General features: G+C 40.9%; 1 protein-coding gene across 10 annotated transcripts; it reads right to left on the reverse strand.

Moving 5' to 3' along the window:
• Window positions 1-7,032: 7,032 nt before the first annotated feature.
• Window positions 7,033-119,557, reverse strand: ERG (ETS transcription factor ERG). 10 transcript variants are annotated; one of them, XM_028727175.2, is made up of 12 exons: window positions 118,151-118,240; window positions 81,837-81,915; window positions 81,164-81,250; window positions 27,409-27,626; window positions 21,637-21,788; window positions 17,318-17,521; window positions 16,449-16,529; window positions 13,287-13,358; window positions 11,128-11,196; window positions 10,426-10,482; window positions 9,870-9,917; window positions 7,033-8,952 (listed from the first exon to the last, which is right to left on the reverse strand). In XM_028727175.2, the coding sequence occupies exons 3-12, from the start codon at window positions 81,200-81,202 to the stop codon at window positions 8,432-8,434; spliced, it is 1,461 nt and encodes a 486-aa protein (XP_028583008.1). In that variant the 5' UTR covers window positions 81,203-81,250; window positions 81,837-81,915; window positions 118,151-118,240; the 3' UTR covers window positions 7,033-8,431. The 10 variants fall into 10 exon arrangements, with proteins under 10 accessions (XP_028583008.1, XP_028583010.1, XP_077783463.1 ...); XM_028727177.2 differs by lacking the exons at window positions 81,837-81,915; window positions 118,151-118,240 and adding an exon at window positions 119,419-119,557; XM_077927337.1 differs by lacking the exon at window positions 81,837-81,915 and having other exon boundaries at window positions 10,426-10,479; window positions 118,151-118,246.
• Window positions 119,558-144,179: the final 24,622 nt, after the last annotated feature.

Below are 144,179 nucleotides of genomic sequence, written 5' to 3' on the forward strand. Positions count from 1 at the left end.
TCCCTGAGGACACTGAGCTGCCACAAATCCAATTGCTTCATGTGAACTTACAGGTTGTTATAATAGAATTTGAAAATGACTCAAGCATATGGCAGGATTGAAAATGAATGAGTAGGTAGCAACTGAAAGCCTGTTGATCCAGGTCACGATCCTATGAAGAATTACTTGAGTGTAAGCTCCATTAAACTTAATGGGACTTACTTCTGAGTAGACAAATAGGATTCTGCTGTTAGTGCTATATGTAAGTGCCTAAAGATCCTTTGAAAACTGAACAGTTTTTTCTCTCTCTTCATTTAAAGAACTTTTAAAAATGCAGCACATTCTCAGTAGATTAATCTTGTGAATTCATAAATACTACACAGGGGTGTGTTTTTTTTGGGGGGGGGGCACCAAAGATGTTCGAGGCTGTAGAAAATCAGTTCTTTTTGCATAATATGTATAAATTATATAACATAAATTATTTCCATGTCCTCTCTGTCCTGTTCTCACCTTATTATGGGGCATTTACATTTTAGGCATTTCTTTAAAAGAAGAAGAAGAATTAGGGCAAAATATGTCATTATCAAATTAGTGATTGTTGCAGGGCAGGGGAGACATATTACTGGGTACATTTCCCGCTCATGGTGAACAATGTTTCACAGGAACATATGGTTTTCAACAAATAAATTGTACTTAGCTGAACTATTTGGTTGCTTGAATTGCAGGGGCTAAAGTAAGTAAATAGGAAGGAAGCTGAAGAGACGCATAAAAATGAATTTGTTCCACAAGCAAGATCTTCAGTCAGTCTTTTTCCTAGTGAATTCTAGTGCCATCTGTTGGCATAAAGTGGAATATCCATAGACTGTTTAATGCACCATATCATTGTAGGCAATGGTTTATAATATTTATAATGTACTGAGCAGAAGACTTTAGGGAGCCTTCCTCCCACCCCACAACAAAGGCATGAGAAACATGGCTGGTTCAGAGGGACTTTCTGTCATACAAACTGAAGAAAGCAATTTAGGGGAGAAAGCACAGGCCCATTCACTGTTCATTAGAACACATTACTTGCATGCAGAAGGTCCATAATTCAACCCCCAGCTCCTTTGGTTAAAAGGATCAGGTAAAAGGTTATGGGGATGAGTTCTGCCTGAGATATGGGAGAGCTGCGACCTGTCAGGGGTGTTAATGTTGGTCAAGAAGGACAGCTAATCAGACCTGGGATAACTCATCTTCTTGTACCTGCTGATTCCCATATCATTAATTCTGAAGGCCCTCTCTCTTGCAAACACAGAAGTGCTTCCATATATTTGAAACCCATATTCACCCTCAGGGCGGATCTACTATAAAACTATTGAAGCTTAAGCTTAAGGGACCCTAATTCTGGAGGGGCCCAATAAACAACTTTAGTCCATATTGCTTAAATTTGGGGGGTCTAGTAGACTCTAGAGTCTAGCAGAACTCTGGTTGATTTTTTGTTGTGTATATTTCAACAATCCCCAAGTTTGACAGTAGCACAGATGTTGTAAAGGTGTGGTGATCTGTTGTAGAACAGCCCCACTGAAGAGGAGAACAGTGGTTACCCTGACCTTGTTGCTGGTTGAGAAGTGGTCCCCAAAATGGACCATTGTTCCATTGTTCACCCTAAGATTGATGTAAATAAGGCTGAGATTTATGTTTGTTTGTGTATTTGTTTATTTGTTAAAAAAAAATTAGTGGAAAATTAATAATTTTTTTTGAAAAAATATATAAAATCATGAACATACAGTGGTACCTTGGTTCTCAAACACCTTGGTACTCAAACGCTGAAAACCTGAAAGTAAGTGTTCCGGTTTTTGAACGTTTTTTGGAAGCTGAATGTCCGATGCGGCTGTCAGCTGTTGTTTCTGGGGCGCCTACACCAATCAGAAGCTACGCCTTGATTTTTGAACATTTCGGAAGTCAAACAGACTTCCAGAATGGATTAAGTTTGACGGTTTTGTTTTTGCTATTTATTTTGCGTTTTTGTTTTTGAGGCTTTTTCAGTTAATTTGTTTCTCTGACTGCGCGGAACCCAGTTCAGCTACTGATTGATTGATTGATTGATTGATTGTGTGACTGCAGAAATGGATAAAAGCACCCCCATCCAAACAATGACCATCATCAGTGCAGGTAAGAATTTTTAAATTTTTTTTTATCATTTACAATACTCAATACGCTCTTATTTATTTTATAGTGCAATACATTGATTATTACTTTCATTTTATGGATCAATGGTCTCATTAGAAAGTAAAATGTATGTTAAACTGCTGTTGTTTTTAAAAGTCTGGAACGGATTAATCCATTTTGCATTACTTTCTATGGGAAAGCGTGCCTTGGTTTTGGAACACTTTGGTTTTGAAACAGACTTCTGGAACGGATTAAGTTTGAGAACCAAGTAAAAGGCGAAAGATTTGTATGATCTGAAGAGAAACCAGAAACTAACTGAAAGGCTGAGATACAAAGACATAGAGACTTTAGGTAAGATTGGGAACCATTCATGTCATATTACAGAAACAATGTAAAGAAATGGACTTGCTAGCAGGTTTTGAGTAAACACAATCAGCAAAATAAATATATGAATTATAAGGATGATGTAAAAATGAGAAGCGTATAACAATATTACAATTTAAAGATTTTAAAAATTAAGATATGTTAAAATAAGCAGGAGAGGATAGTATGAAAGAAAAAACCAGAAGAGGAAGCGGGGGGAATGGTATTTGTGGTTATTTGAATGAAATGTTGATGATAAAAATGTAAGGCTTAATAAAAATTATTTTTTTAAAAAAAGTTTGAGAACCAAGGTACCACTGTATTACTTAAAAATAAAAATGCAGACAACAGTAAGATGTAATTCCACATTATCTTCCCTGTCCAAATCTCTGCAAGTATCTGATGATCTCAACAAGTTTTCTGCAATTAAGGATCCCTACATTCTCTTCAATGCTGAGTAGGGAAGGGGGATGATGTTTTTATTTTCATACAAATTTATATACTGCTGCATGGCATAAAGCAGTAAAAACAGAATAAAACACCGAATTACAAGCTCTAAGAACAATAAAATAAATCCAGCAAGCCCTAAAACAATAAAAACATTCATAAAAACTATAGAAACAATGAAACCGTTTCACCAAATATACAATGGATCTTCCATAAATGATTGGGTTACGCCTCAGGGAAAACCTTTTAAAATAAAATGTCTTCAGTAAGCACCTAAACACTTTCTCACACTAGGTGCATGCCTGATTTCAGCTGGTAATTGGGGGGGTGTGTGTGTGCGGGGGGGGGGGGTGTCCCTCCAGCAGACATCATACACACACACCCCAACTACCAAAATCAATACTATCACTACTGCAAATGTCCCCACAAAACACTTCATCACAGTTTTTTCCTATCTCTATTCAAAGGGCCTCCACTCCACATTACCAAATGCAACAATTCACTGATAAATGTATCTATGTACTGGCCTCACTGGGAAAACTTTAGAAAGTCATATAATATCGCTCCAGTATGGATTTGCACCATTCCAACTTTGTTCTGTTCAGGAAAGGAATGGCTACCAATGGGGGAGTCTGGGATTTGGGCAGCCATATTCCCTCAGGCCTGAGACCACATACTCAGCAACCTCTTGCACAAGAGATCATCACTGGCATCCTAGCAGATGGGTGTCAGACAGATGGTCATCACATGGACAATAGCAAACCATCCAAGAATGGATTAAGGACAAAGAAGTGTTATTACCTGACCAGCAAACCCAGGAACTTGTAAGTATTTTCTTTGTATCACTTGATGGGGGTAAGGTGGAGGGCAAAAGAGAGTTGGGGGCATAACCTGATGAACCGGTTTCTGCCAGAGACCCCTCCCTGTTTGTGACGTATGTATGATGTATGCATGATTGCATGATGCTTCACCAAAGATGTTTATGGGAAAAGAGAAAACTTATAAAAGAGGAAGCATCCCTTTGTTCTGGGTTTCTTCCTGCTTCTTCCATGTGGTGGGTGGTCCTGTTGCAACAGTCCTTTAAAATAAAAATCAGGCCTACAGGCTGCTGTTTTGCTCCTATATCCCTGGCTGGTGTCTTTCTTTGGTAATCCAAGTGAGCCCAAGGATTGTCCTTTAACAACTAAAAGCCCAGTCCGGTTAAGATTTTTATGTGAACCTACATACCGTATTTTTCGCCCTATAGGGCGCATCGGCCCTTAGGGCGCACCTAGTTTTTTGGGGGGGGAAATAAAGAAAAAAAATTATTTCCCCCCCCAGGCACGGGGCTGGGGCGGGGGAAGCCCGAGCTTCCCCAGACCCCAGCCCCCAGAACAGGCTGCTATCCGCAAGCCTAGGGACTCTGGCGGGACCTGCCCAATAGGACACACACACATTTCCCCTTCATTTTTGGAGGGGAAAAAGTGCGTCCTATAGGGCGAAACATACGGTAGTTCACACTTTCTGAAACAATATGCAAACTCAAACACTGCTATGCTTCAAAATCCACACTTCACCAAATTTTGTGATTTGGTTCTTCAACCAAGAAATCTGTAAAGAAATGTCCATATTTGGGGGGGGGGGGTGCATAAAAATGAGTAGATTAGTGAAAGAAAGTACCGGTAAGTCATAAAATGTATTACATCAAGGAACTTTGCAAAATATACAAAGCAGGCAACATTGCCTATACAAATGCTTATACTAGGAGAAACTTGCACTTAATGGCTGACAAATTTTCACTAGGGTCTTAAAAAGAAATAAAATTCGCAGACTAATGCAGTTATGTGGAGCACTTAAGTCCCCCCCCATCCCCCTTCATTTTGACAGCTCAGGGGAGAATTGGGAGTCGCAGGCGGGTGGCGTACCGTTGTCCTGCACCCCCAATGGCCCACCCGGGCAGCTGTTTCAGCAGTGATACCGTAAGGTCGCGAATATAAGCAACACTTTAACTTTTCACAATCGGAATTGGGGGGGGGGGGAATGTGGCTTATATTTGGGGCAATACAGTGCTCTAGCCTAAGTATTTTCATGAAGACATTTTAATGTTCCTCCTCTTCCTTGTTCTCATCACTGCTTGCACACTTGGAAGGAGCTGGTGAAAATACAGCAACAGCAAGAAGTAGCAGCAGCAATGCTTGCCAGGGGATGGTTTCTAGGGCTCAGTAGTGGATCCCAGTATGGCCATGACAATGCTGACTCCTGATAACAGCCCTGACCCCAAATTTAATTTGATTGGAGATTCACTCTCAAACATGATCAGCTTCAAAACGATAGTAGCAAAGTTATGAGATGCATCTTCAAAATAAATGAGACAGGCACAGTACAGTGTAGGTCAAGCAGCAATGAAAATATGTTCTGAGGGTGATAGTAGCCAAAGGTTTATTAACAACCTAAAACAAATGATGCTGCAGACAGTTTATGCGAGTCCTCCCTTTTCTTCCCCTTCATCAGCCTCAAAGCTTTTCCTCAACTCTCTTACCTTTACCCTGCAGTCCCTGTTTCTGTGTTCAGCTTGATGCATCTTCCAGCTGCCCATTCTACAAGGTCTGACAGAAGATGTCTAATGGTACGTGTTATAGGAATTCTAAGATGATCTTGAGCTACAGGGGAGGCAATTTTCAAATGTCTATATATGAGCAAAGGGATGCGGGTGGCGCTGTGGGTAAAATCTCAGTGCCTAGGACTTGCTGATCGTAAGGTCGGCGGTTCGAATCCCCGCGGCGGGGTGAGCTCCCGTCGTTCAGTCCCAGCTCCTGCCCACCTAGCAGTTCGAAAGCACCCCTAAGTGCAAGTAGATAAATAGGTACCGCTTTATAGCGGGAAGGTAAACGGTGTTTCCGTGTGCTGCGCTGGTGCTGGCTCGCCAGAGCAGCTTCGCCATGCTGGCCACGTGACCCGGAAGTGTCTTCGGACGACGCTGGCTCCCGGCCTCTCGAGCAAGATGAGCGCGCAACCCTAGAGTCGGTCACGACTGGCCCATACGGGGAGGGGTACCTTTACCTTTATATATGAGCATGCACACCAATGTTTGGGGTTCCTCTTCACCCTCCCTGCTTGGGGTGAGCGGGGGGACCCTGTTCCAACAGTTTAATAAAGATCATGCTTACTAGCTGCTTTGCTTCTCAATATTCTCTGGTTGGCCCCTGTTATTTTCTCCTACCGATAGAGAACCTACAAAAGGACTCTATATGGGCTCTTAGAAACTCCATATAACACATGGCTGTGGCAGCTTGCATGCTTGGCAGAGGGAGGAACCCGTTGCAAGGCTAGAGCCATGGCAGCAGAATGAAATGGAACTCTGGCCATGAATATGGCCAGGAGGAGAGGCATAAAGTTCTTTTATAGGACTCCAAAAGGGAACAATATAACAAAGCAATCTGAAGGAGGGAGACACAAGAGGATCTTTAGAGCTCCACTTCCAAAAATGAATGTGCTGGTATATATCTCTTTTCCACAAGCCAATTACTGTATATACTCGAGTATAAGCCGACCCAAATATAAGCCTAGACACCTAATTTTAGCACAAAAAACTGGGAAAACTTATTGTCTTGGCTATAAGCCAGTTCACCACACCACTAACCTGGTGGTGGCAGCAGCAGAGGAGGAAGAACAAGCAGCCTGAAAGGATTGCTTTCGGGCTGCTTGTTCCTCCTCTGCCGCTCGCAAGATCAGGCATAGGAGCCGCGGTTGGGAGAGGCCCAGCGCAGCACAGCATCTCTCTCAACCGCGGCTCCTATGCCTGCCCTTGCAAGAGGCGGGCGGCGGCGGCGGAGGGACGAGCAGCCCGAAAGGAGCCAATTTTTCTAAGGTCGTGGATTTAAGACGCATTTTAACTTTTCACAGTCAGAATTTTTTTTTGGGGGGGGGGGGAATTGAGGCTTATATTCAGGCCGATACGGTAATGTGCCCCCTTTTCCTTATCCTTTAGTATGTGCATGTATTTAGCTTTTCCAAGACTGCCCACATTTATAACACTTTTGAAGATAATAAAAAAGGAAATGGCATTTTGAACAAAACACAGCTGGCCCCAAAGTCACAAAAATGCAGACTACGGTGTCAATCTGAATTGCCATGCTAGGCCAAGCTTATTTTATTACATACATTCTGCTTTCTAAGTACTAGTTAAGTTCATAATGTAAACATGAAGCATACAGAGTTAAAATTCAAGGCCACAATATTTCTGATTGTCCCTTTCTGTGTCTTTGGTTGGCTGAGATCAACTCGTAGTGTATAAATGCATAAGTTATATAATTATTATATAAAAAGAAAAAAAATAACGTTGACTTGTATATTTCATTCTGACAAACGCACAGCGTTCGCGACTCGGAAAAGAAAAACTGGCGCTGCCTAACAAAAATATCTATATGATTTCAGACTTTGGCAACTGGGGATTGTCTCTTACCTTCAACCAGTAGAAAACAAATTCCCTTTAGAAGAATGAGGTCCTAAGCGTCACTTTTAAATATCAGACAATTCCAGTTTTACATTTTTATAAAGAGATGCATACTCTGATACTACAACTTCCCCCTTCTTAGACTTAATAAAAAAATCAAGTCTTTTCTTTGATAATACTGGAAATGGCATAATAGTCAACAGAATATTTCTCAAGTCCAAACAAGTAATTCTTCATAGTTCAAACACTGTCCAGTTTTCAGTTTCCCCTATATCTACAGGAAATGTCTTCTCCTTCACTCTTATGACTCTTCCCTTCTCTTACCCCTTTCCACTTCATGTATCCGACCCAGGGGCTCTTGTGCAGGTCCAGTTCATTTTAGTAGAACTTGCACCAGAGGACTTCCTGGTGTGTTGTGCCCTTTTGTCTACAATCACACACTTGCCCTTCAGCACATTCTCAGTCCCAATATTTGGCTCAGAGCTCTTTAACACTGTCAAGGAATCGTAAAGCTTGCATTGTCTTCACAGTTTTGAAATAGCTGATCCCTCCCTCTTAATAATGGAATGTATTTAAGTTCATCCCAGCTGAAACTGCTGCACTGAGAAACAAATATTTATGACACTGTTCTGTAGGTTTGTTTTTGTTTTGTTTTTTTAAAAAATGCAGGTAGTATCCTAGTCTGTAACAGAATTATCCTTATATTGCTGTAGTAGAGTCCCAATATGCATTAGCATATCAATCGTGACGTAAAAGCTTATAAACTTTTCCTGAAACCCATTTTATACTTTGCCATTAGATACTTTTCTACCTAGAACAGTATTTCATTGTTTGATGTGTAAGTTCAATGTCAACATACAATTTACATAATAGCATCTTTAAATTTCTTTAATACTCTCCTGTAATCCTTTTTTTTAAAAAAGCATTTGTATATGGCATTTTTCGGTCCCAGTCAACCTTGTCATGTCTTTTAGGCACTTTTTGCTCATATCCTCCAATAAAATTCATTACAATTCATTGTATTCCTTGGAGAAATGTCCTCTTCTTATTTTGTTTCTTCCTTTAGTAGTAAGTGCCAAGGTGAGAAGGCATGTGGGTGGCCGGGAGCCTAGTGTTAGGATAGATACTTCCAGCTGGTGAATTCCAGTATGGAGTGGGTCCGGCAAAAAAGTTGGAGGAAGTGACAGGCAAGGCTGGAGCATGGGGAGCAACGAAGTTCATTTTCTGGGGATGTGCATGGTAGGAGCTCATGTAGGGCAGGTCTGATGGATATTTGTACATGGATGATTCTGGAGGATGTGGCTGGAGAGCTTGAGCAATCCCATGGAAGTCAAACTTGTAGGCATAACGCTTACCATGGACTTTAGTCATTATATTTTTGTCGTAGTAGTAACGGAGAGCACGGCTGAGCTTGTCATAGTTCATGTTGGGTTTGCTCTTCCTCTCCCCCCAGCGTCGGGCTACTTCATCAGGGTCAGTCATCTTGAACTCTCCATTTGTGCCCTCCCAGGTGATACAATTGGAATTGGAGCTATCTGACAGAAGCTCCAGCAAGAACTGCCATAGCTGTATCTGCCCACTTCCTGTGGGCAGGAGGAAAAAATAGGAAAAATGAATTGAGTAATGGGTAATGGATGGAAAACATTTAGCTTTGTATTTTCAGCTGTGCCAGATTCTGGTGAGAAAGTATTTGAAGGACTGCTTATCTACCAAAATCAAACTGGAACATTTAATCAGATTCTGTAGGCCATGTTATAATATACTGTTTTCTTTACTTATGAAGACCAGAGAAATCTGAACAAATTTTGCACAGTAAGATTAACACAGCCAATCACTGGATTTAATAGAATAATAATAATAATAATAATAATAATAATAATAATAATAATGGCAATAGTGTTAGGGTTGGTTAGCATCTCTTACCAGTGCAAGATACAATTAGGTTTGGTTGTTGTCATTAGCTTTTAATGATCTAAGGCACCAAGTTACTGCTTATATGAGTCTACTTCTTTTTCTCAAGCAGGAGCCAACATGTTATGTTGCAAACCTCTTTCAATCAGTGACATGGATGGGTTAGTTTTTGGTGATGACCTTCTTAGATGCCTCTATTTCCCTATTTGCTCCTGTTAGCCACTTAATTAAGGTCACTCCTGATTTTGACAATGCCAACTTCATCTATCAGTAACAATATGTTATGTTTCTACGATGATGTAATATGTTGTGAGGGTCTAAAGGTGTTTAAAAAGGAAAGAAAGACGAATACAATATCTGTTTTAGGAATGTAGAGTCTGTAGCCTTCCAGATGTTGCTTGCCTATACCTCCCATCATCCATTGCAATTGACTGATGGGAGTTGGAGTCCAACAGCATCTGAAGGACCAAAGGTTTCACATCCCTGATGTATTTCTACCACGCTGGTGTTAAGTGTGCAATAAATTTCCATGTGCTTTGCTATATGAATTTTCTAGATAAACATCCTAATGCAGTACTATTTTTCCTACCTGGATTTGCAAGACGGCTGCTGGTTGGGCCAAGAATTTGGTAGGGATCTAGAGAAAGGTTAAAAAGAGAGAGACATAAACCAAAATGCTGTAAAGATATTAAGAAAGCTTTTTCAAATATAGGTTATACAGTAATGTGTATAATCAGAATCTGGTTAAACAGCTTTGGCATATTTTGCAAAAATAAGGGATTTTATATTAATTAAAAGAAATAAATGCTACACAGATCTTTATTTTAAACTATATTACAATGCAAAACTAATCTTGAATTATGTTGACTGCCTATGATTGATAGAGCTGCACCTGGCAGAACAATCTTATCTAAAGAAAGTTGGTGTAACTTATAAGAAAGCTCAAGTTACCCCTATTCTAAACTATGTTCGGATGGAACTTGGAGGAGTTTGCCCTATACTGTGTGCTAGGTCATGTGACTGAGCTGAAAGTGGTTTGGAATAGGTATAAGTCTCTTTTTGCCCTGTCCCATCCCTCCCCACACCCCCAAAATGGCCCCTTTAGGGGATTTATACCAATGGGGAATAGCTGCAGGTAGACATACCTAACTGAGGGCGCTGGTCTTCTGTTTTGGGCACTGTTGAAGATGATGCTTGAGCTGCTAGGGGGGGAAAAACACAACTGAATGCCCAGATCAAGGCAATGAGTGGCTTTTGTCTGTAGAGCCTGAGTCCCTATCAAGAAAGCTGAAATCCCAATGTTTTGTAATTGCATTGACTTCCCCACCCCTCCAACTATCCAACTTGTCCCCGCTTTTGCCCTACTCAGCATTTCAGATGCGCTCTCTCTCTCTCTCTCTCTCTCTCTCTCTCTCTCTCACACACACACACACACACACACACCTCACATAATATGATACAAAACAACTATGAAGTTTTCTGAAGTCATAGTATACTAAAATGAAACAGCTGCAAAGTCATGGAAGGTACGGACCAGGATCAGATGAAGATCAAACAAACAGTAAATACCCAGGTATAGTATATGAAATCACATCCCTGTTCACAGTTACATATTATACTCTAGATCCTAAAGAAAGGATCCTCATAATTGCTATGGATATTTAATTCTCTAATCAGGCCAAAGTCCAAACAGCAACAAATGAACTATGATTTGAACCTGTTTATATAAGGTCTTCAATAAGCTGGTTTGCACCTGAAATTTAATTGTCAGAATCAAATTCTTCTGAAGCAGCTATGGCATTTCCAGGTAATGTTATCTGTTATGAAAGAAAAAGAAGATACTTTACCTTTTGACTGGGGAGCAGGATGACTGTGACTTGTCCAGGCTGACCTCCTGGCCTGTTCATAAGGTATATCTGTGTAAAAAAGAAATTATCTCAAATATATGTGAGCTAGAAATAACTATCAAAGGTCAAATTTCTCCATGTATGATTGTTTCTGAAATAAGTAATTTTCCTGATGACACACTATTCAACATGGTTGATAGCTGCACTGCAGTAAATCTAAAATCAAAATCACTCCTGCAGTGATCTGTCTAATCGCCACTCTGCAAAATAATTTCATATGCGGAACCAGTGGCCCTCCAGATGTTGTTGGATTCCAATTCGAATTTCCAGAAGTCCCAGCCAGCATGGGTATCAATATTTAGGGAGCTGCAGGCTCTGTATCTATGTCCCAGGGGTGCCACCTTGAATGAAATACTGGGGGGGGGGGCAGGTAAGGCCTCCCCCACATAATCACATGACATGGTGCATGCACACCATTTGAATGGCAATGCCCATTCCCTATTATTTGGGGGGGGGGGCAAAGCCCTCTCAGCCCCTAGGAGTTGGCTCCCATGCTATTCTTAAGAAGCTTCAAAATTCATGCAATTCTTAAGAAGCTTCAAAACATGCAATTGCCACCAGATAGACAACTATGAATCTTTTCTTCCTTTCCTACATTATAAACATGTATAGATTTGCATGGTATAATTTCTTGCAGCAACTAAATACATTCTTCTTCTTCTTTGGCGATCACTCATAGCCGAGTAAGATTGTTTTCCATGAACACAGTGTTAACAATGAGTCCGTAAGTGACTGTGGAGGCCAATTCTGGATCTACACGTCCTTCCACAGTGGGGACATAGGGTTCTGGGCAGGAGCTGATCAAGATGAAGGTTTGCCAAGCGTGCCTTCCTCTTACCACGTTTCTCCTTTTCGCCCTGAATTTGAGCATCTTCAAAGTCCATGACACCTTTGGTAAAGAAAATCCAATTGGAGCGCTCACAGACCAGTGTTTCTCAATTACACTACATTTTAAAATATTTGCTTTGAGAGAGACTTTAAACCTCTTTTGTTGACCACCAGCATTATGTTTTCCATTTCTAAGTTCAGAATAGAGTAGTTGCTTTGGAAGACGATAATCAGGCATCCGCACAACATGACCAGTCCAATGAAGTTGATATTGAAGAATCACTGCTTCGACACTGGTGATTTTTTGCTTCTTTCACTACTCTGGCATTAGTTCACCTGTCTTAGAGAGCCAGTGTGGTGTAGTGTTTAAGAGCGGTAGTCTCGTAATCTGGTGAACCGGGTTTGCGTCTCTGTTCCTTCACATGCAGCTGCTGGGTGACAGAAGTCACACTTCTTTGAAGTCTCTCAGCCCCACTCACCTCACAGAGTGTTTGTTGTAGGGGAAGAAGGGAAAGGAGATTGTTAGCTGCTTTGAGATTCCTTCAGATAGTGATAAAGTGGGATATCAAATCCAAAGTCTTCTTCCCAAGCTATATGTAAAATTTTTCTGAGACACCATTGATGGAATCTTTCAAGGAGTTGGAGATGGTGTTTATAAGTGGTCCATGTTTCACAAGCATACAGTAAGGTTGGTAGTATAATAGTACATGCTGGGTTGGAGATGGATCCCCTCCCCCAGCACTTGCACAAAAGTTTACAAACAGTGCTAAAACACGTTCTCCTTCTATTCCTGTCTAGCGTTTTCATGGCCTTGGCCAATCCAACACCTGTGGCTATTTTAACCCAAACCTTAAAATAAAACCACCTGCATGATTGGGAACCAGTCCCTGATTGGGCCAAACATTCTACTCATGTGAGTAAGCACCTCCTGCAGAACCTCCCTGTTTAATAAAAACTGACCATGGGTGGCCAACATGCATGGAGACACCAGGGATGGGGTTTGTTTATGCACCTCTGCCTCCTGTCCACAGAGAACAGTATTTGCATGCTCAATCAGATGCCCAAACACGTATAATTGAGGCATCTTCTATACAATTATATATGTCTTATATCTAGTACTAGTTTTCTGTGTACGAGGAAAGAGCAGGATAGGAAGAACAGCCAGCCAGACTGTAGCACTTTAAAAAGAGAGAAAGACAGACAGACAGACAGACAGACAGACAGACAGACAGACAGACAGACAGAGAAAATAGGGCGGTGTATTTGCATACCTGGCCTGGTGGTAATTCTTTGTGCAGTTTCAGGGTAAACTGAAGTGTTCGGGAAGATAAAAGCTGCACCTCCTAGATACAAGAAGAAAATGGAAATAAGGATAACTTTGCATTTCAATATGTTTTGGAACAAAACTTATGACTATATGTGCATTGGAGTTGGACTATGATAAAGCATCTGATCTATCAGGTATTCAGCTGAAATCAGGACAGTACATTGAAAGAAAAATATTCATATTTTCCAATTAGAAGGCACTGTAGTAACATTTCAACTGATTTAATTAGAAGCTTTTTTATTTTGTTTTTTATTCGGTCTTTGTGGAAGTCAGTGTTAGGTTTATCAGGCATATCAATTATTTTCCCCACCCTGCATATCCCTAGTTATTGCATGAAGTAACTCACTATGACCTGGTTATTCTCAGGAAGAATGAGGAAGCCTGGTAAGCCATACATAGCCACAGAACCATCACTTAATACATACAACTGCTGTACCCAAGGTAAACTTTTTTCAGGGTCAAATGGACTTGTATAAATTAATATTCTAATAGGTGAACAACAAGAAAGTAGAGTTGGAAGGAACATACAAGCTCCTTACTATTCCTTTTACACGTAGAATGTACAGTGTAGTGGTTTCAGTTTTGGACTAGGACCATGGAGACCCAGATTCAAATGAAAAAGGAGGAGTGGGAAAGAATCACATACAGTACTCAGAACTTTTTGGAGGAAAAGTGAGCTATAAACTGAATAAATAAAATGAACAAAGAGGGATACTGGAAAATCCATATGTATATGTATATGTTCTCATAGCCCACCCTTCGTCAAATGGTCCTAAGGGCAGGTTACAAATATATCACAATTAAAATAAGTACAGTGTGCAATTATAATTATAAAATAAAACCACAAAACAACAAATTTAATAACAAAACATAAGTACAGAACAGCAGTGCACAACAGGGCTTGCTTCCCATATTACTTTAAAAAATCAGGGGTATGTGTAGCTGAGTGCTAAAAAAAGATACAGTGAGGTGAACGGCACATTATGTCTGTTCTAAGGAGATATTTGTGTACAGCAAAAGAGGGGGATTGTGATATCAACTTATTTAAAATGTATCAAGCATATTAATTAGTGCCTAGATGTGAGACATTCAGGAAACCCTACGTACATTGCCTTGAGTTCCATTGTGGAAGATAGGGAAGATACAGATGTAACAAGAACAATATCACAGTGAAAAATCCCTTTTAGTTTCTAACATTGTCGAGAGAGAATAATAAACTTTCTATTCTTTATAGAGTTGTTATTTCTGGTCACTATAAGTCATCAAAACCCCCAGGCATGATAATGAGATATCCCAAACTTTTATTTAATCAGATTAAAGATACAGAAATTTCATACATCTACATTGTCTTCTGATGCACAATTTCAAGAGCTTGATTTTAGTTTCCTTACCTATAACCCACATACGAACCAAATTTACTTCTAGAAACAGAGAACCAATGGGAAGTTTCTTTCCCTCCAAGTTATAACCTGATCTGCTGAGCTACAAAGTATAGATCCTGGCCAAATTGTGGCCTGGTACCTAACTCAAACCACAAAATTGGCACAAGATGCCTCTATATGAGGCATACAAGTGATAAGAGAACAGAAGGTGAAGGACTAACACTTATTCCTTCTATGCTTCTTGGTCTTCTGCAAGAGTGGGGAGATGGGCTGCTTCCCTGGTGCTTGTTCCCCGTCCTTACATCAGTATGAGCATGGTTTGGGAACAGAGTGGTGCCATAGCTCATTGAAGGGCCATAGCTCAGTGGCAGAGTATCTGCTTTGCATGCAGAAGGTCGCAGGTTCAATCCAGGCAGGCTTGGGAAATAATTATTATATGAAACCCTGGGAAGCTGCTGCTCCCATCAGTGTATACAACACTGAGCTGGGTGGACCACTGGTCTGAGTCTCTATAAGGCAGCTTCCTGTGTAGCATGATTCCCTGTACTTTCCTTCCATTATATCCTTTGGGATATAGGCAATTGAGGAGTTCAGTGTTTCTTGCAAGATAAATTTATTTTAACATCTATATCTTGCACCTTCAGGAGTGATGCTATCAGGGAGGCCATCAATCAGCTACAAAAAGATGATTTATCATTAAAAAAAATCAATAAAAACAGCATCAATGCAACAAAAATGAATCAGTAAATAACAAACGAGGGAGCCAAAACCTCCAAAAATTAACAGTGGCACAAATGCCTGAAAATACATAGAAGGCCTGGGAGAATTAAAAAACAACTTTCACCTGGCTCTGAAATGATGGCAGTGCAGCTGCAAGGTGGGCACCCTAAGAAGGGCATTCTGTACATGGTGTGCCACATTCAAGAGAGCCCTCTTTCGGATGGGCAGCTCAATACAGCACACATTTGCTCCTGCTACAGCAAACCCACAGACCTGCATCAGTCAATCAAAGACACTGAATGCAGATCCCTACATTTAAATTACGCTCTACTTGGATACAGGCCATGCTTTCAAAAGTGCTTGAGAGGTACACCATGGTTTGTTCAGACGACCTGTTTCACTCTTCTCTCATTAAGATGTTCAATTGCTTAATAGATTTATAGAGATCTCCCGTACACAAAATTTGAAGATTAGGGAGCAGACTAAGCTAGTGCTCTCTTATCTCTAACAGGCTACTTTTATATGGGGGCTTTTTTCCAAGCAAGGGAGACCAAACATACAATCTCCCACAGGAAATGGCACAGCCTGCTCTTCTTCTTTTTTATGTTTCACTCTTGGGATGAGAAGCAATAGCGAGAGTATTATCTGAGTGCTTGCATGTGTGTGTTCATGCACATAAAAAAGGGTGTAGGTACATGAATATTCTCTTTCTCAGAGGCCATATTTCCTTCTAAGAGAACTCATGAAGAGCTTCATCCAAAACAATTACTGTATCTGAGCCTAAATGGTTTATCTGAGTATGGCTTGTGTGTGTGTGTGTGTGTGTGTGTGTGTGTGTGTGTGAGCAAGAGAGAGAGAAAGCAATTCCCACCAATGCTAGGAAGCATATTACACTCTTAAACCCTGCCTTTCTTTCTTAATTTACAGTTAGCATGCATTTGTCACATAGATAACCTTAACTTTAAAAAAATGGCCTATAGGGAGGGGAGTCGTGACAGCATTACCTGTATTTCTAGCATGCATTAACCGTGGAGAGTTTTGTAAGGCCTTATCAACATCATCTGAAGTCAAATGTGGAAGAGGAGCTACAAAACAAAAAGCAACACCAAAATTTTAAAAATATATATTCAGAATTATCTTAATAACCATTTTCTTTTATCCTGATAGGATTGTTTATTGGTCAGTCTAGCATCAATTCATTCTGCTCTTTGTGGGAGTGGGTTTATAATAATGCTGGAAGCAGGGCTTTAATTAAGAATATTGTAGAAAATACTGACAACTAGAAAGCCTGTGAAAAACAATGTCATATTGGTGTTGCACTGCCTGATTTTTAAAAACAGAAATTGTTCTTTGACATTTTATTATTCAGTTATGCAACATTGTCTATACCACAGATAACAAATTCGCTTTCTCCTCCTCTCATCTCTGAATGCTGCTTATAAGTTTAATTTTATCTATATTCAGGGGACTCTTTTGTTCACCCTAACATCATACAAGCCCTATATCTGCGAGAGTCTTATAAACTGCTCCTTTGTGCACACACATTTAAAATCATGCCTGGAATTTCTTTTCAAATTATTATGTATATAATCTCATTTAGAATGATCATTTCAGTAATGGAAAAAAGGAAATGCATGTGACCAGAAAAAACATTACAATTTTTTAATATAGATTATGTTTGAACTGATTTTTGGTTTTCTTGTAATATCTAAAATGGTTAAAATTTCCCTGATTTGAAGTCTGCTTAAAGAACTCTGTGAGCATAGCAATTGAAAGAGAAATCTGAAATAAGCATTACAGTAGAAATTGCAGGGGACAAAACGTGTTTTTTTTTGGGGGGGGGGGAAGCCATCAACAAAGAAAAGGTTCTTACTCTCTCTGAGGTAGTGTAAGTGTGAGAGAAGAATGTCTGCATTATAGCTTGGTGTTAGCCTCTGGAAGTCATCTTTGGTCATCTTACACAATTCCTTCCCATCAATATTCTGAAACAGCACAATGTCCACATCTGGCAGGCCATATTCTTTGACTGCCCATTCCAACCACTGGCGTACGTGGTCTGTGCTCCATAATGTGGGATCTGTTTTGAAAAGCAGAAAGTTTCATTGTGTTAATGTTATGGAGAATGAGTTCTGCTACAAAATTGACTGAGCTTCTCCCCCATAGCAAATGCACTACTGAACAATGGGTAGCATCCAATGCAATTGTTCCATTAGCACAAGGGTTTATGATTTCACCCCCTCCCCTCCCCATGCACATTCTGTTACCCTTCCCAAATCTGATGTGGATGATTGGGGGGAAACCCAGAGGAGATTTAGGGGGCACCTGGGGAGAGGAAAGGGGGGTAAAATTTTGTGTATAAGCATAAATCTTTGCACCATTGGAATGCGTTACTTAGTGCTACACTGAAATACAAGCCAGTATTAATTATTCTGGCTCAGTGTGTTCGTCCCAGGAATCTGTTTATTCCATCAAAAGGAACCAAAACTTAGGCAAAAATTGGATGTGTGCCATCTATCCCCATTGAACTCAATGGAAACTCTTTTACTGAATTCAGTTGGATGTAAATTACACCTAATGCCTGAGGCAGAGTGGTTGGCACACTTTCAAAATCATGCCTGAGCATTCATTTTTCTCATCATGTATCTTGAATAGTGCTTATTGTGAGAAGACATTATGCTAAAGTGGAACTAACTACCCTTTCCACTGTAGCCCTTTGTACTCTTTAGTCAAGGTATGCCATTTATTTATTAATTATTTATAAATTGCATTTATTTATTGTTAAGCCACTTTCCATATTGATTGCAAGGCAGATTACAACCTTAAAAGAGAACCAATAAGCAAAACCAGTAAGCTAACAATTTAATAAACACAAATTAAAATGCAACCATAAACTAGTTTCCAGAACAGTTCTCAATAGCCAGGAATCAGGAAATCACAAAGATCTAGATGAATAAATATATTTTCAGGAGGCCCTGAAAAGTGGCTGAAAATGTGACCTGTGGTTCAATAGTAAAAAATAAAAAAAATGGCAGAAAACAACACCCACAGGACATGACCTCAAAAAGTAGCTATCATATTGACCCATAGGTTTTGAAGTTTTGCCAAGTGTCCAAAAAAAGTTTGAAAGAAGCCATACTGTCCTGTGTAAGGAGCATAGAAGCACTCCAATAATGATGTCTAAGAACCATTGGAACCTTTGGCTAGGAGGAATCTGCCATTCAGGTCAGACAGGGAAGCATCAAATATGTAGGGATGTTTCCAAGTCATTGGAATAGTCACTCCTCTCAATTTTGAGGAACTGGGTGTGCACAGCTGTTTTCCTGTCCACACACCCTACAGTAAATGGAATTCAGGGTTTGGTTGCTGGTGGTCCTCCTGCAGAGAGCAAATTGTCAGGATGCTCCCTCTTTTGCACACTTTCTACCCTTGATCTCTTGACTACTGATCCCAAGCCATTAACAGGTCTTCCATCACAATTCTTAGAACTGCAATTCAGACTGATTCCCCCCACAATTTGATCCAAAATGACTTCAGTTTTCGCCTCCACTAGTTCCAAAGCAGATGCCCAATCCTCCGCTACTGCATTCCTTCTTTTAAAGATATATTCACCAGTTCCCCTGCTTATCTAATGGGCTTGTCAGGTTCCCACCTTTCTGTGTCTTAGAACCACCCCACACCTTGTTGGTCTCATCAGTTTCGTCTGACAGCTCAAAAAGGCTGTCATCCATTTCATGCTGAATATCAAGCCTGGCGAACTTGGTCTTAAGTCTGTGCAGACACTGGAGCATAGTCTATCATCTTCTGACATTTGCAAGCAAGCCCCCCTCACCCCAGTGTCAACCACTGCTCAATGAACAGCACCAACTACACCCCTGTTCTTTAAAGAAGAATGCAACCTTGTCCAGAACAGGTAAACTGCTTGATTCGAGTGCATGGAAGCCACCTACTCCTAGAACACCCAGCTTGTTATGATTCAGCTTCAACTCAATAGCCCTCATTCAGCCCACCACTGTGTCCAAGCATGGCCACACCTGATTGAGCGATACAGAGAAACAGAGCTGGGTGTCATCAGACTTGTGATGATACCACACCCCAAATCCTCTACTGACTGCTCTCAATGGCTTCGTGCAGATATTGAGCAGCACGGGACAGAATTGATCCTCTCCTGTACCCCTCAGCTTAAGAGCCAGAGAATGAGGTATAGTCACCCAGTGCCCTCCACTGAAACCAATTCTGCAGGCACGAGTGCAACCACAGTAATTCAGTGTCACTCTCTTCTAATTCATGGAAGTGGTCCAGCAAGACATATGAACACCAGGCCCTGCACAGTGACCCAGCTTAGCTGTGAACTATTAATCTCGCTCCCCCACCCCTTTTTCTTTTTCCTTTGCCACATCATCCTGCAATCTGTAATGGCTGTGTATAAATGAAAAACATCTGGCAGTCAGATAGCAGGACTTTGCTCAAATATTTCTTGTGCAGCTCAGCAAACAGCTGTTTATGCCTACAGACCTCTTGCTCCCTGAACAACATTTACATCAATTTCCAAATGTATTTAAGACAGATGTGGATAGAAGAAAGCTATTTATGATCACTCACGGTTCAGAGACTGGGAAATGTATCAATGGCCCATTTTTGGACCAGATTGCTTGGGAAGTGCTGCTGCTTTGTGGCTTGTTTCAGAACATTTTTATCATCCACTGAATCAGTTTGTTAGCAAAGCATTATCTGAGTATGTGTAGAAGATTATGCAACAAGTGTGTAGCTTGACAAATAACTGACAGAATTTCAACTTGTCATTTTAGCCACATCTAATTTTCCTATAGATTCATGTCACTATATAACTGTGGGAAAGTTAAGCAATGCAGCAGAAGTAGAATATATATTCCTTTTAGAGTAGCATGAGTAAAGGCCAATCTTCTTTTCATTAAAGATTAGCCCCATATACCAATGTAAACCACAAGTGATAAGGGAATATTATGATTAGTTTTTGACTCTCCAAAATGTGCATAAAACAGAGGAATCAACAACCCCATTTGATGTTCAAGGTTTACCAGCAGTGATAATCAGCTGGAACAGCTACTTTTATGCCAGAAATTCAACAAAAATTCAACAGAGCACTAGTTCCTCCATCCATATCTAACACACTAGCCACCCTAGATTATCATTTACTTGTACATCTTTTGCCAGCAGGTATATGTGTGTATACTAATTACTGCTTTATATTTAGGGGCTCTACCACAAAAGATACAATTGACCACAGTATAGCTAATAATTTATATTGTACTTATCAGAAATGTAATTGCCTGTTTATGAAAATGCAAAATTGCTGTTATGGAGGCTTGAATTCAGTTGATATATATCTGGACTCGATGGGGTGTTGATATCCTTAAGAACTCCAGGGAATAACTTCAGTTCATTCCAACTGGCAGTTCATGCCTCTTTCCTTCTGCCATAAGGCTTACGTGGTCTGCCTATTCTCACAAAATCCTACAGAAGACTAGAAATGCTTAGTTGTGGGCTGGATCACACACAGAGATCCATAACTTGATTAGTGTACCCTTTATAGGGATGTCAGAAGGCAGCGATTTCCCTTCCAAACTGTATTCATCACAATCAGTGCTGTTTCCATTCTGCTGCAGTTCAGTTTCTGCCAAATATTATGCTATTTGCTTCACTGTCCACTATTTAATTCAAGTTACATACATTACCTATTTACATGATTTTTGTGACTTACATTGATTTCAGTGTAAATGAAGCATCAAAACAATGTAAAAAAGTAATTACTATAATTACATATTACTTACAGACTTTGAAACACACCTATGTGAATGAATACCAATCATATTGGCTTGAGTGATTTCCATTCTAGACTGCAGGATGAACAAGCAAACTGCATGAATTTCTGCTTCCTTTTCTGTTTTCACTGGAATTCTCTGACATCTCTTCAACAGCTTCTCGCTTCCCATCTTGGTACAACAACGCCCCTACAACCAATGAAATGGCCAGGAAGCTTGCGCTGCAGTGCCACCTCACCGGGCAAGCTGCAACTGATATATTCCTAAGTATGTACACCAGGCTCCTGCTGAAATCAGTGTGGAACTAAAGGTGTTTAAGCTGAATGGCCGACTGTGTTTAATGACTGGGTGGGCCCAGTTTAAAAAGGTTATTTAAAAACATCTGTCTTCTCACCTGCTGGGACAATAACTCTCCGTTCATTGGTGGTCATGTTTGGTGGTGGGATGTGCTTTTCTTCCATATAGCTTCCATAGTTCATGCCAACATTTTCTGTGTTGCTGGACATCTTTCCTCCTTTTGCCACACTGCAGTTGTCAGGGGAATTCCTAAGGAAACAATTTAAGATTTCCTGAATAATATTTTTCAGTAAGCAGGTTCACAAGTGAAAGAGGATTTTTGCTATATGCTGATCTGAAGTGCTCATCTATCTGTCAAGCAATGCTGTTCCAGGAGTCTACTTTAGATACTAAAATGCCTTCCGCTGGTGGAGGCATTTTAGTGAAGTGTAAAAACTTGAGGATCTGACTCCATATTACTTTATTTTTGGAAATGGAAATGGAGTTTGAATTTGCAGGCATATGATTTAGGCCTGATGGAAACTCACTGTTGCATCTCTTGAACGTCTAAAAATATGCATACTGTCTTTCTCCACTGGTGCACAAATCAGTAAATCACAAAAAATATTGCAAATCAGCATAAATACATTATAAAAACAGGCATAAAAATAGCATGCTGTTAGGAGACAAATTGGCCTAAACTTCAGGCTAGAGTTTACGCACTCAGCTCTTCTCAAAGTCTTGGTATATTTGGTACCTGAAAGTGATGTACTATGGCAGACCTTTTTGAGGAAGAATTTCCAGTTCTGCACCACTCCTACCAATACAGAGATATGCATACACTGAGTGCTTTGAACCAAGCCTTCAAAAAGATGGGAGTAATGGTAAAGCGTATATATCATTTGGGTTTTTCACAGTAAAAAAGAAAGCAGATTACATTAATTCTAGAGCAAACTGCAAGCATGGAAGCTGCCATATGTCGAAACAGAATTAAATGTGACAACATTCCATTTTATAAAAAAAATCAGACATGCAGTACTTTTATTTAAAATCACTGTTACCCACCCACCTTCTCAAGAAAAAGGGTAAGGGTTAAATAACAATACTGATAATGTTGATGAGACCCAAATGGACAGTGCAGTCTGGTTACTGTGTTTTTGTAAATAAAAATGATTTTGAATAATTTAAAAGAGAAGCATTGCTAGTAATATGCTTTAGATCGTTGTACAAATTTACATTATTTCTTTCCTCTGGAAAAACAACAACAATGGAATGTAAAAGATATAAACTTCTTCCTGCAAAAATGAAGTATATATCATCAGTTTCAGTCTGTCCTATTGTCATGGGCAATCGTGCATTAAAAGTACAATAAACACTTTTCAGTGTACTCTTTAAAAGATTGAGTGGTAGCAATCAGTATTTGGCACACTTCTTGGGAGTTGCTAGGGTGGGTCTCTGAACTGAATATAAACACAGAAAAGACAAAATTAGCATTTCTCCCTGGAATCCAGAAGCATGTGCTCAAGAATTTTAGCTTTATAATCAACTGAGGATAATGGCAAGTTAGTAGAGGTCCCAGCCCCAGAGACTGCAAAGTGAACCCCACATGTGCAGTGGGAGATCTGAACCCCTGCCCCCAACATCCAAACAAATAAGCACCTGTGCTGTGCTCTCTGAAACTCATGAGAACTTAGTTCAGCTGTAGTGAGAGAGAAAACTGTGGGGAAAGATGGACAAAATGGATATACCTCATTTCACGCAGCCAAATCACTTATTTTTACTTTACGCACGGCAATACCAGTCTCATTAGAGCCAATTCACACTTTATTTTGTGTTTTCTTTTATTGGCCTGATTTCCCTGAAATAGACACAGAAGAAGTTGAGGAAAGCATGGCTCTCCACATTCATGCTCATTGTAAGGAAACCTAACCATTTAGGTAAATGCGGATGTGCCCTGTACCATTGCCAACATGAGTATGTGGATTTTGTTATTTGAAGTCTGGTATTACTTTGTTTCTAGAAAAAAGTGTGAATCAACTAATTGTAGAGGGTTTGCATATCTGAAGTTTGATGCATGCTGTAAGTGCTGAGCTAAACAAGGGTAGGCACAACTGGAACCCAACATATAGGTAGCCGGTAGCTTACAAATATCAGGAAGGAAGCTGCCTACAAGGTAAAGGCTTGTTTAAGGAAAATCTGTTTGATTTCTGAATAGCCAAGGGACAGATGATAATAACAGAAAAGCAGTCTACAGGGAAGTGTGTCTGGCAAAGAGCGAAGCCTAGCTGTAATTCATTCACAACCCTGGACCCAAACTATAGGCCAACATGTTTTAGAATCCATTCTTCCTTGTATGCTGGTTTCTGGTCAAAAATGGTACCAGTGCCTTGCCCAACTTGACACATCAAAATGCTACAGACAAGTAGCAATAACTTCAGATAAATGAGAGGTGGGTGTTTATCAAGATGCACATATAGTACATTGTACTCTATGTTTTTGACACCATAATAAAGTTACGTGAAGGCCGTCCACTCATCCCCCTTCCCTCTTCCCTTGATTCCTTTGCACATTCCAGCTGCTTTGTGCCTTAAGGCCATCATAGCAAATTAAGGCAGTCAGCATCTGGCTCACTGGAGGCCAGGCAAGCTATAAATATTACCAGCGCTGCTCTTTGCTTTTGCATGGAGGGAAACAGCTGGTTTAAGTTTTACTACACATGATCCTTTCTCCATTAGAGCAGACACTTCAATATTTCTTGTGTATGAGGTTAGAGTGAAGAAAGGGCTGAGGGAGTGGGAGCTCTAACTTGGCAGTTACAAAATGATGTTCCTTATATACTTAATTTACAATTATATTGGTGCTGGGAGAATTCTGAAATCTGATATGCTGGTACCAATACCAAAACCACAAGAGCTTCCCAGTTGGCCTGCAAGTTTCTAAATCCATTTTTTCTTGTTTTCCTTTTATTATTTCATAGAAATTCTATTATAATGGCAATGGATTACATTTCCCAAGTTGTATTTCATTTCGAGAACTTGTAAGCACATTGTGCTTGTGGTTCCATAAAATAAAGAGTGAGCTGGAAGCCACAGCCCTCCTATGCTTGCTTCTGAGAGTAGGAAATCTCATGTTGTTTGAAGCTGCCAAAACAAGAGCATGCTGCCCATAAGCAGAAGTGTGTGTGTGTGTGTGTGTGTGTGTGTGTGTGTGTGTGTGTGTGAACCACATAAGAGTCAGTGTGGTGTAGTGGTAAAAGCTGGGGTAGCCAATGCAATGCCCTCCAGATGCTAGATTATAACTCCCATCATCCCTCACTAATGTTATGCTACCGTGGATTGATGGAAGTTGGAGTTAAAAACAACCGGAAGGTACCTCTTTGGCTACACCTGCATTAGTGTCCAGGTTTAAATCTCTACTCACACACAAAGCTCATAGGGTGCCTTTAGGTTATCTCCCAGTCTAGCCTACCACGCAGGATGGTTATGATAATAAAATGGGGGTGGGGGTCCCACATAGAAATCATTTGAGAAAAAGCAGGATATTAATAGAATCAACCAACCAACACAATTCCACACTTTCTGTGCTAAGCTGAACGAAAATATCAGCTAAACTAGGTTATCCTTGGAGATGAACTTGCTTACATGAAGAATGACCACTAGTTGAGAACAAATCGCATTTCCTCGAGGCAATTCCAACATTAGTAGGTCTATTAAATGCCTGAACCAACAGCTTTCCTTGGGGGCCCCTCCAACACCTGAATTTCTAGCTTATGCTTGCCCACTGAGACCAAAAGGCTGCATGAATAAAACTAGCACAGTTCCTCCATGATTAGACACCTGGCATCAAACCAAGGTTCTGAATGTCTGGAGAATTTGTTACTTGAAATAAGAACTCACAGATATTTGAAGACTGTGCTACACCAGAGCTTCACATTTTTCTAGCTTGAAGGACCTACCAAGACGTTTTGCTGCCCGTAAGATGCATCATACCCCTGAACATGCACGGAATTTGCTTTAATGAAATATTTTTTTTCCATATCTACATAATCTACATTACTAAACTGCCAATGCCATGAGGCCAAATATGTCCACCATTCCCAAACACCAAGAACTGAGGTTAGAGCTGATTTTATTTTATTTGAATTCACAATATGGTCTATGGGTTTTTGATGCTTTGCCCTCTTCTGAGGAATTACTCTTGCAACCTGTTGGGAAGGCTCAGGAGGGATCACTAGGGGAAAGGAGCTGCCCCTGCTGGCACTAAGTGTCTATCACATGAAGTGGTTGCCTCACTGTACCTAGAGCTGGACTTATCAGTTTAGAGTCCCATGGACTGCAAGAAGATCAAACCTATCCATTCTTAAGGAAATCAGCCCTGAGTGCTCACTGGAAGGACAGATCGTGAAGCTGATGCTCCAATACTTTGGCCACCTCATGAGAAGAGAAGACTCCCTGGAAAAGACCCTGATGTTGGGAAAGATGGAGGGCACAAGGAGAAGGGGACAACAGAGGACGAGATGGTTGGATAGTGTTCTCAAAGCTACCAGCATGAGTTTGACCAAACTGCGGGAGGCAGTGGAAGACAGGAGTGCCTGGCGTGCTCTGGTCCATGGGGTCACGAAGAGTTGGACACGACTAAACGACTAGACAACAACAACAATACATTCCATATCAGCTTCATTTGTAAAGTGCACATTTTAAAATATCATGGGAATTTGAGGGCCACTCAAAATGAAATCAGCCTGTATTACTGATGAACTTTTGGTAACCTAGAACATGATGCATTTATGGCCAAAATCTCATGGCAGCAGAATCAAAAGATTCCAACATACAGCCCAGATAATGACCTGGAAATATACCAATGCAATTAGTCTGTTTCAGACATGAGAGCCAATGCACACAAGTAATTTTACAAGGATTAAAGCTGCATTTGGATAACTCTAATATGCGGAAATTGACCAAAGCATTTTTCTTTTTTAAAGTTTGTAAATGCATGCTTCTGCCCCAAAGCAAAAAGATAGCAATATAATTTTGAATGGTGTTTGGTCTACAGCTCCTTTAGCCCACTATGGGAACAACATTAAATATGGGGCTTGTCCACACTTTTGCTTGTCCCTTGTCTACAAAGCATGGGTTCAATGGGTTTCCTGCTTGTGTTGTGCATTCTAGGCATGGGTTCAAGTCATTTCCCATTTCTCCCACTGCTTTCCCTGGGTAGATAACCCACGCTTTACCACTGAATTGGAGCAAACGACAATCTGCTGAAAAACTGATTGATGTTTGCTTTAATTCAGTGGTAAAGAGTGGGCTTTCCCCGGGGTGGGGGGGTCAGTGAGGCAAGCAGAAGTGTGGTCTCACACTTGGTCTCACCACCTCATTTTGAAAGTGCTCTGCTGATGCAAACCTTCTTCAAAGGAAGTCATTTTGAAAAACAGGCTGCATGGGAGGTTAGCCACAAATGGGCTCATAATACAAAAACACAAAATTTGGAGCTAATTAAGAAAAAGCTAAAGAGAAGTTGCACTCTTGTTCAATATACTGAATATTAAGCCTACTGATATTTGTTTTCCCTCAATCCACTTGCCATTCTGCAAGCAGCACTAGGATGTTACAATAATTTGAGCTGCATAAAGGCACTTTTCTATGAAGCACTTTGGGAATATTATTTATTCCACCTTCCATCTGCCTCCTTTAGTAGAGAACCCACATTTAAATAAGCATTGGATCTCCTAGTTTTGGTGCTATTTGCCTGTCTGACTGGTAAAGGAGGCAGCAGGGAAGGGATCATCTAAGTACTAGGCCTGCTCCTAATTCTTCGAATTCAGGAAGATTCAGAGTGCAAAGCCTTGCCCAAACAGATGCAAAAAAAGAATCTTTAAACTTTTTTTAACCTTGAGCCATTAACTTGATTTGGATTGCATTCCATCTTGATGGTGACTCTGGCTGGAGGTTGCGATAACCAGTCCTGCTGGGGAACACGTGGACTCATCTTTGATGTCTGCCCATATTCACTGGAAGAGGAGGCTGTCATCTCTGCCTTAGAAAGGTGGGGAGTTCCGTAGGCACACTCAAATAAAGACTGGTCTTCACTCACAACTGATAATGCTTCCTGAAATCCAGAGAAGAGAAAGCAACAAAATGACCTGAGAGAAAAGTTACGCATATTGTACAGAACTTTAAAGTTTTGATCCACAGCAGTGACAGTAAGGACCCACCTGCACTATGCATTTAAAGCCGTATCATACCAGTTTAAACAGCCATGGTTTCTCCCAAAGAATCCTGGGAACTGCAGTTTGTTAAGAGTGTTGAGAGTTGTTAGGATACCCCTATTCCACTCACAGAACTATAGTTCCCAGAGTTGTTTAACAACCAGGGAACGGTGATTTGTCGTTGTGTGTGGAGACTAGGGATCTCCTAACAACTCTTAGCACCCTTAAGAATGCTTTGTACATTGTGTATAACTGTAAACTACAATATACACTTCATGGTCCTTAGAATGATTTGCTCTCTGACAAAACCACAAAAAACCCAACACAATTTCCAATTAGTTAACGAGCCTCATCACCACAAAAAACAAGGGGGAAAGTTGAAGAGCCAAAAGGTATACAAATTAAGTACTGCAAGTTGTTCTAAATTACAGTACATAGTTTATTCCAGCTGAAGAGGTTGGGTCTTGTTGTTCCAGTCATTGGAGTGTTTTTAGGGAAAATTGCAAATCCTTTCACTGAAGGTGTTAACAACAGTAAATTAAACAGCAGCAGATGCTGGATATGTGCTTCTCCAAGATGAAAAATGTATCACTTCAGTTCTTTTTCTGTGGCGCAGCCACAAAATGAATTGCTGCTGTGTTCCTTTTTTGCTGCTCTGCACATACATTTTTAAAGCACAAAGTCATTCCATAGCTTTTGAAAGCTCTTCTCTGATGAGTAATGCCAGACCTCAAGCAAACTGAGAAATGCAAAGTTTCAGCCTTGTCGCAGGTGTGTATGTGGACATGTTATCCAAATGAAGGTGGGGGAATGAATGATTTCAATATTAATACCTATTTATTCTACCTATTTTTATGAGGAAATAAATACAAATATCTAATTAAATGGAAACATTATTTCCATGAGTTCTGCTTTACCAGAACTAAGCCTATGAATTAATTGTCTTAGGTTGCAGTCCTTCCCTCACTTATCTGCAGTAAGTCTCACAGAACTCAGTGCAACTTTATTTCTGAGTAGGCATGTATATAATTGCTGCATTTAATTGCTAGCAAGTGAGACTGTCATCATACATTATAGCATACTTGAGCTCTTCCTCCCAATTTTCCCCATTTTCAAAATAGCAACCACATAATGGTCTGCAGTAAAACTGGACCTGTGGCATGAAGATTATCTTTGAATCTGGAATACGTCACTTGACTTGTGGATATTGTTCATGCAGGATGAAAAATAGGAGAAAATCCAATATATTTCTAGCCAATGCAGGTTTTACATTTGGATTACAGATGGAAACATGAAAAGTGAAGTTAAATGTAAGCATCACTTGTGCAAATGGGCAGTATGTGTACAGATGATACAGCTTAAAATGCGTGTGTAAGGAGTTGAATACATCTGAAATGTATTCTGCCTCTGTGAAACTGATTTATCAAATCAGACTAAGTACCACTAAGTTATTATATTGTCATAGATCTAGGGCAGGGGTAGGCAACCTAAGGCCCGTGGGCCGGATGCGGCCCAATCGCCTTCTAAATCTGGCCCGCAGACAGTCCGGGAATCAGAGTGTTTTTACATGAGTAGAATGTGTGCTTTTATTTAAAATGCATCTCTGGGTTATTTGTGGGGCATAGGAATTCATTCATCCCCCCCCCCCAAAAAAATAGTCCGGCCCACCACATGGTCCGACGGATGGTGCACCAGCCCATGGCTGAAAAAGGTTGCTGACCCCTGATCTAGGGTATACCAGGGTCTGTGAATGAATGGTAGAAATGAATAAAATGGTAGCATTTAGAGAATATTTGGGATATGAAGGGAAATAAAAGCTGCAAAACAGACAGGAAATTCCTGGGTTAGCTTATGCAAACCAGCCTCACCTGGCTAGGTAAGTACTGAGCCATTAAGGGCCATTGGAAATGCAAAAGAACTGTCCTTCTCCCAACCCACCCCAGGAATGGACAAAGGCAGGGTGTGATGTCACAGGAAAATGTGTCCTTTTTGAAATCTAAAGGTGTTCTGGGAACCAAAAGGAGGAAGTAGGCAGAACCACCTTGGCACTGGCTGGAGAAGGCTGCACCAAGAGACCAGGAATCATGACTGACTGCTGCTTTGGATTCAAGCCTGCTGAAGTTATGAGAGGGGCAGCAAGAGGCACTATTGGGGTATAATACTCTGCACCCCCTCCATTGAAGACTCCAGGTATAGATGAGTGTACAATAAACCATATTTCTTGAAGACACTAGAACATCCTTTTTCTTAATGGAAACACAACCCTGGAACCCCCTGGAATCTTGCTACCACCCGGCAGAACTTGGGGGGTGGCACACAAACTTCATAACAATATCAATGACAGGGCAGCTGAACAACAAAAAGTCTTGGCATGAAAAGTAAGAAAAATGTTGCCTTAACCTCCCTAGGTCATAATTTTATTGCCAGTTTGGAAAATATAACTTACCTACTTAAAATTGGAACTTAGAAATAAGTTCAGTATGAGCTTCAGTATAAAACTCCTGGTGGGAGGTGCACACACAATGCACCAGGGTACTACTAGAATTAGGAGATCTGTAGATGTCTATCAAGTTATTTTAGGATTTTGTACCCCGGTGTGAGAAAGGAATGGATAGGAATGTAGCAGACACACAGAGATCACCCAATATCTGTAATGGCTCAGTCATGTGCTATAAACCTAGGAAATGAGAGGGGTGATTCATATTGGTCCTGTGTGTACAAAGGTGGACTGTGTATTTGTACTCAAGTTTTCTATTTTGGTGATATTTATAGTACATCCATCCATCCATCCATCCATCCATCCATCCATTCATCTATCTATCTGAGAATACTGTGTCTATATTAACTATTTTACTACCTTTCTGTGACTCTCCCAATCAATAAAAGGATTCAAAAGCTGTCTGTCTTATGGCTGATGTATGTGTTCACGAAAAGCACCCTACCAAGAATGTAGCACTCCAGAATGCTGGTTTCAAATTGTATGACTGAATGACTGTACCATATCAAAAACTCCTTGTATGGAATGTTAATTTGTCTGTGCTTTTAAATTGTGAGGTTCCATTCAAATGCATCATCTTCCTAATGACATTCTGAGGTGGGAAAGTCTTAAAAGAGGTATGTGGTACTTTTAAATGAATATTTAGATGAGGTATTATATTGGCAATCGCTACTGATGGATGATGGCTACAGCAGCCATATGTTGCACAACCAACTATGAAGATACAGTACCTGCTTTCCCTCAGATCTTAGAAGACAGCCACAACGTAGCAACCATTCATCACTAATTGTTGTTACTATGTAACAAGCCACTTTCAAGATATATGTGAAGGGAAATACTCCACTTTGTTTATTTTCTATTCTTAAAAATAATAGAGCAAAAGTAAGGAAGGAAGGTCAAAGAAAAGTTTTTTATAAAAGTATGGAGGTCAGCGGACTGCAGGTTTTTCTGCAGGCATTAAGTTGTGCCATGCATTAAAACATACATTTGGGGAGCGTGTAAGCAGTTGCTCTTTTATTGCTTCCCCAAACAAATCCATTTCCTACAAATTAGTCCCATATCTTTTGCAGCACAGCCAACTTCCCAGGAAAACAACAGGAAAACAAAGTGTGAACTCCAAGCAACCCACTTCCACAGAACAATGCAGCATACCAAAAAGAAAGAACCCGCTGTTTTGGTTGTGCCTAGAGACTTGAAGAAAAAAGGAAGGAGGAACCTTAAAAGTAAAAGAGCTGTGTAACTGTAAATATGCAGCAGGCATCTTGCCAGTGATTTCAAATGCTTTGAGGTTTCAAAATTGCCCAGAAACCCAACTGAAGTGCACTAGGGATCTTACACTTCCAGGAACACAATAGTACAAGAAACCAGCAAAACATTCTAGGTGATAAACAGCTTGTGCTTCATGCCATGAATATAGTTAGTACAGTAACAATTTAAATACACTACTGAGAGCGCTAACAGATTTGTGTTTAGTGTGGGATTGGTACTCCTACTGCATGTAAGATTTTTGCAGCATCCAAAAGATACTGGTATCAAAATATTAGCTCATACTGCCTGCTCCCATTTGGGATTTACCCCTTCTGCAGAAAATCGAGCTTGTTGCCAGTGATTCATTTGGGATTTCTGAAAAAAAAAACACCATTTGCAGTATTAAGCCCCTGTCTGGAAGCACCCTGATACTGTATATCATGCCAGTTTATGTCACATAGCAGATTGTTTCATGCAAGCAAGCTCAGTGGACTGTGAATTTTGAAGTCAAATAACTCTTTAACTGTGAAGAAAGTACATTTGAAAAACTAGGACCAAGGAGCTTCAGTCCTCAGTTGTCTTCACTGTGCAAACCAACATATTTTTATAGTCAGTGGGCCTCATTCATTTCCACAGGATTTAAGGCATTTCTTTGCACCCAAGAGGTATATTGTACGGATTACTATAATAAGCAATGACTCAAAATGTACAGTGAAAAACAAATGAGCTTTTGATTTTGATACACACAGATACACATAAACTAGCCTCTTCAATTACTAAAAAGATTTCAGGCAATATGCTCTAACTTTCTGCTTCATTTGAATTTCATCCATATTGTAAAATTTAGTGAGCTAAAAAAACAATAGTTTACTGCGCACAAGCACTATGCGGAGGCATGCTGCTGAATGAATTCCCACCGGGCTCATCTTGCTGTTGCTGTGCCACCCATGGACAAAAACAAGCCAGCACCTGGGTTGTTGTGCTATTCCTCTTGGCTTATCGACTGTGGTTTGTCTGGGAGGAAACAAGCCATGACCCTGATCAGACAACACCACAAACTTTGGCTTACCAGGACAGGCTTCTGGAGAGGAGCTTGCAACCACTTTACTCCTCCTCCTTGGCCATTTTTGACCCCACACCATGCTCAGCCAAGTGAAGATTTGGCTTAGTGTGTTCTCCAAGCCAAGGCTTTTGGTTAAGCTCTTTCTTTATTAGAAGGCAATAAAACTGCTAGCACATTTGCAAAGCTAAGAAGGGATTGGTATGGTTTCAAGTTGGATGGGGAACTGTGTGTTGAGATTCCTGTATTGCAGGGGGCTGGACCAGATGACCCTTGGGATCCCTTGCAACTCTACAATTCTATGATTCACTAACCAAAAGCTAGACAATACTATAGAATACAGTCACAGCAGTTCTCAGAAACAACAGTCAAAACAGAACACAATCAGTAAAAATCTCTAAATTAAATGCCATCAAATGCTTGGGTAAGTTAGAGCTTTTAAGTGGCATCTAAATGATAATGCATACCTCACAAATGTGCCCCTGGAAGAAATTCTACAAATGAGGTGCCACTACAAAAAAAGGCCCAGTCCTGGGTAGTCATCAATTTCGCCTCCAAAGGTTGAGTCATCTAGAGCAGATCTTCAGTAAAAGATATCAGAAGCAGGCAGTTTTCTATGGGAGTTGGTTCTTCTAAATGCTGCTTAAAACTATGGCGAACATCTAGAAAATTGCTCCTCCCTTGGGCCTGATGCTGCTGTGCTACCAGGAGCTAAGCTACTGCATCCAAACCTGAGTTTATAGTTTGTCTCACTCAGATAAGCCATGAGTGGCAAATCAAGAACAAACCTTGGTTACAGCTCGTGGTTTTTAGTGAGATGGACTGTTAAATGTTAGAAAGGTGCCACCTCTGTTGTCTTCTTGGTACCTACTGAAGACTTTCCTCTTTCAAGGAAAATATCTTTCCCAGTCTGCATCTGTATTGGAATTGCTTTGTGCATCTTTTTAGATATTTTATTTGTTTTAGCATTTATGTGTTTGCCACCCTGGGTTCCTTTGGAAGGGCAGGATATAAATAATAATTAAATTTTAAAACTGGCCTGAGTTTGGACATAGCCCTATATCTAACCATGGCTTAACCCACAGTCACAGTTGGACTAGGGAAGGAGCAAATGCAAGTTTCTAAATGTGCACCAGCACACTTGCTCATTCACACTTAGCCATGGTTTGGTTTAGCATGGTGCAAAAACTGACCAGTGTATAAGTGTATGTTTGTGTGGTATGGAGATGGGGCTTATTGCTTCATGACTTGCCCAGTAGATTTCAATTTCTGGGGAAGCAGCCTTAAAGAACATGGCTTCTGAAATTGTGCAAAGTGCCACTATTGAATAATCAATGTGGAATTCACTTGCAGAGCTTATGAGGATAAGATTTGAGCCTTTAACACTATTTTGGAAATGATAAAAATCTGTTGGCGTGTCCTGGAATAACCCAGGGTATTCTTGACTTTGATTCAATAAATAGGTTTTCAGTGGACTGCTGTGGTCTGACGCCTTTGTTTCCATTGTGCTCACAATAATTTATGGGCAGTTGACCATAGGCATGGCCTAGAATTCTCCTCTTATTACCCTTTTCCTCCTGCCTTTTGTCCTTGCGAGATCCAGAACCCTTTAAAGTCAATGGAAAGGCTTCTTACAGAAGCAAATAACAGTTGCTGGCTAGAGGTCACGACAGGAAGTACTGTGTAAACATACTTGCTAGCCTGTTGATTGGTATTATTAATATTTTGTTTTCTGTTTTGGAATTTACTGAAGTTTCATGGAAGTTACAGAGCAGGCAGGATCTTTGCCAAGTTGTGTTATTTTGGTTATATCAGAATGCCCAAAATAAACTTAGCTCCAGATAAGGCTATGTGTTCTTCTATGATAGTATGAGCTGTTTGATGGTGGAACAAAATACCTTGTAAGGTAGTACATTCTCCTTCATTAGAAGTTATTAAAAAGCTGCTGGATGGCCCATTAAGGAGGCTATGAGTGGATTCCCTGCACCAGCAGGACTAGATGTCCTTTGAAGTCCCTTCCAAATCTATCATTCCTTTTCATTTGCTGTAATAGATTACTCTTGCCTGAAGCTTCCCCTACAATTTTCCTCATATAGGTAGCTGATCCGCTGACCATTTTCACATAGATCTATAAAATCAGTGATTTCGGGGCAATGTTTTCCTTCCTCATTTTACTCATAAAATTATGTACATTTATATTATTAGCATGGATCCTTTGACTTCTCTAGGACTGCAGCGCTAATGATTTTATTATCATTTTGCTATATTTCTATAAATACCAGTGTTCAGGATTTGATATGATAGGGAAGAGGTTTTCAACCCTTTAGAGTCCACGGCTCCCTTGACCAACTACAATCTTTCTGCAACTCCCCTGTGAGGAAACACACTCTGAGTCACAGAAGCCCGGTTATGTCGCCCCTTGCCTGCCAATCCTTCTGCCCTTCACCCCTTTTCAGTCACTCTCTCTTGTGGAGGGTTCCCCCAGCGTCTTCTCCTCTCCCCTCTCCTCAGGGGTCCTCACCCACTTGCTTGCTTCCTCCAAGGATGCCTCAGCTCCTGGCAACCAGCACCCCCTGGTTGGCCTCAGAGGCAACATTCGCCTGGAGATCTTGTAGCCAGGGCCATTGGTGTGAGAGGGCATCAGAGGAGGGAGGGAAGGGAGGAGGTATGGAGGTCCATGCTGCCAGTGGCACCTCTGACCACTTTTCAAGGCACCCCAGGGTGCCACAGCACACTGGTTCAAAACCACTGTGATAGGGAGACTGGCATTCTAATTCTAAGCACATTAACCATGCAATGTTATACCTGCCACCTCAGAAGTAAGTTGTATTCCATTCAGTGGTGCTCACTCCCAGGTAAATGGTTAGGGTATTGCAACCTAAGTAGTATTAAAAATATGGCATGCTTCTAAGTGTATTCAATCTGAGCAAGCGCCCCCCCCCCCACTACTGAATATGCAGGCCAGACCCTCCAAGTGTTCCTATTTTCCAGGGACGTCCCTGATTTAGAGAAGCCATCCTGGTTTTTTATTTGATCCCGGAATATCCCGCTTTTCCTCAGTATGTCCCTACTTTCATCGGAAAAACGTTGGAGGGTATGGAGTTATCCAACCCCCAAGCCATCTGAAGGCAATCCTGTATAAAGAAGTTTTTAAAATGTTTAATGTTTTATTATGTTTTTATATATGTTGGAAGCTGCCTAGAGTGCTGGCGCAACCCAATAGGTTGTGTGGCATATAAATAGTAAAATGATCATTATGGAATGGGACGCCCCTATTTTCATCGAAGAAATATTGGAAGTTATGGGAGATCAGAATTAACAACAACAACAACAACAACAACAACAACAACAACAACAACAACAACAACAAGAAAACTACAGAATCAGGTTTGGAATTAAGGTGCTTTGTTTTCAGGAATTCTGCTTTAAAAAAATCATGAAAATAAGTGTCTAAATTAAAGCACATATTGAAATAAGATGCCTGAAGACAAAACTCTAAAAACTGTTTTTTAAAAGTTCACCTCTCTTCTTTCTGGGGCTGTTTCTGCATTGAAAACTGATCTATGATGGTTTGTTAAATAATAATACTTAACATTTGAATATTTCAGGGGGTGGAGCGTTTGGCCTCCCTGATGTTGCTGAACTACAACTCACATTGACCCTGGCTGCTGGCCACACTTGCTGGGTCTCCTGGGAGTCATAGTTCAGCAACATTTGGAGCGCCAAAAATTTCCCACCCCTTGCACATTGCTTTATTTAGTTCTAATCCTAACAGCAACCTTGTCAGTCAAGTCAGTATTATTGTCTCCCTTATTGAACGTAGGCATGGTAGTGGTGGGACTGAAGCTGAGAGAGAAAGAGGCTGTCCTAAGGCCACCTAATGAGTTCACAGCAAAGGTGAGATGTGAACTGGGGACTTTCTGATTCAGAGCTCACTTTCTCAGCCACTATTGCTACAGCAACTCTCTAATAAACTGATTAATTTTTTTAGATGAATCAAGTAGTATATACATTTTGTCAAAGGGGAGGAGCTAGACAAAGAATGATCCAAGGAGTCCTCAATGGCAGAACAGGGGGAAGATAACAGGCGGTATGTTACAAGGTCTGTGAAGGCGGATGAAGGCTGCAGCAGATAAGAATTGGCCGGTCGTCGTGATACCCATGCCATCGGAATAGAGCCTTACTGCGAAGACTGTGCATTGGTCAGCGTGCACTGATCTACACACATAAATTCAGGCACAGGTGCCTTCCAAAAACCCATCCCAAACCCAAAGAAGTCCCATGGTGATCGGCAAATGGCAATGGGGGAAGAACTGTGAAATCTGGAGGCCCCTAGTCATGTACCGGCATATGGGTGGTGGATACAGATTCAGTTGCTCTGACTCAAGGAATGAGGCAGTTGAGCAGCTCGGCAGCTGTATTCATGACTGAGCAGTCCTATTTAGGATCCACTCTGCTCACCTCAAAACAGGGAGGGGCTAGTTAACGTGTTCATGGAAGATAATGTTACTCAGCCACAAGTGATCACCGGAGGAGGAGGAGGAGGAGGAGGAGGAGGAGGAGGAGGAGGAGAAGAAGAAGAAGAAGAAGAAGAAGAAGAAGAAGAAGAAGAAGAAGAAGAAGAAGAAAACATTTTGTTAAATAAAATATAATACAGTAGCCATTAATTAGATAAAAAAACAGCAAATGTTAACGGATTAAATCCTGATCATGTGCAGTTTGGGTGATACCTGTTTTTCACAAACACACACACGCACACACACACACAGAGAGAGAGAGGGAGGGAGGGAGGGAGGGAGAGAGAGAGAGAGAGAGAGAGAGAGAGAGAGAGAGAGAGAGAGATTTTGTTTTGTATATTTTACTCATTACTTTTCTGGCCAATATTGCTTTTGGATTATATATTCAGCCTGTGGAGAAAACAGAAGCCTACCTAGTTTGAACATATAACTCAAGAAGCAGGTGTGCAAGATAATGTAGAGGCTCCTTTAGATCTTCAGAGTGTGATTTCCCCAAGTGTTGCTCCTGTGCCTTTTAATCATGCTTGCATGAACTTGGGCATCCTTACATTTCCATATTTATACAACTGCTTCTGGCCAAAACAACTTTTAACGGAAACTGTCCTGCTTTCCATTTTCCAAAAATGGATAGTTCGATGGTTTTTGTGAGCTATCAGGGCAAAATATTTTGAGCAAAACTCATAAATCCACAATCTGTTTGGAACAGCACTGACATCTGAAAGGAGATCTCAAGATGAATCTGCTTAAACCTGGGTTCATTAAAAGAGCTAATTCAAAGCACTGCAATTGTTTCAGTTGTTTATGAATCTCGACCTTCACAATGCTATGAAAATGTGCTGTCTCCTAAAGATGTTCTTTGCCGATATGACACACATTTTGTATTGTTTCATGGCACACAAGCATTAAATATCCCAGAGGTAATCCACCCTTCTCTTAACGGCTGATGACAGGTCCAATGCCTGAGCAAAATCAGTTGAAGGAAAGGGAAGTCTTGTCGGAAATGAGATTAATCTTGTAATGAGTGTTCAGTCCTGATAACCCATCTGTGCAGAGAACTGCTTTAACTGGAGTGCAATTAACCTTCACCTGACAAGTTCTGCCCAACTGTTATAAACAACATTAAAGGCAACCCCAGTTTCTGCGTAGACTACGCAGTCACATTTCAATACCATGACTACTGCTATGTGCAACAGGTTACTAACAGTTAAGTCCCAGAGGGAAATTTAAAGTGATCCTGGGAATGTTTTCCAAATTATGGCTTGTATGTAACCAAACTTTTCTCAGAGTAGACCCATTGAAATTATTCATCATGCCCATTAATGGGGCTACTATGAGCATGACTAACAATGTGTATGACAAACTTCAACTCATTGTACTTTTAAAAAACCAGTCGGCTGATATAGTCAGGCATATATTGGTCATGAAAGTACTTACCACCAGTTTAAAGTGGGCTGAGGTTGTTATATACTTTCCTGGAACATACTTGAGGTTACCAACATGATCTTAAGCCCGGTGCATACTCCCTGCTGTACATGCATTGAGAATTACAAACATTTTGATATGACTCCAATCTCTATTTGTTGTGCTGTCTAAATAAATGCATCTTCATGATTTGATCTCAAACTAGTCGATTTTCTTTTCTTCTTTATTTAACAGCAAATTTCTATATTACTCTTCACCAAAAATGGTCACCAGATGTTGAACAAAAAATAATATAAGACCATAATGTATATTAAACAAAAGCATTAAAATAATTATTTTATATTACACAAAAACACCATAAAAATTGCTCAGCCCATCAGCCACTAAAAGTGAGTTATTTCTAACTTGAAAATAAAGAAGTTTAATGAAGAACCGCTTTCTAATTTGGTTTTATCCTCACCAAGTGCCAAATTTAGACACATTCAAGCTGAATTCCTTGTTCTGTGGTGCAGACATGTACACCAGACATGAGCACATTTAGTAACAAATATCGTGTTCACTTTACAGAATCCGAGTTTACTGCTTTTTTCCTAAGTTTAAATGTTTTTCATATTTCTTTCTCTCAGGAAAAAAATAATAAAAGTGGGTTGTAGCCAATGTTAGTCCTACTCTGAGTAAACCCAGTGTCATTAATGGGTCTAAATTAGTAATTTCCAATAATTTCTGTGGGTTTACTCTGAGCAGCACTAATATTGAGTTTAACATAATGTCTCTAAATACATTAATACCAAACTACAGAAGCAAAAAGCATTTTATAAACATAATCATATACAACATCAGTGAAAGATCAGTCATTGTACATTATTCTAGGCCCCCAAGTCTGTGGAAGTCTCTTCCTCAAGTAATACACATGGCTCTATTTTGGGGGACATTTAATAATTTTTTATTATTATTAGCTTTTAATTAATTGCTACTGTTTTTTATTAACTGTTCTAATCAATTCCCATTATTGTATTAATTACTGCTGCTCAGTTTTCAGGGGGTGTTATGTGGTTTTTAGTGGGATACTTTTCTATGTTTGTTTTTCCTTGGAAGGGCAGCGGTGCCCTAAAAGTTGGCTCTAAATCAGTTAATAATGATTTTTTAAAATTGCTATGGATCAACAAAAGTTTCCAGTTTTCTGCTCTAAATCTAAAGAAGTGAGAAGTTTATTTTGGACCTTTCTGAACAGCCTTTCAATGAATTACAAGATAATCGTAACTATGTCTACTCAAAAGTAAGTCCTGTTGAATTCATTGATGCTTACTCTCAGGTATGTGGGGTTAGGAATACAGCCTGATATTAGTGAAGAGGAAGTTCCAATTCAAAGAACTTCCTCTATTGGTACTCCCTGATCTGGTGAGCTATCAGAATAGGAAATGGAGGCAGGAAGTATCTGTCTACGGGCTCATTATCATCATAAGTGCTGTGGCAGCGTATTTATTGTTTATCACAGCAATAAACACACACACACATACACACATATACGGTATATACATATATATTCTCAAGAATGGCAAATTCCTATGAAGAACAGTATCTTGTTTACGACAAACCTTTACAGCATTGTTCAAATTCCATAGCATTGTTTGCTTTCTGTCTAATAAAAAGGGATGAGATGTTTCCATTCAGCATTCCAGTGACGGCCCATTGTTTAGAATGTTACTCAAGTGTCTTTTTTGCCCTTACTTTCACCCTCCTTCCCGTCCTCAATTTAAGGACTGTAATTAGGCACCAAATCTTCATGTTGCCTTTCTGTACCACTTTAAGACTCTGATCAGAATATTTCTGAGAGTGATAGAGCCTAGCTGTACATTCCAATTCTTGAAAAGCAGCAAAATGTAGTGAGCAACCAGACAAAACACTCAGTCAAAGATGGACGGAAAACCAAAGGAGAACGAAGGCAAACAACATAGGGAAGCAGGCACTGCTTGCTATTTTCCTACTTGGAATCCTGTGTCCACATGCGCATGAGTGAAGCAGGATCGAGCTTGCTGGCCTCTCTGCAAGCTCCATGTATTCCTCTGAACTGATGTGCAAACAAACTATGCGTGGATCAAAGTCTCTACAAAATGGAGGCGCCTGAATCACAGAGACCCTTGGCTCATACAACTTCCAGAGGCACAGCCGTATTAATTTGTTTTGCAGCAAAGTCAACAAACACTGAGGAAGCCTACTCTAGTCCCAAAAAATATGCCACAATAAGGTTTACTAAATGCACTACAAGACTTATCAGTATTTATGCTCAAACAGATTTATTATTATTATAATAAAATTTATATACCACCCTTCATCCAAAGATTAATGGGCAGTTTACAGTTCTGATAAATAACTCATTCCAAGGCCTAATACATAAATAGCAAAAACTAGACTGGATTATGTAATGTCTCAGGTTATGAATGAACAGTGGTACTTTGGTTCTCAAACGCCTTGGTACTAAAACAACTTGGAACCCAAACACTGCAAACCTGGAAGTAAGTATTCCAGTTTGCAAACTTTTTTCAGAAGTTGAATGTGCTCCGTTTCGAGTGTTACACTTTCGTTTTGAGTGCTATCTATTTTACATTTTTGTTTTTGCGGCTCTTTTTGTTTTGTTTTTGCGACTGTGTGGAACCTAGTTCCGCTACTCATTGATTGATTGTGTGACTGCAGTACATTGCTTATTGCTTTCAATTTATGGATCAATGGTCTTGTTAGATAGTAAAATTTATGTTAAAGTGCTGTTTTAGGGATTGTTTTTAAAAGTCTGGAATGGATTAATCCATTTTGCATTACTTTCTATGGGAAAGTGTGCCTTGGTTTTGGAACACTTTGGTTTTGGAATGGACGCCCGGAACGGATTAAGTTTGAGAACCAAGGCACCACTGTATCTAGACACCCCCTGTCCTTTGGAATTGCAGAAAGCAGGAAGTACCGTATTTTTCGCACCATAGGACGCACTTTTTCCCTCCTAAAAAGCAAGGGAAAATGTGTGTGCGTCCTATGGAGCAAATGCAGGCTTTCGCTGAAGCCTGGAGAGTGAGAGGGGTCGGTGCGCACCGACCCCTCTCGCTCTCCAGGCTTCAGGAAGCTATCCGCTAGCCGTGGGAGACCCAGCTCTCCCACGGCTAGCGGAGCGCTGCATTAATCCCGAAGCTTGGGGCGTGCGGAGCTCAGCGCGCCCCAAGCTTCTGGGTGCCGGAAAGGTCTCCGCTAGCCCTGGGAGAGCCCCGCGACGTCACGGGGCTCTCCCAGGGCTAGTGAAGCGCCGCGCTAATCCCGAAGCTTGGGGCGTGCGGAGCTCAGCGCGCCCCAAGCTTCTGGGCGCCAGCAAGGTCTCCGCTAGCGCCCAGAAGCTTGGGGCGCGCTGAGCTCCGCACGCCCCAAGCTTCAGGATTAGCGCTCCGCTAGCCGTGTCTAGGCTGCGGATAGCAGCCTGCTTCCCGGAGCGTCGGGCGCCCTGAAAGCAGAGCTCCAGGCACTTCGGGAACACATCCGCAGCGTGGGGAGCCTTGCAGGAATTCCCCACAGGGCTCCCCACGCTGCGGATAGCAGCCTGCTGCCTGGCGGGTGGGGCGCCCTGAAGCAGAGCGCCCCTCGCGCCAGGCATGCATCCGCAGAGTGGGGAGCCTTGCAGGAGTTCCCCACAAGGCTCCCCACGCTGCGGATAGCAGCCTGCTGCCTGGCGGGTGGGGCGCCCTGAAGCAGAGCGCCCCTCGCGCCAGGCAGACATCCGCAGAGTGGGGAGCCTTGCAGGAGTTCCCCACAAGGCTCCCCACGCTGCGGATAGCAGCCTGCTGCCTAGCGGGTGGGGCGCCCTGAAGCAGAGCGCCCCTCGCGCCAGGCATACATCTGCAGAGTGGGGAGCCTTGCAGGAGTTCCCCACAGGGCTCCCCACGCTGCGGATAGCAGCCTGCTGCCTGGCGGGTGGGGTGCCCTGAAGCAGAGCGCCCCGCCCGCCGGACAGACATCGGCCAGCTCCACAAGCTCGGGGGACAGCAGGGAGGCGCAGCGCCACTATCCCGCTGTTCCTCGACCTGGTTTGGTTTCCCTGACCTGCTTTTGGGGGGGAAATAAAGGGGAAAATTTTTTCCTTTATTTCCCCCCAAAAAAACTAGGTGCGTCCTATGGTCCGGTGCGTCCAATCGTGCGAAAAATACGGTAGATAAATTACTCAAGGCATTCTGGAAAACTGGCTAGGAATGGAAACATATTCCCCAGCACAAACACTGTAATGGGGTGCCCAAAGTTTTTGAGCCCATTTTGTATTGCCATGGACAGTTTAGCCATGCACACTCACTCTCCCAAACCAGAAATTAGGCTTGGAAAAAGTGTTTTTGCTTCTCCCCCCCCCCCAACAGGCATAATAAAGAGAGTACAACTAGTAAGAATTAACCATCTCTCCACAGATGCAAACTCCTGGAAGATCACCCCCCTCAAAGAGCCAGTAGAAGGCTTTCACAAGCCTAATTATAGCAAGGAGGGGTCGTACCTGGGAAGTGACATGTTACCTCTGCAGTTGGGACCCCGAGGTCACCCCTCCTCTGTTGCAATTGAGTTTCAACAAAGCTTTCCAACATAGCTAATGGAAGACTTCTTTCGAGCCTAATTTCAGCCAAGTGGGGGGACAGAAGGAAAGGGACTCTGTGGAAAGTCTGTTCAGGTGACTGTGCACCTGTGTGCACCACACTGGCAACTCATGTGCTATAAGAATAATTTATGCTGGTTTATCCGCTTCTGCCCTCAAATAATGTTGCCTTGTAACATTGCACTGGGTACAGCAGTACATATGTTCAATTCTGGGCAATTATTTACAGCTACCATTTGTACTGAGTCTTCATTAATGATGTTACTCTAAATGCATCTTTTCCTCTCACAACAGAGGCAGTTTTAGGGTAGTGCAACTGGTGTAGTCACACTGGGTGCTGCGCTACAAAGAGCACCAAAACAAGGCTGTAGAATGGAGCATCAGAGGTGAGGAGGAGTGCTGAATTTTAGCGTCACACAGGGCATCGTTGAAATTTGAGAGCCTGAAGTCCGCCACTGCTCACAAGTACACATGTTAAGCTGTCTTTATCGCTGCGTGACTGAATTGCTGTTAACCTTAAGCTATATAGTGTAGTACATACTTAAGTAGACCCAGATTTGCAGCTGGTCTATATTAAAGGGGAATAGGAAGTTTTGGCCTTCATCCTACCTTATGAATGCAATTTTTAAGAAACAAATTTGACCCTTTAAAACTATTACATTTCCCTTGGGGGATAGCGTTCAAATTCCATTTGTCTGAACATGCTTAATAACTCAATCAAGATGCACTTTTAATCAAATTAGTCTCATTAATCATGCTTCTTTTAGCACTGTTTCTTCAAGAGAATAGCTGTTTGTTTAACAACGTCTAGAAGTTTAAGAGAGGATCTAAGACAGCAAAGACATGGGAATGTAATCTTCTGAGTGCTGCTACCATGAAATCTACATGCACCTCAGTGTGGTTCATGAAAAAGCCCAATGAAATGGGGGTTACAGAACTGATGGGCAACAGCTACACTAGGGTGGATTGTTCACAGTATTGTGTGTTGCTAGCCATTGCCCTTAGATTTTTGACACAACACAGCACAATAGCTTGGAGAAAACAAAGGATGCAATTTGTCTGATTGGGAGAATAATGTGGCCAGAGATTTTTATGTCCTGCAGAATTAGAAAGGAGGGCACATAATTCTCTCATGGAAATAAGACATTGAACTAAGAATGTTTAAGATTGGCTGTACTGGGTCCTGGTTCTGTAGTAACAATTGTTACATATTTAACTTCCATCAATTTCCAATGCTGGGACCTTTCTGCAACTTTTGTTATATAAATGAACTTTTTTAGTGAAGTATTCAATAAAAAGTGAGAAAAAGCTTTCCAGTTTTGAAATAAAAGAGAGAAAAACAGCCAAGATGGAACAAAGGATTTATGCATCCTCGAAACGTTTAGAGTCTAATGGTTCAGAAAGAACTTTTGTTATGTTCACAAGTTTAGTGCTCCCTAGATATAATAAGTTATGGTTCTGCTCCCACCTTGTTATGTAGGAAGTGTAGACTATACACTTGCATATAAATTCTATTTTGAAAGTTTTTATGTTATCTATTATATGACAAGGAACAAGGAGGATATAAAAGAGTGTTTGTTAGTAAGGGGAGCCTGCTATGTTTTTAACATTCACTAGAATGCAATCCTTGCTACCTGGAGCTCAACTCATAGTAAGGAATTACCTTTCTTATTTTGGCATCTTCTATTGTCCAAGGCCAAAACTACATCAATGCACATAAATACTAGCAATGTGGATGAACAGCATTCTATAAGAATTGTTTACTGGAATTGCAAATTCATCTCTCTGGGTGAGATGGGAAGAGAAGACAATCCAGAGTAGGGTCACCCATGCATGAGCCCTTTTCTGCTTTCTCTTTCCTCCCCTAATACCAAACAGGCAACTTGCTTAAGCCCCAAACAGGGACCATTTGTTCCTGTGGAACAAAGAGGTCTGAATGACTCACAAAAGCAAGCCAAGGCATATGCTACATGTTCATGAGTCCATCTGTCTAATGGTGTCATTCTATCCTAAAGTCACACTAACTGAGCATGCAAATCTCCCTATGCTAACATAACTCAAAGTTATGATAGCATAGTGAAATTGTGATAGTGTAGTAGGGATCCCAATGTGGCCAATCATGCCATAGATCCAGCAGTATTGAGAAGCCAGCAAAGGATCACAGCACATACATGACTTTCTTTCTTTATTCCCCTGCCACCTCCCGCACTGGTGTCTAGAGAACATTGGTGACAGGGAGCTTTGGTTAAACAAGGTTAAGCACAATAACCAGAGAAACCAATGTAGATGAGTAATACTTGTGTTCTGAGCAAAGGCCTATTTCACCAATGTCTTGCTTTGGGCTTAGCTACTGTGAGAGCACAGTGCTGCTTTAGAATGCCCTTTGGACTGATCCAGCAGCAGCTCTTCCTATGTTCTTAACTCTTACAGGTTCTTGGCCTCAGAGGTTTACACACAATGCAAACATCAGTTGATTGTGAAAAACACAAAATACACAACAGAAATAAGAACAGAAACAAACCAATAACCTCACTCTTCCACAATACATTTAAAAGGGCATCAGATGTCAATCAGCCAAAGGCCTGGTTGAAGACATGCAGAATGAGAAAGCGCCTAGGTAGCAGTACCTTTCTCAAATATTCACTCACCAACCCCTAATAAGCATGTAGTCACAGGAACCATCTGTTGCAGCTGCTATCCACTGGCAATTGGTCAACTTTGCAGCACTAAGAGAGGCACAGGGTGTACCTCACCCACTAGACCACCAGCAAGTCTTCTAGCAGCAGGGACTAGTGGGAAACCATCTATTCCTATGTGGAACTGCCATATTTTTGTCCCAGCACAAGTCCTATGGAATAGAGAGCTCTTTCCGTAGCAGAAAAGTTGTACTCATGCCCAGCTGGAGAAGGTAGTGATGAGTAAAGCTTTGCCTGGTACTCTGCTGCCTGTTACACAGCTTTCAAAGGCATAGTAGCCCTGCTAGGGAAAAAGTAATCCACCACAATGCTTTAGGAATTCACTCCATCACAATGTTGCCTAATAAAATCGGGGCATGTTCTAGTTAAGTCTCTATAACAAATACAGACCCTTCCACTTGTCACTCACCTGAGCTGACCTCAAGATGAAACACTAAATAGTGGTGGGGCGGGGGGGGGGGGTAGTTTTCTACCAGGGGCTGTTGTGGGAATAGTTTGTTGTCTCTTTTAAGCTGTGCTGATTATATGCTGTTGCTGTTGCAAATTGCTTTGAGGATTTTTTTATTTTTACAACCAAGTATATAAATTTTGTGAAAGAAATAATAAAAATGTCATCTAGTACCGGTGGAGACTTGTTAAATTAGCTAGCTAGGTAGCAAAGAAGGAGAAACTTGCTCTAAAAATGGTTCTTGAGAGCACAATAAATGCCATCTTTACAAGTAAACAAACAAACAAACAAACAAACATTCAAATATATTTCCCCTCCCCCTAAAAATTCAGGTCTGGTTTATTAACAGAGAAAACAGCACGTCTAGCTACTGGAAAGCCACCCAGAGTGAGGAGGCAGGGCTGAAGTTCTCCTCTGTTCCATCCGATCTTCCTCCAGCATGCCAGATCGGGAGTTTGGATTCATCTGCTTGACTCTGTTCATCATTCATGTTTATTTGTAAGAGATTCAACATTGGATTGTAGTTTTGTACAATCCAACATTGGGATGTTTATAGTTTTTTTAGAAGTATTATTTTCCTCAACATTTTTAGAGCCCTTGCATTGCTTTTCAGACCCACGTCTCTTCCCTGATTGGTAAATTTAATCCTGTGTTTGCTAAATCTCATTGAATCTCACACACCTCTTAAAAAGCATTCTGGGTAAATATGACGCTATTGGAAAATAAACCAAGCACTAGGCATTTTTTATCGTCTGCTCTGTACTTGGAGACTCTCATTCGCCTGAAAGCCAAATATCTGGATCAAATTCATCCTTTGTCTAATCAAGAATAAGCCCTCTTAGGCTTTGTTATTGGGTGTTCAGCAAAGATAAGAGTGTAGAAGTGGAGATGAGCAGGCTAACTCTATTCCCCACCATCCCTATCCTCCTCACCTTCCAAGTCGTGGAATGCAGACCTTTGTACCAGGGATCATTTTGTGTCCATGGAGGCTCACTACATGTTCTGGGACCCTGATTTCCCAGATTTTTGGAATGTGGAGTGCCTTGTCCAATACAACCCCCCCCCCCCCCCCCCGCTGCACATAGTCTCCTTCCAAAGTGGAGAGGCAATGAGAACAGCGATCTAGAGCTGGGGCATTCATCCCCACTTCCTCCCCTCATGTGCTTATGGAACACTGGCTAAGAGTGCCTTAAAAAGAGTTAAGATTTAGTACGCTATAAAGAAAATTCATTCCTGCTACATACATAAAGTGCAGTGCAGGATTTACGTATAAGCTAAACAAGCTGTAGCTTAGGGCCCCACTCTCTTGGGGGCCCCCAAAAAATTTAAAGGATTTTTTTTTAAGTTAGAGCTTAATAATTATTTCACTATTCATATACTACTTCTTAATTGTATTTCACTATTAATATACTTCTTCTTAATTGTAGCAGTGACAATTTGTTGTTGACAAAGGACAGCTGGACATATAAAGGGCCCCATTACCTTCAGTAGCTTAGGGCCTCATCAAACCTAAATCCGGCCCTGATTCAAGTGGATTATTGATTGCTTTTTTTTTATCTCTAAGCGAAAAACAATTATGGTCCTGATACTCATTTTTTTTTTAAAAAGAACTCAGGACCATACTATGGATTGCCACAGTGTCAAAGCAAATTGTTAAACTAAATGAAACAAAATTCTTATTATACTTATTTGGATCACAAAGGCTCATTAGTTCCAGGGTGTCCAAAACCTTACCAAGTGGTACAGTACAGAGAACATTAAAAAGACATGCCTCTTAACCATGTGCCTCAGTCCCATATATTTCAATGACACTTAAGCTTTACTAGCTATTTCTCCATTGTGTTCATGCATTTTAATTGGACTGCCATTTACCAGATGAGAGTTAAGGATATGCATAAACTGTCTGATGAGCTACACAGCAAAGGAGTGAAAACCTTTTATTCCGCTTTCCATGCAAACGGTCTACAATGATGTTAGCAAAGATAAGGGATGAGAAACCAAAAGAATTGCATACTGCTGACTTCTATTGCATTGTAATCAAACCTACCTTCTCATAGAAATGTTTTCCATTCACTGAATGGGCTGATTTTCCTTAATTGAATTAGCTATATAATCTAAGAAATAAAGGACATTCTTTTTTATACTAGAAATAAACAAATGTTGCTATTGTAATTGAGATTGAATTACATAAACTGATATTGTCAGCAAAGGAATTATGCAGAAATCAAATTAGATAACTCTAGCGACTATTGAAACCTCAAACATTACTATTCTAATTACATAGACATTTTATCTCAAATAGCAGAGCATCCTAACTAACCACAAAAAAGGAAACTAGCAATTAAAAGCTGGCTATTTACATGGTCCAAGGTAGACTGGGTAGCTTAAACTGAAACAGCTAGCCACAAGTGTATGCAGTATGCCATTTCAGAAAATGCAGTATTCATTAAAATATGTTTTATTACAAAACTGTAAATGCATCTGCCAAGGGAAGAAAGGTAGCACAGCCTGCTGATGGAAAACAAATCCAGTTGAAGGCAGGCATTTATTTTTTTTAAACCTTTATCCCACCATTTTTGAATAAAGAAAAAGAAACATCAGGAGAATTATTTTTACTCTAATCAGCTAGCAATATTGACTTCAATGCTAAATGAAAATGAAAGCTCGATGTGTATTACTTTCTGTTCCTTTTACAGATTACAAGGTGTCTACAGTCACTGGGTTTATATATGCCATCTGTACACTATACTAATCTTCTGCTTGCAATTAGTTTTAGAATAACAAAAGGGCCTGTAAGTTTCCCAGTTTGATAACCAAACAAAAACTCCCCCGTTTGTACCAACATTTTAAATTGGCTTGTAAAGATGGCAATGAGAACACCCAATTGATCTAAATAAGGATACGGGAATAAGATATAATAAATGGAATAGGGGTACAATCCATGCATCATACTGAATTATGGCAAAACATCCCCGCCAAAAAACTATTATCATTTCATAATCATCTGCCACAAAGCAGTTTGCACCCTTATCAAAAGCAACTGGGGTTAATATTCTTCAAAAACACAAAATACATATGACTCCCACTCCAGGCTTTATGGCTGTAGTGATTATGTTAGCAAGACTGCCGTTTGCAAACTGTTTGCAAAAAGTCTGGTGGAAATGGATGAAACTACTCCAGGATCCATGGTTCAGCACTTAATTTATTTTATGCGTATATGACAAAGTCTAGTTGCACATATTTAAAGCATGATGTATCTGCTTGTATGCCTATATAAATTGATGTCAATATTGACTAATAAAGCCAATGTTTATTATTTTTATGTCATATTGGCACTGTAGTACCTAGGACTACATAGAGCATTAGGTGCTGAAATGGGCTTTTTAAAATGCCTATTAAGCAATACCATGACACACGCTGATTTTGTTTTTGAGGTAAGATTAGTGTAAATAGAGGCCACTTGCACAGTGGTATTAATTGGGATACCCATACTTTTTGGGACACAGATCAAATTGTATTTTTAAAATGCAAATGGACTAGAATTCTCATCTTTTCTTAGAAGCAACAATCATCAGGTGATCTTGCAAAACAACAACCACACAACAATGCCTATAAACTGAGAATATAGCTTATTATACTTCTTACAGTACAGATTAGGGACGCGGGTGGCGCTGTGGGTAAAACCTCAGTGCCTAGGACTTGCCGATCGCATGGTCGGCGGTTCGAATCCCCGCGGCGGGGTGCGCTCCCGTTGCTCGGTCCCAGCGCCTGCCAACCTAGCAGTTCGAAAGCACCCTCGGGTGCAAGTAGATAAATAGGGACCGCTTACCAGCGGGAAGGTAAACGGCGTTTCCGTGTGCTGCACTGGCTCGCCAGATGCAGCTTGTCACGCTGGCCACGTGACCCGGAAGTGTCTGCGGACAGCGCTGGCTCCCGGCCTATAGAGTGAGATGGGCGCACAACCCTAGAGTCTGGCAAGACTGGCCCGTACGGGCAGGGGTACCTTTACCTTTACCTTTACAGTACAGATTAATTTTGAACCCACAGAAATACATTCAATTTTCCTCATAGTCCCATCACCATCAGTAAAACCAAAACACACAAATGTGTGTAATTTTATATGCAATTTCAGCTGTAAATAAAATGTTTACTGAGGAATTAAGAATTTTTCCTCTCTAAGGTATCAAACTCCAAAGTTTTGTGAAAGAAAGAAAGAAAGAAAGGGAACAATGTGACAGTACACTTGCAGAAGTACTGACTAATAAAATGCCAACTGCACTGTTAGATTAATTGTTAACATGTTTAGTCCTATATAGTACTAACAGGGGCTAGCGAGAGCAAATTGAATGCCAAAAGACATGTAAGTATGTCATCAACATTAAACACAATACTCACTAGTGTATTGTGGTTGGTTTTTTTAAAGCAACAACAATGTAGAGACAGTAAACAGACTTGACAAGCTATTTTTAGTTTAAACAAGATCCCATCTGTAGCTAGTTGTTTGTCTTGACATGATCAAACTATGCATCTGTAAATCTAATCCTAAAAGACTTAAGATCTTCATTTCAAGCTTGATGCTCACAACAAGGTTGATATGGTTGAATTTTTCATCTTTTGCTATATGGGTTCTTCACATTTAATTTTCAATGCATCAATGCAAAGCAAATTTGAATTTTGATCTCTATGCAGAATCATAAAAACATGCCTGACTAGAAAAGAGAGAAGAGCGTTTTCAAACCCCACAATTAATATTATCTCCATGAAAGTATTTTCAGTACTTGGGGATACAAAACATTTAATAATTAATAACAAATCAAGTAAAACAGTCATTATTGTGAAACCAAACACCAGTTTAAATTACTAAAGCTGTAGCCCTAGCCCCACTTACCTGGGAGTAAAACTCCATTGAATTCAGAAGGAGTGTGTAGGCATGGTTAGGATTGTGCTGTTTATTCTGGTTTGGTTGCTAATATATTATGTAAAGCCTCAGAAAAGTATAAAGTAAGTTAATGCTGTGAATGAAATAGTGGATCTCTGTATGTAGACATATAAAGAGAGTTCATCAATATAAATCCTATATCATTGTCATCAGGCTGTTAATTACACAGGGCTTGTTTCTTCCGCAATTAGCTTATTGTCAAATATGTAGTATGAGCTACAAAACTTCTTACTACAGAAGCACAAACTGCTTATTTATATGTACAACAAAATAACTGAAACCTCCACAAAACTGTCACCTTGCACAATTTGTTCTAAAGTAGCTAAGAATAATGCTCAGGCTGAAGTCATAAACCTCGACAAATTTTTATTACCTTCAAATTAAAAACAACAACAACCAAAAAGGCATTCTAAAAAGTTAACTAAATTGCTATCATTATTTCAGTGACATTTGACAAAGCTGCTGAATATTAGATGTCTATAAAACAAAATCAACAATACCCAAACGGGAGCAAAATTTAAATTTCTATTTAAATATGTTTGCTTCCATATAAATAAAGGAAATGTTTAAAAGCACCTGAAAACATATCACTTAATTTCTCAACAATTACTCCCCCATCCCCTTACAGCAGTCCAAGGTCGAAATCAGATGCATATCCAAAATTTGTTTTAAAAACGAAGACAACAAGAAAATTCAGAAGCTCTTCCCACAATAGGGCTTCACAAGTATAATCCAGAGCACGGAATGGTGAATTTAAAAAAAACACCCAAGTTTTTCTGAGTTTCAAGTTTTTAAGGCTTGTGGACAGGGAGTAGGAAAAAGGAAATTTACTAGGCAGTACAAAGGAAATCTACTTGTCCTCTATTGTGGCTGCGGGGGTGTTGCCCAATTCTACCTTACTGGTGTTTAGAAAGGAAATTAAAAAAAAAAAAACAATTCTGAAAAAGTCTAATAAAAAGGCATTCACTTTCTTACCTTAATAGTACTCGCCATAATGTGATCTAGGTTATTGATCGCTAATAATTACCAATAATAATTATTGCTTCACTCTGACCAGAAAGGAGTTTTGATGAAGTTATTTAGAGCGGATGAGATTGTGCTAACTCTGGGAAATGAAGTCAGCCAGTGGCAGGAAGAGGTTTCTATTGGTCCTGGCTACTGCAGTTTGAAGAAACAGGATATTTGGGAGCTAAGAGATAAGAGGTCCTAAAACAATGTTGTTTTTCTTGACGATATGCAGCTACAAGATTTTTTTTTTTTTTATAAATGTCAATTGGCTATGACAGTGTCAGCAGGTGTGATATGATGTGCAGTAAATATGGTGTGCCACACTGAAGCAGGATGCAGATGTCGCATGAACTGGGCCAAATTTGATATGGGGCTCCCCAGGGCATTAAAGATTTAGGGCCAAATTTAGGTTCGGGGTAAATTGCTGCAACCCTACTAATGTCAGAGAATGGAAGCATACCAACAACACCAAACTTTTCTGTTACATAAGAAAGTGCCTTCATACCAGGTCAAACTGTCTGTCCATCTTGTCCAAATGGCAGCAGCTCTTCAGAGTCGCTGCTACCAAATTCTTTTAATTTCAGATGCGATGGATGGAACCTGGGACCTGTTTTGTGCAAAGCATGCCCTTTACCACTGTGACCCTTTCCCTTGAAAAGGGAAAGAATGGAAGTCCACGTATGGGAGAATTTGAACTCACTACAGCCTCTGCTTTCAGCTCACCCTGAAGCAGCTCCCTTTGGCCGCCGTAGTGGTGAACTCAATACCTATTGTCTGTTTATAGCCTTCCAGATCTGTTTTAATGGGCTTATTTTCAATAAAGCTGGACTCATGTCAGGAAAATGTATGAATGGGGATGGGGTGGGGCAATGTTACAGAAGGGAAATTGTACTAACCATTCAAATGCTTATGTACCATAGTTGGACACCTTGATTGTGTCCCAGTGTTTGATGAATAGCAGCGCTGTGCACTGGATCTTCTGTCTCGCATGCATCATCATAATCAAACTTTCCCATGAGGCAGGGGGGGGGGGGAGAATGCTGGCTCCACCTCTCTCACACATTACTCACTTTGTGTCTGATTCAGGGAGCCTAAATGTATCCTGAATGCCAGACACTTGTGTCAGTACAAGCTGTGCATGTTTGCTCCCACTTCTGCATCATCAAAAAGAAAAAGAGGAAATGTATCACCTCACCAAAATAGAAACTACAGGTTTGCATATGCTAATCTATCTACGCAGATGTTAATGGGTAGCTTCAGGGCTTTCTTGCGTGTCTTTATCTTTAAGCCAGACTTGTACCAAACAGCCCTTCAAATAGAGGATCTCTTCAAATAGAGGACTGCCATCTATAAAGTGGGACACATGGCCACCATAGGCAGCTACAATGGAGCTGTCCTCACAGTGAAACGTATAACAGAATTCTTTCCGTGTGAAAATAATGCTCCACACTGAGATATTAACATAGGTACAAGCTGTGTATTCTAGATAGAAGAAACTTAATTTTGCTTGCCTTTTCCTTCATTAGCATGAACATGGCATTGGAGACTGAGGCGCAGTGAGCCTAAGGTTGCTGGACCTGAGATGCAGGAAGCAGTAAAAAAATGATGAGACCGCACCTTGGGATTGAAATGTCCGCAACTTTATTGATTACAGATGTCAGTAGGCTTTGGCATAGGCATTGGGTATGCATCCTGCATCAACCAGTCCGATTGCTGGCTGGATATTTCATCAGGGTCAATCCTGGGTTATGGATCCCTCCATTACACACATCAAATATGCCCTTTTAAAATGTGGCTCTTGGGGGGGGGGGGTTATTAGGTTGTTGGTTTTTATTTTGATTATATATATAGTGGGTTTTATGTTGATCTTTTTTTGTGAACTGCCCTGAGACCTCTGGGTATAGGGCAGTATATAAATTCAATTAATAAATTATTATTATTATTATTATTATTATTATTATTATTATTATTATTAACAGGGCAATCCCTCCAGTATGCCATTTGGGGAGTTCTGTGGGTTAAACCACAGAGCCTAGGACTTGCCGATCAGAAGGTCGGCGGTTCGAATCCCCACAATGGGGTGAATCCCCATTGCTCGGTCCCTGCTCCTGCCAACCTAGCAGTTTGAAAGCACGTCAAAATGCAAGCAGATAAATAGGTACTGCTCTGGCAGGAAGGTAAACGGCGTTTCCGTGTGCTGCTCTGGTTCGCCAGAAGAGGCTTAGTCATGCTGGCCACATGACCCGGAAGTTGTACGCCGGCTCCCTCGGCCAATAAAGCGAGATGAGCGCTGCAACCCCAGAGTCAGCCACGACTGGACCTAACGGTCAGGGGTCCCTTTACCTTTACCTATGGCCCATTAGCGCCTGTCTGGGCATTCAGACAGACACCTTCCCCCTGGACCCCTTTACTGGGGTGCCCTGATACTTTGATTACCAATAGTGGGGTAGGGCTCCTTTCCAACTACCTCGCTTAGACAAAGGGCCCAACTCAATGCCTTTTTTTCCCCACTAGCAAGTTGTGACAGTTGCTATAAAGTGGTAGGTAAATCCCCATGCATGCAGGCAAATTCTTCCCTGGCCCCGAATACAGTGACTAAGTAACTCCACAGCAAGGTCACGTGCATACAGTGCCTGCTTACCTTCAGGCAGGGCCAAAACATACAGGGTGGGGCAGGTGGGACTCTGCTGCTGAATGCAAGTGCAGCAGGTTTAAATAAGTTGGAGGCAGACCTGAGCGAAGCCAGACTTCACCCATGGTAGCCTTCCTTCATAGTAGCCTCTATAGTTTATTGAGAATCCATTTGCTGCTTTGCATGGAAATGGTGCTAAAGAATTAGAATGACAAAATAACCCATGTTTTAAGGCAACACAAAAAAGAGTTTAAGTAAAGAAAAGTGTATACAATGTATGCATTATCTGTCAAACTATTTGGAATGGAGACAAGCATTTAGATTTTTTTAAAAAAAATATGTCAGTCCCAAATATTTGAAATTCATACATATTTTGTATTTTAGATCATGCTTCTTATATAAGAAGTTTTAAAACTTCCTGTTTTCTTCTTTTTTCTTTTTAACAGATTCTGAGCTTCACCAAATTAGATAACTCAAAGAAGTCAAAAGTAAACATTACCGATTTTTTATAAAAATCAAGAAAACTGTAACCAGTTAAAAGGTAGTAGAATAACTGTTTTCACTGTGATGAGTAAGAAAGTGGAAGAATGAGGAACAATGTTATTTCTTGGAGTTTGTTTATTTTCCACCCTTTTCATCTCTAAACAATGGGTAAGAAAACCCAGTTCAAAACATTGTACAATACTTGACCTGAGACAATTTCACCAAACTCAAAAGAAACATTTTGTGCTCTAAAGATAAAACATTAAAAGTCCATTCCAGTTTTGTAGATGAAGATTATCTAACATAATATTTACAACAACAAAAACATGCATTCTTACTCTTCAATCTCAAATTGAACTCCATCTCCTCATTGTTTTAGATACAGAGTAACACAGAATTCCTAAGGGGTTTGTTTAAATATTGTTTAATATTTTAAAAGTATCTACTGTTGAATTGCATTTATTTTCTCAGGATATGTAACCGCCCTTCCACTTCTAAATAAAGTATCTGACACAGCTAATATAACTGTTTTTGTTTGTTTTTTTAGAATTGAATATTTTAAAGCACAAAACAAAAAAAGCATATTTTTAAAAACCAGAAAAAAAGACAGAGAGTTGTAGCCAATTGCTGTCCCTCCACTGATGCAATGGAATGACGACAGATGTGAGCTTCACATCTTTGGGAATCCTCCAGAATAATGGTGGTGGGGTGCTGCACAAGAGAGGGGGGAAATCACAAAAAATCCTTTAAAATTGCCTTGATCCATTGAATCCTGCTCCCCATTCCTATGTTTCTTCATTGAACCACCACATGAGCTCTTTTCTCTGCGTACAGTTCTAATTGCTTCACCTCCAAAATGATATTGTAGAGTTGGAAAAGGTATAGAAAAGGGGAAACCCAAATGAGTAAGTGTTGAAGCATTTGGGACTAGAGTAAAGACAAGTTGGGTGTGTGGGTTTGATAGAGGTGTATAAAATGATGCTGAGCGGGTTGTCAGGAGGAAGTCTCTCCTCAGTACTGTTGGATATCCCAAGCACAGAGGAGAATCTTCCCGACATTACTTCACCACCACTTCCCATTATTGATGCATCCCCCACCTCTAGGGAGTTATCTCAGGTGAGACTGGACAGTGAGCCAGCCATATCAACTCTATCTACCCTTGTCTCCAAGGGTGCAATGCTGGCTGTGCCAGTGCAAGCAAATCCAGCTTTCTCACTGGGCTTGATTGCCCAGTCCAAAGCTCGGGACACCAACTGCACAAATGACTTTGACTGTCCTGGTCTTCAGAAGGAGAGTTCAGGGGGCATGTCAGCTGTTAGGATAATGTCTGGGCTTGTACCTTGTATCTTGGAGCTCTGACATAACTGCTGATTGCATACATTGTAACCTATGTTTGGGCAAATTAGTGACTTCTGGAATAATGATTTTGGCAATAATCCAGCCAATAGTCCAACTAATTAATAATAATAGTAATGATGGTGGTGGTGCAATCACGAATGGGAGTCAGGACACTTAGGAGAAATGTGCACTAAAATGCTGGTGAATTTTCATGAGGATTTTCTTTTTAAAAAATGAATTACAAATGGCTGCTGAAATGTGGAGAACTGAATTTAAGACTGGAAACATGAGAAATGGAGAGAACCAAAATTGACAGATCCTTCCATCCCTATGTGAAGGTTAGATAGTACCAGGTTTTTATTAACCATTTGTTCTTATTTGCTTGTGACAATTAGCATTTGTCCTCATTTGCTTGAAGGGTTATTTCTTAACCGCAAAAAGTCAACTTACTTTAAAGTAATTTGTGTTAGTGTTACAGAGTGCTTTAATCCACTTTAGTTGTTTATGCCTAAAATTCTGGTATGCACCTGAATCCCTCTTACAAAACATGGTCTGTTTTTAACCTATTCTACATTATTTTAATTTTGTACTTAACACTTTCTAATCAAGTTTCAAGCCCAGCCAGGAAACTGAGATGTCTTTTCCTTTCTTTTTATGATTATGTTTCAGAGATTAAACTTTTTTTTAAAAAAAAAAAAAGTACAGCAGTTATACATTCAGTTTTAAAGAGCAAAGTGTTATTCTTTTAAAAATAAGACTGTAAATGTTTATGCTTTCAAAGTTCCATTTATAAATGGCTTTAAGCAATTAGTGACAGATTGCTAAAGGGAAAATACATGTTTAGATTCAAATGTTTCCAGGAGATGTGGAGACCCCTGGGGACAATTTAGGTTTTTTTTTATTTAAAAAAATTAAAACTTTTTTTTGAGATTTTTTCTTAGGATGTATTAATTTTATGTCAATAAAAGCATACATTTATAATACTTTACCAGAATACAAGTGACCAACTATATATGGGGGTTAAATACAGCAAAAATGAAACAAAACAAAAGCAGTGTATATATTACAAGTTCTACTGGGCTTTTTACATATCTGTCGAGCTAAATATGTGTAGGGTAATTGCATCCTTGCCCTGGTAGGTGCATTATGTGACCCAGAAGAGCAGCAAAGGAACAGAAAGGACACTGAGTGTTGGGATGAAATCAGGCCAAATTTTATTGACTGTAGCAGGCAGGGTAGAAGTTAGCATGGCAGTAGGGCCAGGATCACTTCATGATTCCACTGCCCAATGCTGGTAGAATGGAATCTGCAGGGTTGGACCAAGTCCAACCCGCTTCATGAGAGTTGGCCTCTTTGCATACTTTGGATACTGTCTTGTAGTTAGACCCCATCATCCCTGACCACTGGTCCTGTTAGCTAGGGGCGATGGGAGTTGTAGTCCCAAAACATTTGGAGGGCCGAGTTTGAGGATACCTGAGTTAGATCATTCTTTTCCTCAAGCTTATTCCCCAAACATGTCAGATTCTTCTGCCACTTAAACACTTGATGGTTTCTAGACAGTTTTAAGGTCTGGTATAGATGTTCTCACAAGCACAGTCATATTCCAGGTTGTCCCTGAGGGTTTATTGTTAATATAAGGTAACCTTTTCCTACTCCTCCCTCTGTAGCATTTCCACAGAGGAGTAATCCTCATTTCAAAATTGTACGGTCCACCCCCCACATCTCTGTGGAAAGATGACAAAGTTGATGGGGGTTGGTTTAGTCCAGTGTTCTTCAACGCTGGTTCCCCAGATGTTGTTGGATTACAACCCCCATCATCTACTTTAGCCAATGGTCAGAGATTACAAGGTCCTGTGTAGTCTAACAGCATCTGGTAACCCCAAGCTGAAAATGCTGCCTAAGAAGAGTTCAAGTGAAGTTTAATTAAACAGTAAAAACTACTGTTAAGCTCTACTAATAACTAATTGAAGCTATATTATGTTAGTTAAAGTAAATTTAACATTACTAGTTTTGGAAAGAAGTCAGGGTTAATCCTTCAGTTTACAGAATACAACTACACTGTATTCAAGTAAAAGGATCTCTATTTTCATAATGCTACTTTTGTGAATTATCATGGTTATTAATCCTCTGCCCTTTTCTTTGATTCTAAAGAAATGGCCTTTTTTTAAACAGAAAAGTACTGTATCAGAATTTATAATTAGCTGTGATACGAAAGAAATAAAATTTAAAAAGAACTTTCTTCTAGTTATCTTCATAAATAAGTTTGAATAAGTTTAAAATCTGAGCAATGGAACCATTTAAATGTGTCTGTTTCAAGGTAATTTCAGGTGTGCTTACTTACAAGTAAATATGATTAGCTTCACAGTCTGTATATCATAATAGTGAAGAAAGATGGCAAGTATTTTCAAATGGAAATTGTCCGAATCTGAGCCAATTTGAAATCTGCAGAGCTGAATGTGAATATGTGTTTTAGTCACTAGATGGTGCTCAGTGTTCTTCTAAAATGAAAGATTTAGTTGAAGTGATTAGGCCACTGGAGCAGGCTGAGAATATAAATTCTCCCTTATTTCACAACAGCATTTGACTCCATTGTTTGCCCTCAGCTTGCTCTGCTAAACTAAATATTGCCTTCCATCCACCCAGTCAACCTGTACGGGCTTCTTCCAACATATCTCCTAGCCCCCTCTGGATCAATTAATTTCCTGTATGCATTTTCAGAACAGCAAAGGCTGCCTTACACAGATCATAGATCCATCTTGCTCAGTGTTGTCACTACAGGGTCTCAGACAAGACTCTTTCCCAGCCATATCTAAATATTGTGGGGGAGTGAATATGGGACCTTCTATATGCAAATGGCAGGCTCTATCATTTTTCCCATGCTCTTTAGACACCCTGCAAAGAAGTTTTGGGTCAGCACCCCTATCCTTTTTTTGTCTTTCACTTCAAGCACACACATCCTTCCATGCTAGACTCCTTCCACCAATCCATGACCAAGTCCCCTTTAATCTTTTATGGAAGTTAGTGATACTGTTTGAGTATCAAACAGTAATTTAATACTAAAACTAATACTAATAATTTTATCATTTATACCCTACCCATCTTGGCTGGGTTTGCCTGTTTCATATTTGTGTGGTTTACATATTGGGTCATGTATATATTTACAGATAAGTAACACCTTAATGAATTCGATTTATTTTGCTTCCACGTTTGCATAAGATTATAGCTTTAATCTGCAAATTTGGAGGGCAGGAATAACCACATTTATTTTGAAACAAGCTAAATTCTTTATAGGAGCAGACAGACGTCTAATACTGGGATAGTATACAGTTTGTACTTCTTAGTGACTGAAAACATGAAACAGATGTGAAATATTTGAATATAGATCCTAGTGAACCAGAAAGGCTGGGACTAATCCAGATCATTCATAATAATTCAAAGCTGTCACCCTTTGGCCACCATGATTCTCTCTCCCCCTCACACGTGCTGTGGAACTTATGCAATGAACATGCAGATCCAATTTTCTTTCCTACAAGTATGCTTAGCAGTGCTCTTTCCAAACACAAATAGTTAAAAACTATTTTCTGTCACAACAACCTGTTCTGATGCTGAAGCAACAAAAAACAGCTCTACCTTTGACTTATTTGAACAGGAGACCACACACTGGCACCAAACTTCGTAGCATTTGCACCTAGTAATCTTGATGGAAAATGAAGTCATAGCAAATCTGCTTATTTGATTCCAATAAATAAAAGTAGACCATTTTGGCCCAAGGCTGGTTTTATAGCGTCCAATCCATTTGGTCATATTCAGCACTCTACTCAACACCAGCTCACCAACAAACGGTTTTCGTAATGAAGCATTCTAACAAATGTTTCACCACGAGTGAAACAGCAATCCTGATTATTTCATCACAAATTCTGACACACACATACAAAATATTCACATTACTTGACCTAAATTTGAGCTGCTTGAAGGCTTATTTCTGCTCCTTCTCAACTTGACTCTCCAAAGGAGTGTATATTCCAGGCAACACACTTACATACTGTCCACTCTGTGAAATACTGAGCTAGCTTTAGAAAACAATTACTTTGCAGTAAAGTGAAACTACATTTTCAAGTACCACTTTGAAGCAGTACCCTAATTATTACAGTCCAGCAAGGGGCTTCTGCAGCTGGTTCCTATTTGCAGCTTAAAGGTGAAGAGCCATGAATGCAAGCTGTTCTCCAGTCCCCTCCCCCCAGACACAGACCAAAAGCCCTAGCAGTACGCACTAAGTGGAGCAAAGCCTACATTAGAAGGGGGGGGGGAAATAGTTTCCCCATACCCCTTTTATTTAGGTCCCCCCCCTCCTTTTACTCAGATTTCATTATTTGTTTCAGATCTGTCACATCTCCCAATGGCTTCATATGCTGTGATCCAAAAATCATTTATATCTACCATGGAATACAGAGAAGCTTCCACAACACAAAGCAGTTTGATGTACTTGGCAAGTCTGTTTGGCCACTGATCATCCGCAAGTTCATTATAACAGGCTTCTGCAAAACAGTAGGCACACAGGATTTGCCTAGCACAACTTGCTACAAGGTTCTACACTTCTTATGCTTCCTCTCCATCCAGTTCTAAGCAGTGTGTGATTTGTAAAAGATGCCTACTATGCCAAATGCCAGAGCAAAATCAGTGTACTGCCATAGTTTATTGTGTTTATTATTAGCACTGTAATCAGAATGCCCATTCTTATTCATTTGGTTTGAATCTCTACTATGTCATACATGGCAGGTGGCCATCCAACCTCTGCTTAAAAAGCTACAAGGAAGGAGACTCCACCACCTCTTGTGAGAGCCCGTTCCACTGTCAAACAGCTCTTACTGCTGAAAAGTTTTTCCTGATGTTTAGTCGGAATCTCCTTTCATGTAAGTTGAATCCATTGGTTTGGATCCTACCATCCAGAGCAGGAGAAAAGAAGCCTGCTCCATCATCCATGCGACTGCCCTTTAGATATTTTAAGGAGGCTATCATATCTCCTCTCAGTCTCCTCTTATCTAAATATATTCCAACTCCCTCAACTTATCCTCTTAAGGCTTGGTTTCCAGATGCTTGGTCATCATGGTCACCCTCCTCTGCACATGTACCAGCTTGTCAGTATCCTTCTTAAATTGTGGTGCCCAGAACTAGACACAGTACTCCAGCCAGGTGTGGTTTGACCAAGGCAAAATAGAGCAGTATTATGACTTCCCTTGATTGGGACTCCATACTTCTGTTGATGCTGTAACACTTCTTAGGCACAGGGCAATGGAAGGAGGATTAAGAAAAACAGTTCATAAATTACACAGTGAATGCAAATGGCCCAGTCTTGAAAGTTTCTTCACTGATAAATAAGTGCTTGTGTACGATAAGTGTGGCACCATCCTATTGCCATAATCTGCAGTATTGCACTGGCCCTGAAAAGACCTAGGATCTGGGAGACCGGGTTTCAAATCTTTACTTGGACATAAAGCTCACTGGGTCACTTCAGGTCAGTCACTCATTCTCAGCCTGGCCTACCTCACAGGGTTATTGTGATGATAAAATGGGGGGGGGGGGAGCTGAGTGTGTATGTCGCCTTGTATTCCTTGGAGGAAAGGTGGGATATGCATGCCAAAAAATAAAACTAAATAAATAAATGGTGGTAAAGAGGTGAGCATGTGACTCTTAGGTCATATCCTATCATTATGCTCTGGGGAAAACTTTCAATCTTGTATGCATTTTGTGCTTCTGTGCATCCTCTCTCATTCTGTGGGTATAAAGTGTGAAATTTGAACATGGCACGTTTTGCATTGTAAAAGATAGCGAGAGTGAGAAGCATCGTGTCTGAACTGAGGAAATTGTGTGTTTGCCATCCACTTGCAGAGTTGCAATAAAAAAGTTGGCCCTCTGTCATTTTCACTGACTCTTCTGTTATGCAAATCATAAATAGCAGATTTTTAAAATTATGCATCAGTTTCTCTTGCAGTCCAGTTCTTTCTATCAGGTCCCTTCAGCTGCAGAGGAATAAACAGGATGCTGCATTCCTGTGCACCCAGAGTACAATTCTTTGTTGCGGAGCTTCAACAGAGTCCCTTACCACCTCATTTCTTTTAAAAACCACAAGAGCAGCACTGCTGTGCCAGCTCAGATACTCTGGGGCTACCTGGATGGACAGAGGAGGGAGTTCCAGTACAGCAGAACTCATGATGCCTTCCATACCAGGGGTGTGTCAGGTGTTGAGTTCCAGCACAAGAATGAGGAGACAAGCAACACCTTGTGGCTGCCAGCATCTCTATGCTCTCCACTATGAGCACCAAGTCAGGGTGGCGGCAGCAGCAGCAGCAGCAGCAGCTCAGAAGTAGGTTTTAAGAGCTATGTTTTTGCAGGCTATGTTAATGCCAGTGTTTTATTAAGCAAACACATTTCTCACAATATTATAAATGTAATCTAACTAGCCAAAGCAAAGTTTGCCTGCTCTCTCAAAGTCTCTCTAGGAGGGAAAAACATGGAATGCAATATTTGACTTAACCCACATAATTGCATTAAAATTTGCTAAATGGTTTTAATCGGTTGCCAAGAGGTTGGGTTTTGTGGTTCCTGGGTTTTGAAGAGATACAGCAAGTGCTGTGATGTTGCTAAACTCCCTTTCTAGAAGCAGAAGACCATGAACTAAATCCTGAGGGAGATAGTGTGCTGTGCACTTTCCACTGATCTCACTCAAATCAGTGGCTGCTGGAAGCCCTCAAAATTACTTGGGACGTGGCCCGTTGAGAGTTACAGCTCGAGGCCTCAATAATAGAAAAAAGAAGCTGCTGCTTTATAAAAGCCAAGCAGGCCTTATAAACAAGAACATTGTGCTGGAAAACACCCAGATCCAACACAAGCTTGAGTATCCTCCAACACTACTTAGAACAGCAGATTCACATACTTTCCCAAGCCTCTAATCTTGCAGGTCTAGTGATCAGAAACACAAGCACAGAGGACATGGAAAGTCAAGAGAGAAAAAAGTTGTAGATAATGTTCAATAAGTCTCTGGATTTGATGACACTTTAGCTTTAGCACAATATATTTGAATTTAAAGAAATGTGCTACTAAAACATTACGACAGTTGGCCCTGATGTAAGAATGCTGATGGAGAAGCCCACTGTAACTTCTTAATATTTAGTGCAGACAGCTTCTGGTTCAACTTGCAAGCCAAGTGGATTGGTGGCAAGTGGGAACTGAATGTGTTTGTCAAGCAAGTGCTTAGCACTTGAGGTCAGGCAGAATATTTGTATTCAGAAGGAAAGTTTGTGAACTCAGAATAAAAAGCTGAGCTTGTCTAACGTTCATGGAATGCCATTTCAGCCTCAGGACAGATACGAGAAACGAGTCAACAGCAGGGCAGTGAAAGGATACAGAGTACAGAAGTATTCTAGGTGAACATATACAAACACAGGAAGCTGCCATGTTCTAAGTCACAGGGCCCCTGCAGATTTCCCTTTTATTGCACATTCAGCATGATTTGTGTTCATGATGCTACTGGGGCAGTTACACGTGAGTCCACTTGTAACAGTGTTTGTGCCTGCAAGGGTTTTGGGGTGGCTGCACTGCTCTACTTTCAAATCAGTGAATATCCTGTAACTTCCTATTGAAATTCAACAACTTTTTATACCACAAATGTTTATTTGTATCTTGCTTTTGCGGTGCTACAGCCACTCTGGATATTTTATCATCTGGTATACCATCTGCCATAGTGCACCTGTAGTAGCACAACCAGACATTTTCACCTGCCCCAGCTGCAACAAAGCACATCTCTCCCATATTGGTCTCTACAGCCACAGCAGGTGCTGTAACTCTCCAACAGTTTGACTTCACCCCCGAAGGTGCACATTTCCATAGTCTCCCAAGACAGATGGATGCCACCAACCCTTTTAAGCTAATGGTCATCCCCACAGCTTATGGCAGCAAATTCCATGTTAATTATGCATTGCGTCAAAAAGTGTTTCCCTGTCCTGATTCAATTGCCCATCAGTGTCATTAGGGGTCCCTGAGTTTTAATGCTACAAGAAGAAAATCTACCTATTCACCTTGCTGATACCATGCATTATTTTATAAATCTCTATGACGACTCCCTCCAGTCTTTTTTTTTCTAGACTAAAAAGCTTCAGTTACGTAGCCTTCCTTGTAGGGAGGCTAGTCTAAGCTCTATCATTTTGGTTGCACTTTTCTATACGTTTGGAAAGATTGCAATATAAAATGGAACACTCTGAATTGTATACTGTATTACCCATGTATCCATAAAGAAACTATGATACTGAAAGTCTTATTTTCAATACCTAGCATGGAATTGGCCTTTTTCACATCCACTGTAACTGTTGATATTATCATTTACTAGCCCCACCCCACCCACCAGCCACCACAGAGAATCACAGACAGTTCAGATCCCATCAGTGTATATTTTAAAGTTAGGCTTGTTTGCCCAAACATGCATCACTTCACACTGATTTTCACTGAATTACATTTGCCATTTTGTTGCCTGTTCACCCAGTTTGGAGAGATCTTTGCAGCCCACTTCAGCTCTCACTGTCCTAAGTAATTCAGCATCATCTGAAAAGTTAGCTACCATACTTCATTCCTCAAAGTATAACGAAGATTTAGGCTTTTCAGTATGGAACCCTAAGCGGTTCCTTTGCATCACTTGTGGGTTTAATCCCATGAAATGTCACCCAAATAATAAAAAGCTATTTTCTGGGAGAGCTGAGGTGGCAAGTTCCCAAATGCACATGCCATCAAAATGGCAAACCAAGATTATTTTAAGGGAGCCTTCCAAAAAGGGTTTTGAAGATGCTTGCAAGTAGGACATTGTGCCTCACAGCTATAATATCATAAAATCCATTCAATTTAAATTAATATATTTGGGCAGACAGCTATATTAGAATTCTTGTTGTTTTTTCTGTTATAATGGTAGCCTGTGGTATGACGAGTCCGTTTCAAAAATCTGTGCAGTTATTGCCTTTCTTTCGCCTGGGGCATATCATGTGTTTTCGATTTCAATGAGCTGCACTGCACTACCTCATTAAAAGAAACACTTATGCAAAGCGAAAGGATGTGCATCATGACACAAGGTATGCTTGCCAGCTTTGAAGGCTGAATGGTTTCCAAGAAGAATATCAAGCAGCTATACTGGCAGCTAGTAGTTGTGGACCTTATCTGAAGCACACTAGAGTTCTGTAGGTCGACAAAAGTAGGTCAGGGGATGAAAGCAACATGTTGCAAGTATCCTCAACTTCTTGCCCAAGTGCTCCGACTCTTGCCACCTTACCATGTCCTCCTCCGGGATACTACAAGTTCTAAGGATCTCAAGCAGGGTACTGCACTCTCCCACTGCATCAGTTGGGGGGGAGGAGGGAGAACAGTCTGTGGATGCTGAGCATGTTCAGTTCTTAGGGAGCTGTTTTTTGTCCCCTTGGGTCTTTGCAAGTCCCCTTGCAAAACTAGGTATGGGGTCCAGTACAGTGGTACCTTGGGTTACAGACACTTCAGGTTACAGAAGCTTCAGGTTACAGAGGTTACAGATTCCACTAACCCAGAAATAGTACCTCGGGTTAAGAACTTTGCTTCAGGATGAGAACAGAAATCGCATGGCGGCAGCAGGAGGCCCTGTTAGCTAAAGTGGTACCTCAGATTAAGAAGAGTTTCAGGTTAAGAACGGACCTCCAGAACGAATTAAGCCCTTAACCAGAGGTACCACTGTACTCCCCTCTTGATTTCTAGTGCTGCTGCTTTGGCTACAGTGTGGTCAGCAGTGACCATCTGAGTTTCTATTAGAGGGTGCCAGTGGTGAGGAAGGAGGGGGAGTACTGAGAGAAACTGAGGGAGGAGATCCCACATTTATTATTTGTTTCTCTTAATTTATATTCCGCTCGTCTTCCATAATTGTACAGAAGACGGCATTGAGCCCAAGGCAGCAAGAAAAGCTATTTAACTTAAGGCTACATCCCATATTACAGAGGCGTCCAACAGGTCGATTGAGATCTATCGGTTGATCATGGGGTGTCCCTGGTCGATCCTCCTGTTCAATCACGTGACCCTGATCCCTCCCCGAAAAAAAGCTTAACAACTTTGATGGGTAGATCACTGCCAGTTTATTTATAGTGGGAGTAGATCACATTTTCTTGGAAGTTGGACCTGCCTGCCATATTACATCACCTCTGAGGATTTAATTGAAAAACACTATTTTGTTGAAATGATTTCATGAAAGCAAAGACTGCTTTCGAAGAAACAAATCAAAGATTATCACTCTTCAAATTTCAATTTCTGTTTGTTGTTTGTTTAGGAATTTCTAAAAGTTTGAATGGAAAAAATGGCCATACTTAGAAAATTTAATTTCAGCCTGTCAATACTACAGATCAATGCAACCTTCAAGAAATTCAAGTCAACGAGAAATTGTTTCATTTGCATTTTTGAAAGGGTGAACATCAAAATTTAGAAATATTAAACCTGAATTTTAGAGCTATGTAGGGTTTTGGTTTTTCTTATTTTTGAATGGAAGTCCATAATGGTACGTTATTTGTAGAAAATAATAGTTGTTTCCAACAAAGTCTAATTCAAAACCAACTCAGGATTTTGAAGGTCCCCCCCCCCCCCTAGAATGCTGCTATTAATTTATTCATATTTTTATAAGCCAACCTGCACAGTTTACAAACATATCACTAAATTCCCACTGAAAGGGAAAAAGAGGTTGATTCTTGATGCTAAATAAAGCAGAGTCTAATGCACTATGAAAGGAAGACAAAAAAATTTGATTGTGTCAAGAGCCCAGACGTTAGGGACACTGGCTGCAGTGTGATATCATGAGCCCAGAGAAAGACTCACATAAAAAACAAGGTAACCCTCAAATTCTCAGAAGTTGTCTCATGGGCTATGACCCTGAAATCAGTGGTGTTTTATAAGGAAGCAATGTTGGAAACTGCTGCACTCTAACTACACACACTTCATTTTGTTCTAGTACAAGAGCATTAAAGCACATTTTCCTCCCTGAAGAATCCTGGGAACTTTGGTTTGTTGAGGGTGCTAGAAACTGTAGCTCTGTAAAGAGGTAAACCACAGTTCCCAAGAGACTTGCAGAGGAGAAACGTGTGCTAAATGTATGTTGTGTTTGTAGCCTTTAGTAAACTTTCCAGCTTGTTCTCCCTCACTCCTTTTCTGCTGCTGCTCTTTTCTAATATACTTCTGGCTATTTCCTCTCCCTAAAGGAGCCTTGACCCCACAATATCTATGTAAGATCTGTGTGCACTACTAGAGATTCACCCGTCACTTCTTACATGGGAAATAAGGGCTATTTTAGCATATTTTACGCAGCAGTAGATCCCAAAGTGGTGTGCTTGCATGAGCCAATAAGCATGTTTGTAACTAATTTGAGCTTCTACTGTCATTGGAATAGTGACCCTAGTAAACTGTATGCAACTTGTGCATAAAGTGGTGTCATCAACCAATCCATCTTCACTAAGTAGTTAGTTTCCTTCTCCCTAAAAATTTAAACACTGCAAGGGACTAAGAACTGAGCTAATGAAGCTAACACAAGCCTTTTAATTAACCATCATAAGATTTTTGTAGTTAAGTGCCTCTCGTTCACAACAACCAGCTATTTACGCTGAGCCTCTTTGTGGGCTTTCCAAAAATTATTTTAAAATATATGCATCAAACAATGAAGATAATCTTGTAATGTACTTTTTTTGTTTTGTAGGTGCGGGATCTTGTTGATAAATGCTAGCAATCGGACTGACGTATTTCAGTGGGGTTTCTCAAGCTGTTTACAAGACAATTGCATCGTTTTTACTACAGGCTTAACGATGTCTATGTCAACCACATTTTGGAAGGTCATCAAAATGTCAGGTAACCTCAATGATTGTTACATGGTTGAAGTGGTGGAGATGATCATTCTATGTCAAAATAGCAAGATTAATTAAGGGAAAGACATTAATGTTTGCATGGTTTTGCAGTCTCAAACTCAGAGACAAACTCAGGCTCCTTGCACCCTTGGGCAAACTGGAAGAGACCATGGACCAGAAACTCAAAAAGTTTGCTTTTCGCTGCCTTTCATGCTCCACCAGTGATTTCCTCCACAGCCATTTGGGTAAGGTCAGATCTTCTCTGCTCCATCTCCCCTCCTCCTCCCGTCTGTTCAGCTGCCTGCCTCCTTTCCTCTGCTCACTGTTTTCCCTTCTGTCTCCTTCCTTCCTTTTCCTCCTTCCTGCAACTCTCACCCACACTCTCTGTCTTTATTCCCTCTGAACCCTGCTAGGTGCTCTACTCACATTTCTAATAGTGCTGCTGGCTGACTAGGTAGGAGGCCCCATAGGGCTGCTATGATGGTTCATGGCAGCAACTTGATTCCTCCACCGAGGCGCCCAGAGTACCCTCTGTGCTTCGCCCGACTACCCAAGTAGTGGGGAAATGGCCTGGGGAGCACAGGGGCAGGTGACTCTTAGCCACTCCAAGTTAGAATGGAGAGGCATAATTCTTGTGCCTTCCTGTGCCTGCACCCTTGGCAGGAGCCAACCTTGCCAATCTTTAGGTATATTCCTGCTTAAACTTTCTTCTGAGTTATTTTTGAAATGAGGTGGAACTAGCAGCACATTATGAAACAATTATTTGAAGAAACCAATATAGATTCTTATAAAAGATTATAAAACACAGCATTGTAAAACAAAAGGGATATTAATTATAAAAGTTGTCTAGAATTGCCATATTCTGAATTTTCTGTTGTAAATGCTTCAGTAACTGTAATACAAAATGGATGATTCCGACTTTAATGTATTAATTCAATTTAACTTGCAATTCATCTAAGAAATCTTACGATGAATGCAACTCTCCTAAAATATATGCATTTTGCTAGGTTATTATATTTTATTCATTGCATAATTAAGGGCGCAAATCTAACAAATTTTATACATGTTCCTATATGCTTATTATTATCAAATACTCAATTTTTCTTTTTGTTTAGGCCAAACATCATAGTAATTCAAATAGCAAGTCCTCAGTCACCAGCAGCAACATGGTATCATCACAATAGATGATACAATGAAACTGATACGCATGGACTTGGTACTCTGTAAATGCCAAAACTAAAACCTTTCATGTATGGACAGCAGCTAGGCATTTCAGAAAAAAGAATTTCAATAGCTTTCTCTCCTTTTATGCAGAATTTTCTTCACCTGTTATATAATGTAGAATTTGCATTCCTGCAATAAAATGCTTAAAGATCATGTTAGCTGTACTGACCATGCAAATATTGTTGCATTTTCTGATAGGGTTTGGCCTCTCAACTAAATAATGATCTTAAACTATAACCACATGCTGTCTTAAAAAAAAAAAGGAATACAGAGGAAACTCTTTGCTCAGCCAAGTCAGTCACACTTTTGGCTATGGAACAATTTTCCTCTGTTTCTGAAGCCAGAGGCACTAAAACAGGCCTCTGTTATATGGTTTGATTCACAAGACAGTTAAGCCAAAGTTCTTGAATATAAGCTGATTTGAGAAATCAGTGTAAACCCAACAAGCTGGGTAAAACAGGGTTATTAGAGCAAGAAATTCTACAGCAAAATAAGTGTGTGTGTTACTAATTGTAAATCATATTTACACAGAACATGATACAAGCTGAACATCCATCCTGCAAAGTCAAGGACTAGCAGACAATGCACAAATAAATAGCGGTTCCGTGCAATTCCATGTTTCTTTACCCTCCTGCTTCCTGAATCCTGATATTGTACAGTGGCACTGTTGCATTGCACACTTCCCTACCAGCAAGTAATACCAGCTCACACATTACACATGTGTATTACACATGGCATTACCAGGAAGAAGAGAAAGACTGACATGTGGAAGTCCAGTTATTTATGGGGGGTGTTCAGTTGGTGTCTGTTCGCTGACCAAAGGCATCCATTAGTGAAACAGGGAGGGAGGCCATTTTTGGGCAATTCTTCTTCCCCCTGCAGCCCCTTGTGTGCTGCAAAATTTTCTCCTGGTGAACACCCAACCATGCAAAGTATATTGTGGGGGGGGGGGGGAGAGAAGAAGGGGAGAGGGGGAACTGCCTCCATCCATATTCCACTGACAGATGCTTTCCTTCTGCACAGGGACACCAATTGGATACCACCTTATATTTCTGCCATATTAGTCATTTTAGATGGTCAGTGCAGTACTAGGTGTGGTTTTTTTACTGTTTTAATATCAGAAAAACCTAAATGAGAAGAGGGATAATAGGTTGCTAAAATTCCTGTTTATTAGCTTTGATCCAATGCCTGTAAAATGCTACAGTTAGGGAGAGCTACAGCTCAGGTGCTTCTTTATTTAAGCTCTATAATAATTACTCAGTGACTGAATAAAAAGTGGTGGTTGCAATTTTGTGAATATTTCTTTTTTCTAAAAAAGAAAAAATCTATTAGGTCCTTAAGAATTTTAGGAATGTAGCTGTATTGCCATTTCACTACAGACTCAGGCTGTGTTTACGTTACCATTATTTTTCTCAATCTGGCTTGTAGCTGCTTTGGGAAATGCCATCAAAATGCAGTATTTCATAAGAAATGGCAAGCTAGGTATGGATTGTGACTACTTTTATGCATGTGCCGCTCCCCAAATGAACACAACAGAGTGCACTGGACACAGAGTGAAAGGTAGTGTGTGCACAGCCTAAGTTATCATATCTCACCATATTTCAACCAGGCATTGGTTTCAATTCATTAATGAAGGACAGTTTTCCTGCAAACATTCTTTAATAGCATGCTCAGTAATTCTTTCAGGATAAAAGCCACAATCTAAATTATTCCACATGTAAACAAGAATGCTATGCCTCATATATTATCAACAATTCAATATGTAGCGTATTACACATTAGGGATCCAAGATACTAGGCATACACAATCATCTCTATGCTTGCCTCAGAAATGACTGGGTTGTTTGCAAACATTACCTCTTCATGAAAGGTAATGTTGTGTGTACTGAAAAAGAAGTCTTGTAAAAAATAAATATGTATTTCCCTGCAGTAGTCATTTTTTGAAACACAGCATCTTTTAACTCTGTCTAGCCAAGTCAGTGGAACTTTGCACCTCTATAGATTTGATCAGGCAGAGCTCAAGTTGTGGCACCTCAAAAAATGGCTGGTGTGGGGCAAAGAAATCAACACACTTACTGAGGACTCTTGGTCCAAGGAGCAGCATTGGGTTGTTTCTGACCTGCACCAGCTATTTTCAGGCAGAATTAAGAAGGGAGGTCTGTTTATTAAGGTGATCTTTGCCTTCCTCGATATCTGCTAATATTCCAGCACCACTGCTTGAATCTTTGAGCACCCCTGCTTAAAATGCTTTCCCTAGCCACAGCAGTTACCAGCTCTGCCATAAACCTGAAGAGAGGGGAGACAACTCTGCATCTCTCATTAGGACATTTATTTTCCTCCTCTGATTTCCCCTGATGCTCTATAGCTCAGAATGGCATCCATTTTGAAAACTTAACAATTCACTTATCAATTGTGAGAATTCAGCCCAAGAGCTCTCAGAGCAACTTCCAGAATTTAAAAGAAGACCAGATCTTAATACTTTCTAAAACCACAGCAATAATAAAACAGATTCAGCATGTAAAAAAAAAAGGGGGGGGACACACACAACAGAATGAATCAAGAGCAAATGTTTTAAAATCCAAAAATATCTTAAATCATCTTTAAAGGCCTGCAGAACTATGAGTTATGGGTTTAATACAGGAATGAATCACCAACTTTCTCTAATACTACCTAATGCTACCAGTCTGAAATAACACCACAAACATTAAAGGTTTTGAAACTTCATTCTCTATGAAGCCACACAAATAAGCTAAAAATTGACAACTTTTGCTATATTCCAAAATGTAAGGCAGCTGCTTAGCAATTCAACGTGGAAATGTTTACAACAGCATTAAGTGCATTCAAATTACCTCTGCAGCTTGGTATAGCATAATAATTGCCTTGCATTGCTTGGATTTCCCCTGACTCCAATGATCATACAGTCAAGCATATTACTGTAAATGAATTACTGCAGCTATACTGTACAGTTGCCTGAAAAGGCTACCAGATATCGGTTTAGCTAAATTTGATCAGGTTTATTCACATTTGTCTACTGGTTAGGCACTGAATAGCCAGCACAAGTGCTTTCAAGTCTGGTGCAGCAATTCTTTTAACCATAGTACACTACGGAGGTCCTAATGAAATGTGATATCAATGGGCAGCAAATAGTGCATGTTAGTGCACAGATTTTGAGAGACAATCATACTGTGGAAATTTGCCCACTAAATGCTGTCAAAATTTCCGAACTGGCAGTCCAGTAGCAGTGCAGGACACCTACAAAGTGGGAGTGATTGCTGCTGTGAAACTAGCCCTTTACTTCAACAGTGTTGCAAGGATAAATACCTTAAAGAGTATAGTGCTCAGAAATTATAGGAATGGTTCAATGGAGGGGAGACCATTTGAAACACTTGTATGCACATGCACATGACATCTAAGGTTCTTGCTCTTAAAATACCATTGGTTTGCAACCATAGATATATTAGAACTACCTTGAAAAGTTTAATTCCCCACCCCATTATCTCACATCATCAGTTTTAGCTTCATTAGATAAGTGCCTTGTTTTAGGGATGGTGATTTACTTTGATCATCACTTCAAGCATATTTTTATTAATAGCCACAATATGTGGCATAATTTTTGTAATTACTATTGCTACTATAGGAAATCTAATACAGTTCTAAAGCATATACCTTTTCTATTTATGGTTCTTATAGCAGCAGATGAAAAGCTTATTTATCAGTCTAGTGGATCTGATTGCTTTAAAAGCTTGTTGTTGCTTATCCTGAAGCATCTCATGGTAAACATAGAATGTAAGCTAAAGCATAAGAGATACCTTTTGTTTTCTATTAAGTCAGCATGCTGATTGCTATTGATAATAAGACAATAAATATGTACTGTGTTGATAAGAAAATAAAGAGCATTCATAATTGTTTCACTGAGAAATGTTTTAATAAGATCTTGCATGGTGGACTTAATTTCAGTATTGAACTTTGATTCTGTTAGAAGGGGTTTGGCTTGATTTTGTTAGGATTTTGGCTTCATAGTTCCAAATATAGGATCCATCCCAACATCTGGTTAACACAACACACACAAGTCAATGCACATGTGGAAGAGAATGTGGCTGCTACTTTGCTGGTCCTAAGGACAGACACATTGTCTCTGTCTACATTTCTGCCTGTCTGTGTCCTTTTTCTTCCTTTTTTTTTTTGTAAGACTGCACATGTGTTTCTTCCTTTCTGCTCTGAATATGACCAGCCTACGATACAAGGAACATTCATTTAAAGCATGTGGTGAAGATATTGTTAAGTGTCTCTATTCTACCCAAATTATGGGTATCTGAAATTAGAATGAACCAATGTCTCTGGTTATTTCCACAAGAACACATACACTGTGCTAGGCTGGTCATATGTTTCATACATCACTTTTATGAATATTAAAATAAAATAAAAAATTACAAGAATATCATTGAGCATGCAAAAAATAATAATCACAAAACAAAACAGTCATTACTACAGCTATCACTGGATGCAGCAGCGACAAGAGTTCCTTGTTCTCCCACAGGATTTACTTGTAAAGTGTGAGTTTGTCAGGAGATGAGGAACTGCCTCCCTCACTCTGGGTTAGGCTTTGCAACATTACAATGCTTTGGGCCTAGTCACCTGAAGTTTCATGAGGATTTAGAGCTCTGACCAAAATCCATGCAAGAAATGGGAATGCAACCTGCTTCCTGCTTCTGAACAATGAAAGTTGGTCAACCAGACATTACATACTCTCCAACATTCCTCAGGTGAAAATAGCGACATTTCTTACTCTCCCCCAACTGACCCTTTGCAACCCACCCCCAGCACAGCATTTCTGCCACCACAAACACCCTCCACGGTCCTAAGAAAACCCCTTAATCCAGATTTTATTTTACTGTGTTCTTTGGTAGATTTACAAAAAGAAAAACACCAATAAATAAATTTTAGAAAGGGGCATGATTAGACATGGACACACAAAGCATTTTTTTTAAAATCCAGACTCCTTGCACTCTGCTCCCCATTTCTTCCCACCCAGGGTAGCCCTGCCTCTGCCTGAACCTCAGGGCCGGTGCCTCACATGAGACTGTACCTTAGTGGTGGCAGCCTCTCCTGGCCCGCTCTCCAGCAGCCAATATGATATGCCTAAGGGAGGAGTCTGGCAGCAGCAGTCATGGAGAGGCCATGGAAAGGTAATGGGACGCTCTCTTGCAGCCACCACTGCTGCTGCTGCCACTCAGGACAACCACCAGCTCATCCTCCTCCCCGTGCTCAGTGGCAGTGGCACTGGTGGAGGAAATAGGGACATTCCAGGATGAAATCAGAAACTGGGGTGGCTTTTGTACTGCAGGACTGTCCCTGAAAAATAGGGACACTTGGAGGGTATTTTGTTATGGAGGATGGGAAGGAATCTGTAATGGCTGCTTCAGTGAAGGTTTGTCCATTGTGGCAACTGGAGCCAATCATCCCCCTGTATCAAGCATTAAAAAAATATCTCAAAGCCACACATTCAGGGCCGTCTTACCCACAGGCGCTAGGGGTGCAGGGAACCCGGGCTCTCAGGGTGACCAGGCCGAGAGTCTAGGGCCCAAGAGTTGAGTCCGGGGAAGAGCCCGCCCGTCGGTCGGAGTGCCACGGTGGGCTCTTCTGCTGCGGCAGGCTCTGCGCCGCAAGTTCGGGGGCGACCGAGCCAGTGAGACGCTGAGGTGGCCAGCCGGCTCCGCCCTTCTGCACACCTGGGACTGGGCAATGGGGGGGCGGGCGGATCTTTGCACCCCGGCACCACATATGCTTAAGACAGCCCTGCACATGTTTTAGAATTCATTTATGTTCTCTTCTCTGGCCAACCAGTTCTCTGCACCACTCATCCAATCCTACTCCAAAACTATACCTATGGCAGTGAGGTCCCTCACATGTGTTTCTAAACAGAAAAGCATTGTGACTTGTTGGGCTGCTGTAAAATCAGCTCTGGTAGGAAAGCTTTTACTCAGTTTCTTGTTATGAGGCCTGCTCAGAACAGCAAATCATTGGTTGTAATGTTGGGCAAGCATATGAACTGGCTCACTGAGTGGGAAATGTAAGAACAAAAGACCATACGAAAATCTAAAATTCCTTCAATCTATAAAAGATGTTTATAGATACAAAAAAAGATCATTTCAGCCACAACTAATTGATGCAACTAAGAAGGGGCAAATTCAGAACATCATTTCTTTTCTTTTCTCTTCTCTTTTTTAGAAAAAGACCATTTATAAGGACAGAAAAAACAGAACGCTTAGCCATTTATTATAGACAGGACAGTGGAAGACAGCAAACTTTTGGAGTGCATTTCTCTGCAGCTTTCTAAATGGTATGCCAGCACCCATAGTAAAGATGAAACCTAGTGTGGTAGCTCAGCTCCTCCATTCCTGTATAGATAGCAGTGGGAGGCCAGGGAAAGGGATGAGGGGGATGCTCACCAGCCCTGGATATTTAATAGAAATCATTAAAATCTATAAACGAACTCATATCAAATTCAGGGGGAAGATTAAAGTAACATGTTGCCCTTTGAACACATCATTAGCACTGTTCTCCATCTGGCTGCTGGCAATGATTTTTGGATTTGTTCAGAAATCCTGACTTATAAAACAAAGAAAAGGTTCTTTCTCACTTCTTCTTCTTCTTAAATAAAAACCAATGAGTTTTGTGCTGGTTTTTTCTCTCTTAATTGACACACAGAGAGAAGACAGAATGGCATTCAAGAATTTCCTTCTTATAATTTCACTAAAAATTCCATCAATCCACAGAACCGAAAGAAATTTAAAAGCAAAATAAATGTGAATGCCACACATTTTAACTTGTTTGCTATGATGAAAAATTTGATTGCATAACAATTTCTGCATATTTATGAGCAACCCTGATTTCCCCCTATGTTTCTTATTTCCATAAGTATTCAGAATTAACCATGTCAGTATCAGTCAAGTTTGAGCACATTTTATGTAACTTAAAAATATGGATAGCTAGACCTGGGAGTAAGTGCCAATGAACTCAATGTATAGGGTAAGATACTGCAAACTTTTTATTCTGCTACTCATAAAAGCAAAAAAGATAGCAAATAAAAAATAAAAACATATGCTACACAAGTTGTCATATAAAGAAAGTCAGTTTGCCATATGGTGATCCATAACTGATTTTATCTTGGAGAGAAAATAGGCCCATAATTAACTTAAATAACAGTAAAAAAAAAGTGTGACTTTTAAATAAATCAAAGATAAATGAAGTAGAGCTGAGCTGAAATTTCTTGTAAGGCATTCTTGTGATGAAACCTGAGATTTTTTCTTTTTATCATCCTGCAAGAAAAAAGCCACTTTGCTTAATTTTTTCTCAATATTTTTCTAGTGGACACCATTTCCCCCTCCCAATGGCCCAGAATGACATGGGGGTCAGAGGCAGGAGTGTCAGAAACAAAATGGTGACCAGGCTGCCATTTCTGCTCTTTCAAAAGGGTCCAAAAATCAATATTCCAGTGTTCATTCTCAGCAATAAATATTGTGCTTCTGTACTATACATATACAAAACTGACAACACAAAATATAAATGGTTTAAAGGTAAAGGTAAAGGTACCCCTGCCCGTACAGGCCAGTCTTGACAGACTCTAGGGTTGTGCGCTCATCTCACTCAAGAGGCCGGGAGCCAGCGCTGTCCGCAGACACTTCCGGGTCACGTGGCCAGCGTGACAAGCTGCATCTGGCGAGCCGGCGCAGCACACGGAACGCCGTTTACCTTCCCGCTAGTAAGCGGTCCCTATTTATCTACTTGCACCCGGGGGTGCTTTCGAACTGCTAGGTTGGCAGGCGCTGGGACCGAGCGATGGGAGCGCACCCCGCCGCGGGGATTCGAACCGCCGACCTTTCGATCGGCAAGTCCTAGGCGCTGAGGCTTTTACCCACAGCGCCACCCGCGTCCCTATAAATGGTTTATAACTAAATAAATCACTCAACCAAGCAGGGCTGGCCTACCCATGAGCTCAGGTGAGACAGTTGCCTCAAGTGGCAGCTCTGGCCTCCAAGAAGCATGCCACTCACTGCCACTGCTGCAGCTGCCACTGCCTCTTCTGACACCCGCTTCTCTCAAGCCTCCTTTTATTCCCCCACCACCTTCAGGGGAGGGGAGGGGAGTTTGGAGGGGAAATCGTGTCAGCAATGGAAGGAGGCAGAAGAGGAGGTGGCAGGGGGCTGCAGAGAAGGAGGAAGTGGGGGGCACCATTTTCTTTTTTGCCTCAAGAGGCAAAACATCCTGGGCCAGTCCTGCAACCATACTATTATTTAGCAATCTAACCTACCAAATCTGTTAAAGCCTTCAACTTGTCATGTTATAAGAAATTATTATTATTATTATTATTATTATTATTACTACTACTACTACTACTACTAGTAACAGTAGTACTACTGAGCATCTGGGTCAGAATTCAAAACAAATTAAATATTTTTAAGGGCTGGTTGGTAACAAAATACAGTAACTTCTCATCTGTTCAATGTTCAACAATATAATGGCTCTTGTAGTTGCTCAAATCTCTCCCCCTCTCCCTCCCCCCCCCCCCCGTGTGATTCAAGCTAACATCTAAAGGGGATAGATTAAAAAAAGTTTACACCAGCAACTTCTGTGACTTGAAAAATTGCATATTGCTGGGTTTTCCTATCACAGAAGTAGCTAGCCTCTGAGATATTCCAGGAGTCCATAATTTGGTAGAAAACACATATACACAGTTAATTACAGGAGATAACATTTGACTAAGTTTTATTCAGGGTTCAAATCCATTGAACTTAATAAATATAACTTGGTCCATTAATTTAACTTTGAGTAAATGAAGCTGATTACAACCTAAGGTAATATATATCTTCATTACCCCAGTCCCTCAAACACAATTCTTGAGAATTGTTCATTAAAGCTAAATATCAGAACCTGGCAGAATGAATGTTCTCCATCTCCCCTTGTCTTATTACCCACAAACCAAATGGAATCCTTTTGGACTCAAAGCAGCAAAGCACTCTGTATTCCATGACTTGTCTTCACAGCAAGTCATGGGACAGTTCTATTTCTTAAACTGCCAATACAATGATCCATTTTACCTGCTGAGAACCAGGCTCATCCAAAAACACAGTTCTGAACTTAGATGTAAGCCCTGTTCAGATCAATGAAATCTGAAATTTCCATGTGCACCTAGGATAACTAGAGTGGTTAATCAATAGCATTATCAACCAAACCAAACCAAACCAAACCAAACCAAACCTCCTTTACACAGAAAGCTAAAGGAAGAGTCAAATGATAGAGACAAGCTATATGCTGAGCATTGCTTCTCTCCAAAAGTACCATCAAAAAAAGTATTTTCCACACCAAATCACTGAAAATAGAACTTGGTACAACTTGCCTTCTTTTACAAATGAACAACATCACATTGAATTACAACGTGTTTCTATAGTTACCACTACTTGTTTCTTGTTTTTAATGAACAGTAGAACAAAATAGTCACATGAAAGCCAACATAAACTGCAATTAGAATTGCACTTGCAAAAGGAATAAGGCAAGTTCTGACCTTTCCAAAAACATTTATAGTCTGCTTTCTCATTATGAAAAGTTTAGGAAATTTTCTGGTTTGGTTACCTTTTTAAGAATGAAGTTCAAAGGAAAAATAGATACGCTAATGGCAAAGCCTTTCCTTTTCTAACAGGCATACAGTTCTTCCATTAAACTGCCTTTGTGTTTGATCCCATACTTTACTAGCAAAATCAAACCCTGTTAAAATGCACATCTTGATTCAGTACAAGCAACTCAATCCTCATTCAAAAAGCTGTAGTGATACAAGCTCCAAGTAAGTGAATAGGATCTAGCATGCTCGGTGTTTTATAAACACGTGGAAGTACTCGTTTTTTAAAATGCATGTTACATAAAAGCACAGAGATTTCTACTTTAAAGTGACATCTCCTTTATAGGAGAAGTCATTGTGTTTAGACCTACCAGGGCTATGCACTCATTCAAACATTCAGCACTACAATATCAAAAGAAGACAAAGAAGGGAGAGGAAATTCAATTCAATCTGTACTGATGGGCTTCAATCACACTATTACATTTTCACAATATTTCTCTAGTGGTATCTGTAACTTTACAGGCTGTGCCTTGTTACACAAGGAAGACACAATGCAGGAATGTGCAGCAAAATGACAATGGAATCATGTTTTATTAGGAAATGCAAAAGCAGGACCTGCAACAAAATGTAGTGCATACCCACCCTTAAGGAAATTCCTATTGTTCATGGCTCCTGACCATTTGCCTGAGATCAAGTAAGTTGCCTGAAATACAAACCCTACTGGTGTTTGTGGCAGGAATGCTCAGTGATTTTTCTTTTTCAATTGCAGCCTGGCCTGACCTACATCTTGAAAATCTTCTAATTCTCACTCAAATGTGCAAATTCAATCAGTGACTCTAGTAGGCGGTGAAATGGCTTGCAAATATTGTATTCAATCTATAGGGATTAGCAATTTGAATATTATCAAACTAAAGCACAGACAGGAGTTTTCTGTGAGGTTTACTTAACTGATACCCTATCTAAACTTCTGGAACTTCTGGAACTTCCACACTTTCTGGAAAAAAAGACTTAATAGTTCAAAACACTTGTTAAGGGACAGCTTTGGAAGATAAAACCATGTCAGTTGTGTTGCATGCCTGTTTGTTTTGGGATGTTTTTGTTTTTTGGTTGTTGTTTTTTAACAAAAGCTCATTCCCCACTTTTGTCTCTTTGCTACAAGCCAGCATGATGGAAGGGCTGGAGAATGGCTGGTGTGTGGTGGGACAGAAATGCCCTCCAGACACTAGCATGGCTGTAGACTACCTGGACCACACTATGGTGGGGCAAGGCTGCATGGATTGCAAGACTGCACAAATGCAAGAATGGCAAGATTGGGGCTGCATGGATTCTTCAACAGGAGCACTAGATTCACCCCAGTGGTGCATCTGTTTTTGCAGCCACCCTTCCCCATCCCACCACCATCCAGATAAGCTGCAGTTGTTGGGAAGCTCCATCACTATTGAAGGGAAATAAATATATGCATAGCAGGTCCAGAGCTGCCTCAACTTCTCATCTCATTGTATTTTCCCACCTGCATTAAACTCAAAGAATGCCAAGGCCACCATGAGCGACTTGAGAAAATTAGACACTTTTATGTAGCATAGAAAGCCACTTGGCCTTCTTTGATCTCTCCCTGACACAGTTGGTGGCAAGTTCTAAGACAGAAGGTCCTAGCTGGCTCCCCGAACAAATTAGATATAGAAGGAGCTCTAGTGGTAAGCAGGAGGAGGAGCAGAAGCTGTGTAGTATCTCCCCAATCCCCTTTCTTCTCTTGCCATAGCCACTTTTGGATAGACATTTAGCTAATGCATAAGCAGCTGTCAAGAGACCTGAAAGCAAACAGGAAATTTACCTTGATATGAGCTACTGGATCTGGGACAGTTTGAATCATGTCCTTTAACAGCCAGCGTATGTACCAGAAGGTCAGACCCCAAGGCAACTGTAGAGCCAAGAAGATAGAATCATGTCAGTACAAGATTTTTTAAAAATATACTTTGTAGAGAAATATAAGACCATTTATAACCCAACTGCTCTACATACATAGAATTATTAAAATCAATATTGATTATATCAATTACATTGGCATGCCATTTACAGAATTCTGAAGCTGCTGGGCTCATTATTTTCTTTTCTTTTCTTTTTAATTTATCCATTGATCTAACTCAAGACAATTCATAAATTGTCTGTAGTCATGCCTTGACAACTAACCAGATTCAGCTTATCTGTGCTGTAATATGTGAAGCAGGGGTACTAGGAGGTAATAGAATAATGAGAAATAGGTATTTCCACCAACACCCAAATGTCAGCTCTCTAAATATTGTGCTAAGCACTTTATAAATGAGAAACAATTATCTTCTTCCAAAGAATAATACGATAATTCATTCACTCATTGGCAGAAAAAACACATTCAGGAGGATCCAAAATACTGTGAAAATCACAGGTGTGTGGTTAAGGGGTTCAAGAAACCAAAACCTCCCTCAAGCATTCCCCAGTGTGAAATGATGTCACTGTATTCAGTATCCTACCCTCTAGCAATGAGTTGGAGGTACATCATGTTCTTCTTTTACCAGGGAAACACATGGGTGAGATGCAGGCCAATGACAGCTGGGGATGGAGGAGAAATTAAATTCAGTTCATTTAAAGGTGAATCAACCTAATTTGCACTTTCTAAAAGTGAACTGAAACACAGCCATCTTTTGAAATTCACTCCTCTTTTGCAATGCAGTTCTTCAGCCAAGTAATGGATAGATAAATGTATATACTAGATTAAAGTGTGCATAAAAATGCACATATGGGATCCTTTGGAAGCTGGAGTGGGATATACATTTAATTAACAACAAGTTTCTATGCATAACCACCCATCCATTCTATCTTCCAAGCAAATGGGAAGCATTGTCAGTGTGGAAGAACACCTTTCTGTCCAGGAAAACACTCAAGAAGGGTGCGAGCAGGACTTGTAAGGGGTGGGCGGGGCCTGGAAGGTGTTCAGGGGGGCAGCCAGGGATGAATTGTACAGTATCAGAAGCTAAGATGTCTGAGCTTAGTGGGAGGGCGATCAGCTGGTGCTATGGGGAATGATATATTGTTGCTGTCTCTGCATACATAGTCCATGTCCTTAAGGTCGAGAGACAATGGAGGGGTGTCCTTAATATCGATCTAGAAGCTGAAGCTGGTGCAGAGCAAACAGAAAGACTGGCAGGTAACGACTTATTAAAAGAATTGCACTGACTGCCAATATGCTACCTGGGAAAGTTGAAGTTTTTTTTACTAATTTACAAAGCCCTAAACAACTTGGTGAGAGACGCGGGTGGTGCTGTGGGTTAAACCACAGAGCCTAGGACTTGCCGATCAGAAGGTCAGCGGTTCGAATCCCTGCGATGGGGTGAGCTCCCGTTGCTCAGTCCCAGCTCCTGCCAACCTAGCAATTCGAAAGCACCTCAAAGTGCAAGTAGATAAATAGGTACCGGTGGGAAGGTAAACAGCATTTCTGTGGGCTGCTCTGGTTCGCCAGAAGCGGCTTAGTCATGCTGGCCACATGACCCGGAAGCTGTACGCTGGCTCCCTCGGCCAATAAAGCGAGATGAGCGCCGCAACACCAGAGTCAGCCATGACTGGAGCTAATGGTCAGGGGTCCCTTTACCTTTACCTTTACAAAGAACTTGGTACCAAGACCCCTAAGAGACCTTTCTGGCGGTGCCATGTGTTCCACAGATTCATTTGGTGGCTACTTGGAGCACAGCTTTTACTGCCATGGGTCCTATTCTATGGACTATTCTGCCTCCCTAAACTTGGTAAGCATTTTTGTATTTTCAATGTTTTCGGCCTGCTTAAACCTTTTGTTGTTGTTGTTTACATTTTGGCTATGGTTGCCACTGACCTATGGTTGCCTGTTGGACCTATTTTACTGTATCATGTATTGTATTTTTTTATTTCCTATATACTGCATTGAGATTTTTCTAATTGTCCTTTTTGTAAACATTCTAAATAAAATAATAAACAAAGCACTTTATTGTGACAAAGTCTTATATCTTTGGAGAACTCTCTTTTACTTAGGAGACCCAAACCTAATCCCAAAGAATAAAGGAAGCACAGTTTTTAAGACCTAGACAATCATTCACTGTGCAGGCAAAAATCCCGCTTATATGACCACTGGTGTGACTTCTTTGGGTATATAAAATTTCACACACAAAATGTGATCTTGCTTTTCTAATGATTGATTGCTTCACAAATTAGCCAAATTTATTTTTTAACTGCAAAATCTTTTCTGGATTTAAACAACATTATCCATTGTTCTTTTCTTGCAGAGTGATTATTTTTAGCTCTTTAAATGTCATACATTAAAATATTAGAGTTTATGAATTGGAAAATGCCAGACTTGACAGATGATGCCAAAAAGCTATTGAAAGAGGAGCTAGGCACACTTATGTGTGGTTTTAATTCACTTTCTTGGCTGTGTGGAACATTTTTATAGCCACTGGAAAAAATGTGACGATGTGACAAAGAAAATCCTAATAATGAACAATTGCTTATTTTTGTCATCACACTATGTGCAAATATTGCCACAGATGAATAATGCACACTATTATTAGGTACATATAATTAATTTTCTAAATATCTTTTTTTTTAAAAAAATCAACTCAGTTCATAAGAAATTCATTCCTACCTTTATTACTATAAATAACCATGTCCCTACAAACCTGTCTTAGCCTAATGAAAGTTGCTGAGCTTCCTGAAACTTTGCCTAGGTCACCTGGAAAACATGTATTTGATGAGTTTTAATAGTTTCGGTGGGGTAAGCTGTATGACTGAGTCCCTTCTAATTCCCGGATCCAACAAAGGTTCACTTGCTGGCATAGCTAGAAAGTTTCTTGGTAATGACCCCTAAGTACAGGCTGTAAGTTAACAAAGGAAATGGTTCTATGGCAGAAGCCAAATGGGTGGTAACCCCACTCCCTCAACTGACAGTTAGTTAGTTGGAAAGAACAAAGGCAAGAGTTGAGGTGTTTGAGCTATAAGTAGAAGCAGGAGGAAGCAGGCTGGGAAGCAGCCAGAGAGACAGAGCCATTCCTGATCTTTGCTTGAATCCAAGACTGTGGCTGTGGGAGAAGCAAGACCTCCTTGGGTTGTTAATGCTGTGAGCCCCTCCATCGTAGACTCAGGTTGTATATGTGTAAATAAACCACATACCATAAAGACACCACAGTCTCCACTGTCCCTCCTTCTGAGAAACCAAACCCTGGGTGAGCACCTGCAACCCCTGGAATACCTCACCACTCGGAGACTGGGGTAGTGTTTAACAATATGTTTATATGATTGCTCTAATAGCCTGCTCCTGTAAGCTGCTATGACAACAACCAGTAGGATCAAATATTAGAATCACATGGCCAAACTACACAGAACCTCGGAGATAATGGCTAGACCTCTCAACCTATTCAAAATGAAGAGGAAAACCCTGAAAAGCGTACATATGCAGGGATCAAACAGGACCAAAACAATGATGCTGTCGCAATAGGAGAAGAGGGCTGTTTTACCTTTTCTTCCCACATTATTTTCCTGACTGAAACCTCTGCTCTGCAAAGCTGCTAAAGCCCTGCTATGGTGAATGGGCAGGTCCATTTACCATGCTTGTCTTTCCATCAAGAGGGTTAATTGCCACCTTTGTATAAGGAGTGGGTGGCTGAAAAAATGGTGTGTACGGAAAGGATTAGACATCTCCCCCCACACATTAGAGAGCCTCAGATAAATCCTTCTAGAATGAATGAAACACATGAAACAACACAACTGATGGTCTGCACCCAGAGTCCCACTGAAACTGGTACTCATCTGACTCAGACTTTGCCATTACACAACCCCCCAGGAGCTCAGATATATTATATGTGCTCTTGATAGTATGCCAGAAATTCCCTGGGCCAGATTATTATTGGCTTTCATAACTTCGCAGTCATAAAATACATAATTTGTGGCTGTAAATGGACTAATTTGTCATAAATTGGCATATTATGCAAACCTAAACAAGGGTACTTCACATGAAATAGTATCTGTCTCAAACACAATAAGCCATGTGAGCCTAAAAATGAGTGCTTATTTCATGGTCTACCTATCTACACTTTCTGTTCTCTCATCATACGCAACCAAAAAAAAAAAAAAAAGAAAGAAAGAAAGAAAGAAAGAAAGAAAGAAAAAAGGGTTGGGGCAGAAGGTGCCCACTAGGAGGAAAATATTCTGAAAAACCTCAAGTTTTGCCAGTACTATTACATCAACCCTGGCTTCAGACACAATTGAGCATGCCCACCCCTGTGAGAGGGAGGCAGCTGGATGAGTAACAGTGGTTGCTATGTTAACCAGTGAACACTAAAAGAAAATCAATAGAGAAGCTATTGGAAGTGACAGTTGGTGCCGCAAGCTGCTGAAAATCTCTTTCCTCAAGTTGACAGAGATCTTCAGAGCCTGCACGAGAGGGAAAGTGGAAGTTACTGGAAACTTCTGCAAACAGGTTTGAAATCGCTACAAAGGGAACAACTGAAACCATTTTCAGGTGGAGCAACAGTGGTACCTTTGAACAGCACACTGGTTTGCATCCTAAGGTGAGTTAAGGAAGTTCACCACAGGAAAACATATCATCCCTTCCTTCCCAATGCAAGTACCTGATTCTCCAAAAAGCGCCTCTGGAGAGTCAGTGGGCCTGCCTGGACAATGTGAGATGGAATATGGAGACTAGAAGCCAGAGTCAACAATTAAGTCAGAGCTTTCACATCAATCAGGGAAGGGAACTGTTGGTCCTGCAAAGATCAGAGGAGAGTGGGATACTTCTATAGTCACAGCCTCTGCCTGGTTATGAGCTGTGTTGCTGCCTGGTTGTCAGTTGGGTATACTACCTCCAGTTGGGTTATTGCTTACATATGTCTCATCTCCTCCTGAGAAGACCTGTCCTCCCAACATAAACCCTGTTTATAGCACGTTCATCCTGTGAAATCGGTCCACTTGTGCTTTTGTTCCTGAGACCCAGACAGCAATGGAGAGAATCAGGGATCAATGAATGGCTCAGGATACAGTTATTGGGGGGCCAGGGAAGGCATCTCTGAGATGGAGTTCTTAGGACTGGGTTTGGACTGGGCCCAGTTTCTGTGTGTCTTCAGTGGAGACAGAGAACTGTAGGAGGAAATCTTCTTGAGGTCTTCTTTCCAGGTCTGGGTGACTAGGATCCTAAGAGGAAGGCATAATTGCTCAAAATTGGGCTTGAATCCTTGAATACATTATGTAAGCTCGTGGAAGAAGTGTTCCCACCCTCCTTCCACCAACCCATCACCATGCCTAATCCCACATAGTTCACATAGGGTCCCTCCAACCACCACCCCAGTGTAGCTTTTCAGAGGTCATGGGGGTCTGCATGGTGGAGAAGGAGATGAAAAATCTTTCCTTCCAGACCTTCCTTAAGCAGAGGTGCTATCAAAACAAAACTGGGTGTGTTTTTTTACAGATAATCTGCATGGTCATATTTTGCTTCTAGGAAAAATAAAAAAGATAATGATGATCCAGGAACTAGTGCTGGGACATTTTCTTAGACTCAAAAGAAAGAGTTTAATTTAATTGGCTAATTTTTATTTTTTAAAAAGATCTGTGAGACCTGCAGCCAGAATATGCAAGCAAAGATCTGAGCCTTTAGGAGGTTAAGTTGGAATCACATTAGACTCAAAGTTTTCTAACAGTTTTCTAACAGCCACAGAGAAATTTGTAGGCCTAAATTCCAGTCTTCCTCAAACAAGCCGTCCTACTATTAGCAATCAGATCTTTTCAACCATGTTAAGAGCTTGAAGGGGCAAACTATCAGCACAATCCTATGCATGTTTACTCAGAAATAATAATAATAATAAAACTAGAGAGAAGACAGCCATAATGTATGCATCACTAAGTGGATCCTTGTTCCTGCCTGCCAGGAATATAAAGATCTGTTCCACGTAAAGGAAATGACCTAGGTCTAACTCTCACAAATAGCAGGTGACATGGCAAATCTGGCCAATAGTATTTCAGACTACCGTGGGGGTTAACATAACTGAAAGCATTCATATACAAATTCAGCTATTATTAGCATGAAAAGTTTCTGACAATTCAGCTTGGAGAACAAAAGTAATACTGTACAGTTTTGTTCCCATCCTTTAAAGCACACCTGGGCCTGCAAATAGACATGCAAGTACAGTGATACCTTTCGTTACGTACTTAAGTCGTTCCAGAGGTCCGTTCTTAACCTGAAAATGTTCTTAACCTGAAGCACCACTTTAGCTAATGGGGCCTCCTGCTGCTGCTGCACCGCCGCTGGACAATTTCTGTTCTCATCCTGAAGCAAAGTTCTTAACCCGAGGTACTATTTCTGGGTTAGCGGAGTCTGTAACATGAAGCGTATGTAACCTGAAGCGTATGTGATCCGAGCTACCACTGTACTAAATGAGCAATACTAGTCCCTTGTTTTAAGAGGGATGGGCATGGGCTTCAGCTACCTCTATCAAGTGATATATTATTTATATCAAAAGGTGGGACCACTAAGAAAAGGGGTGGGACTTCTGGTAGAAAGGTGATGGGGCACCTGTCACTTTTTAGGTTGTGGAATAGTAGTTCCTTTATTTTTAGAATCATAGAATTGTACAGTTGGAAGGGATCCCTAGTCCAATCCCCTGCACTATAGGCATCTCTTGCCCAATGTGAGGCTAGAACCCATGAACCTGAGATCAAGAGTCTCATGCTCTACCAACTGAACCATGAGTCGTGATCCATAATCTTCTACTGTTGATGGTAAAGGTAAAGGTACTAGCTACCTGATCTGTGTCATGCTTGTCATTCGTTCAGAAGAGGATGCACATACACAGAAGCCTATTTCTCACGGTAACTGGATGGAGGGGTGGGAGTAAGATTCAGATGGCCCAAAAATGCAAGTTGATAAATTGCCTTATTAGGAAATGCTCTCTTCATCGCTGAAGTCACCTGGGCCTCTAGTGACAGCCATGCATCTAGGAGCACCCCCAAACTATGTACCTGCTCCTTCAGATGGAGCGCAATCTCATCCAGAGTTGGTACACAACCCAATCTTCAGACTTGGGCACCATCCATCCCTGGGGTCTCCATCTTGTTGGATTCACTCACTGTTTATTAGCCCTCATCTAGACCAGTGTTTCCCAACCTTGTGCCTCCAGATGTTTTTGGCCTACAACTCCCATCATCCCTGACTAGCAAGACCAGTGGCAAGGGATGATGGGAATTGTAGGCCAAAAACAGCTGGAGGCACAAGGTTGGGAAACACTGATCTAGACCATGTCTGCATCTAGACATTGTCTTGGGACATACTGAACCTCTTGGGGCTACCTACATAAACAGTGAACTAAATACTGGATCATCTGAAAAGGATAGAGTAAAGCATTTTACAATATCTGTGAATAGTGATAATCCCTGCTCCTTCAAAAATCGTTAGTGATAGAGAATTGCTACTCAGTAGTATTCTCCTTTATGTACGTGAATGAATACAGCTACGCAATCTTGCCATGCTCCTAGAGGTTCACTGAATGACTACATCTGTGTAGCAGATGCTCCGTAAATCCCTGTTCAGAATGTGGATGTGTGCGTAGAAGTCAAATTTCCACACTACAAGTTAGATAAATCTATTGCTTTATTTATATTCTAACCCTCACATCTTAAGAGAGGAAATGATACTAAAGTCAATTCTCCTACAGTAGGAACTTTAGGCAACAACCTGTAAAAGGTTATTATTAGACCCTTTCATCTATCTTCCCCCCCACCCCAAGACCACATTCTTATTCAAAGCTATATAACTTGGATTATGCATCCATATGAAATGCAGTGCAGCTATTCCTGGATCTCCCAAAATAGCATTAAGAAGCTCAGTATCCCCAAAGTGTATATCTTCAATCCTGACCACTTGCAAATGTAGTTAAAATGAAATTAAAAGAATTAGGAGAGGAAGGGAGACCTTTGAGTCACATCTGACACATTTAACTGTAATGACCGCTTTCCATATTTTAGGAGTTAAATGTCTCTCTCAATACTGTACTAAAATGTTCACCAATGATTAATCTCTGATGCTTATCCTGTTACAGGATACACATATACATGAATGTGATACCAAATGGAGGTTAAAGAATTTTGTGCATTCCTAGTGGGAAACCACACAGCCCATGGGAATACACACACAACCACACACACACCAGAGAGAGAGAGAGAGAGAGAGAGAGAGAGAGAGGCTGGATCAAATTAAAACTGTACCCAATGGGCACTGCACTTCTGTTCAGTTGTGTACTTTTTCTATTCTTGGCCCATTTATTTAGAAATAAATTCTACTGGGATCAATAAAATGCACCCCATTTATTATTTAAATTAGAAGATGCCTCACACAAAATTAGTCCCACAGTGACTTACAATTTGTTTAAAAAGATACAAAACAAATTAAAGCAAAATCATAACAACAATTTAAACAAAATAAAACAACATCATAAATACTTAAAAGACACCACTGTAATAAAACCAGGATAAAAGCATATTTTGCATAATACCAATTCACAAGTACCAGCCAAAAGCTAATGTAATTGGCCTGTCCCACAACACCAAGTGTCTGGGAATAGGGATAGGTTTTAATCTGGCAATGAAAAAATAAGATCAGCCTCAGTCAGGCCTCATTGGGAGCAGCATTCCATAACTGGAGAGCCACAACCAAAAAGGCCTCTTTCTTGTCACCATCCTCCAGGCCTCACTCAATTTCAGTCTCTTATTTTGCCACTGTTAAATGCAGTTCTTCACATTTCTGCAGCAATCTGAGGTTGCTATTTTTAAGCCTCATCAAAATCCAACAGCATTTTACTGCAAATTTCTCCTAATAAACACATTGCTGTACTCAGTTTTGATTAGCCTACACATTTTTGCAAACAATGCCCCCTAATATAATGCAATATTGTATGTAATTCTCATGAATAGATCCATTTTATGCACACTTTCTCCTAATGCATGCATTTTTGTAAGCACTGTTCAGTTGGAAAACTACATCACAAAATTCAGGTAAGTGTGACTTTCAAAGGATGCCTGTGTTTCGGTTCTCATATTGTCCCAGAAAGTGTGAATTCAACAAATTCAGCTGAAATTGTGAATTGAACGGTATTTCTCCCCCATCCCTACTTACAGCTAGTCAACATCTATGAAGCAAAATGAACACTGAACTCTGGTTCAAACAAATGCCTACTAATACTTGGCCCAAACTAGGCTGTGTGCCTTTCAGCTACTTAGAATCCTATAGAGTTCCAAATAGTGTACTGTGATGTTTTGTAAAGATGACTGCAGTTTCCCTTCTCTCTGTCCTGCACAGCAGTCAGTCTGTGTGGCTTGCTGTCTCTGGATCAAGGTAACTGTATGCAGCGATGCTGTTATTTACTTCTCTGTTATTTAGTAACATACTTCAGACTATTGGTTATGATTGGACTCAGAAGCTCAGGATCTGTTGTGGGGAAGGAATCATTTTCCTACCTCTAACTCACAACCTAACAAGCCACTTTCGAACTCCTCCTATCTTAAAGCTATTTTATCAGTTTACAGAAATGGGTCGCTATTGGAGCAAAGACATACAGTAATGGTTTGGGTCTGTAAGCCACCCAGAGTGGCTGGGGAAATATATACGTATATATACTTCTCTGAGCCACCAAAATAGCAACAATTTGACCAATAAAAGTTTTATTTTGAAACTTGTGTCATTGTGAAGAACCTGTATAATATTTGAAGCAAACTGCATTAGAAATGCTGACATTCTTGGAATCCTTTTTATTTATAATACTTCATGCTTTCTATCCATGTTATTCTTTGGCATAAACTCCTTATTTCTATTTGGATTTTTTGATGTTGGCACCTGCATTTAAAATGAAGTTTAAAAGGGAAAAAATAACAGCTGTGCAAACATCAAATATTTTAAAAGGAAAGATATTTTCAATAAGTGTTCATTTTATTACAAAAATTATGGGAGGAGGTATATAAAAAAGGCTGTTTTTGCCCATTGCCATTTAAAAATTAATAAAATGCTAGTATATATTGCAGAAATAAAAATATGTTATGTCCACACCTAAACCATGTCTGCTGGAAAAACATGTCATCCTCAATAAATAATGCTGTGATTTCTGGACTTTACTGTGTTGTTTTCATTTTGTCTCAAGTACAGTACATCTTAATAATATCTATAAATACTTCACAGTGATCAAATGCATAATTTTGGCCTCACATCATTTCCACTTGCCGGGAGATTAAACCAGTTTCATACATGAAGAATAGAATCTCTCTCCTTTTCGACGTGTAAAATCTAAGGCCTTGAAGCTAATTATTTTCATAAGTATAAATGCAACTCGTCAATTCCTTTGTCCTTTGAAAGGGTGCTCACTATCTAAGACAACACAGCAGGGGAAGTTCCCTGCCTAGGAAATGTCTACATCAGAGCAGATATTAAATGGCTAGGGATGTCCTAGAAGTGGAAGCGGAAATAGCTCAAGTTCACTTATTCATCCCATATCCAGAACGAAAATCAATTCAGCAAATATGATTAGCGTGTTGTTGTTTTTAGTCCACAAATGATACATAATTGATTACTCCCCGCACGGCATTATATTCAGATTGCCAATTGCATAGGAGATTCACTCATATAGTGTGTTTTCCTCTGGTTCCAGCTAATAAATGTATTCTGCTGCAATCTTACATGTCCTTACTATGGAGTACATGTCCTTACTATGGAGTAAACCCTACTGAATTTAGGGGTGCTCATGACCAGGATTACGCTAGTAGAGACTCAGTTTTCAGTTTGATTTAAGTAAGGCTACAGTTTCCATCTGCTCTGTTGTGAGGCTTTGGCTTTGAAGCAAAGTAAAGGTCACTCTACAAGTTCTTAAGTGTCATGATAACAGAGACTAATGGATATCCTAAGAGTTCCAAGTTTCAAAGAATTTCTGATTACATTTCATTGGCACCAATCCAACTCCTCCAGCCATGCTTTGCTGTGTGGAGCTAATGATACTGGATTATTGCTGTTCATCACCATTTACAGCCATTAAATTCAATGGCGACCAGATGAGCATCTGAATCTGAAGTTCAATGCATCTGCAGCAGCTGGTCCACAGGACTCTTCCATGCTAGGTGGAGTATGCAGTTTCACTATGCTTGGAAACTGTCTCACTATACATATATGTATGTACACACACATGTATATATGGAATTGGCAATATTATATCCATACAAAATTGAAAATGTAATATCAAGCATATAATAACAATATCAACACTTTCAAAATAAAAATAGAAGTATACAATTAGAAGTCCAAATGGAGTTTACAGACTGGTGTTATATATAGCAACACAGACAGTATCACAAGTTGGAACCAACTGTTGACAGCAATGCCACAGCAGACTTCAGAGTTGCTATATGTGATACAGTTGTGACACACAAGGTCCATTGTCCCACCCATGGCACTTTCATAATAACCCACAAAGTTCTCAATGGTAGCATGTCAAGCTTAAGACTACCGTTAAAGGTTGAAACAATAGGAGAGTCCTTTCCACCATGAGCAGTGATAATACAGAGCACAACTACAAATGTGCTTCCTAGCTATGTGATAGCTTGACCTTAATCACAGGCACAATCCATTCTGTATGAACATGGGCTGGGAAGGTAAACTATAGGTGTTCAATGAACTGTGAACAAAAGTAATTTAACTAATATTCCCCATTATTTTGAATCAACATGGCAGATCAGACCATTCCAAAGTGCACGCTGTTGAAGATATTGTGGCACAATTTTGTGTTATAGTTCTCGAGATGGAAGAGAGGGTTTTGGTCTTTGTTTGCCAGTCTCTCGCTGTTGGTTATGGCTTGCATGGCATTGGCTGATGCAGGACAGTTTGTGGGGCGGGTTGATCAGTGAGGTGGGTCCAGCTCAGGTGGCCACTTCCATGGTTTTCCCCTTCCGCCCCAAGCCAATCACACATTGGATGTAGGAGCCTATTTGCCAGCATAGTGGCAATCTCTCTCTAGTGTAATGTAAATATTGCATTGCTCTGCACATCTCCCATTGCAAACACAGAAAATATATATTAGATATATAGTAACATTTTTCTTATAGAAATTGTACCCTACCAAGAAAACCACCCCAAAATCAAACACAGTCTTCAGAACCTTTGAGGCAGACCTAAAGTCAGGTAATATTATGCCACGAAACTCTAGGTAAATCCTCCTTAACAGTTGTCCCTTTCTGTTTCAGTCCTCAAAAGTAAATAAGTATTGGGGAGGGGGAGCTACTCCTGATATCTAAAAGCACTGGAGGTCCACAGAAAAATCAATAATAATCCTATTCTCCGCTTTCAGAAAAAGGCATGAAAGATGTCACTCAACTAGCAAAGCAAACAAAGCCAACAAAATTTGTTCTCTCTAATGACTGGTGGTAGAGCATGAGACTCTTAATCGTGGTCATGGGTTCAAGCGCCACACTGGCCAAAAAATTCCTGCATTGCAGGGGGTAGGACCAGATGACCTTTGTGGTCCCTTCCAACTGTACTATTCTATTACAGTGGTACCTCAGGTTACAAACACTTCAGTTACAAACACTTCGGGTTACAAACTCCGCTAACCCGGAAGCAGTACCTTGGATTGAGAACTTTGCCCCAGGATGGGAAGAGAAATCGTGTGCGGGTGGTGTGCCGGCAGCGGGAGGCCCCATTAGGAAAAGCACGCCTCAGGTTAAGAACGGTTTCGGGTTAAGAACGGACCTCCGGAACAAATTAAGTTTGTAACCTGAGGTACCACTGTATTCTATTTTAGAAATTATTACTTTATGGATACCAAGAGGAAAGTTTATGAAGATAATAGAAATAAAACAGCACTACTCAACAAAACATATTATTTTAATGTATTGCAGACTGTACCAATAAGCATATGGTGAGTTCTGCTTTTGTCAACAATAAAAACAATATGAGCAGCTTTTAACAGACAACTAGCTGGTGATATGTGCCAGCATTTTTAGTTGAGTTTCAATTGGTTCTGTTGGAAGGAGAGCTTTGTTGGGATCAAAATGTTCACTAACAGAAATTGTCCCCAAAGAATGAAGTTTTCATGTAATAGTCCCCATTTGCCAGTAATTTTACTGAATAGACTTGGGCACATAAGCACCAAAATATGTAAACAAGCCAAAATGAAGCACTTTTAAATCCCACTGAATTTGTTACTTTTTCCTATTGAAAAATGCAACTTAAAATCCTTCTCTTCTACACTTTCCTGACCCATATGAGTGGATATACAACTTTAGGTTTCCTCAGCTAATACCACTATGATGGTACTTGCCGACTAATTCTTGCTATCCACCTCTATCATTTAATTTGGTTATGAAGGTGCAGCTTGTTTTAGTAAGCAGTGTTTACTCCCTCTTTCATCACTTTGCAATTCTACTTTTGCATGTTAAGAATCAGATCCTGTAAAAAATTGAACTGAACCCATAGCTGTCAACTTTTCCCTTTTCTTGTGAGGAATCCTATTCAGAATAAGGTAATTTTCCTTTAAAAAGGGGAAACGTTGACAGCTATGACTAAACCTCTGAAAATCAACTTTATGTACTCTTTATGTATGCTTTCTAGATGGCAAATACTTAAGTGTACCATTGCACTGCATAAATAAATGAGCATGCAACACTTAGTAATAATAGCTCTTGCGACTCATAAGAGCCTTTGGGGGGAAATCTCACTAATATATTAATAACAGAGAACCAGCAACACTAAAAATTATAAGCTCGTTTCACTTTTTAAAGTACCTTAGAGACTGTTTTCTCATGCAACAATTGCAGACTTGATTCTTATATAGTAAACATGTGCTCTGAATCATGTTTAAGCAGATTTCATGCAGTGCAGGAGGGAGTCCTATATTCCCAGCAGCAACAGTATTGGAAGAAAAATGAAAATGACTAAAGGTAACTGGCATAAAATTCTTTAATCTTATGAGGAAACATCAGCGCATTATTTATTTTAACTAGATTCCTGGCCCCAACCCAAGGACACAAGTGTCTAGACGTGCATACATTTTCACAAATTTAATTTTTTAAAAAATCATAAAGTCTGCAATATCTGATTGAGCACCTACAAAAGGAAAAATCTCCACATTTTTCTGTCTACCTCACTCAACCCTCTTATTCAGGGGGCAGAGATTTCAACAGTTATTCCTGAAGGGCCACAGGACTTCACAAATACCTCCCTCCCCAACCCCCTTCAAACAATTATTTTAATTTGTTTAAAATGTCCATAAGCCACACTTCATCATGGTGAGCTGCAATAGCATTCACCTTAAAACAATAATTCCAATGCAATAAATGATATAATAGATAAAACAATAAATATAAACATTATTGTATGTTCTCTTGTTTAAAGAACCAGATCCAGAAATGAGCATATCCCACAGACTCAGTGCAGGTATACATTCTAGTTTGCATATACTGTTTAGATCTCCCATCAGTGCTGAATTGATTTTGGATATTCTCTCCTTTCCAAAGAGCTATTCTTTTAGAATCATATAATTGTAGAATTGTAAGGGACCCCAGGGGGTCATCTAGTCCAACTCCCTGCAATGCAGGAATCTCAACATGCAGTCCCCCATCCAATCTGAAACCATACTGAACTCTGCTTAGCTTTGCAAATTCCTTACCTACCATCTTATTCCTCTTGGTGCATCATTCCAAAGATCCAGGTCCTCTCACTTAACTCCAAATGTTCAATTACTTGGGTCCCTCACAATAAATACCCCCTAACCTCAGTGCAGGTATAACACTCCCATTCTCTTAAACAAGGCTAAGGGATGAAGAGTAGGCTGCATGGCTTTGTGCTTCCTCTTCATTCCAATGGGAATCTCCTACATCCCCTTCCGGCTTTAACCATGGTTAGGGCTTACTAACCTTCAGCTTGGATGCAACTTCTGAGTATCATTCAGAAGTCATGTGAGTAATGGTAATACAATTCACTCTGGCTGTTTTATTGAAGGCCACTTATTTCCACTGTCTGTTTAAAACTACAAGTTCTCCAAAGCTCCGAATAATACAAGTTTGCTGTTTGTATCACTTAAAACAGCTGCTCCAAGAAGCCAGCCAAGAAAACTGGCAGCCAGGATTCTGCGCTTAAGAATTCACAGCTCTCAAAATATTGATCCAAGCTGTCAGCAGTTCTTGGGTCATTTCAACAGTCCATAGCAACCACTACCACCAGAGGTGGTAGTGATGAATGTTTTTTACATGCACAAAGTGACAAAAAAGTTTTCCAAGTGATTTGTGGTAGGTAATAAGTAATCATAGTCTCTACAGAAGAAAATAATAACAACTACCTTTCTACCCTATCTTATGAATAGGTCTGCATGCTTTGGCCAGATGGATCATGTTTCAATTGCACATCTGATTTTTTTTTCCCCAGCAGCTTTTCCTGTTCAGAAGCTGCCTGCACAGAACCCCCAACTACACTCTGAACTTCCTCCGTGTTCAGAAAAGCCATTTTGGGATTTAACACAACAGCAGTTTGGGGATTGACCAGGGATGGGAGGGTTATACCATGCAACACTGCAGTAGCAGTCTCCATCCAAAACGATCTTCCTCAAAATTCTCAAATGCTCTGAGAAGAATTTGGGGATTCCATGGGGATGGTTTCTGCAAAACTAAACCATAGAGTGCATGCAGGGCCCTTTGGATCACAGCTCTTCTTTATCATTCTATGGATATAGGAACATTTCACATCTTCACATCCTTAAAAGACATACGTAGCTAATCATTGATGGGCTTCATCAGGCTGGGGCTGATGGGATAAGGGACTCTTCTACCCCTAAGACAGCCTGGGCAATGCATCAGTACAGTGGTAGTTGTTTTGCTTCACCCCACGTTTCTTGCCAGCAGCAACACTGCTGCTTCCACAACAGAGCCACTAACCTGGATTGCTGTTAAAGGAGTTTAGACAAATTCATGCACGATAAGGCCATCAATGACTACTAGCCATAATGGCTGTATAATACCTTCTGTATTGGAAGTGATATGCCTCAGAATAGTGTGGCAGAGTGTTGTGCTCATGTCCTGCTTGTAGGGTTCTTCTTACATTCTCTCTCTTTTTATTTTCTAAAGTATATTCTAGATTATTTTATAAATTGTATGACCTTCACATACATGCCACTCTCTGAGTGAGAGGGAGACGGGTGGAGGGGAGGAGAAGAGAATGACTAGATGGAACTGCAAAAGTAGGAGTGGAGAGGAAGATTTAGTGGGACACTCTATGACCTAGTTTTGCAGCCAGCAATTTAGAAAGAGGTTTAAATGTGCTTACTCACTACAGCTGGTTATGAGAACTGTATAAGGGGGAAATATTTTTATCACTGTGATATCTGAGATGTGTTGCGACGTAAGTTTCTACAGCAAATATATTCCCCGTTAAAACAAGATGCCCAAGCTGAGGAGCTACAAAACATTTTTGGGGACCCGTTGGTAAACTTTGCCAGTGAAACCTATGAGCAAATCCCTAGAATTAATAAACCTTCACATGTGGCAAAGAAAGGAACAGGCAATTCTCTACAATTGTCTGCTTAACAGGTTACACTTCTAGCCAACTGGTAGCAATCAAGCAAGACACTGTAGAGGGCAGGAAATCTAAAATTAGGTTTTACTACCTATAATGGAGGATTTATGGGATAATTTAATTGGCAGTCTTGGGACAGAAACCCACGGTGGGGGGGACAAAAACATCTTTCTCAATGTACTCTATGAACCTTTCCTGCAGAGCACTGAAAATGAAGGCCCTTGGAAATCAGTTTAAAGATGCAATATCCCCCCCCCCTTTTTTTTTTTTAACACAAGGTAGTATGAAATAGGAGCAGAGACACTGAACTGAAACACATTGTTTCCCCACTTTTCTCACTGGGAGAAACATTACATTAATTGTTTCTCTTTTTTGCAAACCATGTCTTTAACACATTGTATAACAAATAGCTCTTGAGTAAACAGAAGGCTGTAATTCACCCCAGTGCTTTCCTGACATCATAAACTACAAAAGCACTGCTCAACAGTTTGTAAATGACAGCAAATTGAATTCAGCTTTGTATTTATTCATTCAGGGGCAAGTAGCAATGGTTGTTGTCACTTACGCACAACCCCTATAAAATGCTTTATAATATCTTTTGTAGGGAGTTTTATTCTATGTTCTCAAAATATAAAGACAATAGCGGCATTGTAAATAAGCTTTTATTTTTCTGGGATAAACTGTAACACCTTTAGAAAAGCAACTTGCTGTCCTTAAGCAAAACAATCTACTTTCTCAGCACTCATGAAAATTCTGCCACAAAGCCCAACCATGTTATTAATTTCTTATTCACAGCTATCCTGGACAGCTGACACACCTGTCCTTTTCTGAAGGCTGTAGCAGTTTTGGTACTTTTTGTGAAGCTAACACTTACTGTATAGGACATGAATAATATTCACAGTGGCTTGGCCCATAAACTTCATATTTATTTTAAAATTTTCTATCCACTAGGAAACTCAAAGTAGCTAACAGTTTAGCCATAAATAATCCAAACAAGCTCAAAACAAAAGAGAGTCAAAACAAACAAGAGCAGTCAAGAATATCCAGCTCATCAGCATAAAAACATACATACTAGTAAAGCCTCTAAACAGTCAAATTTTCACCTGTTACCAGAAGGTGCTTAATTATGAGTTCATATGGGTCTCCTAAGGGAGGGGATTATATAGAGCATCAATCTGAAAAGGCCTTTGCTTCTTGTGCCTGTCCAAATCAAAGAGTTTTCATTGCAACAATAAATAACCTTTAGGCTGCAGCATAAGAAAAGCAGGGCTACTCCACCAACCCTGCTAAGACGCTCCCATTAGCAGTGCCACCAAGAGGTAGAAACATGGATATTAATGTACTGGGCTCACAGAGAGCAAGGGTCCTAGACTCCAATATTTCTCTCTCTTTTTTTTTTTTTACTGAAGAAAACAAATACACTTAAGTCTGATATGAACATGAGAATATTCAGAAACCAGCACGAGAACATTGGGGTTGTGCATGAGCCCCCAATTCACAGCTCAACCCAATGGTTCTGAGTAGCCCCAGTCAGACCCAGGGTCAACCCAGACCAGATCTAGACTGCACACAGATTTAAACCTGATTAATCAGGGTTTAAAATCTCTACCAATTGGTAGAGGCTGGATTATTTCCAATGCACTCTATATGGGACTTGCCATGAAGACAACGCAGAAACTTCCACTGGTGCAAAACACAGCAGCACCTTACTGGCTAGTATTCCATTTAAAGGTTTCAAAACAGCTGCACTGGTTGCAAGTTGGTTTATGGGTGCAATTCAACATGCTCGCTTTGGTGTTTAAAGCCCTAAATGACTTATGCCCCAAATGTATGCAAGACCTTCTTTTTCCCTATAGCTCCTCTTTAGGGTGTTCCATAAGCTGTGTGAGAGCTATACCTGAAGGAACGTCTCCACCCCCATCGTTCTGCCCGGATGCTGAGGTCCAGCGCCGAGGGCCTTCTGGCGGTTCCCTCATTGCGAGAAGCAAAGCTACAGGGAACCAGGCAGAGGGCCTTCTCGGTAGTGGCGCCCGCCCTGTGGAACGCCCTCCCATCAGATGTCAAAACGATAAATAACTACCTGACATTCAGAAGACATCTTAAGGCAGCCCTGTTCAGGGAAGTTTTTAATCTGTGATATTTTACTGTATCTTTGGTTTTTATGGAAGCCGCCCAGAGTGGCTGGGGAAACCCAGCCAGATGGGCGGGGTACAAATAATAAAATTATTATTATTATTATTATTATTATTATTATTATTATTATTATGTCTGGAACCATGAATGTATAGTTTTTGGCATATGTTGAATATGTGCCTTTCCCCCCTGGGCCACTTGAGATACACTTTTAGGACCCATCCTATTTTTTCTGCTCTATTCTGATACGTTTTTAATGTAATTTTAAAACTGATTTTAATACTCTATTACTGAGTTGTAATCTATCCTGGGACCTTGTGCTGAAGGGCAGGTAGGAAATGTCATTAAATATATTGGTACTATCTTCTATGACTGAATACAATTTGGATTTGCAAACTACGCATTTATTTGCATTGTTTTTTTATTCTTGGACTGAGCATACATACCCACCCACCCCTATATATACTGTACATATCTGTCAACTGACTACAGCAGTTCATGCACCTGATGATGTGAGTTCTGGTCCATGGAATTTATATAACAATAAATCTGTTTGTCTTTAGGACTCTCCAGCTCTTCCTTTTATTTGTCATGAATCTTCCAAAATCCAGCTTCATTGGACAGCCCCAAGTTCTAGCACTGTGAGACTGTGAATTATCCTTTTTGTGAACACTGGTCAACTTTCTTTCCTTAATTTATTTGTCAGCATTTCCAAAGTGCACATGCTTATACTCAGGAACATTTCCATCTGATGATTCTTATTGGATGATGGAACTAATAAGCCAAGGCATTCCCAAGTCTAAATTAATTCTGAACAGAAATACAAATACGGGATTTGCTGGTAAACGCCAAACTAACACATAACAGTTTTCTTTAAAAGTTGAATCAGAACTTTCACTTTGTCTTTCTTTCTCACTAGGCAATTGCAGCTCCTTCCATCGCAAGAAGTTCAAAGCAGAAAAAGAATTTCCCAACAGAGAGGTAGCCATGTTTCTTGCACATGAAAACAAGAAACAAAAACAGTTGCCCCTGAATGTTGTAACTGCATGTATGTAATTTTCAAGAGGCAATTGCATTTTGAAGTTTGAAGCTTTGAATAGCTGTAAGGCAGGGCTTACAGCTCAGCTGTGCATTAGCATTATTTGCATTCTTCTTCTTGAATTATTGAGTTATTTTTGCCTTTTATGCAGTCAAGATAAATAAAGGGTGTTGGAAAGTCTTTAAAATAAACTTTGTTTAAAAAGTCTCTGGAGAAAATGGAAGGTGAAATCTGAGTGGTGCTACTAGGAATTAAATACATGCCTCTGTTTCCATGAGAAATAGCTCTGTCTGTATTGAGGATGTATGGCATAGCTGTCAACTTTTCCCTTTTCTTGTGAGGAATCCTATTCAGAATAAGGGAATTTCCCTTAAAAAAAAGGGGAAACATTGACAGCTATGATGTATGGTTGTATGTGGCTCTGGCCCCTCTTGCTACTGGATTGCGGCCCCCAACAGCTTTCCACCAAAAGGAACCACACCTCTGATTAAATCCTTTAGCTCAGGGGTAGAGAACCATTTCTGACCTCAGGGTCAAATTTCCTTGTGGGGAACCTTCAAGGGACCACATAATATTACAGATATTAGTTGAGAGGGGATATGGCCAAGCAAGAGTCTTGGGCACCAAACAGAGAGCCTTAAAGGCCATATTTGGGGTCCAGGTCTGAGGTTTCCTATCCCTACTTTAGCTCTTCAGGCTAGAAACACATATGAGCTAAAGGCATTGACACCCAATTCTAGCTAAAGTTGTTGATTGCTCTCATGACCAAAGGGCACACTATGATTGCCATGAAATAGGTTTGATCCTGGCAACAGTGGTTTCTTCCTCCCCTTCTGCTACCAACTGAGGTAAATAAAATGTGGCTAGTGGTAATAATTGGTTTGAAAATAAGAGATAGGCTAATAATATAGAAAGTGTAGAAAGGCTTTTCAGTATAGCACTATTAACAAGTAACACTTGACTTTAAAAAATGTATCATGGAACCACCTGCCTCATAGAAGTCATATATTCTATAAGTTTCTATATCTTGTTGTTTTTCCCTTCTTCCCCCTGACCACCTCACAGCTCTTGAAAAATTAGCATCACAAACAATGAAAGCACTTAACAATCTCCTCCCCTGCTATTTAAAAAGATGGGTAGGAGGGGATATAGGCAGTCACCAACACAGGGGAAAGCTTTGCGCTGAAACATTTTTCCACATACAGTTTATAATGAAACAGTGCTGTTTGAGGAACGGAAGTGCAAATAACCACATCAAGACCACATCTACATTCACATTGTGTTATACTGAACTGGGTCCATAAGGTTGCTTTCATAATGTATCTATTGAGCATTCATTTCAATTTGCATAAAGTTTGTGGGGAGGTTAGACAATGTTTTCTATTTATTGAGCATTTGTTCCAATTTGTTTGCAGGGAAGTTTGCATCAAGCAATCTTATCCCATACTTTCCAGTGTCCACTTCTCCTTATCATAAAAAGTCCAATTTTCTTTTTTCTTTTCCCTCTTTTGGCACACAGGGTTGTTTGGCAGGAACACCTACTCAACTTTAATTGCACAATCTGAATTTACTGGTATATGATTGAAAATAGCAACAGTCTGGAAGTGCCAGCACCCTACCTCTCAGTTCTTAAAGCATCAATCCAATCCCCTTGTCTGGAAGGGAGAAGGACTGATTGAAGTTATTTTACCCACCTCCATAACAGATAATCAACACTGTCAAAATTCACAGTGCTGACCATCTGCTGGGCAGAGAGATCCTGGTGCAACATAGTCAATGTACAGCACACTGCTACAAGCAAGGACGTCTTTATTAGGACTCTTATTTTTTGATGTAGAACCATATGCTGTGTTTCATGAAAAAGCCTCCATCTGTAAGCATCTATGTTTCCATTTCATTGGAGTACTGTTCAGAGAGCAATAATTCACCCTGTATTGCTCTATTTCTCTCATCATTTACCCCAATGTGTTTTTTCTTAGATTGATTTTCATTTTGAATAAAAGGCACAAAAGCAATTTTAAAAGAGGGAAAGTTTCTATTTTTACAAAAATAGAAAATATCATATTCAATTTAACACAGCTGCATAAAACCATCAATAATGCCGGCTGTGTATGTATTATAAGCACAGATAGCCTAAGAAAACACTCCAGTTCACATCTGGTCTTGAGGGAAAAAATACTACGAGAATAGCATATAATGTCCTACAGTAACTATCCAAGACACTGTTGAAATACCTCTGTCCCTACTTAGTCAAATATATTTGGTGAAATTGTTACATTTCCACTTTATATTTTCATGTTGGATTCATCAAGATGTATGAACCCTATGCCCTTTGGGTGTATGGACTCTGGGCTCTTTATTAAACTTAATAAAACCTAATGAAATTGGCAGTGATTTGTAGGGGATTGATCCAATATTTTCTGAAGCCCAGCAAAGCCTATAGCTATATACATAGCATGATATCCATTTAACCTGTTGAGTAGCTCTACAGATTCTGTTCCCATTCTGCTGCTAGAAGAATGGGAAAAAGAAAGTTTCTAGGTGTGCTTATAAAATAACAAGAAATATGGAAATGGTCACAGAAGGTCAGTCTCTTTCCATCTCTTTTTTTCTGGCCACGGTCAAAGCATTTATCCAGTTTTCTGCAACCTACTGCCCGCCAGGTATAAACATTCCAGATGATCACTGTCTTGTTTTAAGACACCTTCAATGTGTGTTCTGGTCTCTTGGGTTTTAAGTCCATCTAGTCAGCTAAACTCGCACCCAGGCCACATTTTCAGGTAAACTAATCTTCAACTTTAGCAATAACTTCAGCACAACTCGAATAGCAAGTGACACATCAATGCAGGTGATAAAATATTAGCTGTAGAAGAAGGATTAATAGAAGGCTGAATCTAACAAAGATAAAAGAGAAGGTGTGTACAAAGTGAAAAGATAATGCAAAGTCAAGCCCTTCAAGCTACAACTTGGAGTGGCAGAGTACAAGGCCAAGGGGGTTATTATTTTCTTATTCTGAAGAGAAGAGGTCTAAACACAATTAGATGTAGCAGACAGGCACAACCAACAGATTCATAATATTAGAAAGCTCTGTGGCCTATCAGATCTACAAAGGGAAATTTAAAACAGTTCTAAATGCAGAGACTAGGGGACAATATAATGAAACATACAATGCCTAGCACTGGCAGAATGGTATGTGTTAGCCCATATGCATCTAGTGTGTCAAGCCATCTATGGCATAGATAGCTTGCTACCAGGAGTGGTGGGGCAGAACAGCTGCTGCTTACCAGGACAGGCAGGGAAGGTTGGTGGCATGGTTAGAGCTGTGTGGGCACACCAGCAGAGCCAATCTGATGCTCCCTCCAGTGAACCCACATAGCTACAACCTTGCCACAGCCCTACCCTGCCCTCACATCATTATGGCAAGCAGCATTGTAAGGAGAGCAGTGGCAAAGTTCTGGCTGTGTGGGTGCACGAGTGGAGTATTCCCTGGCTGTGTGCCTGCATAGTCCCAACTGTACCACCATTCTGCCGCATCCACACACCGTTTCAGTAAGTGGTAGTCATACAGCTGTTGGGAGTGCAGCAGTACAGCACCAGCCCTCTGTGCCAGCCACTACCATTGCCAACACTGCACATGTATGAGCAGGCACACACAGAAGTGCATTTAAATGAGACAGCAGTAATACATAGAATGTGCTGCAGTACTGCCTCATCCTTTCCATGCACCAGAGATCACACTGAGCATTTTAGGTAGACTCTGTGAAAGTATTCCTTTATTTGCTGATGGGCTGTATTGCTTCACTCTGTGTTTGAATGCTCCTCCAATTATTTAGTTGGTTAATTAAGCTCCTTCCATATCCAAAACAGGCATGACAGGGAAGAGGGTACTGGGTTAGGTTTTTCCCTGGCATGCTAGTCTTATATGTGTATGAAGTTTTTATGTAGGGAGATCACCCAAACATTAAGACTTTCGCATTTGGAATTTAAAGTGGCAGCACTAAACATATCACATAAGCATGCCAATTGCAAGTCTCAGCTCTCACTCTTAAAGACACCAACATTGTTGAAGGTGCTTCCAGAACAGACCATAACACCCTAGCTACTAGGGAAGTCAGCAAATGTTATATTGTTATATCCAATGGATTGAAACATCTTGCAACACACACAAATAATCTACTTTATAACTCTAGGCTGGAAATCCAGCAGAAGCTAAGCCAAAATCACACTTGTAAGTAACAGAAAGCAGGTGTATGGGAGTTCACCCTTCATAAACTTGACTCATGCTTACATGGAGGGGATTGGGATTTGAAGGACCAGGTGTGCAGCATGGGAGTCATTTTGGACTCACAGCTGTCAATGGAGGCGCAGGTCAATTCTGTGTCCAGGGCAGCTGTCTACCAGCTCCATCTAGTACGCAGGCTGAGACCCTACCTGCCCACGGACTGCCTCACCAGAGTGCATGCTCTAGTTATCTCCCACTTGGACTACTGCAATGCGATCTACGTGGGGATACCTTTGAAGGTGACCCAGAAACTACAACTAATCCAGAATGTGGCAGCTAGACTGGTGCCTGGGAGTGGCCACTGAGACCATATAAAACCGGTCCTGAAAGACCTACATTGGCTCCCAGTACGTTTCCGACAATTCAAAGTGTTGGTGCTGACCTTTAAAGCCCTAAATGGCCTCGGCCCAGCATACCTGAAGGAACTGCTCCACCCCCATTGTTCTGCCTGGACACGGAGGTCCAGCTCCGAGGGCCTTCTGGCGGTTCCCTCACTGCGAGATGTGCAGTTACAGGGAACCAGGCAGAGGGCCTTCTCAGTGGGGGCGCCCGCCCTGTGGAACACCCTCCCATCAGATGTCTAGGAAAGAAACAACTAATTTACTTTTAAAAGACATCTGAAGGCAGCCCTGTTTAGGGAAGTTTTTAATGTTTAATGTTTTATTCTGTTTTTAATCTGTTGGGAGTCTCCCAGAGTGGCTGGGGAAACCCAGTCGGATGGGCCGGAGTATAAATAAAATTATTATTATTATTATTGCAGAGGCAGCTATCTTTGCAGCATGGATGTATACCCCTTTAGCAGGTATGGCTAGAAAAATGGTTAAGGTACTATCATGACACAGGCAGAAATCTGACATTTGGAAAATGCAGCACAAGATTAAATCCAAATGTAGAATTTGAAGTCCACCTCATAATAGTGACCAACACTCTAGCAGTGAACAAACCAAGTCATAAAGCAAGAGGACAGAGGATAACAAAAGTCCCGTCCACCCCATGTCACACTAAATTTTAAGCAGTGGGAAAGAACTGCATGCTGGGATACCACTCCAAATGTCATCATGTGAGCAGTGATGGTGTGATAATGAAAACTGTGGGGAAATTACAGCACAAAACTCCCACAATTTTATGAGTTAATGGGGCTGCAAGTGGATTTTTTTCTGGAAATAACCAACATGGAAATGAGTACTAAACTTCCACTAGATTTCTAGAAGTGGCTGTTATGTCCTGTGAAAGATCACATAAGATACAAAAAAATTAATAGGTAAGGAAACATCAGGAAGACAGGATAAAGTGCTGTCTGAATGCAGCCTGGATCAATGTTTTCATTGAACTATCCACCTGTAGAGAAGAAATCCACCCAAAGTGGAATTTTCTGGTCTGTGTTAGAAAGAATTGTTAGAAATTCCTAAGCATTGACACCAAATGCAACTGCCTCCTTATCAGTCCTTCAAGGCCAGTGTAGTGAGAACCAGTTAATGAGGACCTGTGATGGAAGGGGGTGTTTGCTCGTTCAAGGTGGGAGAGGTCTTGATGTCTCGAAGGTTCCTTTAATCAAGCATCATGATTGGTTACATCAAGTCATGGGATGCCATTTCCTCAAAGTCTGTGCATATGGATTATGTCTCTGCACATCCCAATTAACGCTAAAATTAGACCAAGTCACTGCATATTTTCAGTTTCAAATCATGCCCACTGTATACTCTCTTTTCCATATGGGGCATGGAATGCAGATGGAATTCAGTGAACAATTCCAAATCTAACTACTGTTGCCTTATTATTGCAGGTTGCCCAAAATAGATACAAAGGAAATATTAATTTTATCAAGAGTACTCAAATTGATTTCCCTCCTCCAATTGGTCTCTTTTGCACAACTTGTGTCAAACTTTGAAAATAAAATGCTCAGATCCTGCAAAGTTTCCCCCCTCCGTTTTACTCAGTTTTCCAAGAAAAGTGCCTGAGCAAATATGCTATTTTAGTAAGAGTTTAAAAGGCCATTATGGTCAGAAAAATGACTGTGTAAAAATGGCACCTTTTTACTTCACCACTCTATTCACTGCAAGTATTCTGAGTCATGTCTGCTTATTTTAGTGCTCAAAATAGGTCTTTATTACTTTTCATTCCTTTTTAGCCCTGCAGTACCAAAACAGGAGAGAGCGAGAGCTGGATGGACTCCATTCAGTTGAATGCATCATCAAGAGACTTGTTAGCTAAGTTGCTGTTGCAAAATCTTTACTCCCGGTGATGTTGCATGAGCCAAGAAGCACACAACTCGGCATTCGATTCCCAGTTTGCATTTGCAAGGCAGCTAACTAAATAAATCACCCTTTTATGAGAGAGAGCTGGACAAAAAATTTATTACAGGGAAATCACTGAGAGACACCTACTCCATGTCTCACACCTCAGAAAGCAGGATATATTCTTTGCATTTCTGTTATCTTTTAGGTCTCACTTTATTAATTTGGTCTCCCCCCCCTCCTCTGTACCTAAAGCTATCTGTACCTATATCCATACATATAATAGTTAGTTTCTATTTGATATAGTTTGCCAACAAAGGTCCGTATAGTTAAAGCCATGGTTTTCCCAGTAGTGATGTATGGAAGTGAGAGCTGGACCATAAGGAAGGCTGATCGCCGAAGAATTGATGCTTTTGAATTATGGTGCTGGAGAAGACTCTTGAGAGTCCCATGGACTGCAAGAAGATCAAACGCATCCATTCTTAAGGAAATCAGCCCTGAGTGCTCACTGGAAGGACAGATCGTGAAGCTGAGGCTCCAGTACTTTGGCCACCTCATGAGAAGAGAAGACTCCCTGGAGAAGACACTGATGCTGGGAAAGATGGAGGGCACAAGGAGAAGGAGACAACAGAGGACGAGATGGTTGGACAGTGTTTTCGAGGTTACCAGCATGAGTTTGACCAAACTGCGGGAGGTAGTGGAGGACAGAGGTGCCTGGCTGCTCTGGTCCATGGGGTCATGAAGAGTCGGACACGACTAAACGACTAAACAACAACAACAAAAAATTTGATATAGTTACATCTGCAAGGCAGTATAACATCAATATTAAAAATATGTGTAAAAGCTAAATAAAACAATATAATCAGCAGCAGTAGAACAAGTGGACCTGAATAAGGCCACAAAGTCATCTGCTATTACAAATTCTCTGCAAAATAGCAGAATTTTACATACAGTGGTATGCAACTAAGCTTTATTCAAAGCAGACAAACTGAAATGAATGAACATGACTATGCTAGATCCATTAATTTTAAAAGGTCTACTCTGAGTAAAACTTAGCTGAATACCACCATACACAGACACACACACTTTCGTCAACCTCATAATTTTCATGAAGTGGGCTTTTGCCTTCAAAAACTTGTGTTGTAATAAACTACTTAGAATAGATCATCCAAGTTGAACTTATGGCATGTTGGCTGTGCTTCCTGCATAAGTGTGCCTATTTCTCTCTTTTTTTTACTAAAATAGGGCTGTTTTTCCCCATAATTTTTGCCTACTATTGTTCTTCATTTTCCCAGTGGTAGCATAGTAAAACTATATTGGCCACATAAGCAACTGGCTCAGTGGTGTTTGAAACATACAAAATGGCAGGTGAATGATGCACAGTTATTTATCAATCATAGTACTGGCCCATCACTTAACCCACTGTGGTATTTCACAAGATATATTTCAGAAAGGTCTGAATGGTAGCAATGTACTATGCATACTGCCTCTACTGAAAAATTAAATGCATTTGCTGCATTAGATAAAATGATAAGTCTCTAAATACTTCAAAATAAAAACTAGTATTACTAAGCAATAGCTGCTAGTGTATATTGTGTATATATAGTCAAATCACTGCAATTTCCATTTTATTTGCCAATGCTGGTTAAGAAAGGAACATGGGCTCTGCTGAGGGGACACTCAGCTGGTGCACAAGACTAAATGACCACATCATGGTCATGGACAACATCACTGTATTTATTTCCTTACGTGAGGAAAATGCTCCACAGAATCTCATAGTGAAGACCTATACTGAAGATACAACATTGTGGGCAGGATTCCTGTAGCGCAGGCAGTTGAACTAGATAACCCTTGGGATCACTTTCAGCAGTGCAATGCTATCATTTTATGAAACGAGGACCTGTTACACAGGACACCTTGCATTCAAATGCACATCGCTATGTGAATATCCAGGTTCACATCCAAATCCAGCCTGCAGTTTCAATCTAGCAAGGGAATCCCAAGCTTGGAAGCTACTTCTGCTACTTTGTCCCTTGCTGAAGAAAGACAGGATGAATGTGCATAAAAGAGCTATTGCCTTCATTAAAAACAACAACATTGTAGTGGTTCTCCTTTATCTGATTTTGGACTCAAGAATTAAGTTTTTTGAACCAACCATATGAAACCCTGAAACCCTGAAAAATAGAGGCACAGCTCTGACCACAGTCTGGGTCTGTGCACAGTGCAGTCCCACCACACTTGTGGAAAACAGTGTACCCACAACATTTGCCACAATCCATACCTGTCCTATTTCTACCCTGTCGTTTCTTGGGAAATACTGTATTTTGATGCATTTCCCCCCAAAACATCATCAATCTGATTTGAGAAAAGGAATGATGTAGCTATGTTTTAAGCCAATTAAGCCAATGCACACACAGCCACAAATAAGAAATAAGCCCTTTTAAGAAAGCATGTCATTATTTTAAGTTCAGTTGCTTCGGATTTTGAAACTGCTCTGTACATTGTAATGAAACACATTTGTTTATACCCAATGCTGCACCAGTGGTTTTTGCTGATGCAATGGATCTTCCAGTTTCTCTTTCCCCTCCCCTCCCCTCCCCTCCCCACAGACACACATTTTATTCTGTGAACCACCCTGAGACCTCAAGGTATAGGGCGGTATATAAATTCAATAAATAACAACAACAACAACAACAACAACATACACTCACTCCACTCACTCTGCTCAACTCTCAAGAACTGATTTTGAGGGCATAGGGGGACTGATTTTGAGGGCATAGGGGGACTGGATGGAATAGAACAGGAAGACGTTTGATTGGGTGCTTGGAAATTCCAGCATTTGATACAGCCCTTTAGGTCACAAGACCTGACCAGTACATATGCAGCACCCTACAATCCTGAATAACATTGGTACCTATAGAGAACTGTTCCACTCATAAACCTTTAAACCAACAATTTGTATCTATTACAAATTCAACAAAAGTGCCTTATAAGTTGCTATTTCATAAAGATCAGGACAGGAAATTCTTGACAGTAGCACCACAGCTTCACTCCAACTGTCCATTGCTGTCCTTCAAGCATTGCAGACCTTCCAAAGATTATTCTATTCAAGCAAGCCATGGGTTGCAGCTATCTATTTTCAGGAACACTTAAAAGAAACTAATAAATATTCAGTAGATGTGTTTCCCATCTCCCCAAAACTAATAATAATAATAATAATACAATCCTTGTCATTTTTCTGAAGGGTCTAAACATCTGATCTAGTTTGACCAAGATTTTCTGCTATCAAACCCATGTTCAGGCTCTGCCCTACAAGGTTTTGTCTTTGTTCTGTCCCCAGTTCCACCTAGTATTTTTGAAAGAAAATTCTGGCAACTCTTTTAAATAGTTTTAAATGTAACTGTTGTTTATTTTATAATATTCTGGAAACTGCTCTGGGATCACTATAAGGGCAGGTCTACAAATATAATTAATAATAGATGTGGAGCAGAGCATCTAAAAGTGTTGGGGCAGACTGAAAGATATGTGGCTGATCAAGCCTACAAGTGCTTGATTAATCATAAGCCTGACCTGAAGGAGCCAGTTCTAAATTGCAGGCATTCAAAATGTTATTGAAATGTCTGGGGGTTTATCACCTGCATCAGTGTTCCATGGTTTGTCTTTCAGCAGTTTGCTTAGCAATGCAATTCTATGTATACTTGCTCAGAAGAAGGTCCTGCTGGGTTCAATGGGGCTCACTCCCTATTAAATGCATTTTGGATGGCAGTCTTTAGTTGTAGTGCTCAAACTGTAAGTACACAAGTAATGTACAGGTGGAATAATTTCCTTACACAAAGAGTATCTCATAAATCTGAAGGAACCCACTTATATGCATCATATAAAATAAAGAGTTCAGTTTTGTACAACAGAACTAGCAAGGCTGCTACCCTAGAAGCCATTTTTTAAAAGTGTGTTGGAGTTTGTCACCACCCCTCAGTCCACCCCACCCCTACAACCCCCCACAACAGTTCCTTGGCCTGTGACAAAGGACACTTCTGAAATTCCCTGAGTTTTCAGGACCAGCTTGTCAGGTGCCACTGGGGGAGGAGGGTGTGCTGTCAGAAAGAACAAACTCAAAAGCCCTGTTGTGAATGCAGAGCTCGCTGCCTGGTGCTCTGGATCGGGGCCATAAGCTTGAGGGATTTTCTTCTTCTTGGAATCAAGTTATGCTGAGAAAGAGATCTATCTGATACAAGCAGAATTCAAATGCAACATATTTCCAGTAACAAATCTCCACTTAAAAAAAGAAGAAGAAAAACACCGACACAGAAAATGTGGTAATAATATAAGGTTGGGGTTTTTTTGGTTTTGATTTTTTTTGAGGGGGACCCTTTAGGGCACAATCCCAAACAGAGGAAATTCCACTGAAATTAATTGGGGGGGGGGGTTTGCCTTCATTCAGATATGGTATGGGGCCCAAACCTTTGGCAAAGTCGCTCATGTTTATTCTAGATCAAGTATCCTTTTAGTTCTCCAGTCAATGTGAAAAATGCCAGACCCAAGGGGATATTTTATTTTATTTTTCATTATAAGTACACATTTGTGACAATTGGCTCTCAGAGCAAACTTGAGTCCAGAGATGAAAACACCCCCTGGCTTTCATTGTTAAATTAGTATTTCTTGTATTCAATCAAACTTTCCAGATTATACACGTACATACCACTATAAAAGTATAAATAGAAGAAGTTAAAATGCAGCTTACAACAAATACATCCAGAACACCCTATTTAGATATATACCCTTTCATTTCCCCACCCCCACCCAATTCCCTACTTTTTAACTTGCATGTATATTTAGCCAAGTAATTTTAGGCTGCCAACACTGTACCTACAATAGTCTTACTATGCTACCAGTAACATATTAAATTTTGTTCTATTCTGCCTTTTCACAGAATGCCAAATGAAATATGAGTTCATGGGCAGCATACAAAGAGAACTTCTAGGGAGTTTTTGATGTGCATCACTGAATGCTCTGCCTTTCTTAGGTGTCTAGGATTGGAGCTACAGTAAGATAGGGTCACCAGAGTGGCTCTGCACCCAGTATAATTTCCTTGATATAAAGGTAAACCACAGAATAAATTATCATAGAATTAAAGCATTGCTGAATGAACTCCCAAGTTAGGGGCAAATATCTTTATACTACATGGTAGGAATATCCTGCCGGTGTTTATTTTATGAACGCGGAAATCTCTTTGAATTAAGCAGATGTGAAGAATTCCATAAACTGCATGGTAAAAAAATCTACACTGTAGAACTAAACCATTGAAGTCAATGAGGCATATACTAAAGGATTAGGAGTAAGCTGGATTTGGCCTATTGTGTCCAATATTGAAGATAATGCCATATATGCAATTTCCAAAAAAGAAAGCCACATGAATGTCCAGACTGCTGCATGGTCAAGGTTTCTGTCCGTTAACTTAGACCTACTGCTACTTAGATTCAAGAGGGTTGGAGGTGCTGCTCTACAGTTTGAGGATCACAATATGATGGAGCAAGGTTCATCTTAATCTGCATTTATTCTTCATTATTAGGGAATTGTGCATATATGCTTATATGAAAGCATTTCTGAAAGATGATCAGTAACCATTAATTTTGACATGCAAATAACAAAAAAGAGATCAACAGCGCCGACTAAAATACCCTTTTTTTCCTTCATACTGATGAAGCAAAATTTATTTGATGAAAACTTTCAGCAACAAATGTGCTTCTGCTGCTGCTGTCAGATTTGTGGCAGCATGAATAACTTTCCCCAGTTGCTGCTGGATGGTAGCTACTATTATTTTCCAAGATCGAAGCTGGCAGCCAGCAGCTACCACTAAGAAGAGCTATTGCTGCCATTGCCTGTAAGACATTTTGTCCCCCTTAAAAACTTCTGAGATGTCTTCCCCCCCCCCTCCCTTTGCATTCCATGACCAGGACAACAAAATCAGGGTGGAGGGTGGGCGTGCACTCAGCAAAACTCTAGTTTTCTTTTGCATTTTGGGAGTATAGTTTTTAAAAGTAGGGTTAGCATCATAGCTGTTGACTGGTCAATTGAAAATACTGGACAACCGTCAAATACTGTAGAACTTGCAAGAATGCTACTGTGTAGAATCTACACCATAGGTGGAAACTAACTTCCATGATGGTAACTATCCTTTAGTAAAGGCAGGGATGAAGGCAGCTTATACCCAAGCCCTGCTACAACAAGGTGCAAAGTTAGAAGCACAGAAACGTTTCTTCCATTGCCTAAATAAGGGATGGGAGAGCTGTGGATTTGCAGTTGTTGGTGGTCTACAGCGCCCATCATCATCCCTGAACATTGGCCCCAGAAGTTGGAATCTAACAACATATGGAGGGAGGCACAAGTTCCCCCTATCCCTGGGCTACCTGAAAGGCATCTCCAGAAAGGAACACAAAAAGTCACCATTGGCAAACATCACTGTCTAATGAACAAAATTTCAGACCCAGACTAGAAAGACCAAGTTATAAACCTCAATTAGCCACAAAACTCATTAGGTGAAATTGGACGAGTCACAAACTCTCAGCCAAATAACCCTCACAGGATCATTGTGGGGTGGATGATGTATGCCACCCTGAGGGAGTTGCAGGAAGAGCAGAATAAATTTATAATAAATAATTAATTTCAACTTTTTCAAATTAATGTAACAGTGGTAGCTATCTAATTTGCTTTCTGTAATCTATGCATGTAGAAAACCTGCTGATTATTTTCTTTGTAACTCTAATAACACAAATGCATGACCATTATTTCACCAGATTTGACCAAGTGATAAAATCTTTATTGACTGCTCAAGTGCAAAACCCTATTTTAAATTTTAAAAATTAATTATAGCTTTTGTCGACTGCCTCATCTACTATATATTTTCCAGATTTCTAATTCAAACCAGTTAGGCTACAAATGTAGATTACTTGAAAAATGAGGTGCTACCAATAGGTTATTTATATATAAACACTTCCACAGAAAGAGAATAATCTCAGTCAACTCTATTAATGATGTAAACATATTGCATTTCTTTTCAGGATGCATTCAGAATCTCAACAAATTTAGGCTGCAATCCGAAACCAGTTTACCCAAGAGTAAGTCCCATTGATTTTAGTAGGACTTACTTCTAAACAGACATGCTTAGGTTTGGGTTGTAAGACTGCAATCCTATACTTACTTCTGGGTAGACATGTACAACAGGATATATATATAGGACTCTGCTGTGAGTATTACTTTTTATCAGTTAAAATACAGTACTACAGTAGAAAACAACAACACTTTAACTGTGGCAACAGTTTCAATTGATTGGTAAAGGATATGCACAGATTTCATAGAACAATGTCATAAGCACGATCGTAGGAGATCACTCTGATTAAAATCAAGCTAATAAGAAGCAAAGTTTGAATGTGCATTTGTTTATTAATTAATCATACTGATTAATTTTTCCCACTGCTAAGATAAAGTAACATATTTCCAACAACAATATTAATGGCAATATTAATGTGCCTATGTGTATTTTGCTTTTATAACATGTCACTGCTATGCAGTTATATTTAACCATCAAAAAAATTAAACACAAACTCTGCTCAAAGTGTTTCAACACAGGAAAGAACTGAAATCCTGCTAAAGATATATAAAGAAATATATTAAGGTCCAAAGTGATTAAGCAAGACAGCAAAAAATAACAAAACTGAGTACCTTGCAAAACAGCAAAATCCTCAGATTAAAAGCTAATTACATATAAAACTAACCATGACAGATCATTCATACAGTTCTTGCAGTACTATGGGATTTGTTTGACTTTGGGGAGCATATTTGACAAAGTAGAAGAGCTATACAATGTTGTAATCTATGAAATACTATTTGAACTTTTCCCCCATTCAATGAATCCTTCTTAAGTATATCTTCCCACACTGAGTTTAAATAAATTGACCCAAACAATGCTAGCTTGCTGCCCATTACGACAATAAAAGAATTGTCATGTTTTAAAGTATTAGCTAGTTAGTAACAGCTATATTCATTTCTTTTAAACTGTCCTTCTTTAAATGCACAAAGATGTCCCCAAAAAAATCTTTGTATCATGTCGTGCCAATGATAAGATGGATTTTATTTCTAAAGCAAAACATAAATGCACCTAAGTTAATAACAGTATATTCACAAGCCAGGTAAAAACATCTTAATGGAGTTTAGGGTTGGTTCTTTATCTGAACTCAAAGCGCTCTTTGTCTGTTGCTTCAAACAAACCATAGATGTGTGCTTATAGGGTTAAAACTCAGGAATGTGACAGTTCTCCATGTGCAGTCTATAGACCTAACTGTTCCACTTTCCCTGGTGGGGCTCCAAACTACATGAAAACAATGCAGCACACAAACTACTATTCCGACACTGAAGGTTTTGTTAACTCCACAGAATGCTATTTAAACCAGAATTGTTTTTGGATTTTTTTGGTGTTTTTTTTTTTTCATTTTAAACGCAGCCATTACAGTACTTGGGGTTTCTAGTGAATACAATCATGAATAGAGAGAAGCCTTTGCTTATTTTACCACATACTGAGATCATCTGATAAAATGATTTATATTTACTTGACAATCACCTGATCACAGAAATTAATTTCCTGTATCTGAGTGTGCCATTTGTGAAACCAAATGTGAGCCTTTTACCAAACTCAGATCTGACCCTTATTCATTATATTACTTCAAACACTTAAATGCTGGAGAACAAAACTAAGAGTCTTTATACCTTGGGCAGGGAGTCGTGCAGATTTAAAAAGGAACCATTGTATCAGTTAATTGAATGATGTCTTGTAGTTACCTACAAAGTGTGTGTGCATGTATGCGTTTATGTACACTATGAGAGATGCAGAAAGGGAATAAGAATGGTGGTGGGTCTGAAATGAAATAACTGAAATGAATGAATTTAAATGTAACTGATTAATTTTACTCATTCAGACCTAAGTGACAAAAGATCCTGACTGAATAGTTTCAAATGCAGCAACCGTTCTGAAAATAAAATTAGCAAAATGAAGAACTGAAAAAAAATTAAAATACTGTTTTAAGAACTAAGGCAAGTAAATGTACGCATCCACAAAATCATACAGCATTCTCCACTTAAGCATCAAATAAACTTTTAAGAATTGGTTTAAAAGAAGGTAGAGCCAAGTCAAGAAAAAAAATTTATGGCTGAGGGAAAAGGGGGTGAGGTTGGGGCACAGAGGGAACTAATAAGAAAAACCAGGTAGTAACTTCAAAAGTGCAGGATGTTCTTTAGCACTTCACATGTGGCAAAATGAATGTATAAACTGTGTGTTTTTCACAGCTGCCTTGGATGTTGCCCAAACATGTGTACAGTGCCTTTTGGCTTAACTACATTCAGATGAATTTTTAAAAGAAAAGTATGACTTCTGCAGGTAATTTTTAAGAAGTACTTCAGTAAGTGGCACTAGCAAGAGAGAAAGGGCAGAGGAGGAGGTATGGTTAAAAAAAGTGTGGTCATGCTTAATCTTGTCCTCCAGAAGAAGAGCACAAGCCATCCAAGTATGGTACTCAGAGGCAGCTAGCAAGTGCTTTTAGGATTCAGCACAGGAGCACACACAAAAAGGATTGTCTCCCTTCTACACTTCTTGAGCTGTGGGACCACCAGCACCTTCTGCCAGATCACAATGCTTCCCCTGTCCTGTTCTTTCCTTCTCTTGCCCCAGAACCTGCCTCTTCCCTTCGGGTCCTGCAGCTAGGGCAAGAGCTACACACACACAAATGCATCCTGAAAGATGCCTTGCTATATTCGGATTTCAGTATCCCGGAAAATCTCTGAAGGCCAAAAGCAGGTCCCTACACTGCATTGGGGCTGAGCTCCTTTCAGATGCATCTGAGGAAGGGGATTGCAGGACACAACCCCATTCAGAACCGTGCTGGGACTTTAAGAAGCCACAAAACTGCCCTGGTTTCTTTTCAGTGCTAACACAGTCTGTGAAGAAATAAGACGAATCCGTGGTACCTCTGAGCATGTGCAGAGCTCCTCTCCCTTTCCCCCTCCTCAAATAAAGACAAACCCTCCGACTCATCGGGGAAGGTCCAAGCAGGAACCCAGCCAGACAAAAATCGTAGAGTCGGAAGGGACCACGAGGGTCATCTGCCTGCAATGCAGGAATCCCTTTTGCTCAACGTGGGGCTCGAACCCGCGACCCCGAGATTCAGAGTCTCACGCTCTACCGGCTCCCTTCTCCGCGCCTCGAAGACAGTCGCCGCCGTCGAAGCGCTCCAGCCACCTGGGCGCTGCGAGACTGGACCAGGGCTGCAGGGCGTCCGAGGTGCCCGCCGAGCTTCTTCCTTCCCCCCCATTGCGGAGCCGAGGAAGCGCGCCCAGAAGTTGCCCGCCGAGCGCAGCCACCCTCACCCAACGCCCCCCCCCCCGCCCTCACACTTCGCTTTGCCGCCCAGACAGAGAGCCTCGCGCAGGCGCCCGCTCCTTCCCTCCCTCTCTCCCGCCACCTACCTACGGCCCCTCGCTCGCTCCCCACACGGGAAAGCACTTACCTCCCGCCCTGAAGCGGAGGGAGCGCGCCCGCAGCAACAGCGTCCGGCACCGGGAGTGGCGGGAAAGAAAGGCTGACGGAGGAGTTGGGGAAGTCCCGTCCCCGTCCCCCCCCCCCCCCCGCTCACACGACGTCTTCCCCCCCCACCACCACTCCGCCCGACTCGCGTCAGGGCTCAGCCCCGTGTGGCGGCTCCGGCCTTCGAGAGCAGCCGGCAGCCTCCAATTATGGCACGGCGAGCGTCCCACCCCCCCTCCCCACCCCGCGGTCCGACTGCTCCCCTCAGCGAGGGCGGCCCGTCAGGCCTCCTGAGGCAGAAGCGGCAGAAGCGAGCGCGCCACACGCGCGAGGCGGCGGCGCCTGTGTTGACTTAGCGTAGGCTGCGCGAGCCGGCGGCTCCCTCCCCATCCACGGGACTCGGGCCATGGGCTCCGGTGGGAGGCGGCTTGCTGCGCGCCCGCCAGCGGCGAGGGGCTCTCGGTCCCCCACCATTCCTGTGGTGTGGTGAGAGGGGAAGGGGGTCCTTGGCTCGCACGTGGGAGCGGAGGCGGCTGAGGGAAGAGCGCGCTCGGCGCAGGGCGCCGCCGGGAGAAGGTGCCCAGTGGCCCCGTTCGCCTTAGGCCGTCCATGCCGGGAAGATCGCTTCAGAAACAAAGCCCGCACCCTCTCAGAGATCGCTCCATAGTCAACCACCCGAGGTTATCGATTTTAAAGCTCCTTCGGTGGGAAGGACGGACCGAAGTGACTGGAAGATGGAGAGGCGAGCGGGGAAAGCTCCAACTTTTCAAGAGTTTGAAGAACTTTCTCCCTGCCTAGCCACGGACCTAGGTTTTTTTTTTATTTTATTTTTTGCTACAGAGCTCTGGGCAGGAGCTGTATAGGTTTTAAATATTCTAGGCTAAAGATGCCCGGACACCGTTTGGTGCAGAGCGATGCTCCCTTCAAGAGGGAGCGAGAGCTCTTGGGGTTTACTTCTGAGTAAAGGTGCTCAGGAAGATCCAGCTGGAGCAGGGCTTTCAAACACCACCCGGCCGGATCCTAGACAGAAAACGCCTCCGCAGCGACGACCTGAGGTTCAGAAAAGAGCTCAGCGTGGGTTCAAGGCAGGCTAGGGAAACGCAGCGCGCCGAGAAAGCTCGAGTTGTAAACAACCAAGTGCGCCAATCGTGCCCTGTGAGAACGTCTGGGATCGGTCCGATTTTAACCACCACCACTCCCAGATCAGCTCCAGTACTAGGGAAAGAACAGCCCTGCAGGCTGCGATCTTACCGTGATGCCTCTTCTCCCACGATCGTTGCCATCGCATTTCCCTTCTCGGGACCGTTTTCGTCACCAAACCCCATTCATGTGCTGCTGCTCCTGGGCTGAAGCCCTGAAAGCTACCTTCCTTCTTTTCTTTTTTTTTTCTCCCCCTCCTTCTGCTCTCAATCCCAGCTACGAATCCCAGCTGACAGTCCAGGCAGACGCGAGGGCGAGCAGGCAAAGAAGAAACTCGAGTACTCTCTTAATTAAAAAACGAGCGGCTAAAAGTGTCTTGGGCTCTCTTAAAAAATAAAATAAAAATAAAAAAGCAGAGTTACATAATGTATTAATTGGTTGCTATTAACGCACTTTTATTGAGCATAGCACACAGAAGTCTGATTGTGAGCGAGGAGTGTTTTCAATGAAAGTGGAGTTATTTTAGCTGCAGACATGTTTACATTTCTGTGGTTTAGTCTATAACTTTCTCTTTTTCTTGCTTCAGAATTCTGCTCCATGAAGCAAAGCCCTTAGCTCCCAGACATTCCAAAAAGTCTGCCAAAATAACAGAAAAAAGAGAGATTTTCTTTTTTAAAAAAAATAAAAAATAAAAAGCAGGCACACATAGACCCCCAAGTCTGGGTCAGGCAGAGGGCTGTATACCCCCTCCCCACTCTCTCTAGTTCAAAAGCCTTCAGGGCTCCATTTCCTGTTTTTAAAGGGGTGGGGGGATTAAGTGCCTCTACAAGTAGTGATTTTTAGGCACTCCCTAGAACAGATCTAATTCTGAGTAATTCTGCCTATACCAATTGACAGTATTACTTTCTGGCAACAGCCTTGTCTCACAAAGGACAAAAACCACATGAACGATCTCAAGTTTGCCCCAATATAGCTTCCTCATATATGCTAGCTATTTACTGTGCACCAGAGTTGATCTGAAGCACCTGTAATGTGCAATGTGCACCAGCAACATCTGGAAGATCAATTTAGAGTGCTGCTACGGTGCTGAAACATGCAAGGATTGGAATAAGAGCAAATTTCTCCCCATTGATTTTCCATACTTCGAAAGGCTGTGTGTGGGGATCCTGTATATATTATATTATAGCAGGTCACCAGTGTACACAGCTTGTCTGGCCCTTGTCATCTTCTTTATGCACTAGCATTTCTAAAAGCAGGATTTATAATTTTTCACACATTTTTTTCAATCTAATAGGATAAGTTCACTAGATGAGCTCAAGTTTATATGTGACATAGAAAGAGCAGGTGTTTGACACTCAATAATGACATCCTTCAAATACCTCCTCCCAGACAGCTTTCCTTAAAGCCAAATCAAGTTGCCCTAGAAGGTTCTATATGGATATTTTGTGGATGGCGTAGCAATACACTGAGGTGCTCAAATATGAAGGCAATGCAAGCCTAAATGGCACCAAGTAGAAATCAGCCTGCACTGCAGGCTAGATGATTGTCCTGACAATCATAATAATCAGTGTGTTATATATTCATTTGTTTGTTTGTTTTTATAAAAAAAGAATAAGACCCTGTTAGGTCCAAGCCCTCACAAAGCAGCTTCAACCACATAAAACCACAATGTAAACCAACCACCAAAAACAGAAAATGCAACATATTTTAAAAATACATTTATTTGGCTCTTATGTCTTGCCTTTCCATTATAAAATAACAACATCTAAAAAATGCGAACAAACAATGACTGTGATCATCTTTCTTGGGCATAAGCTCTGTTGAGCTCAATGATGAATAAGCATACATGCTATCATGTATACACTGTATAAGATTATGTTGTAAAACAATCCCATTTTCCTTAAGCCAAGTAAAGTGCCAAATGTTTCTAATGGGTAGTCTACTGAAGACTTATTAGTGCAGTAGGCTGAGAATGGCCACTGTCACATCAGCAAAATATGGTTCTGGGAGGTGGAAATGGTTTTCTGAATAATGTCCTTTCTGATTTCAGATTTAGGTCTGTGTGTGTACGTCAGGGGTCAGCAAACTTTTTCAACCGGGGGCCGGTCCACTGTCCCTCAGACCTTGTGGGGGGAGGCACTATATTTTGAGGGGGGGAAATGAACAAATTCCTATGCCCCACAAATAACCCAGAGATGCATTTTAAATAAAAAGACACATTCTACTCATGTAAAAACACGCTGATTCTCGAACCGTCCGCGGGCTGGATTGAGAAGGCGATTGGGCTGGATCTGGCCCCCGGGCCTTAGTTTGCCTACCCATGGTGTACGTGCATATGGAGAGAGAGAGAGAAACTAACCTCTTTGTACTGTGTTGAATGCAGAAAGGCACTGCTGACAGATGATAGTATAAATCATGTTGGAAGGTGAGCAGGTGAATGAACCCTCGATGTAATGGCTAATTTGGTGCTACCTGAGTGGGGTCAGAGTCGGCACCTGGATTCATCACAGGATCTGGTCCCTGTGCTTGTGTCTTTGTTGGGTGGCTTGCTGTTGCTTGTGAGTAACTATTCTAGATTAGGGGGCCCTAATCTAGTTACAGTGAGCCTGTATTGGCAAGGGAGACATCGCACCTCTGACGGCCATGGGTTTAACTGTCCTGATGTAGGGGGTCTTGCCAGCTTAAGTTTAGGCCAGGGGTCACCAGCTTAAGTTTAGACTGGGGGTCACCAGCATAGTGCCCAGAGGCTTTTCCTGGTGCCCACACAGTCCCCTCCTCTGGTGAAATTAGACTGGTGTGTGATGTCCACAATAGTTTCTCCAGTTTGCAAATGCATTCACAGGCCCCAAAAGGTTGTGGCGGCAATCGATGAATCTCATACTCCAACATACAATAGATTAAACTTCCAAATGGCACCTTGCTGATGCAGAGTAGTTAAGCAGTCTCAGAGGCAGCTGTTCCGTAGAAAGAGAAAGATCACACTTACTGCTTGTGAAGGTCATATATTATATATTTTTTCTATATGTCAATCTAATCAACAGCTATGGTTATTCTTTCTGGACAAAGATTCAAGGTAAGTAGAAAATTATCATATACTTTCAGGCTTTTCCCTGCTTTCTGTCAATAAAATTGTTTTTGGGGTGTCCGCTTTATATTAGATTTATGGTTTATGTAGATTAAAGTATATTAGTGTATGTAATCATTCTCAACTACCTTATATAAAACAGAATCTATCACTTCCTCCCTAGTGTGCACTTACCATGGTGAGCCCATGCTACTTATTCATATTGAACTTGCCCGTAAGCAATAAAATCAGTGCACAAAATATCCACCCCAAGAACTCATAGAATGAGAAACAGGAGCTCCCACCCTGCCCCCACCCTCTTCATAATAGAATCAATGCTCTATTTAACGCAGTGAATTGTTTCAAATTTCAGTCCTCATGCCCTCATTGAACAGCCGCTTCATCTTTGAAATATCCAAAATTCTGAAATTTACAAGGCCTTTTAAAAAAAACTATAAATGAAGCAATTAAACCTCCAGATTGGAGGATGTAAACCTTTAAAGGCCTCTTTATAGAATTTCAAAAGAAAGAGGGGGTTATATTTAGCAGGTGTGGCAGCCCACGCAAGACATTTCATTGAGAGAGAGCCTGACATTATCCAGTAACAAATACTTAAATTAATATAAAACATCTTCTGGAGAGACCTTTTTCCTTCCTTCCTTCCTTCCTTTTTTTAATAAATGCTGGGTGATCATAACCCTTTAGGTGAAATCCTTATGCACGCGCGTGCGCGCACACACACGCACACACACACACACACACACGGCACTATACTCAATTACTTTAAAATCCCCTTGACTTCTTGCAGGGTCAGAATTTCACCCCTTGCAGTTCCCTCAAATGAGAAAAGCACAGTCACACATACACACAAATCAAAAGACCTTTATAAAAAGGAAATCTAATTCAAAGTGACTTCAGGAGAGTAAGGAAGATGAAGGGCATGAATAAATTGTGCTATTTTCTTATAAGCTAACGTCTTTTTTCTGCCTCAAAATCATTCCTTCATTGGGAGAGGAAGAGGAGAGCAAATGATCAAATGGAAAGAAATCGTAATAATAATAATAAATTTTTATTTATACCACGCCCTCCCCAGCCAAGACCGGGCTCAGGGCGGCTAACAACCAATAATAAAAACAAGTTGATTAAAATACAATTTAAAAAAGATTGAAATACAACATTAAAACATTAGGATGCAGTCTCTTCACAGGAGGAGAAAGGAAAAAGAAAGAGGGGAAGGGAATCAAACTGATTCTAAGCCAAAGGCCAGGTGGAACAACTCTGTCTTACAGGCCCTAAGGAAAGAAATCAGATCCCAGAGCATTCCACCAGGCCGGAGCCAGTGTTGAGAAGGCCCTGGCTCTCGTTGAGGCTAATCTAACTTCCTTAGGGCCCGGACCTCTAGGGTGTTGCTATATATGGACCTTAAGATCCTCCGTGGGGCATACCAGGAGAGGCGGTTCTGTAGGTACGAGGGTCCTAGGCTGTGAAGGGCTTTAAAGGTCAAAGGTAACGGTACCCCTGCCCGTACGGTCCAGTCTTGACAGACTCTAGGGTTGTGTGCTCATCTCACTCTAGAGGCCGGGAGCCGGCGATATCCGCAGACTCTTCCAGGTCACGTGGCCAGTGTGACATAGCTGCTCTGGCAAGCCTGCACCAGCGCAGCACACGGAACGCCGTTTACCTTCCCGCTATAAAGCGGTACCTATTTATCTACTTGCACTTTTAAGGGTGCTTTCGAACTGCTAGGTGGGCAGGAGCTGGGACCGAAAGACGGGAGCTCACCCCACCGCGGGGATTCGAACCGCCGACCATACAATCAGCAAGTCCTAGGCACTGTGGTTTTACCCACAGCGCCACCCGCGTCCCTCAAAGGTCAAAACCAGCACCTTAAATCTGACCCTGTACTCCACCAGGAGCCAGTGCAGCTGGAAAAGCACTGGGTGAATATGCTCCCATTGCAGAGACCCCTTGAGGAGCCTCACTGCAGCATTCTGCAGCCGCTAGAGTTTCTGGTACAGCTTCAAGGGCAGCCCCGCATAGAGCGAATTACAGTAGTCAAGCCTGGTGGTGACCGTTGCATGGATCACTGTGGCCAGGTCAGGGCGGGAAAGGTAAGGGACCAACTGCTTGATGCGGCGAAGGTGGAAAAATGTCCCCTTGGCTGTTGCTGTAACCTGCACCTCCATGGAAAGGGAGGTGTCAAGGATTATACCCAAACTCTTAACGGAAGGCAATGGCACTAATTGGGCCCTCGCAAGAGAAGGGAGTTGGTCCCTCATCCCCATACCATCCCAACCCAGCCAGAGGACCTCTGTCTTCGAAGGATTTAGTTTCAATCGGCTCCCACAAAACCATCCAGCCACAGCTTCCAAACATCTGGTCAGTGTGTCCGGGATCGAGTCAGTATGGCTATCCATCAGCAGATAGAGCTGAGTGTCATCAGCATATTGGTGACAGCCCAGCCCAAAGCTCCGGACAATCTGGGCAAGGGGACACATAAAGATGTTAAAAAGCATCGGGGAGAGGATTGTGCCCTGCGGCACTCCACACACCAAGGAGTGGCGCGACAACATCTCCCTCCCTAGTGCCACCCTCTGTCCCCGACCAGAGATAGCACAGCCATTTACAGGCTATGCCCTGTATCCCCAAGTTGGCGAGGCAGTGGTCCAAAAGATTGTGATCGACCATGTCAAAGGCTGCTGACAAATCTAAGAGAATCAGCAGTCCCGACCCGCCTTGATCCAGTTGTCTGCGGAGATCATCTGTTAGGGCAACCAGAGTCATCTTGGTCCCAAAACCAGGAAATGAAATAAATGCTGCCTTCTGCACAGAGCTTTGGCCAGTCATCTTAGTTTGGAGATGGTGTGGGTGTGCTTCCTAAGTGGGGATAGGATAAATAACAGCAGTTTGTCCACCTTTTGTCCCCATTCTGCTCTCAGCTCTCACCTATCTAGAATCATCATGAAGGCTTTGCATTCCACAGTGACAATACTGCCGAGGTATCGTGCCACTGTGGAATGCACAGCCTTCATGATGATACTGGGCATTTAAATCCTTAGTGGTGATGTAAATCATATTTTAAAGTTAGCCTACCCTATTTCCTTAAAAAGAGTCCTCCATGAGGATGCTTACATTTTATAGCCTGGGATACACTTTTGATTTGATTTGTTCACCAGGCATCAGCAGGGTTACAGTCCTTTGGTTGCACATGCTGCAAATCTTCTTTCTTCAAATTAGGTAGATTATTCATTTTAATGTTGTGGCAGAAGTACAAGAGGAACTGCCCTGGAGAAGTGCCAGCTGATTAACTACTCCTGCTACACTCAGCTATTGACAGAGTACCTTGATCCCTTCAATGGCTTCTTCAGTCCAAGAAACCACCATGTCTTCATTAAATGTTTGCAGTTCGAAAGCACACCACATGACCTGGAAAAACTGTCTACGGACAAACATCGGCTCCCTCGGCCAGTAAAGTGAGATGAGCGCCACAACCCCAGAGTCTTTCGTGACTGGACTTAACTGTCAGGGGTCCTTTACCTTTATCTTTAAGATAAAGTAACAACACCTATGTTTAGGTGGTAGCCATGTTGGTCTGACCAATTTTAAAATTTTAAAATTTTTAAAATGTCCAGTAGCACATTAGAGACCGACTAAGTTTGTTCTGGATATAAGCTTTCGTGTGCATGCACACTTCTTCAGATACCTATGTTGTTCCTGCCAGCACAATACTAAAAATTAAACCCATATGTCAACCAAACAGCATGGGATCAATGTCCCATGGAACTGCGTTTGGCGTGTGTAAAATGCATATGAGTAGATTATTATCTTTACACACAGTAAATCTGGCCCCATACAGAGGATCACGAACCTTATCCAACAACGACCATTTCAATATAAAAAGTTCTTGTTGATGTACTGGACACAGCTTCATTCTGAGCCAGACAGCTTTCTGCTTGTGAATGCAGCAGGATGGCTGGTCTTGAAATAGTCTTTATACTGCACCAAGGCCATTTAGACTAGCATGGTGTGTTGCTCACAAACAATTGAGAACTTTCATCAAACAGATCTCATTTTCTTCTATTGTCCTACCAAATACTATTGAGTCTTCAAGATACACAAGTACTTCAAGGAATTTCATGCTCCCACAACTTTCTCCATCAGTTTTAAAAATGTAGCTGGGGCCCCAGTTACTACTTGAAGCATCCTTTCAAACTGGATAGATGCCCAGAAAACAGATGAGAGCAATTTGTGCACTGTCTCATTCTACCATAGGAATTTAATGGTAGCTGTACATGAGATCCAGTCCTGAATACTACTAACTTCCAGTCAAACTGCCTGATCCACCATCTATTCAAGGCAAGGCATTGATTTAAAGTCCTGTAATCAACACAAAGCTATATGGCACCTTATTTTTTTTGCACACTGTTAAATAGGTGATGACTCTGGGCCATGGATTCCTTAGTCTAGATTGTTCAGAATGGTCAGTTAATGTTTCTTCATGGGAGCTAATTGTTAGAAGAGTTTCCCTTCTATCCTCTGATCTCTCCTTATATTAATCTCAGTAGCTGTCAGGGCCTTCAGAAATGAGCTTCTCTTCTAGCTAAGAGGAAGGGGCTGATGTAAGGTATAAGTAAGTGAAGCAGCAGCTGTTTGGGAGAAGGAAGGGTGAGGGTGGGGGGGTATGTGATTTTGTTGAAAGCGCAGGCCTTTCTGGGAATCTGATGTGGGGCAAAGACTCTTGTGCCTTGCAGAAGTGCCTGCTGTTTGACTCTGCTTACACTTTACTTTGTAAATAAAGAAAATATCTCAAAAATGCCATAAATCCCATGTTCACATTTCCAAAAGAAACCAAACCTACTTGCACTGATCAGGGAATTGTGGAGTGTTACCTAAAAGCAGCCATTCTATCAGGCTGCAGATGAAGTAAAAGCAGCACTATTAGAGCACTTCTCTTGAGAGACTCGTTGCTTTTGATCCTCCTTCAACTGTCCCCTAGCGGCAGCTATTGCATCAGGCTACCTGAACCAATTCCATCCCAGCTGGTTGCTAAAAAAACTGTTACATTTTAAAACTGGTACCTATGCTTACTTTATATCCTTTCCTCACCCCATTTATTTTCCTTCATGTGCCATGTCTATTAGATTGAAAGCCTAAAGGTAGGAACTGTCTTACTCCTGATCTCTGTAAGCCATGCCTTTTCAGCTCTCCAAAGTCTTTCTCAGTCCTTCTATCAGAGATCCTTACCATTGGAAAATACATTTGGGACATTCCACTGGAGACATGCTGACGTTGGCAACATTTCATCCCAGATTCTAAATGGAAAATATTGAGAAAACAATGACAAAATGAGCTGGATAATGTTTGAAGGTAACATCTGGAGACTTCGGGACTGTGCTGACAAACCTGGAATGGGAGAAGACATCATGTGTAAATTAAAACCAGAAAATCAAGTCACACAATTGACACCGACTCTCTGTATTGGATTTAAGGTTAAATAGAGTGTCATCCTAATCTCCCTGTGTAGATGGCTGGGGGAAGGGTGCAGGACAGTGCATTCATTGCTTCTCTGCTACCATTGGTCAGCACTCCCACTGTGGTGGAGGCCTCTAGTTTTGTCACGGTGGATGAGAAGTTATTGCCTCTGGTTCCCCTGCCAGTGGTAGCAGAGGATTGGAGACATTGGCTTCTCTAGATCCAAAGCTCCATGAACCCCGCAAGGGGTCTAATCCTCATGCCCCCTCATGGCCCTGTAAAAATAAGAAAGAAAACTGCCCCATTCTGGCTGGCATAAGCAAGTGGGATTTTGAATGTGGTGAAATATCCACTGGTCTGTGCCTCCCTAGTTCTTCAGTAGGATTGCTCTGGAGATTGTACTTGGTTCCCATTTAAATCGCTGGTAAAAGTTTGTCATCATGATGCAAGTTGCATTGATCTCCAGTAAGAACTAACCTAGTTTGCATCCACTCAATGCAATCCAAGCAACAGCATGCCAGAAGCTAAGAAAAGGTGTATCACAATAAATATGCCTGAAGAGCAAATCACTCCAGGCAACTCAGGCATGTGAGCCAAACCATGAAGTTGCAGGGAGGGGGCGGAGAATGTGGAAAATGCAAAGTAATCTAATATGCCTCTGAATACCAGTTGCAGTGAATCACAGCTGAGCAGAGTGCTCTTGCACTCATGTGCAGCTTGCAAGCTTCCCGCAAGCATGTGGTCAGCCAGCCTGTGAGAAGAGGATGCTGGACTAGAAGGGCCATTGGCCTGATCCAGCAGACTCGTCTTATGTTCGCTATCATTTATTTTATTTGTTGTTTTGGCCATCACACCAAAACACAAAAGTAAATTCCCTTCAGGACATGTCATTCTTACATCGGTCTGATCTAACCATTCAGATTGTTCGGCTTTGGTCTAGAAGTATCATCTGCAGGGCATGAAGTGCAGATTTTGATAAATGTCTTTATCAAATGATCATGCAAATGATCAGTGCAAATGATCGTGATTTTGTCTAAAACATTTGGCAAGTATGGCTGCTGCAGTTTAAGTCTTCTGCACACACAGTAGTTCCCAGGAACACATGGCGACCACAAAGGGTTCCATAAAATTGCATAATGCATAACCCCTATCAACTGGCATGGTGTGCAAAAAGAAGACAATATGAAACACATTGTACATCTGTCACTGAGCTCTAGTGACAAATTTACGCAGGATAAATCAAGGAAACAAATTTTTATTTTTTTTTGCCGGGGGGTGGGAATCACAAACATATTTATTATTTTAACCAAGAGAATCAGTTTACCGTTATGTGTGCTTCCACTAAAGCTCCAGTTGTAAGCATACTTTCTTGGAAGTCAATATTATTGGATTCATATTAGTTTTTGTTTTATAATAATAATAATAATTTATTATTTATACCCCGCCCATCTGGCTGGGCCTCCCCAGCCACTCTGGGCGGCTTCCATAAAAACCAAAAATACAATAAAATATCACATGTTAAAAACTTCCCTGAACAGGGCTGCCTTAAGATGTCTCTTGAATGTCAGGTAGTTATTTATCACTTTGACATCTGCTGGAAGGGCGTTCCACAGGGTGGGCGCCACTACCGAGAAGGCCCTCTGCCTGGTTCCCTGTAGCTTTGCTTCTCGCAATGAGGGAACCGCCAGAAGGCCCTCGGCGCTGGATCTCAGCGTCCGGGCAGAATGATGGGGGTGGAGACGCTCCTTCAGGTATACTGGACCGAGGCCGTTTAGGGCTTTAAAGGTCAGCACCAACACTTTGAATTGTGCTCGGAAACGTACTGGGAGCCAATGCAAGTCTTTCAAGACCGGTGTTATATGGTCTCGGCGGCCGCTCCCAGTCACCAGTCTAGCTGCCGCATTCTGGATTAGTTGTAGTTTCCGAGTCACCTTCAAAGGTAGCCCCACGTAGAGTGCATTGCAGTAGTCCAAGCGGGAGATAACCAGAGCATGTACCACTCTGGCGAGACAGTCCGCAGGCAGATAGGGTCTCAGCCTACGTACCAGATGGAGCTGGTAAACAGCTGCCCTGGACACGGATTTGACCTGTGCCTCCATGGACAGCTGTGAGTCCAAAATGACTCCCAGGCTGCGCACCTGGTCCTTCAGGGGCACAGTTACCCCATTCAGGACCAAGGAATCCTCCACACCTGCCCGCCTCCTGTCCCCCAAAAACAGTACTTCTGTCTTGTCAGGATTCAACCTCAATCTGTTAGCCGCCATCCATCCTCCAACCGCCTCCAGACACTCACACAGGACCTTCACCGCCTTCACTGGTTCTGATTTAAAAGAGAGGTAGAGCTGGGTATCATCCGCATACTGATGAACACCCAGCCCAAACCTCCTGATGATCTCTCCCAGCGGCTGCATGTAAATGTTGAAAAGCATGGGGGAGAGGACAGAACCCTGAGGCACCCCACAAGTGAGAGCCCAGGGGTCTGAACACTCATCCCCCACCACCACTTTCTGAACACGGCCCAGGAGGAAGGAGCGGAACCACTGTATAACAGTGCCCCCAGCTCCCAGCCCCTCAAGACGGTCCAGAAGGATGCTATGGTCGATGGTATCAAACGCCGCTGAGAGATCCAGCAGAACTAGGAAACAGCTCTCACCTTTGTCCCTAGCCCGCCGGAGATCATCAACCAGTGCGACCAAGGCAGTTTCAGTCCCATGATGAGGCCTGAATCCCGACTGGAAGGGATCCAAATGGTCCGCTTCTTCCAGGCGTGCCTGGAGTTGTTCGGCAACCGCTCGCTCAATCACCTTGCCCAGGAATGGAAGATTTGAGACTGGGCGATAGTTGGCCATCGTGGCCGCATCTAAAGATGGTTTTTTAAGAAGCGGTTTAATAACCGCCTCTTTCAGCGGGTCTGGGAAGGCTCCCTCACGGAGGGAAGCATTCACCACCCCACGAAGCCCATTGCCCAGTCCTTCCCGGCTAGCTTTTATAAGCCAGGATGGGCAAGGATCCAGGAGACAGGTGGTTGGTTTCACTCGTCCCAGCAGCCTGTCCACATCCTCGGAGGTAACAGATTGGAATTGATCCCACTCAACTTGACTAGACAGAACTCTAGCACTCTCCCGCCCCGGCCCTGCTCCCACGGTGGAGTCTACTTCTTCCCGAATCTGAGCGATTTTATCTGCAAAAAACTTTGCAAAATCATTGCAGGAGAACATGTGGCCCGTACTGGGCCCCGATGTTGCAGGTGGTTCCGCTAAATTGTGAACCACCTGAAAAAGTCTCCTGCTGCTGTTTTCTGCAGATGCAATAGAGGCGGTGAAGAAATTCTTCTTCGCCGTCGCTATCGCCACTTGGTAGGCTCGACGTTGAGCTCTAACCTGTGTCCGGTCAGATTCGGAATGAGTTCTCCGCCACCGGCGCTCTAGCCGTCTCAACGATTGTTTCATTGCCCTCAGATCTGTGGAAAACCACGGGGCTGTCCGGGCTCCATGCAATCACCCTGTAAGACATAATGCAATCAAAGGCAGATTTAGAGCAGCATGACCAGTTCTTCCACACTGGGTGTGGAGCCTAGGGGGCACTGCAGGGCATCACAATTTTGACATAGTGAATTGAGTCTTCTTCTTCTTTGGCGATCACTTGTAAGATTGTTTTCCATAAACACAGTTTTAACAATGTATCCATAAGTGACTATGGAGGCCAATTCTGGATCCACACGTCCTTCCACAGTGGGGACATTGGTTTTCGGGTGGGAGATGATCATGGTGTGGAATTGCCAAGCGTGCCTTCCTCTTAGCATGTTTCTCCCTTGCATCCTGATTTCAAGTGTCTTCAAAGCCCATGACACCTTTGGTAAAGGCTGTTCTCCAACTGGAGCGCTCGCAGGCCAGTGTTCCCCAGTTGTCAGTGTTTATACTACATTTGACTTCCGGTCGGTGCCAGCGCTTAATGGCGGTCCTACCTCCGGGCTCCGGAGAAGGACTGCTCCGCAAGTTCGGGTCTTACCCGCTACGGCGAGTGGGGGACCCCTAAAATCCCAGGCGCTGAAGCCTGAGAGCAAGGAGACTCGGTGGGCACCTTTGCGCCCCCCGGTACTGTGAAAGAGCCTTTTTAAAGGCTCCGGAGCGGCATCGGGAGTGAGCGCGGTGCTGAGAGTCGCTACCCAGCCTGCGGAGTGAAGCCGCGTCGCCATTAGCGGAGAGCGCCGATTCCTTCCTGAAAGAAAATCTGGACTGGATTCCCGTGAGTAAGAACGGAAAAAAAAAGAAACGGGACCTTTTAAATTGGGAAAATTTGGCTGAAAACGGGAGGGCATAAAATAAGGAAGTCTGCCCCCCCCGGACTGCAGAAACTTAAAGCAACGAAAGACCTCGCTGCAGTTATAAGAAACTTAGTTGCGAACTGTCAACCCTGAGCTGTCAAAAGTATCTCTTCCCTCCCGATCGGCAGGAGAAGGGGGAAAAAAAGACAGTCTTGTGAAGATACTTTTAATTTAAAGGGAAACAAAGTTTTTCACTGCCCTGATCCCCGGGGGACGATCTGCCAGGAGTTAACACCGGGAAAACTGTTTTTTAAAATAACTTTGAAGTGGATATAGACTATACCTTAAATGGTGAAAAAGTTTTAAGACTTTTAAGACTTGAATGGGACTTTGCTACAGACATTTGACTACCTAAACCTAACTGGAGAAAAAGTTTTACAACTTTAATGGCGGACTTTAGATTTTTTACATCCGGCTTTCTGTCTCTTTGTTTCCTCTAACTTGGATACTATTAATTGCTCCCTCTTGAGGACTAAGAGGGAAAAAAACTGTAAAGTAACTGACTAACAGTGGGATTTTCCATTGCATTGCAAGTTTTTCCTGTGAGAACGGCCTTGGGATATGAGTGGCACAGCAGAGGAGATAAGAACCAGATCTAAAGCTAAACTAACACAAAAGAAAAGAGGCTCAATCTCTGGCAACACAGTGCCTGCACCGGAAAGTGCGACAGCAGCATCAATGGAATCTATGACACAGGCACTGCTTAAAATAAATCAATCCCTAGAGGCCTTAACAAAGCAATCTACAGAAAATTCAAAGAAATTGACAGAACTTACAGCAAGATTGGATTTGAACACCACATCAGTGGCGACTAATACAGAATCTATAAATAGACTGATTCAGGAATCTTCAGAAACGAGGAAAATTGCAGAGAGTGCAAAATCTGTTGCAGGGGAGACACAGGAAAAACTTGTGCCGATTGAGAAAAAGGTGAATGAGCATGAAGCGGCCCTCTCCTTACTGGAACTACAACGGAAAGAACGGAATCTGAAATTAAGACAGGTTCCAGAGAACGAAGAGGACAACCTGACGGAATTTCTCACAGAGGCAATTCTGGAAAATTGGCAAGGAGATCTGCAGGAAGATGAAGTAGAGATAACAACTGCTTTCAGACTTGGTAGAAAGCAAAGCAAGAAGTCAAGGGATTGTCTGATTACCTTCAGAACCAAAGAGGAAAGAGACAAGATACTGAACCTCCATTATCAAAAAGCTTTGGTGATTGGAAACATTCAAGTCCAAATCTTTAAGGACATCCCTAAATACATCTTGGAAGTGAGGACTTATTATAGAGACTTGGCCAATTTGTTGAGGAAGAACTATATACTCTTCAGGTGGGAATTTCCACAGGGGTTGTCCTTTAACTACAAAGGGAAGAAAGTAAGAATAAGAACAGTACAGGAAAAAGAACACTTTTTGGAGAGAAACCTAGAGGACCTACAGAAAGGTACGGTGGACCCGGCAAAAGAAGGACAAGGATTAACACCAGAAGGAGGAGGGCTAACGGACATTGCAAATTTATCATTTGGACTACCACAACCGCCAACTGAAGAGGAAGAAAAGCTTGGAGCAGTCGGAGGGTCAAACATCTAACAAACAAAATGTCTCTGCAACTTCTTAGCTGGAATTGCAACGGTTTGAACCATCCCAGAAAAAAACGACAAGTTTTTCACATTTTGAAAAGGGAACAACTGGATCTGATATGTCTACAGGAAACCCATATAACCAGAGCACACAGGAAACTGTTGGTGAACAAAAGATTAGGACAAGAATTTATATCTTCTGATAAAGTAAAAAAGAGAGGAGTAGTGATTTATGCAAAAGAAAAATTGGATCCAAAAATGAAATTTAAGGATGAAGAAGGAAGATATCTGGCAATTGAAGTACAGATCCAGGGGGGAAAATATTTGATAATTGGAATATATGCACCAAATGATGGGAAGGCAGAATTTTTTAAGAAGTTGCATGAGACTCTACTGGACTATCTCGACTGCAAAATAATAATGATGGGGGACATGAACGGAGTGGTCTCCACAAACATGGATAAGGCACAAAGACAGACAATATCTAAAGAAGGAAGACTACCAAAGACTTTCTTCGAGATGACGGAAAATATGGACTTGATTGACATCTGGAGAACAAGGAATCCTCTCGAGAGAGAGGGAACTTTTTTCTCGGAATCTAAAATGACATGGACAAGAATTGACCAAATCTGGGTATCTAGTGTGATGGCTACAAAGATTAAGAAAGTAGAAATCTGCCCAAAAACCTGCTCCGACCATAACGCTGTAAAGATGGAAATGAAAATGACAACAACTGGATCCTTTAGATGGAGAATGAATGACTCCTTATTTAGAGATGAACAATTTTGTAAAAAGGCCCTAAAGACATTGAAAGATTACTTTGAGATAAATTTGAGAACAGAAGTTGAAAAAAGAACAATTTGGGACGCGAGTAAAGCCGTGATGAGAGGCTTCCTGATACAACAGAATTCAATCAAGAGGAAAAAGCAAAATGAAAGGAAAGTAAGAATTTTAGAAAAAATGAAGGAAGGAGAAAAGAAACTGAGGTCAAAACCAAAGTCTCAAGAAATTTTGAGAGAGATAAAGTATTACCAGACGCAATACATGGAATTGACAAATCAAGAGATAGAATGGAAAATCAAACAAATGAGACAAAGGACTTTCGAGTCAGCAGACAAATGTGGGAAGCTCCTTGCATGGCAATTGAAAAAGAGGCAAAAATTGAATACAGTTACTTGTTTGGAGATAGAGGGAAAGAATATTTATAAGCCAAATGAGATAAGTAATTGTTTCCAAAGCTTTTTTAGGAAATTATACACACAAGGGCCAGTGAACGAACAAGAAATAGATGAATTTCTTAAAAATCATGGACTACCTAAAATTTCAGAACAGGGCAAGTTGATTTTGAATGAGAAAATAACAGAACAAGAAATAGAGGAGGCCATTCAAAAGGCACAACTGGGAAAGTCTCCAGGACCAGATGGTTTGACGGCCAGATATTATAAAGCTTTGAAAGAATGTTTAGTGCAACCATTGAAAGAAGTTTGCAACGAAATACTGGAGGGGAAAAAGGCACCTGAAACGTGGAAAGAGGCTTTTATCTCACTTATACCAAAGACTGAGACTGAAAAGAACCAGGTTAAGAACTACCGCCCGATATCATTACTAAATGTGGATTACAAAATTTTTGCAGACATTTTAGCAAAAAGACTGAAGAAAGTATTGATAGGTGAGATTCATAAGGACCAAACTGGCTTTCTCCCGGGAAGACACATGTCTGACAATGTGAGGAATATAATAGACATTGTGGAACTGCTGGAAATGAACATTAACAGAAAAGCGGTTTTGATTTTTGTGGACGCGGAGAAAGCCTTTGACAACATTTTTTGGAGTTTTATGAAAAAGAATCTCCAAGGGATGGGGGTAGGCCAAGGTTTTGAAAATGGTATAGGTGCAATATACTCTGAGCAGAAGGCAAAGCTAATTGTGAATAATGTGGTAACGGAAGAGATAGCTATAGAGAAAGGAACACGACAGGGATGCCCTATTTCCCCTCTACTTTTCATACTGGTCCTGGAGGTTTTGTTAAATATGATTAGAAAGGACCAGTTGGTTAAAGGAATTCAGGTCGGAGTGAGAGAGTATAAACTAAGGGCATTTGCAGATGACCTAGTTTTGACTCTGCAGCAGCCAAACACTAGTACAAAAAGAGTTTTGGAACTGATTGAGATATTTGGTCAAGTTGCAGGATTTAAATTGAATAAACAAAAAACTAAAGTCTTGGAGAAAAATCTAACAAATGAAGAAAAAGAGACATTCCAGAATGAAACACGTTTGGAGTTAGCAAAAAAAGTGAAGTACTTGGGGGTGAATTTGACAGCGAAAAATGTGAATTTATTTAAAGACAATTATGATAAATGTTGGACAGAAGTCAAGAAAGATTTAGACATATGGTCAAGGCTGAAACTTTCCTTGTTAGGCAGAATTGCTGTTATTAAAATGAATGTATTGCCTAGAATGTTATTTTTGTTTCAGACATTACAAATAATAGACAAGATGGACTGTTTCAAGAGGTGGCAGAAAGACATATCGAAGTTTGTTTGGCAGGGCAAAAAGCCAAGAATAAAATTTAAGACATTAACAGATGCAAAAGACAGAGGGGGGTTTGCCCTGCCGGACTTAAGACTTTACTATGAATCAGCAGCGTTTTGCTGGTTGAAAGATTGGCTGCTCCTCGAGAATACAGACATTTTGGATCTTGAAGGATTTGATAACAGATTTGGCTGGCATGCATATATATGGTATGACAAGGTAAAAGCGCACAAAGGTTTTAAGAACCATATGGTGAGGAAAGCTTTGTATAAATGTTTGGATAAGGTACAAAGATTTGTTTGAAAGTAGAACCCCTAGGTGGCTGTCACCAATGGAGGCAAAAGAGGTGAAAAAATTGAATATGGGTTCTAATTGGCCTAAATATTCTGAAATCATAGAACAAGATGGTGAAAAAATAAAATTGCAGAGTTTCGAGAAGCTGAAGTTTAAGGTCAGAGATTGGTTACATTATCGACAGATAAATGAAGTTTTTAAACAGGACAGAAAGAAAGGCTTCCAAGTGGAGAAGTCAAAACTAGAAACAGAACTGTTAGAACCCAATACTAAAAATTTGTCAAGAATGTACAATTTGCTGTTGAAATGGAATACTCAAGATGAAATGGTAAAATCTAGTATGATTAAATGGGCACAGGATATGGGGCATGACATTGAGCTTGCTGACTGGGAGCAGTTATGGACCACTGGTGTTAAATTCACGGCATGTAATGCCTTAAGAGAAAACATTATGAAAATGATCTACAGGTGGTACATGACTCCGGCCAAGTTAGCTAAGATCTATCACTTGCCCAACAATAAGTGTTGGAAATGTAATGAAACGGAGGGAACCTTCTATCACCTTTGGTGGACCTGCCCGAAGATTAAGGCTTTCTGGGAAATGATCTATAATGAAATTAAAAAAGTTCTGAAGAGAACCTTTGTTAAAAAACCAGAAGCCTTTCTCTTGGGCATGGTGGGCCAAATGGTGCCAAAGAAGGATAGGACATTTTTTATGTATGCCACTACAGCAGCAAGAATTCTTTTAGCAAAGTATTGGAAGACGCAAGATTTACCCACGTTGGAAGAATGGCAGACGAAGGTGATTGATTACATGGGACTGGCAGAGATGACTGGCAGAATTCGAGACCGGGGGAAAGAGGCGGTGGATGAAGATTGGAATAAATTCAAAGTCTATCTTAAAAACTGTTGTAATTTGGAAAATTAGGGGCTCAGGGTAATAAGAGATAAAGAACTACAGCTGTATTAATAACTTATAGAAGTTAAATTTATGAAATATAAACAAGTTTATTACGCAAGGGTTGCTGAAAAATCTTGAAACAAGAATGCAGAAAAGGGGTGGTACGGGGAAGTCGATTTTGTGTTTGTTTATGTTCATGTTTTTGCTTTGTTTCTTTTTTACTTATGGAAAACTAATAAAAATTTATATTAAAAAAAAAAGTGTTTATACTACATTTTTTAAAATTTGCCTTGAGACAGTCTTTAAACCTCTTTTGTTGACCACCAGCATTATGCTTTCCATTTTTAAGTTTGGAATAGAGTAGTTGCTTTGGAAGACAATGATCAGGCATCCATACAACATGACCAGTCCAACAAAGTTGATGTTGAAGAATCATTGCTTCAACACTGGTGATCTTTACTTCTTCCAGTACACTGATATTAGTTTGCCTGTCTTCCCAAGTGATGTGTAAATTTTTTCGGAGACACCGTTGATGGAATCTTTCGAGGAGTTGGAGATGGCATTTATAAGTGGTTCATGTTTCACAGGCATACAGTAAGATTGGTAGTACAATAGCTTTGTAAACAAGTATTTTGGTTTCCCTGCGAATGTCCCAGTCCTCAAACACTCTGCACTTCAATTGGGAGAAAGCCACACTCGCAGGGCTCAGGCGATGCTGGATTTTGGCATCAGTGTTGGCCCTTGTGGAAAGATAACTGCCTAGGTAGGAGAAGTGATTGACATTTTCCAACATTACACCACTGAGTTGGATTTGTGGCACTGCAGAGGGGTTATTTTGTACTTGTTGGTGCAGCACTTTGATTTTTTGGATGTTGAGTGATAGGCCAAGCTTTTCGTAAGCTTCTGCAAAGATATTTAGGATGGTTTGGAGGTCATCCTCTGAGTGTGCACACACTACGTTGTCATCAGCATACTGAAGCTCTATGGCGGAAGTTACGTCTCTTTGCTTTCAGCCTCCTCAGATTGAAGAGTTTTCCATCTGTTCGATATATGATTTCTACTCTGGTGGGGAGTTTCCCTTTGACAAAGTCATGGGAAAGATCATGGCAATGAAAATAATGAATAGAGTTGGGGCAATAACACCATCCTGTTTAACACCTGATCCCACTGAGAATGGTTCACTTTGAGAGCCATTGTTATCTGCGATTGTTGCTGTCATATTAGCATGGAGGAGCCGAATGATGTTTACATATTTATCTGGGCAGCCAATTTTCAGAAGGACAGTCCACAGGGCATTACGATTTACAGTGTCGAAAGCCTTAGTCAGGTCAATAAATGCCATATACAGGGGATGGTTTTGTTCTCTGCATTTTTCTTGAAGCTGTCGAGTGGTGAAAATCATGCCCACTGTCCCCTTAGAAAACCATTTTGGGATTCAGGAAGGGTCACCTTGGATATTGTTAAGAGATGGTTTGCTAAGATCCTTGCAAGAATTTTTCCGGCCGCAGCTAATAGAGAGATGCCTCGATAGTTCCCACAATCAGTTCTGTCACCTTTTTTAAAGAGATTGATAATTTTGGCATCCCTAAAGTCTGCTGGGATCTCTTCTCTTTCCCAGATTTTTTCAATGAGCTTGTGAAGTTGTTGTGTAAGTACAGTTCCGCCCACTTTGAAGATTTCAGCAGGTATCCCATCAGGTCCACTGGCTTTGTTGTTTTTTATTTGGTTAATAGCTGTACACAACTTTCCCAGATTTGGAGATACTGCAAGCTCATCCCTAACTTGTTTTTGCGGAATTTGTGAGAGGACCTCATCAGCTATGGGGGAGTTGCTGTTAAGGAGATGTTGGTAATGTTCTTTCCAGAGCAGTGCAATAGCTTCTTTATCTTTCAGAAGTGTGATACCGTCTGCTGAGCGTAGGGGGCATATGCCATGATTTATTGGTCCATAGATGGTCTTTGTGGCTTTAAAGAAATTCTGTGCGTCATGAGTGTCAGCTAAGTGCTGGCTCTCTTAAGCTTTTTTTATCTACGAGGTGTTTTTTAGTTCTCTGGTTCTTCTTTGAACCTCAGCCTTAGCGTTGGCATAGGTTTTTATCTTAGTGACACAGTTTCTATCTCTTTGCTAGATCTGAAAGGCCTTCCTTTTCTGTCAATCATGCGTTCAATCTCACTGTCATTCTCATCAAACCAGTCCTAGTGTTTCTTGGTTTGGTATCCAATAGTTTGTTCACAGGCTGCAATAATGGATGTTTCTGGTTTGGTCCAGTGTTCCTCGATGTTATCAGGGAATTCTGAAAGCAGATGGTCCTTAAGAGTGAATTGAGTAGAATGGAAAGCAAGAGGCAAGGGATGCTGAATTCTGGCCTTTCACATTGACATGCTGAAATTGCAAATGTCCACAGCTGATGCCATATTTACATATTAAAAGAACTGTTCCTGAAATTATATTTTAACTGGATTCACGTTTGTTTGTTGTTATGCATTTATATCCAGTCCTGATCAGGAAAGATTCTCAGTACAAAAAATAAATAAAATCAAGGTGATTAGTACAAATTAACCATTTGTTAAATTGTTTCCTTGGGCCAGCCTGAAATTTCAGTATATTGTGCAATTAGCCCTATCTGCTAACACACTGCAAAGTAAATTGTGCAAATCTGCCAGCTGCTATTGGAAAGAATAAGGAAACTCTTCTGAGTGGGAAAGTTCAGGGTACCTATTAAAGCCCACAGGCCAGAAAAAAATTAGCCGGTTTAGGATAATGGTGCTTGTTTTAGCATTGCAGAAAGATTAATGAGAAATGTGGGAGCGTTTTTCTAATATTCTTAAAGTTTGCCATATAAAAGAAAGCAGGGTTGCCCCCTCCCACAGTGGACAGTGATATTTTAGGTGAAAATACTTCACCTAAATTTCACTGCTCTTTCAGCTTTACCTCTCTTTGTTTAAGATGTAGCAAGATGGCTCTTCAAGGCTAAAGAGAAAGTTGCCAAACTCAGAGGAGTATCTATGCAGTTTCACTTGTCATTCTCATATTTATTGCTTTAGGAAGAATTCAAACAAATCTGTATACTGGTTATGAAAAATAATGGTTTTGAAAGGGCATATTTAATACAAGCCTAAAGTATCAGCTATCTTTAATATAAATCCTTGTATCTTTAATACAATCCTGAAGCATTAACTATCAGTTGTAAAGATTGCACTACCAAGAAAACAAAGCATCAACTCTCATATCATGATTTGAAAAGACAAACATACTTTTGTGAGGGGAGAGGGGGGAGTCTGTTTTCTACGTTTAAGATAATCATTCCAGCAGTTGCCTTCACCATTAAAATCAAAGAAATGAACATTTCCTCTATGAAAATAACTAGAATCCAGCAATTGTATGAAAAGCTGACAGTCATGCTAATGTCACCTATCACACATTTGGATAGCATTCATTAAAAAGATTCCCTAGTTTTAAAAATGACATTTTAAACCAAAGCAGAGAGGAGTAGATTGACACATCCCTTTCTCTGCTCACAACCTTTTTGACATGAGTTGGACATTTGAGCGGTTTCTCCAAGCTGCTTTGACAGGAATGGAATAACATGTTTTTTTCTCTCTGGAAGGAGCTCTTATGCTGCACTTCTGTACACACTTACCTGGGAGTAAGTCCCAGTGAACTCAGTGGGAGTTGTTCCTGAGTAGACCTGAATAATATTGTGCTGCTAGGTTGTAATCCAATACACGCTTATCTGGGAGTGAATCCCACTGATTTCAGTGGGACTTTTTTCAAGTAAAAAAGAACCTCAGTGGGTGTGAATAGATATATTCTTTCTGAATCCACTAGTGGTCTGGATCAGTCTCAAACTCAAAAGTATGAGACATTTGATCCAGGGAACAGCCTGATAATTCTGATGTTTGGCTGAGATTTATCTAAATTGTCATAAGATTCCTTAGTGATCAAAACAAGGATACAGATCTCATGAAAAGAACTCTTTTCATGGTATGTTGGTACCAGAGCCTCCAGGCTTGGTAAAAACTCTGAGGAGCAGAGGAATTAAACCACCACCAAAATAAGTTCAATAAACTGGTGTCCTACTGTCTTCACACTGCAGTGTGAGAAGGAGGACATTTTATCCAGCCATTGGACCCAGGATTGAACTGACACTTCATTTTTCAAATTAACATTTTTAGTTAACGAATGAATACTTTGTTGCAGTCAATGACCAGCTTGCACAGGGAATAAAAATATGACACTCTCCAAATAAGGCAAACAGCTGTAAATAAAACAAGTTAACCATCAGTTTCAGATTGTACCAGAATTAAATCAAGTACAAGTCCATTGATCTTGCACTTTAACTGCAATGTAATAGCAAAACAAAGACCTTTTTTTTTTGTAATTGCAGGAATGTTGTTGATTTGCTACCTGGTGTCCAGGTATTTTGGACTACAACTCTCATCAACACCATATCCTGGCAAGGGCTGATACAATTTGTAGTCCAAAACATCTGGAGAGCAAATGATGAACTTAAGTAGGTTTTGATAGGTCTACCTAGTCTGGATCTAACCCGTCATAGGTACTTTCTCTAACAAGGGTCATTAAATTATTTCTATCCTAATATTGCTGCAAAAATTACAGTATAACAATACATGCAATATTTAATAAGGAAATAAATTGCATAGCAAGATAGAGGGGCTATGCCATTTCATATAAAAAAAGATGCATATAATGTTCTACCCTCCCCAATGAAAAAATCCCTGCAGTGGAAAGTTACTGTATCAGAAGAATTGTAGCTGTTTTCCATGCTCCTTTGAAAATGGGGCCCAGCCAAACCCCATTCAGGAGAGTATTCCTATAACCTGGATGTCGTGATGGGAAAGGCCAGTTCTTTCTTTCCCACTAGCTGAGCTGCTTGTCAGAGATAGAGCAAGAAGGCTCTCAGAAGCATGAGAAGAGGCTCATATGAACAGAGGCAATGTGGATCATGCTATCCTTCAAGATGAAGAATGCTTTGGATGGAAAATGTGGCAGATTAGAAGAATAATCTTCATTTCACAGGGGAAGGGGCGGAAATCTGTTTGGAAGCAGAAGACGGGAAGTTTCTCAATATTTCTCCCAGAACAGAAGAATTAACCTGGAAATAAATGATGATAAAACCAAAGGCTTGGGTAGAAAACAGTAAGAAATAACACAGACCAGATGGATATGTCTGCATACCTGAGATGCTTAATTTCAAAGAAAAGAATTTAAGGGCTGTGAAGAGAAGAAAGGGACTAACATGAGAAATAAGAACACTGCAACAGCTGAAATGTAAATACCTGTGAATAAGCCAGTTTGAACTGAAAGCAACCAGTTGTGTGACCCTTTCCACTCCTGTCAGCAAAGCAGAACAGGATCACAACAAAATCCTTTGATGCAATTGAGCATTATCATGGCACAGCACAATGTCATGCTGAAGTAACTTCAAGTCACCATAGACCTATGTGGTCATAAAATGTTAGCATGAGGTGTGCAATGGGCAAAGATGGAGTGTGATTGGCGGGGGGAGTGGCTGAGATAGAATTTGTGCTGGAATGCTTCCTCAAGGGCTGGTTCCACCCACTTTGCTGGTTCAAAAATATGTAAAGAACCTGGCTGAAACCACACCCATTGCAACCACTGGACTCAGACATCAACCCTCTCCACACTCCTCCAGTCATGACAGAGGAGGGGATTCGAACTGAGCATACATTTGTTTGTCTATAATATCTGAAATGTCTCATGAAATAATTTCTCTAGGCGTCACACACATAAAAGAGAAGAACATACAAGCACAGGAGAAGCACATACCTAAGGTGTCCACTTCTGCAGTGTCAAGAAAGAGGAAATGAAAAATAGAGTACAGAAAAGATTCCTAATTTGTACAAAATGTGCATATGTTAATCTATATGTATTTATCATCATCTTTATTATTTACTGAATTTATATACCGATCTATACCCACAGGTCTCAGGGCATAGAAACCCAACATATAGCCAGCACAATAAAGCAAGCACTGTATAAAACAAAACAAAACAAAAAAACACAGCAGACTAAAACAACCATCAAATACATCAGAACTGCCAACTGGACCACAGTGATCTAAAACCAGGTCTTAAAATGCTTGGGAGAACAGAAAAGACTTAAGCTGATGCTGAAAAGGTACCAGGTTAGCTTCCCTAAGGGGAGCATTCGAGAGTTGAGTTGTACAACTTATGGCTACATTGTTCTGCCTCCACACCTGTAGAGCTGTGAGTAGTAGAGCACGTGGAAAGTTGATGATGGGGAACTTTAATGTAAAGGCAATATTTAGACTACCTGTATGTGTGCAATTTACCTCCAAGTAAACATGGCAAAAGGTTTCGAACCTCAGCAATATACAGTCCAAGGGCAACAACTATGGCCAGGTATAGAGCCTGGAAACTGACTAATTTTGCAGTTGAAATGAACATATAGGATGCAGACCACTGCAACATTATAGCGAATGGAAATAAAAAGTTGTGCCCCACCCCTGCTCATAAGTGGCAAAATGAAAACAGAGAAGGTTGCAGAGTTTGGTTTTCCAAAATGAAAACAAACAAGCAACAACATATGACTGTGGTTTTGGGGGGCATGGTCATTGCGACATTTCAAACTGTAACAAGATTTTGGGATAAACATGGGAAAAAATACAGTTCCGAGAAATAACTGAATTTCATTGAGTTA

Source organism: Podarcis muralis, chromosome 4 (assembly GCF_964188315.1).
Source record: "Podarcis muralis chromosome 4, rPodMur119.hap1.1, whole genome shotgun sequence".
In the NCBI taxonomy this organism is placed as follows: Eukaryota; Metazoa; Chordata; class Lepidosauria; order Squamata; family Lacertidae; genus Podarcis; species Podarcis muralis.

What these genes read in the sequence shown, in the direction of transcription:
- ERG (XM_028727177.2), bottom strand. Translation starts at nt 81,202, where the DNA reads ATGATTCAAACTGTCCCAGATCCAGTAGCTCATATCAAG. An exon ending in AATCAAGTTAATGGCTCAAG is followed by an intron (nt 21,789 to 27,408) that starts GTTAAAAAAAGT and finishes TTGTTTCCTTAG; the next exon opens with GAATTCCCCTGACAACTGCA. An exon ending in AATGCATGCTAGAAATACAG is followed by an intron (nt 13,359 to 16,448) that starts GTAATGCTGTCA and finishes TCTTGTATCTAG; the next exon opens with GAGGTGCAGCTTTTATCTTC.